Genomic DNA, 115,764 nt, shown 5'->3' on the forward strand with positions numbered 1-115,764 from the left:
TCCACTAAGACAATTTTGGATCCAATTTGCCATGGATCCCATGGGTTCTTACCTTCTTGACCAATCTCTGATGCAGGACCTTATCAAAAGCCTTACTGAAGTCCATGTAGACTACATCAACTGCTTTACCCTCATCTACACACCTAGTCACCTCCTCGGAAAATTCAATCAAATTTGCTAGACATGAGCTCCCCCTGACAAAGCCATGCTGACTATCCCTGGTTATTCCCTGCTTCTCCAAGTGGAGATTATTCCTATCCCTCAGAAATTTTTCCAATAGTTTCCCTACCACTGATGTTAGACTCACTGGCCTGTAATTACCTGGCTTGTCCCTACTACCATTCTTGAATAATGGTACCACATTCGCTGACCTCCAATCCTCTGGTACCTCTCCTCTGGCCAGAAAGGATTTGAAATTTTGTGTCAGAGTCCCTGCTATCTCCTCCCTTGCCTCACATTGCAGCCTGGGATACATCTCATCTGGGCCTGGGGATTTATCCACTTTTAAGCCCACTAAAACCTCCTCCTTTTCAATGCTAATTTGTTCAAGTATATCACAATCCCCTCCCCCTAATCTCTATACCTACATCATCCTTCTCCATAGTGAACACAGATGAAAAGTACTCATTTAAAACCTCACCTATTTCCTCCGGCTCCATACACAGATTGCCACTTTGGTCCCTAATGGGTCCTACTCTTTCCCTGGTTATCCTCTTGCCCTTATCATACTGATAAAACACCTTGGGATTTTTCTTTATCTTATCTGCCAGTGTTTTTTCATGTCCCCTCTTCGCTCTCCTAATTACTTTAAGTACCCCTCTGAATCTGCCATAAGCCTCCTTTTTTTTCCTTATCCAATCCTCTATATACCTTGACATCCAGGGTTCCCTGGACTTGTTGGTCCTACCCTTCACCCTTATGGGAACAGGTTGGCCCTGACCTCTCACTATTTCCTCTTTGAATGACTCCCAATGGTCAGATGTAGACTTTTCTACAAGTAGCTGCTCCCAGTCCACTTTGGCCAGATCCTGTTTTATCATATTGAAATCAGCCTTCCCCCAATTCAGTACCTTTATGTCCGGTCCATCTTTGTCCTTTTCCATAACTACCTTAAGTCTTACAGAGTTATGGTCACTATCCCCAAAATGCTCCCCCACTGACACTTCTACCATTTGTCTGGACTCATTCCCCAAGATTAGGTCCAGTACTGCCCCTTCTCTTGTAGGACTTTCTATGTGCTGGCTCAAAAAGCTCTCCTGGATACACTTGCAGAATTTCGCCCCCTTTAAGCTTTTTGCACTAAGACTATCCCAATTAATATCGGGGAAGTTGAAATCCCCTACTATTATTACCCTATTATTTTTACACCTCTCTGAGATTTGCCTACATATCTGCTCCTCTATCTCTCCCTGACTATTTGGAGGCCTGTAGTACACTCCCAGCCAAGTGATTGCCCCCTTTTTGTTTTTAAGTTCTACCCATATGGCCTCATTTGAGGAACCTTCTAAGATTATCATCCCTCGTTACTGCAGTAATTGACTGCTTGATCAATAGTGCAATGCACCTCCTCTTTTGCACCCCAGCCCCACACACCCACCCCCACCCCCCCACCCCCGTCACGCCTGAAGATTCTATACCCTGGAATATTGAGCTGCCAGACCTGTCCTTCTGTGATAGCAATAATATCATATTCCCATGTGTTAATCAACGCCCTCAATTCATCTGCCTTACTAGTAAGACTCCTTGCATTAAAACAGATGCAATCCAGCCTTGCATTATTTGCTAGTGCTTTAACAGGTCTATATTTGCTCTGCCTTCCAGACTGACTTAGCTTCTCTTCTATATTTGGCTGTGCATCATCCCCTACTGTACCTCCACTCTGTATCCCATCCCCCTGCAAAATTAGTTTAAACCCCCACAACAGCACTAGCAAACCTCCCTGCAAGGATGTTGGTCCCATTCCAGTTCAGGTGCAACCCGTCTGACTTGTACAGGTCCCACCTTCGCCAGAAGCAGACCCAATGATCCAGGAAACTAAAGCCCTCCCTCCTGCACCATCTTCATCTGCTCTATCCTCCTATTCCTATACTCACTTACACATGACACCGTGAGTAATCCAGAGATTACAACCTTTGAGGTCCTGCTTTTTAATCTGCTACCTAGCTCCCTAAATTCTTGTTGCAGGACCTCATCCCTCTTTCTACCTGTCATTGGTACCAATGTGAACCACGATCTCTGACTGTTCATCCTCCCCCCTTCAGAATGTCCTGCAGCTGCTCCATGACATCCTTGACCCTAGCACCAGGGAGACAACATACCATCCTGGAGTCACGTTTGCGGCCACAGAAATGCCTATCTGTACCCCTTACAATAGAATCCCCTATCACTATAGCTCTGCCACTCTTTTTTCTCCCCTCCTGTGCAACTGAGTCACCCGTAGTGCCACAGACTTAGCTCCTCAGGAGAATGCAGCAAGAGCCATCTCCCTCAACAGTATCCAAAGTGGAAAATCTGTTAGAAAGGGAGATGAACCCAGGGGACTCCTGAACTACCTGCCGAGTTGTTCTACTCTGCCTGGCGTTCACCCATTCACTTTCTGCCTGAGCAGTCTTTACCTGCGGTGTGACCACCCCTCTGTACATGCTATCCACGATAATCTCAGCCTCGCGGATGCTCCACAGTGTTCCCAGCCACTGCCCCAGATCCGAATCGTGGACTTTGAGTAGCTGCAGCTAGAGACAGTTCCTGCACATGTGTTCACCCTGGACACTGGAAGTGTCCCTGACTTCCCACTTTGCACAGGAGGAGCAGTCCACGCTGCTGAGCTGCCCTGCCATGACCCACCCTTAATCTACTCAAAAATTAGAGATTATTTACACTAGGGACCTTGATTCCCTAAAAAAACACTACTTACTATATAAAAAAAACTGTAGTCTTTACCTTTCTCTTTACTTTAGTTATTAACCCAGCTATTTAGAGTTATTCCCTAACAGCAGTTACTCACCAACCAATCACCTTGCAGCTTACCTGTGACATCACTGTTCACTTTGTTTTCAAAATCTCGCTCTCTCTCCCGGTCTCTTTATGCTCCGGCCCTGCTCTCGCTGTTTCCCTCTCGCTGAGTGAGCTAGGGCTGCTCATTATTCTGTCATTAACACTCCCTCTGCACTAATGCTTTGTCTTTCACCACACTATTAGCACAGTCTCTTTGTCTTTGCCCCGTGACCTCCTTGTCAGTTAATCTCTCTGGCCCTCTGTCCTACCACACACCTTCCCTTTGGTTCTCTTTTCCTCCACCCCCGTTTTATTTGCTTATAACCTATTACATTTCTAACCTTTTCTGATGAAAGGTCATTGACCTGAAACGTTAACTCTGCTTCTCTTGCCACAGATGCTGCCAGACCTGCTGAGTATTTCCCGCATTTCTCGTTTTTATTTCTACTTAACATTTATTGATCTGACTAAAGCCTCTGACACAGTTAGTCATGAGGGCCTTTGTAAGACGATGGTAAAAAATTTAGCTGTCCAGAAAAATTCATCATTATGGTACAGCAATTCCACAATGGCATGCTTGCTAACGTCCTGGATGGGAGAATCTTCTGTTGCAATCCCAGTCACAAATGGAGTGAAGAGGGGTGTGTGTTGGCTACCCTATTCAGCATGATGTTCTCTACCACGCTTTCTGAAGCATTCTGTTTTAGCGAAGGTGTCATCCACATTTGATATCACACGGATGACAATGCCTTCAATTTGAGGAGACAACATGTCCAAACCAAAGTGCATAAAGCTGTGGTTCGTGGCTTTCTTTTCACTGATGACTGTGCCCTAAATGCCGGTTCAGAACAAGAAATGCAACATAGCATGGGCTGCTTCTTATCTGCATGTGATAACTTTGGTCTCACCATCAGCAACAAAAAGACTGAAGTAAAGTACCAACCTGCCCCACAAAAGTAGTAAGGGAAGCCAACTATTACAATCAATGGTCAAAGGCTTCAAGCAGTCGACTGATTTGGCAACACACTCTCTAGTATAGTTCACATTGACGATGAAGTCAACGCCATAGCCAGGGTTGCCTTTGGCAAGCTACGAAAAACTGTCTGGGAGCGAAGAGGAATTAGTCTCTCGACAGAAGTGAAGGTATACAGAGTGGTTGTCCTTCCCACTCTTTTGTGAGACACGGTCAGTTTACACCAGGCACGCAAACTAGCTGGCGGAGACTACTCAAGATCAGATGGTAAGACAAGGTTCCTAATACTGAAATTCTCTGCTGGAGAGCTCAGATAAGATGGGCTGGACACATTGCCAGAATGCCTGATGAGCACTTACCAAAAAAGCTCTTCTACGGCGAGCTAATTGAAGGGAAACATTCACATGGAGGCCAGGAAAAGCACTTCAAGGGCAACCTGAAGGTCTCACTGAAGTGTTTCAACATTGCCCCCGAGACCTTGCATTGGATCACTCGATATTGCACAGTCTCATCAGCAAAGGCACCACCTCCTATAAACAAAACTGTGTTGCACTGGCCAACAGGAAACAGGAGCTTCGCAAGTCCAGAGCTGCAAACGCCTCTTCTGCACCAACAATACATGTGCGTCCGACACGCACAGATCATTTCATGCTCAAATAGGACTGATTAGTCATCTTCAAACACATTGCACCTCAGACTTAACTTATTGAATTTTAATTCATGTCATGGTCATCTTTGCCAATGAAAGATGAACACAAAAAATCTATCAGTTGCATTTTCCACTGTTTCCTTGTGTTCAACTACATGTAAGAGAACAGTTGCAGGAGAAGGAATGGGGGTATGAAGGATGTTGCAGAACCTTCTGTATTTAGATGGCAAGTTATAGATGGTGTTTGGCATGTTAATGTCAAGGTGACTGTGTCTGGGAAGCTTGCTTATTGCAGTGAACTGCTGTAAGGTGCAACTGCCTACTGTTACCTTGACTGCTCTGGAGAGGTCAGTGATCTTCTTTTGACATTGAATAGGCACATGGGTTTGCTAGAATTCACGCTCACTGCCAAGGTCACCTTCTGCCATGGGCCTGAACTCATAGAATGATGCAGCACAGAAGGAGGCCATTTGGCCCATTGTGACTCTGCTGGTTTTTTGAAAGAGTTTAATCTTTAGTCCCACTCCCCCCACTCTTTTGACACAGCACTGCAATTTTTTTTCTTTCAAATATTTATCCAATTTGCTCTTGCAAGTTGCTGTTGAATCTGCTTCCACTACCCTTAGCTAGAGCTAAGTGGGGGATGAAAAGTGCAGAAGAGAGCGGCAGGAAGGAGTGAGAGTAGAGTGGGGGGTTAAGAACCCAGGAGAGCGCGGGGGGGAAGGAGTGAGAGTTGAATGGGGGATTAAGAACTAGCCAGTCTGTAGGTCCACAGCCTGTATTTGGAAAGAGAAATTGAGGTGTGACATCACAGGGTAACAGGTAGGTGATTGACTGGTGAGTATTTCCTACTTTTGTGTCTAAACTAGGGAATTTCAATCAGGTTAAGAAGAACATTAATAGAAATAATAAGAATATAAGTACAAGCAGGACTAGAAGCATAAGTTAAAATTCAATCAAGAAAATAATTAGTTAATTAAAATACAATAAAGATGATAGGGCAGGTGATGTGTTGCAGCTCCAGTATGTGGGAGCTGGTGGATGCCAGTGTGATCCAAGGTAAACATGTTTGCAGTAAGTGTCTGCAGCTCAAGGAACTTAGTCTCAGAGTCAGTGAGCTGGAGGCCGAGCTACAGACACTGCGATGTATCAGGGAGGGAGAAGGTTACCTGGACACTTTGTTCCAGAGGCAGTCACACACCTTAGGATAGGGTCTTCCCATTTGGTCAGTGGTCAGGGACAGGAGGGTGCGACTGCAAGTGAGGCAGGTAGGGGGATTGAGAAGGTAGGAGCCCTTGCAATTACACAAGTTTGAAGTTCTTTCAGCTTGTATGGATGAGAGTGAGGGCCGCAGGGTGGATGAGCAAACTGACCATGGCATTGTGGTACAGGAAGCCATTCAAGCTGGGGGAGTAAATAGGAATGTAGTGGTTGCAGAAGATGTTATAGTCATGGGATAGACACCGTTCTCTGCAGCCCAGAGCGAGAGTCCAGAAGGCTGTGTTGTCTGCCCAGTTCCAGGGTTTGGGACATCTGCTCAGGGCTGGAGAGGAGCTTGCAGTGGGAAGGGGAGGATCCAGTTGTCATGGTCCACATGGGTGCCAGCAACATAGATAGGACTAGGAGAGAGGTTTTGCATAAGGAGGATGAGCAGCTAGGGGCTAAATTAAAAAGAAGAACCTTAAAAGGTAATAATCTCTGGATTAACCTGAGCCATGAGCAAAGTGGCGTAGGGTAAATAAGATTAAAGCGATGAATGCATGGCTCAAAGATTGGTGTGGGAAAAATGGGTTTCAATTCATGGGGCGCTAGCACCAGTACTGGGGAAAATGGGAGCTGTACCATTGGGACAGTCTTCATCTGAACTGTGCTGGGACCAGTGTTCTGGCAAATCATACAACTAGGGCAGTAGAAAGGGCTTTAAACGAAATAGTGGGGGGGAAGGGATCATGTGAGAGGAGATGTGATAAATCAAAAGGGAAACAATGAGGAAATAAAGCAGGGTACCGATTTGAGTATTGATAATCAGAATGCAGCAGGAAGAGCATACAAACTTAAGAGTGCATCATAGATAAGGCCAGAGATTGCAAAAATGGTAAAAAGACAGAGTTAAAGGCTCTGTATCTGAATGCGCACAGTATTTGTAACAAAATGATGAATTGTTAGCACAGGTAGAAATAAATATCTATGACCCGATAGCCATTACAGAGACATGGCTGCAAGGTGACCAAGACTAGGGCTTGAATATTGAAAGGTATTTGACCTTTCAAAAAGACAGAAAGTGAGGAAATGGTGGTGGTGTAGCTCTGTTAATTAAAGATGTTATTGGTGCAGTAGCAAGAGATGACCTTAGCTCGAAAGAACAAGATGTAGAATCAGTTTGTGTAGAGCTAAGAAATAGGAAAGATTCAAGGTCACTTGTGGGAGTAGTTTATAGGCCCCCTAACAGTTGTTACACTGCAGAACAGAGTATACAGGAAGAAACAAATGGGGTGTGTCAGAAAGGTACCACAACAATCATGAGTGACTTTAATCTACATGTAGATTGGACAAATTAGATTGGCAAGAGTAGCCTGGAAAATGGGTTCATAGATTGTATTTGGGAAAAATTCATAGAGCAGTATGTTCTACAGCCAACCAGGAAGCAGGCTATTTTAGACTTGGTAATGCGCAATGAGACAGGATTAATCAATAACCTCATGGTAAAGCAGCCTCTAGGCAACAGCAATCATAACATGATGAATTTCACATTCAGTTTGATGGGGAGAAGTGTGGGTCTAAAACTAGTGCTTTGAACCTAAATAAAGGTAATTACAAGGGTATGAAGGCAGAGCTACCTAAAGTGAACTAGGAAACTAGGTTAAAAGGTAGGACAGTAGAGATGCAGTGGCAGACTTTTAAGGATATATTTAATAACTCTCAGAAAAGATTTATCTCAGTGAGAAAGGAAGACTCTGAGAAGGATGCATCATCCATGGTTAAATAAGAAAGTTAAGGACATATCAAATTGAAAGAAACACTGTACAAATCTGCAAAGATTAGAAGTAGGTAAGAAGATCAGATAGATTTTAAGAACCAGTCAAGAATGACTAAAAAAAAATGAAGAGGGAGAAAGTAGAGCATGAGAGAAAGCTAGCATAAAATATAAAAACAGATAGTAAGAGTTTCTATAAGTATTTAAATAGAAAAAGAGTAACTAAAGCTAGTGTTGGTCCTCTAGAGGGAGAGTCTGGAGAATTAATAATGGAAAACAAGGAAATGGTGGAAGCATTGAACAGGTATTTTGTGTCTGTCTTCACTGTAGAAAACTTAGAAAACTTCCCAAAGATACTCAAATCAAGAGGCGAAAGGGAGGGAGGAACTTAAAACAATCACCATCAGCAGGGAAAAGGTGCTGGGAAAACTATTAGACCTAAAGGCTGACAAGTCCCCAGGACCTGATGGCTTGCATCCTAGAGTCTTAAACTAAGTGGCTGCAGAGATAGTAGAAGCATTGGTTGTAACCTTCAAAAATTCCCTAGGTTCTGGAAGGGTTCCATTGGATTACAAAATAGGAAGTGTAACACCTCTATTCAAGAAAGGAGGGAGACAGAAAGCAGGAAACTTTGGCCAGTTAGCCGAACATCTGTCATAGGGAAAATGCTAGAATCTATCATTCAGGATATTTAGAAAATCATAATGGTATCAGACAGAGTCAACATGGTTTTGTGAAAGGGAAATCCTGTTTAACTAGTTTATTAGAGTTTTTTAAGGAAGTAAGAAGCAAGGTGGATAAAGGGAACTTGTAGATGTGCTGTACACGGATTTCCAAAAGGCATTTCATAAGGTGCCACATCAAAGGTTACTACACAAGATAAGAGCGAATGGTGTAGTGGGTAACATATTAGCATGGATAAAGGACTGGTTAGCTAACAGGAAGCAGAGCGTAGGGATAAATGGGTCTTTCTCATGTTGACAAGCTGTAACTAGTGGAGTGCCACAGGGATCAGTGCAGTAGCCTCAACTATTTACAATCTATATCAATGACTTAGATGAAGGGACAGAATGTATGGCAGCTAAATTTGCTAATGACACCAAGATAGGAAGGAAAGTAAGTTGTCAAGAGGAAGTAAAGAGTCTAAAAAGGGATATCGATAGGTTAAGTGAGTGGGCAAAAATTTGGCAGATGGAGTATAATGTGGGAAAATGTGAACTTCTCCACTTTGGCAGAAAGAACAGAAAAGAAGAATATTATTTAAATGGAGAGAGATTGCAGAACTTAGTGGTACAGCGGGATCTGGGGGTCCTGGTACATGAATCTCAAAAGGTTAGTATGTCGGTACAGCAACTGATTAGGAAGGCAAGTGGAAAGTTGTCATTTATTGCAAGGGGAATCCGAATATTAAAATGGGGAAGTTTTACTGCAGTTGTACAAGACCTTGGTGAGACCACTTCTGGAATATTGTGTGTCATTTTGGTCTCCTTATTGGAAAAAGGGTATAATTGCATTAGAAGCAGTTCAGAGAAGTTTCACTTGACTCATTCTGGGAATGAAGGGCTTATCTTATGAAAAAAGCTGAACAGGTTGGGCCTACACCCGTTGGAGTTTAGAAGAATAAGAAATGATCTTATTGAAACATATAAGATCCTAAGGGGACTTGATAGAGTGGATATTGGGAGGATGTTTCCTCTTGTGGGGGAGAGTAGAACTAGAGGACACAGTTTAAGAATAAGAGGTCTCCCTTTTAAGATGGAGATGAGAATTTTTTTTCACTGAGGGTCATTAGTCTGTGGAGTTCTCTTCCCCATAAAGCAGTGGGTCATTGAATTTATTCAAGGCTGAGTTAGATAGATTTTTGATAGGCAAGGGAGTCAAGGGTTATGGGGGGCAGACAGGAAAGCGGAGCTGAGACTACAACCAGATCAGCCATGTTCTTATTGAATGGTGGAGCAGGCTTAAAGGGCAGAATGGCCTACTCCCACTCCTAAGTCCTATGTTCCTATAAGGTCCCCCATACCTGACTAATGAATAAGTTCAGAGATGTGGAGTTAGGGGTCAAGTTGCAGAATGGATTGCTAGCTGGCCTCAGAACAAAGAGCAGAGAGTGGGTGTAAAGGGTGTCAGAAGGTGGTATTCCACAAGGAACAGGTCTGGGACAACAATTTACGTTAACAATTTGGACTTTGGAATCAAAAACACAATTTGTAAATTTGCGGATGACACCAAATTGGGGGTATAGCCAATACTGAGGAAGACTGCAACAAACTACAGAAAGACATTAATAAACTTGCAGAATGGACAAATAATTGTCAAATGAAGTTCAACACAGATAAATGTGAGGTTGTATAATTTGGTAGAAGAGGAGGGAGGTCACTTATTACTTGGCAGCTATGAGTCTAGGTTAGGTAGAGGAACAAAGGGATCTTGGAGTACAAATACACCAATCAGTAAAGGCTGCACCATGGGAGTGGTCGAAGTGAATAGTATAGATGCATTAAGGGGGAGCTAGACAGTCTTATGAGGGAGAAGGGAATAGAGGGTTAGTGAGAGATTTAGATGAGGAATGATGGGAGGAGACTCGAGTGGAGCATAAACGCCAGCATGGACTGGTTGGGCTGAATGGCCTGTTTCTGTGCTGTGTATCCAACATAATCCTAAATCTGAGTCGTCTGGTTACTGACCCTTCTGCCACGGGAAACAGTTTCTCCTTATTCACTCTATCAAAACCCTTCATAATTTTGAACACCTCTAGATCTCCCCTAAACCTTCTCTGCTCTAAGGAGAATAAACCCAGCTTCTCCAGTCTCTCCACATAACTGAAGTCCCTTGTCCCATTCTAGTAAATCTCCTTGCACCCTCTCCAAGGATTTGACATCCAACTGTAAGATACCTTATTTGGGTAAGCATGTCCTCAGTACCTTGCTCTACGGCAGCGAGGCCTGGACAACGTATGCCAGCCAAGAGCGACGTCTCAATTCATTCCATCTTCGCTGCCTTCGGAGAATACTTGGCATCAGGTGGCAGGACTATATCTCCAACACAGAAGTCCTTGAAGCGGCCAACACCCCCAGCTTATACACACTACTGAGTCAGCGGCGCTTGAGATGGCTTGGCCATGTGAGCCGCATGGAAGATGGCAGGATCCCCAAAGACACATTGTACAGCGAGCTCGCCACTGGTATCAGACCCACCGGCCGTCCATGTCTCCGTTATAAAGACGTCTGCAAACGTGACATGAAATCGTGTGACATTGATCACAAGTCGTGGGAGTCAGTTGCCAGCATTCGCCAGAGCTGGCGGGCAGCCATAAAGACAGGGCTAAATTGTGGCGAGTCGAAGAGACTTAATAGTTGGCAGGAAAAAAGACAGAGGCGCAAGGGGAGAGCCAACTGTGCAACAGCCCCAACAAACAAATTTCTCTGCAGCACCTGTGGAAGAGCCTGTCACTCCAGAATTGGCCTTTATAGCCACTCCAGGCGCTGCTTCACAAACCACTGACCACCTCCAGGCGCGTATCCATTGTCTCTCGAGATAAGGAGGCCCAAAAGAAAGAAAGAAAGAATACATACATAGGATTAGAATCAATTTACTCTCATGTGAGATTTAACTTGTGGATTTTTACTGTAGCTAGGAATAATGAAATGGCTAAATTGTCCATTCCCAGGATGTTCTATAGTTTAATGTCTCAATATACAATTTAGCTGCTTAGCTTCTGTTGAAAGTGCAAGATGTTGACTTTCTTTGTCACTGCATTGTAAAATGAGATAGCCAAGATAAAGAAATGGACAATGGGGCTAAGATTAACAGTTGTATGTTTAATGACAAACAGATTGGCTATCTGGAAGTTTGTATGAACTACCACATTTCTAGGGGTGTCATTCACAAATGTTATCGGGATATAATGAATCATCTAGGACTCAATGCACGACTAGAGATCTATGAAGGTCTTCAGCTTTCCTTCACAATTTGTGTCAAGACAAGAACAAATGGTTCGATAAAGGTTACCTATCTATCCAGAAAAGAAATGAGATAATTACATTTATTTCTCTGTATGACAACTGATTAGGGACATTGAATGTGTCAAGATTTGATTGAACACGATTAAGTTGCAAACTATATTTGGTATCAGATTGGAATTCTCTTACACTTCCTAAAGTGTGGCATCCGGAATTGGACACAATACTCTATTTGGGGCCTAACTAAGTGGTTTATAAACAATACCCATTGTGGACCTCCTTCCCTCAGGGCCAGAAAGTTAGATCCTCCTTTGCTGAATTACAGATGGCAAAACCTTAACTGAATGACCCTGAAGAAATACTAACCTCAGATGATGCAGTAAGCCATACTGTTATTATAGATTCTATATAGCTATCGTGGCCCTTTCATCTTCTACTACACCATTCTGCATAGGAACAGGAGGAGGCCATTCAGCCCCTTGAGCCTGTACCGCTATTTGATCAGATGACGCCTGATCTGTACCGTTTACCTGCTTTGGTCCCATAATCCTCTATACCCTTGCCTAATAAAAATCTATCAAACTCAGTTTTGACATTTTGAATAAACCCCCAGCTTCAACAGCTTTTTGTGGGAGAGTGTTCAAGATTTCCACTGCCCTCTGTGTGAAGAAATGCTTCCTGACATCACCCTTGAATGGCCTGGCTCTAATTTTAAGGTCATCCCCCAACCAAAAGGAAATAGTTTCCCTCTATCTACCCTATCAAATCCTTTAATCATCTTAAATACCTCAATTAGATCACCCCTTAATCTTGTATACTAAAGGGAATGCAAGCCTGGTCTATGCAATCTATCCTCATAATTTAACACAAAAACAAGAAATGCTGGAATCACTCAGCAGGTCTGGCAGCATCTGTGGAAAGAGAAGCAGAGTTAACGTTTCGGGTCAGTGACCCTTCTTCGGAACTCCTTTTGGAACTTCCACAGATGCTGCCAGACCTGCTGAGTGATTCCAGCATTTCTTGTTTTTGTTTCAGATTTCCAGCATCCGCAGTATTTTGCTCATAATTTAACCCTGATCTTCTGCTTTGATGCACAGTAATAATGTATTCACTACTTCAAACCTGTCTCTTTTCTGTGTTCTCACTGAGTTTTGTAGTGATCTCCAACTCAGACATGAATGGATAGTCATCTAGGGTGCTCATAGCACCAGATGTCTACAATTAATATGTGATGAAGGTGCACTGAGGAAAATCTAGCTCTATCTGTCTTATAATGCCCACATCTTAACTACGTATGTTACAATATACATGGACAAGTCTTATATTAAAACACGTAACCAGTACACACTCCTAAAATGCATCCTATGGATGGACTTCCAGAAGACATTGATATGAAGACAGCATTGGAACGAGTATGGTAGCATGGTGGTTATGTTATGGACTAGCAATCCAGAGGCCTAGACTAATGTTTTGGAGACACAAGTTTAAATCTCACCATGGCAGCTGGTGGAATTTAAGTTCAACTAATTAATAAATCTGCAAGTAAAAGCTAGTCTCAGTAATAGTGAACATGAATCTACTGGGTTGCCATAAAAACCTGTCTGGTTCAGTAATGCCCTTTAGGGAAGCAAATCTGCTGTCCTTACTTGGCCTATAATGTAGTTGACTCTTAATTGCCCTCTGAAATGGCCTAGCAAGAATACAAGGTTCACTACCACCTGGGCAATAAATGTTGGCCTTGCCAGCCATGCCCACATCTCACGAATGAATCAAAAAATGTTCGACAAGAGACATTATTTGCATTAACAGAAACGCATTGAATTGGAAGTAACCTTGTGGCATGGGCCGGTAATTGTGTAGCAGATAGAAAATTGGGATAAAGTACTCTGATTGGCAAGATGTAACAAGTGGGGTTCCCCAAGGATCTGTTCTGGGATCTCAGCTTTCACCATTGTTACGAAAGTTGAGGATTCATTTTTGAAAGATTGAAGAAATGTTAAACTTTGGGGTTTTCAAATGGGTCATGTAAAGGCCACTTGACTTTGAAAAACAGTGCCCCTTTTAAAAAACATTTTCAGGGACTGAGAGGTCTTGTGAAGAAAACAAGCCTTTCCAGGAAACCACCTGACTTCCAGCTCAATAAACAACAGAAAACATTTGACACCTGAAGAAGTTGTTTACAAAAGAAGTGACAGGTCAAGATTGATGGAGGTCAAAAGGTTGACCTCATGTTGTCAGTTTTGCTTTGGAATTGTTTTGAGTTGGGGTTAAACTGTATAAGAAGGGAGAGAACTTCCAAGAACAGAAGAGAACTTCCAAGGAAGGAGAGAAGATGACAACCAGGCTCAGTTTTCCAGCACCTCTCTAAAAGAACCTGAGAAGTCCACTGTGTCAACTCATCTCATCTCCTGTCTTTGAAGAAAAGCCTGCTAAATTAATTCTCACACCGCCTGAAAAGAACTGTTCTAAAAGATCCCAGTGACCCGCCTACATGTACTCAAAGGCCAGACTGTATATCAGATATGGAACACAACATATTTCACCTGCTGTTTCTTCAAGAATGAGCAAGTATTCAGCCCAAGTGTTTTGTCTGTAATAGAACTCTAAAAACAAAAATCCCTTTATTTTTCCGGTTAACCAGTGTATGTGTGTGTGAGAGTGTGAGGGGCTTAGGTAAAAAGGGAACTTCAATGTTTCAATATGTGTGTTTATGCTTTACTTCATTACTGGTTAAGACTTGTTTTATAATAAACTGAATTTTGTTGTTTTTATTAAAGAAACCCGGTTGGTGTGTTTTATTCTGGGATTAAAAGGGTCTGTGATTGACCATATTGGTAAGTGGGAAAAAATTTAAATGAATGTTGTGACCCATGGAGAAGTGGAACTAGAACAAACAGTGCATGCCTCCTGCCTTGGTTGTAACACTATATATATCAACACCTTGGATGAAGGAATCGAGAGTTGTCTACTGAAGTTTGCAGATGACACCAAGTTATGAGGCACAGTAACTTGTGTAGATGGAAACAGCAAGTTATAAAAGAGACATAAGACAGATTAAGTGAGTGGACAAAACTGTGGACGAAAGAGTTCAATATGAGGAGGCTGTTGTCAGATCCTGATTGCAACTTTCAAGGAGAAATTGGTGGAATGTGCCGGCAGATGCTAGTTCTGTTGCTCTAGGTGTTGAGAGGTGTAACATGATCTTAAAGGAACCGCTGGAGGCTTTTCAAAAATGCTAAGTGTTGTGGGGGGTTTTTGAAAAAAAGATTTTGCAGGGCCAGGAGGAATAGGAAAACCACGCCCCCACATGCCCCCCACCCTCACAAACACCACCACAGAAAAACTGCTGGCTGCATGTTTGCTACACCGAGTTGACTTTCCACCACTGGAAGATTTTTGACATCTTCCGCTCACCCACAAAATGTTAATGAAGTCGAAACCGATAGGTTTGCCACGGGCCTCTACCAATATTGCATCCATTCAGTGTCCAAACTGAAAGTCTCCTCTGGGATCAGGTTCTACACATTCACTGGCGACACCCAGTTCTACGTCTCTTGACCCCTCCACTGCCTCTGTGTTAGCAGACTGCATGTCCAACACACAGCCTATCGGCACATTCTAATGTTGGAAAAACAGTGTACAGGATGACATGACTCCTCAGCATAATATCACAAAGAAGCTGCCAACACTGATTTTCATACACCGTGACAGTGCAAATTGGTGGAAAAGTTGTCCATCAACACACCCAGGGCACATCAGAGAAGTAAAATCTCTTCAGTATTCTTGCATAGAATTTACAGCCCAGAAGGCGCCCCCCCCCCCCCTTTGGTATGTTTCTTTGCAGCAGAACTTTCAAGGCATCACTATCAAAAGAGGGAGTCACATTGAATGAACAACACAGAAACAGGCCATTTAGCCCAACTGGCCTATGATGGTGCTTTTGCTTCACAAAACCTCCCCCCACACTTATTCATCTAATCCTTTCTCCCTCATATGTTTATCTGGCTCTGCCTTTAATGCATCTATACTATTTGTCTCAACCACTCCCTGTGGTAGCAAGTTCCACATTCTCACCACACTCTGGGTAAAGAAGTTTCTTCTGAATTCCCTATTGGATTTATTGGTATCTTATATTTATGACCCCTTGTTCTGGTCTCAGCCACAAGTGGAAACATTTTTTCTACAACTACCCTATCAAACCCTTTCATAATCTAATGACCTCCATCAGGTCACGGCTTAACCTTCCCTTTTCTAGAGAAAAGAGGCCCAGCCTGTTCAATCTTTCCTGATAGTAGTAACCTCTCAGTTCTGGTGTTGGCCTGGTGAATCCTTCTTGCACCTTCTCCAATGCCTCCAACATCCTGTTTGTAATATGGAGACCAGAACTGCGCACAGCACTCTCAGTGTTTCCGCCTGGTTTAAACAGAGGTTATAGTTGCTCCTGTTTTCAATCCTGAGATGACACACACACTCTCTGACGCTATTATTATTTCCCACTCTTCCAAACCTTTTATTACTGATGGGAACTGGCATGATGAAAAAGCTAACCCTGCATTTCCTGGGAAAGGGAGGGGTAAATTTCTGGAAAATTTCAAAAATCAATTTGCAAGCCCTCCCTTTTTGCTGTATCATGTTGGGGTTTTTTTTAAATAGGGGGAGGCGAGCAATTCTAATCAGGTTGCTCATGGAGTGACTTCAGATCAAAACCACTTAACAGAGAGGGTGGTGTACAGCCAGTTAACGTGCATTGATTGTACTCTCAGCTTGCTGATTCCCCCCCCAGTCATCACTGTACATGGTGCAGGCCAGCAGATTATAAAATGCTCCATGTGTCATTCTGATCGCAGTACCAGGGTGTAGCAAACTCACCCGATTCAGCAGGCAGAGCTACATGTACGTCTTGTTATCAGAAGATGCAGGCAAGAAAATGAAGAACATGCAGGTGAGCTTCTATAAAATAAAACTTGCCGTAAAACCGCAAAGAAATTCTGTTCAGTAATTATTTTAAGATTTTGAATTAAAATGCAATTTTCACTCGGTTGATTTTTTTTTTAAAGAATTTTTTTTTTAAAACTCTTTTCACACACTTCTGCCCTCAGTTAATCACCACATTGTGAATCCGTTCTTACTCATATAGTGCTGATATTATTCAGAATGTCCAAAGCAAATTTAAGATTGATTAAATCAGAATTATCAAGGGTTCGGTTTTCAAAAACAGCCACATTATGTTTTAATTAATGCTCTGGTAACATTGAACCCTCGCCTCCTTAACTAGTAAGTAGCCAATTGTTAAAATGGTTGGCCTCGGAAAAAAATGGATGTGAAATTGTAATTATACATGTAGATCATAAATGAACAAATTCAGAAATGTTTCCTATACATCATCAGTTCAACGTGAGGCTCTGCAGACATTTGCCTTTCCCCTTCTGCATAACAGCAGAAAATGCTGGAAATACACAGCGAGTCAGTCAGCATCTGTAAAGAGAAAAGATGGGTTAACGGTTTTGGGTGTGTACCCCTTCATTAAAGCTCCTCTTCTCCCCCCCACCCCCATCCCCCCCCCATAGTTCAACACTGGTTTTCTTCCACTGTCTGACAAGTGCAGACGAAGGTAACAAAAATAATTACGCATTGCAAGTGAAATGGCTGCACTACTCGAGACGTTTATCAAGATTGGCTGATGTGATTCTTGTCTGTATTGTACATCTTCTGAGTTTCGACTGAAGATGGGCGTAGCAGGAGGAAGTTGAATCACAGACAGCTGCAGATACCTGTAGGTTTTCTATTGTGCTGTTCTTTTCTTTCTAACAACTGAAATGAGCATCAGCTGGCGGTCGACCACAGAAAGAATGGCTACTCCTGATTTGCAATTATTTTAAAGGTTAGACACTGACAAAGTCTACGTGTTACAGACTTGTCATCTCTAACCTTCCAACGGATGGCAGCATTCCTGAATGGCACTGCAATTATTTTCATTACATCAGTTTGCATCTGGCTGGTATGGGGTGTTCTTCCTGGTGTTGTGGCCAATATTTATCCCCCAACATCAAAAAACACAGGGTCATTATCTCATTGCTGCTTGCGGGAGCTTGCTGTGCGTAAACAGGCTGCCGCATTTCCCGCATTACAGCAGTGACTACACTTCAGAAATTACTTAATTGGCTGTAAAGTGCTTTGGGATGGCCTGAGGTTATGAAAGACGCTATAGAAATGAAAATTCTTTCTTTTTTTCCTCTTACATTGGATGTATGCAGTAACTTTCTATGTCTGCTCCTTTTCACACATCTGGAACAGGGTAATGCACATACGCAACATCCAAAAAGAATATGGAGTTGAAAGACAGACTTTAGTTCCAAACTGCTCGGGCTTTGCTTTGGAATTGCTATCTCACTGTCAATCGATTTCTTCATTCAGTCAAGAGAGCAGGAAACAGTGAGTGGGCAATGACTGGCATAAAAGGGACACCAAATAAAAATAATGCAAGTGAACCTCTGAGTTGGCATTGTACCAACAGAATCAAGTAGCACAAAAATTGACAGTAATTATAGCTACTACTTGCATTATTGGTAATTAGGATAAGGTTAGTATTAATGGTAATAAATATGGGACTAATATTCATGGTAGTTAATATCAAACTACCATTGATAGTAATGAGTATAGAGCTAGCATTAATGATAGTGAAAATTGGACTTGCATTATTCATGATTAATGTAGGATTGGTCTAATAGCAACTAACATAGGTCTAGGTTCACTAGTAATGATTTAAAGACTAGCATTAATGCTAATGCATATAGAGCAAGCATTATTAATAGTAAAGGGCTTGTATTAATCCAAATGAATATAAGGCACACATCAATGGTAATAAACATAGGGAAAGCATTAATGACAGTAAATTTGGGGATAGTATAATGGTAACAAATATAGAGTGACCATTATTTATGATTCATATAGATCCAGTGTTATTTTTATTGAATATACGGAAAATGGTAATGCAATATAGATTTAGATAATGAATATGTTTGCCATTAATAGTAATGAATATAGAGGCAGTATTTGGTGGTTAACGAATACAAGACTAGAATTATTGGTGGTGAATATGGGACTAATGGTATTGGTAATGAACATAGTACTAGCACTATTGCTAATGGATATAGGGCAAGCATTAATGGTAATGAGTATAGGACTAGTGTTAATGCTAATGAATATAGGGGTAGCATTAATGGTACTGAATGTGGAGTTAGACTTAGTCATAGTGAATGTAGGGATAATGTTAATGGCAATGACATAGGGCTAGCATTACTGATACTAAAGATAGGTCCAGCATTAATGTTAGCAAATTTGAGGCTAACTTTATTGGTTTTACACATAGGATTAGCATTAATGGTATTAAATATAGGACTGTCATCAATGGTAATAATAACAAATATATACATCTAGCATTAATGGTAACAGAAACAGGGCTGGTATGAATAGTAATAGATATGGGGCTACTATTAATGGTAATGCATGTGAGCATTGATGGTAGTAAATCCAATGCTAGCATTATTGGCTTTGCAAATAGGACTAGCATAAAGGGTATTAATTATAGGTCAATCATTGATAGTAATGAATATATGATTAGCATTAATGGTAATGATATAGGGCTAGTTTGATTGGTAACAAATAGAGGGTCTGCATTATTGATATTGAATAATAGTGCGTAAAAAGGAGGCATTAATAATATTGGGGAGATTGATGCAGAGATGGTGGCATAGTAGCAATGTCACAACTAGTTATCCAGAGGCCCAAATTAATGACCTGAGGATACAGGTTCAAATCCCACCACGGAATTTAAATTCAATTAATTAATAAAGTCAATTGATTGATAAAAATCTAGAATTGAATGCTAGTCCCCGTAATAGTGCCATGAAACTATAATCGACTGTTGTAAAAACTCACCTGGTTCACTAATGTCCTTCAGGGAAGGAAATCTGCTGTCCTTACCTGGTCTGGCCTACATGTGGCTCCAGACCCACAGCAATGTGGTTGACTCTTAAATGCCCTCTGAAATTAGCAAGCCACTAAGTTGTCAAGGGTAATTAGGGATGAGCAATAAATACTGGTGTTGCCAATGATGCCCACATCCCATGAAAGAATGAAAAAAATATATACATAGGACTGTATGAATGGTAGTAAATATTGGGCAAGTATTTTTGGTAATGAATATACCCCTGCCATTATTGATAGTAGTTGTTGGCTTGGTATTAATGATAATAGATGTAATGCTAATACTGGTAATAATATTGATAATTGCTTAAATAGGGTACCTTTATTTGTAATTAGAGCAAGTGTTAATGGTAATGGATATAGGTGCACTGTTCAACTCCATGACCTCTCCTTCACAAAGACCACCTCCTTCTACCTCCATAATCACACTTGCCTTTGCTACTACTTCAGCCAAATAGCTGCTGAAACCCTCATCTCCGGCTTTGCTACCTCGAGAATTGATAACTCCAATGCTTTCCTGGCCAGCCTCACATTCCTCACTCTGTATATACATTAGCTCATCCAGAACTCTGCCTGTATCCTCTTACATCAAGTACCACTTGGCCATCACCTGCATTAACTTCCAGTCCCCCAATGCTCCGTAACTGAAATTCTGAATCGGTTTTTAAATTCCCTCCACCTCTGCCTATCTCTGCAACGTCTCCAGGCCTGTAATCCACCACCGCCATCCACCAAACTGTTCCCCCACGCACCCCTCCCTACCCTCCCAACCTACTCTTTGTTCTTATGGCTCCAACCTCATGCATCACCTCTCCCGTTTTCTCACAATTGTTAGCCATACATTCAGCTGCCTAGGTTCCGCGCTTTGGAATTTGATCCCTGACCTTCTCTGCCTCTCCCCTTCCCTCTTCTCTTTTAAGACCTTATTAAAATTCACCTCTTTAACTAAGTTTTTGATCACTCCTCCTAATCTTCATCAGCGTGGTGTCTATATTTCCTTACACCTTGAAGTGCTTTAGAACGATGTTCTCTGTTAAAGGTATAAATAAATAATTGCAAACTGTTGTTGCCATTGTTTTGCATGTTAGCCTCGGCTCAGTGGGTAGCACTCATGCCTCAGAATCAGAAGGTTGTAGGTTCAAGCCCCACTCCAGAGAGTTGAGTACAAAAATCTGGGCTAAAACTCCAGTGCTGTCTTTTGGATGAGACATTAAGCCGAGGCCCTGTCCGCCTTCTCAGGTAGATATATAAAAGGTTCCATGCTTCCATGCCACTATTTCAAACAGTTCTCACTGGTGTCCTGGGGCCAATATTTATCCCTCAATCAACATCACTAAAAACAAATTATCTGTTCATTATCTTATTCTTTATCAGAATCCCTGTGAAGGCATAGGTATCCTTGTATCTTCCCTGAGGGTGTGCTTGGTTGACACAAGGGAGAGTAGTCAAGGCAGTAGTGGGTATCACTGCAATGGCTCAACACTACCCTCATTTCATCTGCACAATGAACAGTTATATGAACATATTATGACAACGCCTGAGTATCTGGCAATCACCGATATGGTGCCGATTGTCACATACCAACTGGACATTGATGGACCCTTCCCTTTTCCAATAGGTGCAATTCTGCCAGGAGGAGCCCAAAGTGCTACATGGGACCCACTAATAATCCCATGTACTCTGAGAAATCCCAATACACAGTAAAATCTGTAGTGCATTGTTCATTTATTGTTTATTTGAGGCCATCATATATGCTTGGTGTAGCATGTGCAGTGTGCCACTAGAGGGAGTTGATAATAAAGGTTCAGTTTACAGCAGCAAACCAGAAGGTAGTGCTGTGTGTTTCTTCCAGAGATTTACAATGGTAGATCTACAATATGAAATCTTACAGAATCCAAAATCTCTAGTCTGAACATTCCTGACCTCCATTGGAAGCTCAATATAGCTGTTGGCCAGCGTGATCAGGGAGTGTGGCACTTGCTGCATGCACCGAGGCACTGATGACTGATAGATGTTTGCTAAGTCACTTCTGGCAGCCTGGGATGAGCCCAAAACTGAAGAGTTCAACACAGAATAACTTTTATTGCTACACGGAGGGCCGTTCTTGAATTGGCTCATCCTCCAGCATGGTACAAAGCTTCCTTAACCAACTCGCTGGTAGATGCAAGGTCCTGAGGCATGGACTTGATGGGCTGAATGGCCCCCTTCTGTGCCATAAATTAACTATGACGGAGGGTCCAGTAATTCCTTGGACGCAGGTAACTCCAGGTAGGTGCCCTCCTTCTCATGGGCTGCCTATCGTCTTGGGCATCCTAAACATTACTATTCCTCCTGCTCCTCCAAATAAGCAAGGTCCAGTGAGATTCAAAAAGATGCCCCATTGGGAAATCCAACTGCAAGCCATTTTCCACAGGATAGATTTGGCTTTTTATGGTGCCGCTTTCCCAGAAGGAAATAAAGGAACATCGGAAAAGCTCCGCTGCTCTGGACCATTACCTCAGAACTGCACTGCAGGCACCCGGCCTGCAGAAAGCCAGCACTCCGCTCCCATCGATTGGTCTTGTTCCTGTACCCTCTGGAAATACAGCCCACTTGGTTGCAGGCAGGAGTGTTGTCGTATTCGAAATGGTAAAATTTACGGGGCTGTGGGGAAAGAGCGGGTGGGGGGGGGGGGTAGGTGCGGAAGAGTGGGACTAATTGGATGGCTCTTTGAAAGAGTTGGCACAAGCACGATGGGTTGAATGGCCTCCTGTGCTGTACGATTCTAAGATTCTTTGATTGCTGCAAGCAACCCAAGAAAACATCAATGGGGCATTTTTCATTTTCTTCAAACACTTCTGTTTCTTGGTACTGGAGATGGGGTGTGAGGAATGACTTTATAACAGTCTAGAATCATCCAATTGGACAGTAATGATTCTTTTGACTTTCCAACTGATGTGGTGTGAGGAAACCAGTGATAGCGCTGTGGGGGCGGGGGATTCACGTGATGAAATCTCCAGAGAAATGTCCGACTCAAGTTGACAACCCTCACGATTGCTCATCTGTCCAACCCAGTCCCACTCCTCCATGGATTGCAAATGTGTCAGTCATTGAGCAAACACCAGCAACTGCTGCCTTCTTGGGTATGACTTCAGCTATAGCATGTCCTTCTGAGGACCCTTTTACCCAGAAGGCACCACCTCCATCCCTTGAAGCTTACATGACTAGCAACAGCCTCTTGCCACTCCAACTCCTCCCACTCACCGAAGAGATGTAGCAACGCCTCAACTTTAAAATTCTCACCCTCATTTTCAAATCCCTCCAGGGCCTCACCTCCTCCCTATCTCTGTAACCTCCTCCAGCCTCCTCCAGCTGAAATCTCAGCACTCCTCCAATTCTGGCCCCTTGCAATTCTCCAATTTCCATCACTCTACCACCGGTGGCTGTGCCTTCAGCTGCCTGGTCCCTAAACTCCCTCCCTAAACCTCTCTATCTCTCTCTCCTCCTTTAAGATGCTCCTTAAGATCTACCTCTGTCAAAGCTATTGGTCATCTGTCCTAATATCTTTATGTGGCTTAGTATGAAATTTTGTTTGGTAATGTACTTGTGAAGCACCTTGGAATGTTTTATGATATGAAAGGCGCTATATAAATGCAAGCTGTTTTTGTTGAAGCACCACTTATAGGGTCACTGAGAGGAAGCTACGAGTACAAAACTTCCTCAGCGAGACAGCAGTAGGGAAAATTCAGTCTTATTTTTAGTTCCATATTCCATTAAATGAACTGCACGCTGTGGGATCTGCTCCAGAAACATTCACTGCATCAGTGGAATTAAGCAGCACAGTGTCCCTCTGGCATTCTTTCATGAGAAGCTATGGCAACTTCTTAGCTATTTCCATGATAATTTCGAAGATATAAGTAGAATGGAACATTCACACGGGAGAATTTTGCTTAATCATGTGCGTCACTCCTGAAATTTACAGAAAAGATAGAGTATGAAGATGGGAGGTAATTATTGGGACACAACTGTCCTCGCTCTTTCAACAGCCAGATACAGTACGATGTCGCAGCCTTCTAATGATTAATCTAGAACAGTCTGTCGGTTGATACGTATTTACCCAGGCAATGTGGAGACTGTGCTGTTGCAGGTTAATTGCACTCAGTCACATTTAAGCTCAGTAAAAGCCAATTAATGAATACAGGGTGATTCAGTCCAGTGATTTTTCATAAGCATTTTTGATAAATAATGAGCAAAGGTATTCCAGCAATAAACTAAAGATACCTGCCAATAATTCACTGGTTGCTGTTTCACCTGTTTTTGTTAAAATACGACTGAAAAATGCTGTATCACATATTCATGCTGAATCTTCATTTTAAAATGTATTTGCCTGCTCGCTCTCAAAGGCAGTGACCACAGAGCTGTGAATACCAGACAAATCCTCAATGTGAGATTATCAGTTCGGAGTCAGGCGCATGCCCATGATGCTTAGTGTTGCAGCAAAAATAGAAACCGACATTAAACTGTGCATGTTGGTCAGGTTAAAGAGACAGTCACTGTGTTCTGTGGAGTCTGCTCTGTTATAGTTGATGTAGCAACTTTGAGTCATAATGTTAATTATCATCAGAACAATCGAGTCACAACTCCTGGTCACCATGGGGAAAGCTCGCCACACATAGTCGGTCCTGTCTGTAGTGTGACAGCATTTGTTACTGGATGATTCAGACGTGACACTGCTTCTTTAAAGCAGGCCGCACTCGGCCATTTAGGAAAACGTTCTCTGAATCATTTTCCATATTTTTGAGAAGTTACAACAATCTATGTTATATTCTAGCCACACACTAAATCACCACATCCCCATGCACCAAAAGCTCAACACCGCCTACCACGCCCTCCGCCCCAACCTCACCACCCCCGTTCGCTCCGCCCCACCCTCCCATCTGCCCCACTCCCACCCCTCGACCACTCCGTTCCACCCCACCCCCCCCCACCCCTTGTTCACTTGACCCCACCCCTTGTTCACTTGACCCCACCCCACCCCAAATCCACTCTAATCCACCACCCACACATTCTGCCGCCCCACACAGCACCAATTCTGTAATTCTATGAGCACAGCTATGAGACGGTTGCTTCACAGGTCTGTGGACACAGTTCTCTCAACTTGGGCACCAAACTCACCAAGACATTATTGAGGAGGACTTGTGGGGCCAGCTGGTCCAAGATTTTGCCTTTTCTACCTCCTTGCAATTCCGTGCTCCCTTGTTTCCTGCCTCTGCCAGTGTCACAAAATCACATTACATCCATTACATCTTGTGGTTAATTCACTGTGCCAAACAATTTCCTACTTAAGTGCTCCTCCCCCAACCTACTGCTGCAATCTACTTGGTTTTTTAAAGGCTGCATCAAAATTTCCAATCTTCGCTCCTCCACCACTGCTCCAGTGCAGAACTCCAGGTCGAAAGAGGATTCACACTACTGAAATAAAAACAGAAATGCTGGAAATACTCAGCAGCATTAGTGGAGAGGGAAACAGAGTTAACGTTTCAGGTCAATGGCCTTTCAGAATGTGGAAAAGTTAAAGATATAACAAGTTTTAAACAAGTAAATAGGCAAGGAAGGTGGGGCAGGGGTGCGGGGAAGAACAAAAGGGAAGGTCTGTGATAGGGTGGAAGACAGGAGAGATTAAATAACAAAAGGGATGATGCTGCAAGGGCAAAGGGGATGGTAATGGGACAAGTAAAGTAACAAAAGATGGGCCCAGAGGAGGTATAAATGTGAAGAGCAGAACCATCTACCCACTGTTTAACCAGATTTACCACCTCCATTTGCCTCCCCCCCCCCCCCACCACCTTGTACTTAAAACCCATTACATCTCTAATGTTTTCAATGTCTGACAAAAGGTCATTGACCAGAAACATTAACTTTGTTTCTCCCTCCACAGATGCTGCCTGACCTGAGTATTTCCAGCACTTTCTGACTTTATTTTAGATTTCCAGCATCCATAGTATTTTGCTTTTGTATCCAGGATACTGAACCACTTAATGGATATTTACAAGACTCAATCACACAATCTATAAGGGTCACTGCGGGGATGGGGGGGTGGGGGGTGGTGGTGAGCATCGGACTGCGTTGGAGGAGCAAGTTCCAAGGACACCACGCTGATGTAAGTGGCTCCATGGGATTTTTGAGCTTCTGTTTTTCAGCTGCCTTCAGCTGTCTAGGCCATTAGCTCTAGACTTATCTCCTTAAACCTCTCTCACTCCTTAAAACCTGCCACATTTGACCAAGCTGTTGCTCACCTTTCCTAATATCTCCTTATGTAGCTTTTGTCAAATGTTTCTATGATAATCACTCCTGTGAACTATCTTGGGGCTTTTGACTACATTAATGATGCTATATAAATCCAAGTTGCTGGACATAACATAGGTCACAGAGAGGACCCATCAACCAGGAAGAGAAATTGTCCTTGCTTGTCACAACATCACCAGCTCAGAGCACTGATGGAAAATTCAATATGAGCTGGCTGCATGCCAGGTACTGCTGGCGGAGCAAAGCCTGAGGAGAAAACCATTTATTCAGCAACTCATTTCCGTTCTTGAAAAGAGATATCAAAGGCATTGGTAAAACATCAACAGAGATTATAAAGTGGGATTGTTAATCCAATTAAAAGGGCTATGTTGGTGGAGCAGAGAGATTTAGGTATCCATAGAAACATAGAAAATAGGAGCAGGAGTAGGCCATTCGGCCCTTCGAGCCTGCTCCGCCATTCATTATGATCATGGCTGATCATCCAACTCAGTAACCTGTTCCCGCTTTCCCCCCATATCCTTCGATCCCTTTCACCCCAAGAGCTATATCTAACACCTTCTTGAAAACATAGTGTTTTGGCCTCAACTGCTTTCTGTGGTAGCGAATTCCACAAGCTCACCACTCTCTGGGTGAAGTAATTTCTCCTCATCTCAGTCCTGAAAGGTTTAGCCCTGTACCCATGTACAGAAAACGCTAAAAGCTCGTGGACAGGTACAGAAAAACAGTCAAAAAGGCAAATGCCTTTTTAATTGCAAGGGGGCTGGAGTTGGAAGTTATGTTGTAGTTATATAAAGCTCTGGTTAAACACCCAGATAGAGCACTGCATTCAGTTCTGGGCACTACATCTCAAGAAGGATGTATTGGCCTTGGAGGAGATGCTGCACAGAGATTTACCAGAACGATACCAGGGTAAAAGTGTTAAATTATGAGAACAGGTTGCACAGACTAGGCTTGTATTTTTTTGAATATAGAAGATTAAGGGGTAATCTAATTTCTGTGTTTAAGATGATTAAAGGAGTTGATATGGTAGATAGAGGGAAACTATTTCCTCTGGTTAGCAGGGGTAGTTGGGGGGTGGGGAGGCAGAAGCTTAAAATTAGAGCCAGGCCATTCAGGGGTGAGGTCAGGAAGCACTTCTTCCCACAAAGGGAAATCTGGAACTCTCTTCCCCCAAAAAGCTGTTGAGGCCAGGGTCAGTTGAAAATTTCAAAACTGAGACTAATAGATGTATGTTAGGCAAATTCCAATCAGGACTAGAGAACAAAGGCAGGTAGATGAAGTTAAGAAACACATCATCCATGCTCCAACTGAATGGTGGAACAGGTTTGGGGGCTGAATGGCCTCCTCCTGTTGCTAAATTATGCATACTATGCACTGAAGAGGTGAAGTCTTTGTCAAGCCCAACAAGGGTAATGAAATATTAAGGTTTCAACAGCAGATACTGCTATTATTTTTAAGGTGAAGGATAAGCAGAGATTTCCTGAATTTCTGATTGCTGGTAAATTCAGATAAGAGGATTTCTGCTGTCAACGTCAGTAAGGTGAATTTAATGTGCCCCAGTGTTACCTGAACAGCGCACTGTCTGCCTGTTTCCATCCATTGATATCAATACCCATGACTTTTCAGGGTGCTCTGCCTGTGAGACTCTCAGTAGTGGTTGAACACACTTGCTCAGTACAACAACCCTGCACCTACAGGAAACACTGCACAGAAATGAACATATCTCAGAATAAAATAAATCATTGACCAAGCCTTTTATTGCACCAAAAACCAATATTCTAGCATAGATTTACTGTGCCCTACACCTGATGTGAAATACAGGAGGACCACGAGCAATGTTACTGATATGAATAGATGTATTCTGTTCTTTGCATTACCAGAGGCTTCGACGGGAGAGGTAGTGAACTCGAGGAATGGGCTTCAATGGAAAGTTAGGGTACTAGAGTGATGGCAGAGTTGGTGTACAAGACAGATGGGCTTCAATGGTATAGTTAAGGTACTAGAGTTTCAGCCGTCACAAAGGTAATAAGGTTAAAGTCCTGAGACAGGACCCAAAATTCAAGCACGTTAAATGAGCAGACAGCCTGTTCTTGTTATTACTTTCAATGTTCTTACCTTCTTTTGTGTTTTCTTTTTTTCTCTAATTTGTGAAGGTGGCAGCAAGATAACTACTTTCTAAGCATCATCTGGAGGGAGCATAGGCTTATGGTAAGGCGCTGCAGCTGGTGTTGTGAATCAGGCCGTCACCACTAAGCAACCGGCTACTTCACAACACCAGGGTGGCACCAAACTACTGACATCGGGCTTGGAACAAGGTTTATTTACATCAATTCATCTGGAAGCAAGTAAGCATATTCACAGTTATCGTTCTTCATTTACTGTAGCTCAAATAAATAAGTTTACGCTTTTAAATATGCCCTCGCTGGTCTCTTACCTCCTTAAAATGTATTTCCCCAGTGACTGGAATGACATGGAATTATTATGGTGAGTTTAAAAATTCAACCTATAAAGCAATGATATTGGAAATATTTTGTAATTTAAGGACCTTCACTTCCACCAATATGATCTCACTAGCTTTTCCTGTTAGGCTGACACTTGTGTAAAAGCTTCTGGGAACCAATTAGTTACTTTAAAGATTTTAATGAATTTTTGTTAAAATAAAAATAACCCTTGCAGGTACGTGGGTAGGTTGTAATGCAAACCCTGTGGAGTACATGGAATTAGGCTCTACCTCATGGCTCTACCTTTTAGATGAGACTTTAAACCAAAGCCCTGTCAAGTGGACATAAAGATCCCATGGCACTATTTCAATGAAGAGGAGAGGAGTTCTCCCATGCGTCCTGGCCAATATTTATTCCTCAACCAGCACCTAAATTATCTGATAATTCTCACATTGTTTGTGGGAGCTTGCTGTACCCATATTGGCTGCTGTGTTCCCAACATTATAACAGTGACTACACTCCAAAAAGTGCTTTGGGACATCCTGAGGTTTTGAAGGGCGCTATAGAAATGCAAGCCTTTTTCTTTCTTGAGTAAGAAAGAGATCAGTCTCAGGTGCTAAGACAAGCAGGAATCAGGCTGTGGGAAGACACAAGAAAGGAACTGTAATGGACAGGAGTGGAATAGGCTAGTCTGGGTGTGGAAAGTAGATGTAAAGGATGAACAGCTCTCCCTGTAACAAACATGGGCTAGGAATATGTAAGTGACAGCCAACCCAGACACCTGTGCTCACTCACACACTGAATGGAATGGATTATCAAATGTTTTGATTAATAAAAAGTATGCATCAAACATCTCAGTATTCCCACGCCCTTAAGCTTGTATTATCTGATTAAAAATAAGTAATGCAAATATGTGGTTAAGTAAAATACAGCGTTTTAAAAATGTTTTTACTGTAGAAATTTGTCTCAGGTTCAGCATTTCCACTCATTCCTATAGGGAATAAACTTGCATTTATATGGTTACTTTTCGCATCGACGTTGAGTTGCCAAACTTCCTGGGATGGATGATTAATCTCCAGGGCAATGCTGCGAGCAACCTGGGAGAATGCTGTTGGAATGGGAGTAAAGAATCACTGGCACGGTTTGCCGCTGAGTGCACAAAAAAACCCCCCTGAATTTACCTTGTCCATAGGCTGCAGTGGAGACTTGCTCTACCTGCAGCAGCATTCGCACCTTGCCAGCTTAACCACGCCCCCGGTGACGTCAGGAGAGAAGACACGCCCCTTGAGGTCAGTCTGACAGGTGAGTTCATTTGAATGATTTCAAATAGTTTGAAACATTTATGACTCTTTTTTTTTAAACTGTTGTAAACTTTTAAATACTTTTAAACAGTTTTATAACAGTTTTTAAAAATCTGCCGGAGTCTGTCCCTTGTCACCCGGCTCCACCCCCCCCCCCACCCCCTCCACTTCCCCTGCTCCCCTCCCCCGCTGGTGGAGCCAGGGGAATCATGAAGAACATTTGTATTGCCAATTATAACACCCATGAAGCCTTGGATCTTATTGCTGATATTTTCATCTACTCTGCCTGACAGATTTTTCACTAAAAAAAAGTTCTGATGAAAGGTCACAGACCTGAAACGTTAACTCTGCTTCTCTCTCTACAGATGCTGCCAGACCTGCTGAGTATTTCCAGCACTTTCTGTTTTATTCCTTTTCACTAACTTTGCTGACTAGAGAAGGAAGTAGTTCTGTATTCGATGGGAGTGGACTGAGAAGGACTATGAGCAAAGACAGGATTAAAATGCATGTGTGTAAATGCACAAAGTGTGGTGAATAAGGTTGGTGAGCTAAAAGCACAAATAGCAGTACGGGAATATGATATTGTGGCAATAACGGAAATGTGGCTTTAAAATGGCGAGGACTGGAGGCTTAATATACAAGGATATAAAGTGTTCAGAAAAGATAGAGAAGGAAAAAGGAGGTGGGGTGGCAGTCCTGATTAGGGAAGGCATTGCAGTGCTGGAAAGGGAGGATGTCTTTTATAGGGCAAGGACAGAATCCATTTGGTTAGGGTTGAGAAGCAAAAGGGGTATGATCACACTACCAGGGGTATTCTATAGGCTTCCAAATAGTGAGAGAGAGAGTTAGAGGAGCAAATCTGCAGGGAAATCACAGAAGTATGCAAGAACTTTCGAGTGGTGATACTGGGGGACTTTAATTACCCAAATATCGATTGGGATAATTCTAGAGCAAAGGGTAAGGAATTTCTGAAATGCATTCAGGAGAACTTCCTTGATCAGTATGTTCTCAGCCCAATCAGAAAGGAGGCATTGCTGGATCTGGTGCTGGGAAATGAGGTGGGCCAAGTGGCCCAAATGTCTGTAGGAGAGCACTTGGGTAAGACTGATCATCATTTCATAAGGATTAGACTCGTAATGCAGAAAAGCAAGGAACATAATAACACAGAAGGTCTAGATTGGTAGAGGGATAATTTCAATGTGATGAGAAAGGATCTAGCCTTGTTAAAATGGAATCACATACTAGTAGGAAGAGCTGTATCGGAACATTGGGTTATCTTTAAGGAAGAGTTGCTTCAGGTACAGGCTAGGAACATTCCAACAACAGTGAACCAAGGGGAACCAGGAACAGAGCTCCTTGGATGATGAGGGGGATAGAGATTATGATGAAACTAAAAAAAATGGTGTATGGTGCATGTCAGGTGAATTTATCTCCAAGTGAGAACCAGGCCATATACAATACATTGAGAGGGGACATGAAGAGGAAAATAAGACTGGCAAAGAAAGAATATGAGAATAGAATGGCAATCAACATAAAAGGGAACCCAAAAATATTCTACCAGCATGTAAATAGTAAGCGAGTAGTAAGAGGTAGAGTGGGGCCTATTAGGGACAAAGAGCATAATAAATGCATTGAAGTGCAGGGCAAATGTAATATACTTAGTGAACACTGATTCAAAGTACTCATTAAGGAAATGGAAGCTGACAAAATATCAGTAGAAGCAGAGAGAGTAGAGGCAATGGATAGAATAAAAATTGAGAGTGGGAGGTACTAAAATGGCTGGCTATGGTTAGAGAAGATAAGTCACCTGGTCTGGAGCTTGTATACCAGGTTGTAAAGGATGTGGAGGTGGAGATAGCAGAAGGGCTTGCCATAATCTTCCAATTTTCCCTGGGTATGGGGGAGGTGCCAGAGAACTGGAGAGTGGCAAATGTGACACCCTTATTCAAGAAAGGGTGTAAGGACAGTCGTAGCAATGACAGGCTGGTTAGTTTAACATCAGTGGTGGGTGAGGTTTTAGAAACAATAATCAACAGACACTTAGAGAGGTTCGAGTTAATTAAGGATAGCCAACATGGATTTGTAAAAGGCCAATCATGCTTAACTAATTGAATTTTTTGATGAAGTAACAGAAAAGGTTGATGAAGGGAATGCAGTGGATGTTGTTTATATGGATTTTAAGGAAGCATTTGATAAGGTACCACATAAAAGGCTGGTTAACAAAATTGAGTCTCATGGAATAGGAGGGTCAGTGTCCAATTGGATAAAAAAAACTGGATTAAGGACAGAAACAGCGAGTCATAGTAAAGTAGTTGTTTTTCAGACTGGAGGATGGTAGACAGTGGTGCTCCCCAAGGATCAGTGCTGGGACCACTGCTTTTTTTTGTATGTATAAATGACTTGGATCTTGGAACACAGAGTAGAATTTCAAAATTTGCTGATGACACCAAACCTGGAGATGCAGCAGTGAGGATGATATGAACTGCTTGCAGCAGACATAGATGGGCTAGCAGAATGAGAAGACAAGTGGAAGATGGTATTTAATACTGACAAGTGTGAGGTGATGCATTTTGGCAGAAAGAATACAGAGGGGCAATATATAATGGCACAGTTCTAAAGAGAGTGCAGAACAGAGCGACCTGGGGATGCATGTGCATTGATTTTAGAAAGAGGCAGGACATATTGGGAGAGTGGTTAGTAAAGCATATGGGATCTTGGGCTTCATAAATAGAGGCATAGAGTACAAAAGCAGGGAAGTTATGTTGAACCTTTATAAAGCTCTTGTTAGGCCCTATCGTGAAAACCCCATACGCCAAATGGGAAATATTAATTTAATCGGTGGAACCTTGCATTAGACTTTGACTGGAAATTCTTACAAGTAACTTTTTAAAAAGTAAACTGGCATCCAAGATGGCCACTGAAATTTACATTTGAATCACCAAAAGATCAAACTGGAGACGACAAGTCTGATTCAACCTAGCCAGGACAATGGGGTGCTCTCGGAGAATAAATTACCTGGAATGGCTTTATCAGCACGGGTCAGGGTCATCCGCACCCACTGACTTTGAAAGAGCGAACCCCCCCTACAAGTGTGACTGGACAACTTGAGTTGTAGCACCCTTGAATCTCAGAGAAGATTCTAGAAAGACCTCATTAAAACAATAAAGGGGCTTAATGGTGTCTGCCTGCGCAGCTCTGGAGAGACTGTAAGCTTTGTCATACAGAAAGCAGACAAAAGTAACTGAAAAGCCATCAACGAAGCAGCTCTCTCTCTCCCCAGTAAAGATCAAAAGAAGACCCGGCAGCAACCGGAAAAGCCCTTCAAGCCTACAGACCACCACAGCCAGCAACCAGGGGACAAGAATCAAACCCCTCTTCTGCCTTCAGGAGCCCTGAGAGAGGCAAGCCCATAACTGTGCACGTGGCCCAGCGAGGACTTCAGGAATACTACTTCAGCTGAGGATTTAATACTGTATTTAAATTTCCATTTATTTCCGACTCTACTCAAACCACCAAACTTGTTTTCCCCGCTGTAATCTATCCATTTGTGACTCTCTTGTGAATGTGTAGCGTATTTTAGTAATTTTAACCGGGATAGAGTGGCAAGTGTAATAAACTTACATCTTTCTTGTTTAACTCAAGAAAACCTGTCTGATTTGTTTTTTTGCAATTACATTAGAGGAACAGGAGCAAGCGCTGCCTGAGGTGGTAAGTTCAATCACTGTGTAAAAAAAACAAGGATAAACCCTGTTGCAGTCAAACCAGAGACGGGGCGAAAGGGGAGCCTAAGACCCTCTCCTCACCTGGCTGTAACAGGCTCCAACTGGAGTATTGCGTCCAGTTCTGGTCACCACACTTCAGGAAGGATGTGAGGGTCTTTGAGAGCATGCAGAGGAGATTTACAGAATGGTTCCAGGGATTAAAGATTTTAGTAACGAGGTTAGGCTGGAAAAGCTGGGCTTGTTCTCCTTAGAACAAAGGAGATTGAGGGGAGATTTAAGAAAAGTGCACAAGATTATGACAGGCTTAGTTAAATTAGGCAAGGAAAAACAGTTACCATTAACAAATGGTAGAAGGATTAGTGGACACAGATTGAAAGTTTTGGGCAAGAGATGCAGGGGAAATATGAGGAAGCACTTTTTTATACATATGAACATACGAATTAGGAGCAGAAGTAGGCCATTCGGCCCCTCTAGCCTGCCATGCCATTTAATAAGATCATGGTTGATCTGTTTGTGTTTCGAATTCCACACTCTCATCTACCCCCCCCCCCCCAATAACTTTTGATTCCCTTGCCTAACAAGAATCTATCTAACCCCGCCTTAAAAATATTCAATGACCCCGCCTCCACCACCTTCTGAGGCAGAGAGTTCCAAAGTCGCACAACCCTCTGGGAAAAGATTTCTCCTCATCTCTGTCCTAAAAGGTCGACCCCTAATTTTAAAACAGTGACCCCTAGTTCTGGACTCACCCACAAGAGGAAACATCCTTTCCACATCCACCTTGTCAAGACCGTTCAGGATCTTATATACTTCAATCAAGTCTCCCCTCACTCTTCTAAACTTCAGTGAAAACAAGCCCAGTCCATCCAACTTTTCCTCATAAGACAACCCACTCATTCCAGGTATTAATCTAGTAAACCTCCTCTGAACCACCTCCAACACATTCACATCCTTCCTTAAATAAGGAGACCAAAACTGCACACAGTATTTGAGATGTAGTCTCACCAACATCCTTACTTTTATTTTCAATTCCTCTCGTAATAAAGAATAGCATTCCATTATCCTTCTTTATTACTTGCTGTCCCTGCCTACTTTTTCTGACTCCTGCACTAGAGTGCCTAGATCCCTCTTCACCTCTGAATTCTGCAATCGTTCTCCGTTTAAGTAATACTCTGCTTTTTATTCTTCCTGCCAAAATGAAAAACTGCACATTTTCCCACATTATACTCCATCTGCCAGATTTTTGCCCATTCACTCAATCTAAAATCGGTCGGCAACCTCCGGGATGAAGAGGACATCTCTTCACAACATACTTTCCTACCTATCTTTGTTTTACCTGCAAATTTAGTTACCATGTCATCACTCCCCTGATCTAAGTCATTGATATAAGTTGTAAAAAGTTGAGGCCCCAGCAGGTGGTAATGACCTGGAACTCACTGCCCAGTAGGGTGGTGGAAATAGAGACGATCAGTGACTTCAAGAGGAAGTTGGATGATCACCTGGGAGAAATAGACTTGCAGAGCTATGGGGATTGAGCCAAGGAGTGGGACAGACTGCGTAGCTCTGTGGAGAGCCAGCATGGACTTGATGGGCCAAATGGCTTCCTTCTGTGCTATACATGACTGTGACTTACACCTGTGCTTACGAGCCCCAAGTATTTGCATGTAAAAATCCATTCAAGTTGTGGGCAAAGAAGCAAAATTCTTGAATTAATGGTCCCTGCACTTTAAGAATTGGAATGGAGAGGGATCCAATGGAGGTAAACTGCAATTTCCATATTTCAGAGTAAGTCAGGTCACCGGAAGTTGCGGTGCCATTTCGTCCACGAATAGAGAACTTCTCAGCGTTTGCTGCTATTAAAAAAGCAACATTCGGCCACGGAATCCTGTAATGAAGAGTTTGTTTGTTCCCAGTTGGATGTGGGCACAGATATCAGACAACCAATAGCAGGAGTGTTGAGGTGGGACAGTTAGAGGCTCACTCTCCATAACCCCACTTTCCCCACAGTCCCCTCTCTATCTCCATATCCCCTTAACTCTCTCTAACCTCCTCTCTCCATATCCCCACCTCCATAGGACTCCCTCTCCCTCTCCCTCTCCCTCTCACTCTCACTAGCCTTCACTCACCATAGCCCTCTCTCTCCATATCCTCCCTCTCCATAGCCCCCTCTCTTCTGATCCGCCACTCTCCTTATCCCCCCTCTCGATAGCCTTTTCTCGCCTTAGCCCTCTCTCTGGACTAATACCACAATACATCCACAGCGCGCATTCGCAGCACCTCGCATTGACTGTTTCCAAGGCCCCGCCCTTTCCCCGGGCACCGCCCCTTCCCCCCCAGGACCCCGCCCCTTCCCCGGGCCCCGCCCCTTCCCCAGGCCCCGCCCCTTCCCAAGGCCCCGCCCTTTTCCCGGGCCCCCGCCCTTCCCCAGGCCCCGCCCTTTTCCCGGGCCCCGCCCTTCCCCAGGCCCCGCCCTTCCCCCCAGGGCCCCGCCCCTTCCCCCGGGCCCCGCCCCTTCAGGCACCGCCTCATTCTCAGGCTCCGCCCCTTCAGGATCAGTTTTTCCCAGGCTCCGCCCTCTCCCTATGCCCCTCCTCTTCAGGCTCCGCCCCTTTCCCCTTCACTGCATCTCTCTCTGTCGTCCGCTGAGAGCACGCGGTTTTCCATTCCCTCCACCCAGACAGCCCCCTCCCTCACACCCTCATCCCGACCGCCGCCCCCCTCCCTCACACCCTCATCCCGACCGCCGCCCCCCTCCCTCACACCCTCATCCCGACCGCCGCCCCCCTCCCTCACACCCTCATCCCGACCGCCGCCCCCCTCCCTCACACCCTCATCCCGACCGCCGCCCCCCTCCCTCACACCCTCATCCCGACCGCCGCCCCCCTCCCTCACACCCTCATCCCGACCGCCGCCCCCCTCCCTCACACCCTCATCCCGACCGCCGCCCCCCTCCCTCACACCCTCATCCCGACCGCCGCCCCCCTCCCTCACACCCTCATCCCGACCGCCGCCCCCTCCCTCACACCCTCATCCCGACCGCCGCCCCCCTCCCTCACACCCTCATCCCGACCGCCGCCCCCCTCCCTCACACCCTCATCCCGACCGCCGCCCCCCTCCCTCACACCCTCATCCCGCCCCCCTCCCTCACACCCTCATCCCGACCGCCGCCCCCTCCCTCACACCCTCATCCCGGATTCCCGCCTCTCCCCTCACATTCTCCCATCTCTCACCATGGCCTCGAGTAGCCCCGCACTCTCCGAGCCGGACCGAAAGAGCCCGGGCCCGGTTAAGGGGAGATACCGCCCCCGGGGCCTGGGCCGGGTGAAGCCGCGGCCGCCGAGTCCGCGCCCTGCCGGCTCCAAGCCCGGAGCCTGCCTGCGCCAACTCCGAAGATCAAGTAAGCGGCCCAGGGTGTAGGGGTGGGAGCCTGCAGCTTGAACCTGTCAGGGGCCGTGGTGGGGGCTTGGGCCTGGGACGGGGTGGGTGGTTGGTGGTGGAGTCTCCCAACCCTGCTGTCTCCAGGGGAAGCCTTGACTCCCTCCCTTGCTGGGCACTGGCAATGAGGGCGGCAGAGGAGCCTGGGCTTCTTTTGGGCGATTGATAATCTGGGGAGTTTCACTTTGGATAAGTGGTAAGGAAAGGGAATTAACCTTAAACCCATAGCCAGACCATCCCGGAGAGAAGTTAGCAAACTTCCTCACCCTCAGCCTGGTATCAGTGTGGGACACTCTCCCATCAAACACTGCAAATGTTGGGAATCAATTAAACCTCTGGGCGGCTGTTTGAGGGTAAATCAACATCTGACATGTGGGAGTCTTTCAAACGTCAGTTGATTAGAATCCAGGACCAGCATGTTCCTGTGAGGAAGAAGGATAAGTTTGGCAAGTTTCGGGAACATTGGATAATGTGGGATATTGTGAGCCTAGTCAAAAAGAAAGCATTCGTAAGGGCTGGAAGGCTGGGAACAGACAAAGCCCTTGAGGAATATAAAGACAGTAGGAAGGAACTTAAGCAAGGAGTTAGGAGGGCTAAAAGGGGTCATGAAAACTCATTGGCAAACAGGATTAAGGAAGATCCCAAGGCTTTTTATATGTATATAAAGAGCAAGAGGGTAACCGGGGAAAGGGTTGGCCCACTCAAGGACAGAGAAGGGAATCTATGTGTGGAGCCAGAGGAAATGGGCGAGGTACTAAATGAGTACTTTGCATCAGTATTCACCAAAGAGAAGGACTTGGTGGATGATGAGCCTAGGGAAGGGAGTGTACTTAGTCTTGGTCATGTCGTTATCAAAAAGGAGGAGGTGTTGGGCGTCTTGCAAAGCATTAAGGTAGATAAGTCCCCAGGGCCTGATGGGATCTACCCCAGAATACTGAGGGAGGCAAGGGAAGAAATTGCTGGGGCCTTAACAGAAATCTTTGTATCCTCATTGGCTACAGGTGAGGTCCCAGAGGACTGGAGAATAGCCAATGTTGTTCCTTTGTTTAAGAAGGGTAGCAAGGATAATCCAGGAAATTATAGGCCGGTGAGCCAAACGTCAGTGGTAGGGAAATTATTAGAGAGGATTCTTCGGGACAGGATTTACTCCCATTTGGAAACAAACGAACTTATTAGCGAGAGGCAGCATGGTTTTGTGAAGGGGAGGTTGTGTCTCACTAACTTGATTGAGTTTTTTGAGGAAGTGACGAAGATGATTGATAAAAAAAGGGCAGTGGATGTTGTCTATATGGACTTCAGTAAAGCCTGTGACAAGGTCCCTCATGGCAGACTGGTACAAAAGGTGAAGTCACACGGGATCAGAGGTGAGCTGGCAAGATGGATACAGAACTGGCTCAGTCATAGAAGACAGAGGGTAGCAGTGGAAGGGTGCTTTTCTGAATGGAGGGCTGTGACTAGTGGTGTTCTGCAGGGATCAGTGCTGGGACGTTTGCTGTTTGTAGTATATATAAATGATTTGGAGGAAAATGTAGCTGGTCTGATTAGTAAGTTTGCGGACGACACAAAGGTTGGTGGAGCTGCAGATAGTAATGAGGATTGTCAAAGGATAAAGCAGGATATAGATCGGTTGGAGACTTGGGCGGAGAAATGGCAGATGGAATTTAATCCGGACAAATGTGAGGTAATGCATGTTGGAAGGTCTAATGCAGGTGGGAGGTATACAGTAAATGACAGAACCCTTAGGAGTATTGACAGGCAGAAAGATCTACCAGAAGGACGTGGAGGCTTTGGAGAGGGTACAGAAGAGGTTTACCAGGATGTTGCCTGGTCTGGAGGGCATTAGCTATGAGGAGAGGTTGGATAAACTCGGATTGTTTTCACTGGAACGACGGAGGTGGAGGGGCGACATGATAGAGGTTTACAAAGTTATAAGCGGCATGGACAGAGTGGATAGTCAGAAGCTTTTTCCCAAGGTGGAAGAGTCAGTTACTAGGGGACATAAGTTTAAGGTGCGAGGGGCAAAGTTTAGAGGGGATGTGCGAGGCAAGTTCTTTACACAGAGGGTGGTGAGTGCCTGGAACTTGCTGCCAGGGGAGGTGGTGGAAGCAGGTACCATAGAGACGTTTTAGAGGCATCTTGACAAATACATGAATAGGATGGGAATAGAGGGATACGGTCCCCGGAAGTGCAGAAGGTGTTAGTTTAGGCAGGCATCAAGATCGGCGCAGGCTTGGAGGGCCGAATGGCCTGTTCCTGTGCTGTACTGTTCTTTGTTTGTTCTTTGTTCTTTATTGCTAGCCGAGGGCATAAAAGCATCTGGAGCCAAGATGAGTTTGGCAGAGGGTGGTGGGCATAAAGAATCGGAACAAGACAGACCAAAATACAAAAGAATCTTGAAGAGGTGAGCTGATTGCTATTAAATGGGATCATCTTCCTGTTGCCCACACTTCCAGCCATGTGTAAAGGAAATAAACAGTGGGGTTACAAACTTAAGTACAGTTCTAAGCTTCAGGGCACAACGTAGAACAAGGTTTTGGGAATATTGGTGTGCTGTGATGTGTAGTCAGAAGGATAAAACGAGTCGGTACAAAACACTGTAAATGGCAACTACTGGAGTACCATGTACAGTTCTGCTTGATGTACTGCCGGAAAGGCATTGAAGGTGGTACAGGAAAAGGCAACTCAACCGAAAACTGTCTTAAGGATGTGAGCTGAGAGGAGAGGTGAAGACCCTGGGATTGTTTACTCTGGAGAAATGAAGACATCTTGGGAGATATTCAAGCTTCTTCAGGGGATAGATAAGTTGAACTGTGTTAATATGTTCAAGATTGTCACCGACTCTAGAAGCAGACGACACAGCCTCAAGCTGAGAAGGTGCAGAAGTAACTTAAACTTAAGTACTTTACATGGATGTGTGGGATGGAGGGTGCTGGGAGTGTTCGAAGAATTTAAGTGGGAGTTGGAGACACAAGGGGGGGTGGGCATATTGAAGTATTGATTTTTGGGGTCAACTAGATCCTGTAATTTTCCATGATATCAACTGAATTGTTCCCCCCCCACCCCCCCCCCCCCCCCCCAATCAAACCCCAATTCTCTGGGTAAGAAGCACTGGTTGTTACAATACAGTTAAGCAAAGTGGTTTTCTACTGCTTTCTCACAGTGGGTAGTTAAACTTATAAAATACCCTTCACCAGTGGTGCAATGTAGTTAGTCGTCATGATACAAGAATGGTTGCGATTGTAGCTAGCTTTGGTTATTTGAATGACTGTCAGACGTGAATGGCAACACATTGCCATGATATGACGCTTCAAATCACACTACTAAGAAATCCACATAAGTCAAGTTTCTGCTTGCCTGATGTGGAGTGCACACTCATTCACCATAAAGACAATTCCTGTTTGCCCTAAATCCTAGACAATTAAGGCTCAGATTGGCAAGAGCCAGTGCTGAGGGGTTTCCTATGGTGTGCTTGGACATATTGCTGAAGGTCAACAAGTTAAAACCAGGGCATTTACTAGCACGGAACGCTGGTAAATGTCCCACTGTTCACTCAGTTAGGATAATTCTTTCTGTTGTGACATTGACTTGCATCCTTATCTGGAGTCAAACATGAATAATTGCATTCCACAACCACAAGTCTACCCTTCCAGGACTCATAAATGTGTTTAAGCTAGCTAGTTGATCATGTATGGTGCTCTGAATAGTCACTGTTGATCTTGCCCTTGTCACATGCTTCATCCAGACGAGGATGGAAAAGCTGAATACCAGAGGAGTGGTGAGAGTAGCTGCCTCAGTTAAGATAATGTTTGAATATGACACCAAGGAGCCTGAGCAAAACGAGTCAATAGAGAAAACTCGTCAATGGTTGGAGTTCCTCTGGGCAGTGACCTTGGCCCAACCTTTAGCTGCTTTGTCAATGACTTTCTGTCATGAGGACAGGACTGGGACTGTTTTGCAGGTGATTCAGTAGTATTTAGCTTCACTGACGACTATGCCAGCCTACAGCAGGACCTGGACAAGATCCATGCTCGGCAAGAGGCAGGTAACATTCATGCTATGTAAGTGCCAGGCAATAGTCTCTAATAAGAAAAGACTTAATCCTGATCTTTAGTAGCACCACAGTTGCCATATCTTCCATCCTGGGGGTCACTGTTGCCTAGAAACTTAATTAGACCAAACGTATCAACGCAGGCTATGAGAACATAGCAGAGCCTAGGTAATCTGCTGCAGGTATCTTGCCTCCTGATTCCTCTGCCTTGCTACTATCTACAATGCTCAAGTCAGAAAACGATGGAATACTCACCGCTTGCCTAAATGGGTACAACAGCAACATCTCAAAGTTCAACACCATCCAGCTCATATCGAACTGCGCTGGCACCCCTCCACTGAACTCTGTGTCCACCCTGTCCACCACTGTCACCCTGTGTTTCTACAAGATGCACAGCAGTCAAGCTGCCCAGTGCCACGACCCCGACCATCAAGAAGGGAAAGAGCAGAAATGTCATTGGAACACCATCATCTCCAAGTCACACAGCATTTTGGCTTGGACATATAGTACCATTTCATTATTGTTGCATCAAATTTGTGGGATTTTCTACTTAAAACACATCACCACAATGACAGCGACAAGGTGGGACATCATCTTTTCAAGGCCGCTAGGGATGAACAGTAAGTGTGGTGTTGCCACTGTCTCGAGAGCAAATTGAAAAATGTATATCATTGGACAGTTGCCGAGTATGGATTTTTTGTCCTTGCTGTGCTGGAAGCAGGTACCAGCAACAACGTACCATAAAACATGAGCACGTTGCTACTAATCTGGCCACAGCGTGAATATATATCTTACCCCCTCAACATCTGGTTCCACCAGCAGCTACTTAACCTCTGCAACCAGTATGGAGTATAACGTGGGGAAGTGTGAACTTGTCTGCTTTGGCTGGAAAAATAGAAAAGCAACATATTATTTAAATGGCGAGAGACTGCAGAACTTTGAGATGCAGAGGGATCTGCGTGTCCTAGTACACGAAACACAGCAGGTACAGCAAGTGATTAAGAAGGCAAATGCAATATTGTCACTTATTGCAAGGGAAATGGAATATAAAAGTAGAGATGTTTTGCTACAGTTGTACAGGGCATTGGTGAGACCACATCTAGAGTATTGCATATAGTTTTAGTCTCCTTACTTAAGAAAGGATATTATTGCATTGGAAGCAGTTCAGAGAAGGTTCACTCAACTGATTCCTGGGATGAGAGGGTTATCTTTTGAGGAAAGGTCAAGAAGGGGGATGGAGGCAGAAAACAGGTAACTATAGGCCAGTTAGCTTGACGCCTGTCATGGGGAAAGTGTTAAGAATCGATCATTAAAGAGGTTGTAGCTGGGTACTTAGAAAAACGCAAGATATAATCGGAATAGTCAGCATGGTTTTGTGAAAGGGAAATCATGTTTAACCAATTTGTTGGAGTTCTTTGAAGGAGTGACATGTGTTGTGGATAAAGGGGAGCCTGTTGATGTACTGTACTTGGATTTCCAGAAGGCATTTGACAAGGTGCCACATAAAAGGTTATTGCGCAAAGTAGGAGCTAATAGTGTATGGGGTAACATATTAGCATGGATAGAAGATGGGCTGGCTGACAGAAAACAGAGAGTATGCATAAATTATCCTTTTCTGATTGGCAAGATGTGATGAGTGGAGTCCCGCAGGGGTCTGTGCTGGGGCCTCAACTTTTTAAAATTTATATCAATGACTTAGATGAGGGGAATGATGGCATGGTAGCTAAATTTGCAGATGACACAAAGATAGGTAGGAAAGTATATTGTGAAGAGGACATAAGGAGGTTGCAGACTCATATAGATAGATTGAATGATTGGGCAAAAATCTGGCAGATGGAGTGTAATGTGGAAAAATGTGAAGTTGTTCACTTTGGCAGGAAGAATAAAAAAAAGCAGAGTATTACTTAAACAGAGAATGACTGCAGAATTCCGAAGTGCAGAGGGATCGAGGTGTTCTCGTGCAGAAGTCACAAAAAGTTACTATGCAGATATAGTAGGTAATAAAGGAGGCTAATGGAATGCTATCCTTCATTATGAAAGTAATTGAAAATAAAAGTATGGGTGTTATGCTTCAGTTATACTGGGCATTGGTGAGACCACCTCTCAAATACTGTGTGCAGTTTTGGTCTCCTTATTTAAGGAAGGATGGAAATGTGTTGGAGGCGGTTCAGAGGAGGTTTACTAGATTGATACCTGGAATGAGCAGGTTGTTTTATGTGGAAAGGTTGGACAGACTGGGCTTGTTTTCACTGGAGTTAGAAGAGTGAGGGGAGATTTGATTGAAGTATATAAGATCCTGAATGGTCTTGACAAGGTGGATGTGAAGAGCATGTTTCCTCTTGTGGGTGAGTCCAGAACTAGGGGGCACTGTTTTAAAATTAGGGGTCTCCCTTTTAGGACAGAGATCAGGAGAAATCTTTTCCCAGAGTGTTGTGCGACTTTGGAACTCTGCCTCAGAAGGTGCTGGAGGTGGGGTCATTGAATAATTTTAAGGCGGAGGTAGATAGATTTTTTTTGGGCAAGGGAATCAAAGGTTATTGGGGGTAGATGGGAGTGTGGAACTTGAAACAGAAACAAATCAGCCATGATCTTGTAGAATGGCGAAGCAGGCTCGAGGGGCCGAATAGCCTATTCCTAATTCGTATGTTCGTATGTAACCAGTTAAGGTAGGCACTGAGCCATGGATGTCAGATTGTATTCACATACCCATCCTCCAGGTAGTGTCTTTTGATAATTATTGTCCTGAGCCAATAACTCTAAGTCAATACTGCTATGTGGCAGTGTTTGGTAAAAGGTGCCCATGAAGCAACTTTGGCCCAGAAGTGTTTTTTTCCGATATTAAACACATGGTTTAACTATAGTTAGTTTCCACTTCACATTCCTGCCTATCCCCGATAATTATCACTTTTTTTTGTCAAGAATCTGTCCACCTGTGCCTTAAAATCATTCAATGACCCTGTCTCCACCACTGTCCAGGGAAGAGAGTTCCACAGACTCTCAAACCTCAAATAAATGATTTCTTCTCATCTCTGTCTTAAATAGGAGACCCCTTATTTTTAATATGTGCCCCCCTAGTTTTAGTCCCTTCCACAAGGGGAAACATCCTTTCAACATCCACCCTGACAAGTCCCCTCAGGATCTTATATGTTTCAATAAGATCACCATTCATCCTTCTAAACTCCAATGAATACAGACCCAACCTGTCCAACCTTTCCTTGTAAGATCTCATCCCAGGAATCAGTCAAGTGAGCCTTCTTTGAACGGCTTCCAATGCAATTATATCCTTTCTTAAGTAAGACTAAAACTGCCCAACATACTCTAGATGTGGTCTCACCAATGCCCTGCACAACTGTAGCAACTGGGAGCTGAAGATAACTGTGATTGAAATTGACTTTGTGCTCTTAATACGAAAAAAAGAGAGAACTGGAAGGTAGCCATCCACAGGCATAGGTTGGACTTGGCCCATGGGGGAGGCTGTCCCGCCTGCTTGCCTTTGTTCCACGTCTTTATCCGCGCTGGGCTGGCCATGGAGAAGGAGCATGTAGAGTCTTTTCTGTTATTTGGATGTTTATTGTTTGTTTCCCTTTAAAATGGAGACCACTTTGGTTATTTGGGTTAATTACACTGGGGCTGTCATCCTAATTGTCCAATAAGCAGAGAGAATGGGATGGACAATTCAATTGCTGCTTACAGATTTCCCAGGCTGAAAACAATTTGTCGATTTAGACCAATTAAGAATCAGCTTCTTGCACCAATTAACTGTCCAGGGAACTTAAAAGCTGAGGCTGAGTCTTCTTTGTTTCCTCTGTCAGGGGAGGAGAAGTATGGGGTTGGGGGAGGGGTTTGACTTTTGTGTATGGCCGTCTCGCCTTTCTGTTGGGGGTGTCTGGCTTTTTATATGTATGGGTAGATTCCATTTTCATGTTTGCATGGCAATGCTTTTTTGAACATAGGTCTTAATATTTTTGTATTGTGGTTTTTTTTTGTGAATAGGGGTGTTTGTATTTTCTGTGTATCAGGGCTCTCGTGCTTAATTATGTGGCCACTGGTTTTAACATTTGTATCAGGTTCCTAGCTCCAAATGGGTAAGATTGTCCCAATGGTGGGAAGTTTAATAGTGCTGTGCTCTGGTATACTGCATGGCTTTAATTAGACTAGAGCAACATTCCTATGCATACGTAAGGTGGAGATTGCTTCAACATTGACTTTTGTCCACCTTTGCGTAGATTTGTCTGGGTTTGCTAAATGGGCTTCACCTTTACAAGGACAGTGTGTCCACTGAATATCAACTACATAAATATTAGCCTTCAGTGTGCAGACATGGAGGATTGCCTGCAGTATGGAACCAATGTGATGTTCTAGTTGATCCAGTCCAGTGTTGTCACCAGCTCTGAATTTAGATCGTCCTGAAAGGGGTTTTGGAGAATTGATGTGGATGCTGTGATTCTGCTGAATGACAGATTGGTGATTGTTTTCTTCTCTTTTTGCTACAAATCCACCTTGGACTTGCACCACGGCAGAAAGAAACCTTTCCATTGGAACCCAAGTCCTACCTTTCCAGGCACATTATAAGTCATTAAGATGTGTTGCCCAGTTCTATCCATACTTTACCATTGCAGAAACCCTTAACCTTGCTTTTGTGTTCTCTGCAGCCGATTTCTCCAATGTGCTCCTTATCAGCCTCCCAGCAGTCATGAAAGGTTCTATATAAATGCAAGACTCTTTCGTAAACACCCAACATAATGCATCTTGACCTGCACGAGTGCCCATGCACTCACCGACCTGGTCCTTATGAGTTGAACAGGCTCTCCAAAATAGTGAATTTAAAACTCTTGTACCCTTCTTACAATCCCTCGATGGCCTTGCCCCACCCTACCTCTGTTCTCGCCTCTAGCTCTTTGCATCTGTCTGCACCCTTTGATCCCCAAGAGTGGTCTTTCTTGCATTACTTTATTCACTCCCAGAAATTGGTGACAGTAGTGTCTTCAACTTTCTCAATCATACTCTCTGTAGCCACTTTTCTCTACTTCACTCTCCATCTTTAAAAACCCATCTCTTTGACCGAGCATTGGGTCACCTCTCTTAACTCTCCCACCAAGGATTGGTGTCACCTGCATTGGGACATTTTTCTGTATTAAAGGTAATATGAGTGCAGGTTGTTGCTACATCAATACTGTTCATCACTGGCTTTAAATATTAATTTGCTGCCAATTTGGGATTTTATGGTACTACACCTCGGCTTACGATCGCCAAAGGAAAATGCTTGCTGCATAATTTGAAGTTTCACTCCGTTAAGATAACACAGTAAAGGTGGTGCAGAATATAAATCTTCCATACAAAGTTATTTTTGTAAGATCTGTGTAAATATTCTGTATGATGAAACCAAATGCAGGCTGATCAAATTTGCTAAGAAGACAAAAATAGGAAAACTTGCAAAGACAAAAGGTGCAGCAAAAAATAACTGCAGAAAGATTATATCATTGTACATTGGGCAAATACGTGCCAAATGATATTTAGTACTGATAAATATACAGCATTCTACATAGATCAATTGTGGACACAAACATAGTTCATCTAATATCTTTTTCTTCCTCTTTTGACTGCTAGCAATTGAACAAAGAATGAAGATTGCTCGAAAGAATTCAACTGAAAGAAGTCTTCCAGACTCCAGTGATGTCATGATAGACTCCAGCATTGAAGAGCACATTGTGGATTCGACAAAGCACTTAATCAGAAGATCCATTCGACAGACACATTTTACACACTTTAAAAGGGGAACAGAGGTAAGGATTTTTACTCTGCAAGACTACTTGTAAATATTATCTTATTTGTAAATATGACGTAGGCATGATGTTTCCACTTACGGGGGAAGATGAACATTAGGGGCCGTAACTATCAGATTGTCACTAACAAATCCTGTAGGGAATTGAGGCGAAACTTTTTTTTTACCCAGAAAGTGGCGAGAATGTAGAAGTCACTACCCCATGGAGTAGTTGAGGTGAGTAACACAGATGCATTTAAGGGGAAGATAGATATGTACATAATACAGAAAGGAATAGAAGGCTCTGTTGATAATGAGATGAAGTAGGGTAGGAGGACGCTCATGTGGTGCATAAACATCAGCATAGACCAGTTGGGCCGAATGGTTAGTTTCTGTGCTTTAAATTTTATGTAAAAGTTAAGGAATGGCAGTTTTGCATTGGCAGGATAAATGGTGCAGTGGGTAAGAATGATGACCTCGATCCAGATTGATGGGATGAAAAGTCGCTTGGAGCCTTTTCAGTCGTCAGGTGTCTCAGCCTATTCCCCAATAAGCTTGACTGCGTAGCAATGAAGCCACACACTGGCACTGAATATTAATGTTGCTCAGAGACTACAAGAGTAGATAACATGGGAAACAAGTATCTCAGCGCAGTATTTAAAAAATAAGGTTGAGGTTGTTAGAAAAGTATAGCAGGAAATATTTGTTTCTTATAAATCAGATTCTGCTGATATTTATCTGGGTGTGCTTGCTGCTGATAATGAGTAGCAAAGTTTTACAGACTCAATCCAAAATATAAAACCAAGTTATAGCATAAAATGTCAAGCATTTAGTAGTGATGTTATGTTACAATTGTATTTTGCAGGAAAGTAGCACTGTTCCTGTGCAGCTATGTGACTACATAACACCTAAAGAACTGCCACAATCTTCAATATGTGACCTTTTTAATCAGTGTAATGATGTTTGCAGTAAGTCAGTGAAAGGTCCCAAAAGCAAAAGATGCCAAGCGAGGAAACGGGAAAAGGATTACGGCTACAAAGATTGTAAAGTGGCCGATGTGATAAAAAAGAACCGGAGGAGCACAGAACTCATTGCAACAATTGAACCTCTCCAGGTTAGCCTAAAACGAAATGGCTGTAGCAAGACAAATCCTTCAGAAGAATTATCGAAATGTATTAAACAAAATCATAAGAGTAAATCAACTGGTATGGAGTTTACAACAGAAAGTGTATTATCCAGGAACAACACTAAAATACTGCTGGATACTGGACGGTCAGAACTCTCCAGAGTAATTCAGAAACGGATACAGTGTCTTAAAACTCTTGATAAAGTACGTTTGGGGACTGATTCTGTATCTGGCGATGTTGAAAAGACTCGAACATCTAACGTTCCTGAAGCTTATTCTGAAATAGGACTTGAACCAGGACGTTTAGAATTATCCTGGCATCCCAAAGGTCTGGTTTGGCAACGTACGTGTCAAGACAGCACAGCTTGGAACGAGGTGAATTCTACAGATGTGACAGGGGACTGTTTAGAAGAGGAAATACCAGCATTGCCTGATCGAGCACCAGAATTAACTGCTGACTTTGAGCATTTTGATGTCATTGTACCTGATAAGGCGGTAGGACTTTCTGAAAGCCGTAAAAGAAAGGCAAACGAGTGTGTGCACTCCAAGCCATCTGTTGCACCGTTTGGTTGTGCAAGAACGACACCAGTCACTCTGGATACATGTGCTAGAGTTAGGCCATTCAAGAGAACAAGACTGTGTCCAAAATTTTGGTTTGGTTCAGAATGGTATTATAAACAAGAAAAAACAGGTGAACTGCACAGAGAAACACCAGTACTCGAGCCAAAATCAGGAACATTGCCTCGTCAAGGATGTTTGGAATCAGTTGATAGTGCTGTTTATCTATTGGACATGTTGTCCTTAGAAGTGCCTGAGTTAAAGGCAGTTAACAAAAATAATCTAAAAAACAAATCGCGATTAGAAAATGTCTGGAGTTGTGCATCTTTTGCAAGTGACAGGGTAGCTAAAGTACAACCATCAATACACTTCTCTACCTATCCCAATGATGTAGTAGAATATGGTAGACAGTTAAAAGGTGCATATAATGTTAAAACATCTCCATCAAGCAATGTACTAAACTCCAAAATGGCAAATGGTGTTCGTGTTGAAGGAAAAACATGTCCAATCAGGAAAAATGAATTGAATTTTATAAGTTCAGCTACTCACTGCACTAAAACACTAACGTCAACAAAACCACCAGCATTCCACATTGCTTTGTGCAATGATACAGAAGGAAAAGCAACTGTAGACTACCAAGGACATGAGATAGTTCAGGATAAATCTGCTCCAAGGAAAATGTGCGCAAAGGAAATGAATGATATACAGTCAATGGTGATCCCCATTCATCTGAATGAATCTTTAGAGTTGAGATGTAGTCGATTGGATGGGCCGTGCCATCTTGAACCTAGTGTTGAGGGTTACACTTTATTAGGTGTAGAAAAAAATGCAGAGTATCAATCAAAGATGGTGGAAGTTAACAGCGATTCATTATTTGTGTCTCTGTGGTCAGATGGTAATTGCAACCTTGAAAAACCATTGAATTCTCTGTGGAAGAGAAGTGCTGAAAATATTCCTTTATTAGAAAATCAGCAAGTGTTTCCGTCTCCAAAGGAGCCTTTTATTGCAACACAAGCAACCACGGACAGTGAAGCCAAAGAAATACTGGATAGGTGCTCTGAAAAGAAATGGAAGGTACAGGGAGTACCTGACATAGTCAGGGCCTATGAAGAAGATGTCCTTGTGCTTGATGTGATTCAAGATGACCCAGAGCTATTTGGCAGCCCCAGTAACACTGAGGTGGTGCAGACTGCTGAACAATTGGTAGGTCTGCAGGAAGCTAGTTGTAGGAACGTGGTGTTAAAATCTGTAGATAGTCACCTTGGAAGTGAACGGAACAACAAACAGCAGCAGGATTCAAATGAAAGGATCTCCAGGTGTGTGTACACTTTCCATTCACTTTTAATTGATTAAAGATCTACTTTTTAAGTTGAAGAAAAGTTAACAGAATATGTCCGAGTCATTATGATAGAAAATAGGAGCAGGAGTAGGCCATTTGGCCCTTCGAGCCTGCACTGCCATTCAATACAATCATGGCTGATCATCCAAACTCAGTACCCTGTTCCTGCTTTCTCCCCGTATCCCTTGATCCCTTTAGCCCCAAGAACTATATCTAACTCTTTCTTGAATATATTTAATGATTTGGCCTCAACTGCTTTCAGTGGTAGAGAATTCCACAGGCTCACCGCTATCTGGGTGAAGAAATCCCTCCTCATCTCAGTCCTAAATGGCTCACCCCTTATCCTTAGACTGTGACCCCTGGTCCTGGGCTTCCCCCGCCATTGGGAACATCCTTCCTGCATCTAGTCTGTGCAGTCCTGTTAGAATTTTGTAGGTTTCTATGAGATCCCCTCTCATTCTTCTAAACTCTAGTGAATACAAGCCTAATCGACCCAATCTCTCTCCATACATCAGTCCTGCCATCCCAGGAATCAGTCTGGTGAACTTTCGCTGCACTCCCTCCATAGAAAGAACATCCTCAGATAAGGAGACCAAAACTGCACACAGTCCTCCAGATGTGGTCTCATCAAGGCCTTGTATAGTTGCAGCAAGATATCCTTACCCCTGTACTCGAATCCTCTTGCAATGAAGGCCAACATACCATTTGCCGCCTTAACTGCCTGCTGCACCTGCATGCTTACTTTCAGCGACTGGTGCACAAGGGCACCCAGGTCTAGCTGCACCTTCCCCTTTCCCAATCTATCGCCGTTCAGATAATCTGTCTTTCTGTTTTTGCAACCAAAGTGGATAACCTCACATTTATCCACATTTTACTGCTTCTGCCGTGTATTTGCCCACTCACTCAACCTGTCCAAATCACATGGACAGCTTCTATGCATCCTCCTCGCAGCTCACACTTCCACCCAGCTTTGTGTCTTGGATATATTGTATTTAATTCCCTCATCTAAATCATTAATATATGTTGTGACTAGCTGGGGTCCTAGCACTGATCTCTGTGGTACCCCCACTAGTCACTGCCTGCCACTCGGAAAAAGACCCGTTTACTCCTACTCTTTGTTTCCTGTCTGCCAACCAATTCTCTATCCATGTCAATACCTTACCCCCAATTCCATGTGCTTTAATTTTGCATGCTAATCTCTTATGTGGAACCTTATAGAAAGCCTTCTGAAAGTCCAAATACACCACATCCACTGGTTCTCCTTTATCTATTTTACTAGTTAAAAATTCCAGTAGATTTGTCAAGCATGATTTCCCTTTTGTAAATCCATGTTGACTTTGTCCGATCCTGTCATTATTTTCCAAGTGTTCTGCTATTACATCTTTTATAATGGACTCTAGCATTTTACCCACTACTGATAGTCAGGCTAACCGGTCTATAATTCCCTGTTTTCTTTCTACCTCCTTTTTTAAATAGTGGGGTTATATTAGCTACCCTCTAATCCGTTGGAACTGTTGCAGAGTCTATAGAATTTTGAAAAATGAACAGCAATGCATCTACTATTTCTAGGGCCACTTCCTTAAGTACCCTGGGATATAGATTATCAGGCCCTGGGATTTATCGGCCTTCAATCCCATCAATTTCCCTAATACCATTTCCCTACTAATACTAATTTCATACAGTTCCTCCTTCTCGCTAGACCCTATGTTCCCCAACATTTCTGGGAGGTAATTTGTTTCCTCCTGTGTGAAGAGAGAACCAAGTATATATTTGATTTGTCTGCCATTTCTTTGTTCCCCATTATAAATTCCCCTGTTTCTGACTGTAAGGGACCCACATTTGTTTTCACTAATCTTTTTCTCTTCACATATCTATTGAAGCTTTTACAGTCAGTTTTTATGTTCTCTGCAAGCTTACTGTCATACTCTATTTTCCCCTTCTTAATCAATCCCTTTGTCAATTGATCAAATTGTATATTTGATACATCTATGAAAATCTTTTTAAATCATTGAGTATATTGCATTACAGGAAGGGAAAGAGTTGGAAAAAATGAATTGAATTGCAGTAACGTTTCATCACGTCACATTTCTAAATTAGTAACCAATTTTCAGCCTTATTTTTATACTGATTTGTACATCACAGGATGCAGTGAATGAGTTGATTCATATCCTTGGTATCCTGAAATTAACAACAGGTAAATGAAGTAGAGGTACAGATGAGCCATGATCTAGTTGAACAGGTTCAAGGGGCCGAAGGACCTACTCCTGTTCCTATAACACAAAATGTCAGCTGATTTCCAGATCTCGCGCCTGGGTTGCAGCTATGATGTTGAGCATGGCTTCATTATGAGCCAGGGCACAGAGTGCAGTGAGGGAGCCGGAGAAACAAAGTTTAGCAGGGTAATTTCCAAGGTGTGGAGCAGAGTGAGGAGAGGTAGAGTTTCAAAATCAAGACCAGTCAAGGCTTCCACATTAACACTGGGAGTGTCGAGAACTGAGGGCCAGTGTTCTGAGATCATGCAGGTTCTTGGGTCCCTTTTCCAGTTAGCAAGGTGGGACAACATGTTTTTGATCAGAAAATCGGAATACGTCACTAGTTTTTGTTTTCTTTAATAGCAAGATTATCCATTAGTAGAGTAAACCACAACTTTTTATATTCTCAAGATATGGATGGCTGACAATGCCACATTTGATTAGCTATCCTGGTTGCTTAAAGAATCCAAATCATGGAAATTTGCAGCACAGGAGGAGGCCATTTAGCCCATCGTGCCTGTGCTGGCTTTTTGAAAGAGCAGTTGTGCTTAGTCCCACACCCCTGCTTTTTGCCTGTAAACTCCTCATCCTCAATTACTTATCCAGTTGCCTTTTTAAAATTATAGAATCAGCTTCCACCACCTTTTTCATGTAGCGCATTCCAGATCCTGAACAGGAAACCTGAAATAATGAAAGTGTGATGAATTTAAAAATAGTTTATGAATTTCAGATACTGTATGAGGAAACTGTTATATATTGCTGCCTTCACCTGTCTCAGTGATCAGCTCGTTTTATAATGGGATCTGACAGTCTTCCTAGTAAATAAAAAACACTCTGCCACTATCTATTGTGTATGCTTTTCTTACTGATCTTAAGAAGAAGACCTATAACTATATCTAGAAACTGTTAAGTGTTCTAAAAATCTGTACGCTCTGTTTCTGTTCACAGTACCTTTCAGTGGGTGCCCAAGGATGATTCCTCTGGAAAGCTGTCAAATTGTACCAGTCTGCAATATGGTAAGTTTATATAAGAACATAAGAAACAGGAGCAGGAATAGGTGATACAGCCCCTTGAGCCTGCTCCACCATTTAATAAGATTATGGCTGATTTTGACCTCAACTCCACTCTCCTGCCCTATCCCACATCCCTTGATTTCCTTCAAGTCCAAAAATCTATCCATCTCAGTCTTGAAGATGCGCAACGACTGAGCATCCACAGCCCTTTGGAATGGAGAATTTCAAAGATTCACAACCCTCTGAGTGAAGAAATTTCTCCTCATCTCAATCCTAAAAGGCTGATACCTTATCCCCAGACTATGCCCCCTAATTCTAGACTGTCCAACCGGGGGAAGCAGCCTTTCCGCATCTAATGGCATATGACTATTCCATATTTACTTTTACAGTGTAAGAACCATTCAAACAACTGATGTTTAATGCTTGGATGAAAGAGTACAAATTTATCTGACTAGTTCTTGGTCAAAAAGTTACATTTTACTGCAAATCAATCTGGCAACGTATTCTGAACAGTAAGATCTTTGCAGCTCAGGTGGAGTCCGTTGGCCCATCACGCCTGATCCAAATACTCCTCAAACTTACAAAACAAACTACATTTAAATAAAGTAATTGGTATTGATTTTGCATTTTAGGATTCAAGACTCAAAGAACACCTGTGAGTGAAGAGAGTTACTTTGATGAGGACACGAAAGTGGAGAAAGAGGGAGAGATTACTGAACCGGGATACAATTTGTACCCAGTAGGTTGACAGTTTAAACTATGCTTAAATGCCGCCTTTTCCTTCAGTTTTGTTTCATGCTGTCTGCATTATAAGATCATCCTTTTCAGTATATGTATATTTTTAAACCCACGACTTCCTTTTCAATGTTCTTATCCCTTACTCCCTACCCAGCTGCTGCTTACCGCTGCCTGTAATGCTTGAAGAGGGCACTAAGCTTTTGGTTCTCTTGCTTGTCTCCTCCCCTGGTCTGATGAGTCTGAATATTCCATTATGTTTTAGAGCAGATCCCAGTAGTGCAGCCTAATTGCACTGATCTCCCACCTTAACACATAAAAGCAAAGCTCCTGTAAATGCATGCAGGAGAGAGAGGCTGAGTCATTTCTAATTTCAGTGAAACATTTCACTAAACTGTGCATTAAGTGCTGACATCATGGCCTGGGTAAAGGCTGATGTTGTGAGGTCCATAACATGCTAAGGATTTGTGCTTAGCCATTTTAATCAGAAAGGAAGATACAGCACTGGCCCACGTCAGGTAATATAAGAGCAGGAGCAGGCCAGGGAACATCCTAGCAGCGTCGCCTGTGTGGAACCAGTACAGTGCCAGTCACAGCTCAGTGGTAATATGTTTATATCTGTGATTTTGTACATTACAATGATGTGTCTGAACAAAAGAAACAAGTTGTCTTTTATTTGCAGGTTGCTTCAAATATTGGATTTGTTTCTGAGACGCTTGAACAGCAGGATGGCAGAGGGACTGAAATAAGGTTAGTGGATGGAATTATTACATTTTCATTTGCTGCTATAAGGGTCTGTTTTTCTTCCAATGCAATTACGTCCTGACAACTGCCCCCACCCCCCACCAAACCCCCAATTCTCTAAAACCCCAAGAGCCCTCTTTTCATAGCAACATAGAGATGTATATTAGCAGAAAAAAGACTGCAGAATTTCACGCCAGTACCAGAATCTCGGAAATGACATATTTCAGGGTACTGTTCATTCCCCTCTAAACAGGCACTTATTTGTGATGCATTGATTTTGATAATCCAGCCATTCCCCGTTGCGTCTTTTGGCATTCATTTCCAATATTCACCATCCTTTACATGGAGTAATTACATTTAAAATGCCTCCCTCTTGCTGAGTTTGAGGCTTCACCCCCTTGAGGTATCTGTGGCTGTTGAACATATTGACCTTTATCTTGCCTGCAGTCTTTTATGATCTTGAATATTTCAGTGAGATCACAAGAACCTTCTCTCTCCATTCCCAGCTTCTATTATCTCTCCTCAGATCAGATATCTAATCCCATTTATCAGTTTAATTACCCCTCACTGCGTGCGCTCAAGTACTCGGATATCCCTTTTCAGTATGCTGTGACTAGAATTGTGCACATTTCAGGTGGGGTAGTGCTGGACCTGTGCTCCATACAAACTCAGTTACTTCCTGAGATTTAAGCTCTATTCTTCTAGCTAAGCAGCCCAACGTGTTCTTTTACGTGAATTTTTTTTTAATGAAGCAAGTTGTTATGATTTGAAATGCTCTACCCAAAAGGGTGGTGGCAGCAGATTCAGTTGTAACTTTTGAAAGGGAAGTAGCGATATACTTAAAAGGGAAAAGAATTACAGGGCTATGGGGAAAGAGCAGGGGAGTGGTATTAATTGAATAGTTCTTTCAAAGAGACAGCACAGGCAAGGCTGAATGATTCTCTGCTGTGTTTCGACTGCTGCTTGCTGTTATGATGGATTCAATGACCTATCCACCAGTGCCCCAAGGTCTGCTGATGCACTATCTGTTTAGAATACTATTTATTTTTTATTGTCACTGTATACTATTCCTTCTCAATCTCATGACTTTTCATTTGTCCTTGTGTTGTCTGTGGCTCAATGGGTAACACTGTCTTCTGAATCAGAAGGCTGTGGCTTCAAGTCCTGTTCCAGAGACATGAGCACCTAATCTAGTCTGACATTCCAGTACAGTATTGAGGGAGTGCTGCACTGTCAGTGGTGCCATCTTTCGAATAAAACATGAAGTCAAGGCCCCATCTTCCATCTCGGTGGATGTAAAATAAAAAATACATGGCACTATTTCAAAGAAGAGCAGGAGAGTTCTCCCCAGTGTCCTGGCCAATATCAATCCCTCAACCAACATCAGTAAAACTAATTATCTGGTCATTGTAACAGTGCAGTTTATGGGACCTTGTGCACAAATTGGCTGCCGCATTTCCTACAGAGTGCGAGGGCTCATCATATGGAAGTGATGTTTTGGGTTAGCACTGGGATAACATCTGAAATAAAAGTCCAAAAGTGTAACATTACCATCTTGTGGCTGGGAGAGGACAGGCAAAATGATTCCATGTCTTTCAAAGAAAAGTGAGCCGTGCTCGTGGTACCCTGGCCACCATGCTTACCCCTATGAGCACCAGTAGAAACAGATTAACTGGTCATTCATCACATTTGCTAATTGTCATATCTTGCTGTGCAAATGTTGCCTCATTTGCCTACAAAAGAGCAGTGATTGCACTTCAAAAGTAATTTATTGGCTGTAAAACACTTTACAAAAGAAAGAACAAACTTGTTTTTCGATATCACCTTTAACAACCTCAGGACATCGCAAAGTGCATAACAGCCAATTAAGTACTTTTTAAAGTGTAGTCACTGTCAAAATGTAGGGGTGTACTAAAGAAGTGATAAGATGCTGGTTACAAATTGGGGTCTGCCCTAGGTACCTTGGATTCAGTGGTGACAGTCAAGTCATTCCTGTAAGTGGATCCCAGGTCCTTTGTAATTATTTAATTGCACATGAACAGTACACTTCAGGCTATCTGAAAATTGCCAAATTACTACTTTTTATACCACTTTTCCAGTGTTCTTTGAACATACACAGACAAGGAAGACTTCTCAAACTTGTTTGATATTAATAACCAACTGACTTCCATTACAGACATCTGAGCTGAGTGTTTGAGTCCAAAAACTGGCCCTGTCTCCAACAAGTAAGGCTAAATTATTATGAAATATCTGAATTAGTAACTTAATGCATGTTTTTTCTTGCAGCATCAGCAGCCTTCACCAGTGCTCTGACAGACCTCTCTTGGAAAATAATTTTTCTGTGAAACAACCTTGTTCTGAATCTTCATTCCAGAAATCAGCATTGACAAATGGTATGCTCCAGTTTTGAAACTGTGTATGCCAACAATTCACAGTTGACCTTGGTGGTTTTATAGTAAAATGTGGGATTGTCAGTGCTACATCTTTAATGATTTATGCTTTGTGAGTGTAAGTGCATATTGCTGTTCTTGGCAGTCCATGCTGAAATGCTCCAGGATCCCAACAAGTAGAAACTTCTTTTGTTCAGGCAAGTTGAGGTGCTAAATTATAAACAAAAAGTGCTGGAAATTATCAGCAGGTCAGGCAGCATCTGTAGAGAGAGATAGTATTAGAACTGGTCAGAACTGACCTGAAACGTTGTTTTTGACTGCAAATGTGTGAGACTGTTTCTCCCAACATGCTGGCTGATCTGGATATTTCCAGAATTTTCTGTTTTTTTTAATTTTCATCACGTGCAGTATTTTGCTTTTGTTAAATACTGAAGTCTTCCAGGTTAAAAGGCTATTGTTTATCTGTCTCATTCTTGTCTATTTGTAAAACAGACTTGTTCAGCTTTCAGAAGTTAGTTTGAATTTAGGAGACTGTGAGGGTTAAAATGGTTGAGTTTATATTTTAAACCTGTATCCATTTTTCTCCCATTCCTTTCCTGAAGGTGCTAACAGCTCTTGGCTGCTCAGCACAAGTGACCATTTGTGCATGAACCTAGCCAGGAAATGGCAGCAGTCTGTTTGATTGAGGTGTGACAGCGATGATCTTGGTCTTGCCCAATATCCATGTACCCGCTTACGAACATACGAATTACGAGCAGAAGTAGGCCATTTGGCCCCTCAAGCCTGCTCCACCATTCAATAAGATCATGGCTGGTCTGTTTGTATCTTGAATTCCAAGCTCCGATCTACCCCCGATAACCTTTGATTCTTAGTTTAGATTTTTTTAGTTTAGAGATACAGCACTGAAACAGGCCCTTCGGCCCACCGAGTCTGTGCCGACCATCAACCACCCATTTATACTAATCCAACACTAATCCCATATTCCTACCACATCCCCACCTGTCCCTATATATTTCCCTACCTCCTACCTATACTAGGGGCAATTTATAATGGCCAATTAGCCTATCAACCTGCAAGTCTTTGGCATGTGGGAGGAAACCGGAGTACCCGGAGGAAACCCACGCAGACACAGGGAGAACTTGCAAACTCCGCACAGGCAGTACCCGGAATCGAACCCGGGTCCCTGGAGCTGTGAGGCTGCGGTGCTAACCACTGCGCCACTGTCTAACAAGAATCTATCTACCTCAGCCTTAAAAATATTCAATGGCCCCCACCTCCACCACCTTCTGAGGCAGAGTTCCAAAGTCGCACAACCCTCTGAGAGAAAAAAATTCTTCTAATCTCTGTCCTAAAAGGGCGACCCCCTAATTTTAAAATAATGCCCCCTAGTTCTGGACTCACCCACAAGAAGGAACATCCATTCCACCCCCACCTTGTCAAGACTGTTCAGGATCTTACAAACTTCAATCAGGTTTCCCCTCACTCTTCTAAACTCCAGTGAAAACAAGCCCAGCCTGTCCAACCTTTCCTCATAAGACAACCCGCTCATTCCAGGTATCAATCTAGTAAACCTCCTCTGAACCACCTCCAACACATTTACATCCTTCCTTAAATAAGGAGACCAAAACAATTCAATTTTCACAGGTGGAGGAATTGTTTCAAATGCACACTCTTTTCTCTGCTGCAGTTGGCTTTCAGCTTGTCTCTGTCTGTCTCGCTCTCGCTCTGTCTCTCTGAACCTTGTACTGAAATTCAAGATAGCTTTCATTGTTGACAGTGTGGTTGGAGAGATACCAGACTGCTTGATGGCTGAACTGGAAATAGGAACATAGAAGTAGGAGTAGGCCATTCAGCCCATCAAGCCTGCCCTACCATTCAGTACGATCATGGCTTGCATGATCTTGCACTTCAATGCCTTTTCCCACACTATCCTCATATTCCCTTATGGCATTTGTATTTAGAAATTTGTCAATCTCTGCTTTAAACATATTCAATGTCTGAGCTTCCACAACCCTGAGTAGAGAATTCCAAAGATTCACAACCCTCTGAGTAAAGAAATTTCTCCTCATCTCTGTCCTAATTGGCTTCTCCCTTATTTTGAAATTGTGTCCCCTGGTTCCAGACTCCCCAACCAGGGGAAACATCTTACTTGCATTTACCCTGTCCATCCCTTTTAGCATTTTGTAGGTTTCAATGAGATCACCTTTCAGTCTGCGAAACTCTAGAGAATACCAGTTTCTCCAGTTTTCCCAATCTGTCTTCATTGGACAGTCCCGCCATCCTGGGAACAAGTCTGGTGAACCTTTGTTGCACTCCCTCAATGGCAATAATATCCTTCCTAAGGTAAGGGGACCAAAACTGCACACAGTACTCCAGGTGCGGTCTAACCAAGGTTCTATTCAATTGAAGCAAGACTTCGCTACTCCTGTACTCAAATCCTCTTGCAATAAAGGCTGACATACCATTAGCCTTCTTACTTGCTTGCTGCACCTGCATGTTAACTTTCAGTGACTTCTTGACAAGGGTACTGAGGTCCGATTGTACATCTACACTTTCTAATTTCTTTCCATTTAAGCAATATTCTGCACGTTTATTCCTCCTACCAAAGTGGATAACCTCACATTTTTCTATCTCACATTATATTCCATCTGCCACATTCTTACCCATTCACGAAGTCTTTCCAAATCCCCTTGAAGCCTCTTTGCATCTTCCTCACAACACACATTCCACCTAGTTTTGTGTCATCCGCGAACTTGGAAATATTACATTTGGTCCTCATTTCCAAATCATTGATATATTTTGTGAACAGCTGGGGTCCAAGCACTGATCCCTGCGGTACCCCACTAGTCACAGCCTTCCAACACGCGAATGACCCATTTATTCCTAATCTGCTTTTTGCCTGTGAACCAATCCTTAATCCATGCCAGTGTATTACCTCCTATTCCATGTGCTTTAATTTTGCTAACCAACCTCCTGTAGGGGACTATCAAAAGTTTTCTGAAAATCCAAGTATACCACGTCCACCAACTCCCCTTTATCAATTCTGTTGGTAACATCCACAAAAAACTCCCAACAGGTTCGTCAAACATGATTTCCCCATTCATAAATCCATGTTGACTATGCCCAATCAGATCATTATTATCCAAGTGTCCATTTATCACATCCTTTGGAATAGATTCTAGCATTTTCCCAACGACTGATGTAGAAACATAGAAAATAGGAGTAGGCCATTTGGCCCTTCAAGCCTGTTCCACCATTCATTATGATCGTGGCTGATCATCCAACTCAGCAACCTGTTCCCACTTTCGCCACATATTCTTTGATCCCTTTAAACCCAAGAGCTAAATCTAACTCCTCCTTGAAAACATACAATGTTTTGGCCTCAACTGCTTTCTGTGGTAGCGAATTCCACAGGTTCACCACTCTGGGTGAAGAAATTTCTGCATCTCAGTCCTGAAAGGTTTACCCCGTATCCTTAGACTATGACCCCTAGTTCTGGACTTCCCCCACCATTGGGAACATCCTTCCTGCATCTACCCTGTCAAGTCCTGTTAGAATTTTATAGGTTTCTACAAGATCCCCCCTCACTCTTCTGAATGTAAGGCTAACAGATCTGTTAGCTAACAATTCCCTGTTTTCTCTCCCCCTGCCTTCTTAAATAGTGGGGTAACATTTATGACCTTCCAATCTGCAGGAACCATTCCAGAATGTGTAGAATTTTGGAAGATGATCACCAATGCATCCACTATCTCAATAGCTACCTCTTTCAACACTCTGGGATGTAGAATACCAGGTCCCGTGGACTTATCAACCTTCAGCCCCATTAATTTCTTCAATAAAACCTTCTTACCAATACTAATTTCCTTCAATTCCTTATTCTCCCACGTCCCTTGGATCTCTAATTCTCGGAGGTTTCTTGTATCGTCCTTAGTGAAGACAGACACAAAGTAATCATTTAGCTTCTCTGCCATTTCTCTATTCCCCATTATAAATTCTCCTGATTCTGCCTGTAATGGACCCACATTTGTCATATCCAAACCTTTCCTTTTTGTGTATCTATAGAAGCTTTTTACAGTTGGTTTTATATTTTTTGCAAGCTTACGTTCATATTCTATTCTCCTTTCCTTTATCAGTTTTTGTCCTCCTTTGCTGTATTCTAAAATCCTCCCAATCCTCAGGTTTACTATTATTTTCGACAGGTTTATAGGCCTTTTCTTTTAATCTTATACAATCCTTAACTTCCTTTGTTATCCATGGTTGACTGCCTTAACAAGGTTTTTGTGCCTTGAAGGAATGTATAGTTGCTGTGAATTATGTATTATTTCTTTAAAGACTATCCATTTTACTATCCTATGTACTTCCATACCTTTTAATGTATTTTCCCAATCCCCCTCAGCCAATTTACCCCTCGTACCTTCACAATTTCATTTTGTTCAAATTTAATACCCTGGCCTCAGATTGAACTACCTCACTTTCAAACATAATGTAAAATTCTGTCATTATGGTCATTCATCCCTAAAGATTCTTTTACAACAAGATTATTACTTAGTCCTTTCTCATTACATAATTCTAGATCTAAAATAGCCTGTTCTCTAGTTGGTTCCTCAACATACGGCTCTAGAAAACCATCCCTAACACCCTCCAGAAACTCGTCCTCCACAGCATTAGTGCTCATTAGGTTTACCCAGTCTATATGCAGATTGAAGTTACCCATAATTACTGTATTACCTATGCTACATGCTTCTCTAATCTCCTGATTAATACCATGCCCCACACTACCACTACTGTTTGGTGGCCTATAAACAACTCCTACCAATGTTTGCTGCCCCTTGCTGTTTCTTAGCTCCACACAAACAGATTCCACATTTTGTCCTTCGGATCGGAGATCCTCCCTAACTAATGTACTGATCCCATCCCTTATTAGTGCAACACCACCACCTTTTCCTTTTTGCCTTCCTAAATGTCGAATATCCTTGAATACTCAGTTCCCAGTCTTTGTCACCCTGTAGCCACGTTTCCGTTATGGTAACTAGATCATACCCACTTACCTCTATTTGGGCCTTTTAAATCATCTACCTTATTGCGAATGCTGTGTGCATTCAGGTAGAGTGCCCTTAAACTTGTCATCTTGACATTCTGTATTCTAAGCCTAGTTGACTCTTGCCTTTGTTTCGCCTGCTTGTCACTCGCTACTTTTTTACCTCCTGTTACCAGTTTTACTTCCTTCCAATTTGAGCTACCCCCCAAGGTTCCCATCCCTCTGACAAGCTAGTTTAAATTCTCCCCAACAGCATTAGAAAATCCTCCTGCGAGGATGTTCGTTCTGATCCTGTTAAGGTGTAGCCCGTCCATCTTGTACAGGTTCCATCTGCCCCAGAACTGGTCCCAATGCCTCAGAAATCTGATGCCCTCCCTCCTGCACCAATTCTCCAACCAATTCAATCAATCAATCCTCCTATTCCTATGCTCAGTAGCATGTGGCACTGTGAGTAATCCGCGATTATTGCTTTGGAGGTCCTGCTTTTTAATTTCCTTTCTAACTCCCTAAAATCTGCTTTTAGGACCTCATCTCTCTTCCTACCTTTGTCATTGGTACCAATGTGGACCACGACCTCTGGCTGTTCACCCTCCCCCAGAAGGATGTCCTGCAGTCGCTCTGTGACATCCTTGACTCTGGCACCAGGGATGCAACACACCATCCTGGAGTCACATTTACTGCCTCAGAAGCCCCTGTCTGATTCCCTGACTAGTGAGTCCCCTATCACTATTGCTCTTCCACTCTCTTTCTTCCACTCTTTTTCCTCCCCTCCTGTGCAGCTGAGCCACCCTTGGTGCCACAGACTTTGCTTCAGCTGCACTCCCCCGAGGAGCTATCGCTCTCACCAATATCAAAAAAGGAAAACCGATTAACAAGAAACATAGACTCGGGACTCCTGCACTGCCTGCCTGGTTCTCTTAGACTGCCCTTCCCTCTCTGCCTGCATACTTCTAACCTGCGGTGTGACCACCTCCCTAAACGTGCTGTCCACCTGCACAACAGTGACTCCAGCCACTGCTCGAGTTCCGAAACCTCTAGCTTCTGCAGATATGTTTGTCTCGGACACGTGGTGTGTCCATGACTTCCCACGTACTGCAGGGTGTACATTCCACTTGGCCAAGCTGACTTGCTGTAGCATAATTTTTTATTACAATGAGAAGTAAAATAACTTCCCAGTTACTCACCAATCGGTTTCTTCCCCTGTACTGAAGAGCGAGGCAGCTACTGGAGGCTGAAAAAAGGTAGGAGCCCCTCCCTCATGCACCAAACTACCACTTTACACACTGTACACTCAAATTTATTTTTTGCTTAATTTATAGTTCCGCCTCCTTACTGAACTCCCTCAATTACTAAACTCCTTTCTTACCACTCGGTGTGCCCTCCAGCAGCACTGAGAGTCCCCGGAATTTATACACTGAAAACAATGCTGTGTCAGCTCTGCTAGAGCTCAGAAACCAGTTAAAGCTAGTTACCTAATTAATTAGCTACAGCTACTCTGCGCGTTAGTATATCCCTGTTTAAAACTGCAAGAAACCTAACTTACCTCTTAACTGAAACAGGAATTTCAATTAATTGCTAGATGTAACCAAAACAAAAACTAGTCTTGAGAAATTAACCCTTAAAATTCACTCACTTACCAAACTCCTTTCTTCACACTCAGTGCAAGAGCTCATAGAGAATGTTCAGAAGGAGAGTTGCTGGTAAGCTACCAGGCCCCTCTCTGCACCCTCCACCTCATACCTCAGGATCCTGAGGCTGACTGTAGCTAATCCTCTGCAACCCCACCAGCTAATTCAGCACAGTCTAGGGATTAAACCCAGGACCTTCCTGGTCTTTTCAGTGCAGTATCTCTCCCACTGTTGAATTTACCCACTGGCGTACATTGAGAATGGGCACTTGGGTGCGGTAGCAGAGGCTGATGCCACTCATGGAACTGTATGTAGTGTGCATTGAGAGGGAGGAGCAAATAGGTCTATTAACTGAAAGTGACGAGGACTTTTCTCCCTTCTTAGATTTCAGGTTTCCGCAAGAGCATTTACTGCCACCGACATCAGCATGTGCTCCTGCTTCTCTACTGCCGAATAACTCCGAGCATTGGACCATGACTAGGCCTGTAAGTCTGGAATATTCCTTCCTAACCCATTTAATTTGCTGAATTTACTATGTGTATATAGATATGGGCTTTTAAATTATATTGAATGAATTCCACACCTAGAGAAAACTTTCTCGCGTGCATCACATTGGAATAACAAAGTTCACTTATTGATTCAGTCACCATTGCTTTTGTAAAAAAAAAAGATTGCTTTATCCTGTTTGATTAACAGCTTTTTTTGTAAAATTGCTTTGCTTTGTGATGTTCTTTCCCCTCAAGGGTTTGCAGAACTGTGTTTTTGGTTTTGTTTTAATTCCTGTAGACAGTGGTAGTTTTCTGTTGATTTCCCACGACATTAACACTCAAATGGAAGATAATGGTTGTAATCCAGGAGATGGGATAGAGAAGGGCAATCCCTATTGTTAGATTTATGAGGAAAGATTGGAGGGGGAGGGGGGAGTTCTTTGGCCTTGACAGGGTGTGACTGAGATAATAACTGTTAGGCAAGATAAATCCAGAGCACTACTTCAATGTAAACATCGATAGTAGAGTTCAGGTTCAAGCTGGATTCAGGAAATCTTTCGAGACTTGGGAGTGGGCAGCTGGTAGTAGAGGCTGACTACCCAACCTGAACCTGACGGGACCCGACGACATATGTCTGGTTCGGGTAGGGTTGGGCCCATCTTCCGGGGCCGGCTTTCGGGCTTGGGTCGGGTTGGGCCAGGTCCGGGTCGAGTTAGGGCAAGTCCAGGTCGGGTCGGGCCGGACACACATGGTAAGTGCTCTGCTGGTAAGTATTAAAAATAAAAAACTTAACTGAGCTGGGAGTTCGGGACGAAACTGAGTCTGCGCAGTGAGCGAGTGACGTCACTATGACGTCATCTTGCATGTGCTGCAGCTTCTTGCAGGTTCGATATCGGGAAGGTAAGTAAAGGGATGGTCGGGTTGGGCTTGGGTTGGGTCGAGTAGTGGCGGGTTCAGGTCGGGTCGGATTCGGGCCAGGTTGGGCTCGGGGCCACTATGGTTCGGTCGGGTTCTTTTTCCCGACCTAAAGCAGGCCTCTATCTGGTAGCATCATGAGATTCATTGCAGATCCAGTTAGGCAGGGAGGGGAGCACTGTTGAGTTACTTTGCCTGTGAATCTTCCAAGTCATTCAACACAACATGTCTTTCTCCATGAAAGTGTGCACTGCCCTGAACTTATGCATTTTTCCAAAATGACGTCTTTGTGGTATGGTGATTGGATGGAAAGTATTTTTATCCAAAGCACTTCTCCAATTTTTATTTATACTGTGGCATATAGGGGAGTGAAAAGGAAACCGTCATAGTAAAGTCAGCGTTCCTCAAAGCAACAACAATTTGTATTTATATGATGTCTTTACTGCAGTAAAACATCCCAAGGTACTTCATAGAAGCATTTATTGAACAAAATTTAACACTAGCCACAGAGATATTAGGACAGTTGACTAAAAAGCTTGGTCAAAGATGTAGTCTCTTAAAGGAGGCGGGCGAGGTATAGACAGAGAGGTTTAACGAGGGAATTCCAGAGCTTAGGCCCTAGACAGCTGAAGGCACGGCTGCCAATGGTGGGAAGATGAAAACTGGGAGTGCACAAGAGGCCAGAATTGGAGGGACACCGAGACCTCGGAGGGTTGGTGGTTGTAGAGGTAGAGAGGGGTGAGGCCATAGAGGGATCAGAACACAAGATGAGAAAACCAGCACCATTTGCTGATGGTTCAAATATTGTTTGAATTTTGCACAATTTTGGCCAGTTTTTTTTTGTAGATCAATGTAGATTTATACTCCATAGGTCAGTTTGTTTTGGGGTATTTTGGAGATCCAGTGCCATAAGTTTGAAGCTTTTCTGGCACATATAAAAGCAGTTGGCCAATTTGAGCAAAATTGTTGCTTTCTTTAATGCAGTGGTTCTCAAACATTTTTTGGTAGTAAGATCTGTCTTCAATGAGTTAGTAATCACAGACCTGCCATCTAAATTATAATACTGTGTAATATTTAGATGAAAGTGCCGCATGTAAAGAGTGTTTTAATAATGCTTTTTCTAAAAAATGAGCATTTACTTTCATGCTGCTCTCAGTGGCTCGTCACATGCATGCTTCTCCTAGGTGAGGCAGCCAATCCACTCTGCGCTGCAAATGTGGCAGCTACGTTCCACTGCTGCCTCTTGGCTCGCACTTTCACATTATTTCTTGGGCGCCCTGGAAAGCCTCTAAGGATTCCCCAGGTGTCCGTGGCCCCTAGTTTGAGAATCTCTGCTTTAATGTGAAAGACTGCAAATGAGTGAGAAATTAAATTGTATTGTCATTTGCTTACAGTTTAATTATGCACTGGAGCTGACTGCACTACCATCTGGTTACTGTCGATTTTATTTCACCACGGTTAGAGGATGCAAGAGAAAACAGTGCAGGTTTGGACATGAGGTTAAAAAAGGAGATGAAAAAGTAAATACATTATTTCTTAATGCCATTGATTTTCAATATACTTCAAGCTGTAGTATTTTTGTAAATCATTGTGTCTTACAGGCTCTCTTTAATAATTTATCTGCTTGACAGTTTTAGTATTTACTTATTTTGAAAATATTTACTAATAATTTGAATTATTGTCAAGGAAAGAATTGGAACATAATCTTTTACTCATTAATATCTGATTTTTAAAAAACATTTGAACAGATGTTTTCTTGCACATAGACATTGTTCTTTTTAAGAGTTGATTATGATTTCAGGATGATCCACTGAAACTTTATTTCGCCCATTCATTTCACGTTTTTCCAGTTTTGTATGGAGATTGTTCAGAAGTTTTTGGAGACCAATAATCTGTATCTCTTACTACGTGCAGGTAGGAATAAGCTTGCTAAGTGCCATTTTCTGTGAAGCTTTATTTCTCATTGTTTTTTAACACAATTATAGCAGCACAGTTGAATTTGGGTAGGGTAGCATAGTGGTTATGTTACTGGTCTAGTAATCCAGAGGCCTGGTCAAATGATCTGGAGGCATGAGTTCAAATCCCACCATAGCAGCTGGGGAATTTAAATTCAGACAATTACATAAAGCGAGAAACTATGCCATGAAGCTACCAGATTGTCTTTAAAAAAATGTGGTTCACTAATGTCCTTTAGGAAGGGAAATCTGCTGTCCTTACCCGGTCTAGCCTTTTTGTGATTCTAGACCCTCAGCAATATGATTGACTCTTAACTGCCCTCTGAAATGGCCTGGCAAGCCCCTCAGTTGTCTCAAAGGCAATTAGGGAGGGGCAATAAATGCTGTCCTTGGCATCGATGCCCACATCCTGTGAATTAATTTTAAAAATTCAGTGGCTGCATTTCAATTGGGAAAATTATATAGAATGAGAGTTCTTCAAAATCATTTAGTTCATAGAAATTCTAAGATTCTCTTCCAAAAACCTTGAATCACATCATAAAATTGGTAACTTCCAGAGGGGGGGGGAGAAATGATCCTGCTGTCCTGTGAAATGCTAAGTGCAAAGCCTTTTGCACCCTTGTGTGTGATGCTAGAGAGCCTGGAAATCCCAATGTCCTATAGCAAGGCCGTGTTTTCTCCTGCCTTGCGCTGCCAGTAGTCTGTTTATGCTTGTCTTTAAAGGCAGTACATTTATCAAATTTGTTTGTACTCCTTGTGAATTAATTGTTTTTTGATTCTGGATAATATTTCGGCCATCACCTGGCTGTACCTGATTGCTGTTTTTTGTTGATGTAATTGTATTGTGCTTTCTGCCATACATTAGTAATGGTCAACAATAAAGGCTTTAGCACTAATAGGAAGCCTAAAACTTTGATAAGTGAGCTTCTGCTGAGAGAGAAATAACAGCTGAGAAAATTTGAGTAAATCATCAAATGAGTTTTATCGATGAGAAATGAATTGGTGTCAAACTGACAGACTATTTCAGCTGTGCACAGTTGACAAGGATGTTGGCAGTGAGTTTATGTTGAAAAGACAAAGTTTGAAATGAGTGCACCGTGATAGAATGGGCCTGAATCTGCAAGCGTGGGGCAAATGAGAATGATTCCAGAATTAATACCTGTGGGGAGCGCATCAGCCAGGTGTATACAAATAGGGGATCAGGTCTTTAGACTAACCATGTGTTTTACAATATGATCATAGAATTATAGAGCACAGAAGGAGGCCTTTCGGCCCATCATGCTGGTGACGTGGGGTATCTTAGATCTAAAAGCATTCAGGAGGGATGCGTCTGCATGAAATGTTCAAAGTTACGTTGGAGTAGGTGTGGCGAAGATGTTTCCACTTGAGGCAAGACCAAAACTGGTGGTGGGGGGGGTGGGGGTGGCGGCAATAAATATACAATAGTTACTAATAAATCCAATAGGGAATTCAGGAGAAACTTCTTTACCCAGAGAGTGGTGAGAATGTGGAACTCACTACTTCAATGAGTGGTTAAGGTGAATAGCATAGATGCATTTAAGGAGAAGCTAGATAAGCCCATGAGGGAGAAAGGAATAGAAGGATATACTGATCGGGTAAGATGAAAAAGGATGGAAGGAGGCTTATGTGGAACATTAACCCCAATGTGGACCAGTTAGGTTAAATGACCTGTTTCTGTGCTCTGCTTGAGCAGCATAGTACTTTAAGCAATGCTGAATAGAGAAAATACAGGACCAGAAAAAGCTCTGCAATCTGTCTGCCAGTTTGCAAGAACTAGGTATCCAAGGACAGTACATTACCAGTCTCTGCATGTTCTTAGGATGTGGGTGACACTTACTGTAACGTTAAAATAAAACTTAAATAATTATAACCTTGTATAGCTGGAATATTCAAAAGGAAAGAAATCCCATCTGCTTGTTCTATCCTCTCTTTATTTTCTCACTCTATTTTTAACTAAATAACCTACATTTTGGTTTTGAAAGTATTTAAAATGCCTGTTTTCCTGCCTCCTGGGTTGCAGTGTCCAAACCGAAAGATGGAACCCACACTGAGAACAATTGACCTCAGAATTTCTGAAACCTTTGATGCACTGCCTGAAAGGGTGGTGGAAGCAGATTCGATTTCAATTGGATAGATACTTGAAGGTAAAAATATGCAGCACTATGGGGAAAGAACAGGGGAGTGGAATAATTGGACAACTCTTTCAAAGAGCCAGCATTGGCTGAATGACGACCTTCTGTGCTGTATCATTTATGATTCTTTTAGCCAAGGCAATCTAGAAGTGTAAAGAATAGACAAGATTTTTGACGTATTCCTGCTGGTTGAGGTACATCATCCACAGTGCTTCCAGCCACTTAAGTTTAGGTAAGAAGAACTTGCCATGGTTGGTTCAGCACCAGAGCAGTGACTGTTGTTAAGGAATGTCCAAGTTCAAATCTTAGTGCTGATCGATCTTACTTGGCCTTCCTAGTTTGATCAGTTTTAATTAAGGAAACTAAGGAAGAGTCATTGGGTGATCTGTGGCTCCCGGTGATTCACCAAGTGGGTGGGGTGGGAAGTGTTGCCTCACTGAGCATAATAGTGTGGCTGCAAGCCTGGGAAAATTATTGAAAACAGAACAAATGTTTTCCAACCCTGCAGATATTGATGCATTGTTTATACTTTTTCCTACTCAGTAAGAACATTTAGAAGTTACTACAGAAATTTTCCGCCTGGCATTTACTGTAGTTCCCAAGTGATGAACAGACTACTTTTCGCACTGTTGAAGTTGCGTAGGTTGCAAGACCTTTTTGAACTGCTCAATATGGCTGTAATCATGAAGGTGTTGGTGAGCACTCGTTTTATTAATAATCCAAATTGAAGTTAATAATTTGTTCTATCTCTCAGCAATAGATAATATACAAAGCAACTAGAAATAGAGCAGACTGTTTCAATGAACAGGGAGATGTCAGTCCCTGCTCTTAGCATGATCGGTGTTGTAAACTGATATCGCAACTGAATCTTGTCTCAGATAGTTGGCAGTCAGTAGCAGTTAAGTTTGAATATGATAACCCTTGAACTGTAAACCATAATAGTTGGCGGATTACTCTTACTGATGTGGCAACTTATTGCTGATCCACTTGACTGAGTTTTGAATAATAAGACTTAAAAGTTCCAGGTAGAATTGTTAAATGGTGTAGGACAGTAGTCTTTGGGAACTGTGCGCCAAGGTTTCCTTTTTCAAGGAAATACTAGGTAAGAAACTTTCCCGCAAAACTTTGACATTTTCTTATGACACTTTTCAAAACTCTGCAAGCTAGTTTTTTTTTCTCTGTTAAAGATTATATCTTCAAAGCTGTCAAGGGGTCACTGAACAGAAGTCTGGGTAAGCAGTTTGCATTGCCAATATTTTGTTAGTTTCCCCTACTTTATTAGATGTGTGATTGGCAACTTCGCTTTCTCTTAAAAGCTGCAAGCAATTTCACTTTTGACATCAGGTGCCACCATAGGTCGTCAATGTCAAATTCTGTGAAACATGTTGGGCTTTTCTGGTCGTTGACTGCTGTGACTTGTCTCTTTAGTGTCTTACTGCCAAGATCTTGAAACATGCGCCCGTTTCTGAAGCAGCTTTCAGACATTGAAAAACTTGTAGACAATTATTGCTGAATGGAGACTCGGGCAGAAGCAACCCAGTGATTGTCAAATTTTCCTGATGCAGATATCTCTCTGCCAGCTTGCAGCTTAATGTGTGCTGCAACTCATTTGTGGCTGCAGAGCTTAAAAGTAGGAAATTTCTGGGGCTTTTTGATTGAACAGTCTGCTTTATTGAGTAATCTCAACCCAATTTATCACTGTTTCTCCATAACCAATCCTGCATCATCTTCAGTCTCTCCCCGCTCCCAGACCCACTTGTTCCTGTCTTAGAAAATTGTCTTGTGTTCATTCTTAGCCATATCAACAAAAAAAAATCAACAATTCATAAACTGTACACACTTATCTGTTCCACCTTCTAACCCCTCCAGTACCTTCCTCTTCTCTCTCTTCCCATACATGGCCAGGGGACATACAGAGATAGAGGAAAAGAGAAAATGAATTGGTGAGAGAGTTGGATGAACCTTGCTGATTTAGAATGCAGAGGGAAAGAGTGGAAGACATGTTGAGAGAGAATTAGGGAGTGGGAGAAGAATGAAGAGATTAAGAGTAGGATAGTGAGCAGAGACACATGATTGCAGAGTAGGAAAGGAGCAACCAAATTGTAATAGAAGGAAGGCTAAATTTATTTTTATTTGAGAAAAAAGACTTGATATACACCAAAAGGAAACTCATACAACACAAAAGGAGGCCATTCACCTTATCATAGCTGTACCTACTCTTACAAAGCCATCTAATTTAATCCCACTCCCCCACTTTCCCCGTAAACCACACAAATCTTTGCTTTGCAAATATCTAACCAATTCCCTGTTCAAAGCTACTATTCAATCTGTTTCCACTACCCTTTAGGCAGTGCATTCCGGATCATACCAACTCACTGCATAAAAATAACCTCTCATCTTCTCTGGTTCTTCTGCCAATTTCCATAAATCTGTGAACTCTGGTTACCAGCCTTTCTGACAGTGGAAGCAGTTTCAAACTCTTCATACTTTTGAACACCTCTATTAAAACAACTCCTTAACCTTTCCTTTGCTTTAAGGAGAACAATTTGAGATTCTCGAGTCACAGCAGGAAACTGTCTCTCCTCCCTTCATTATAACCATTAGCAAAGAAGATTGGAAATAGAAACGTGCAGTGAACAGGACACGCTAAACATGTGGAAAATATTTTCTCTTCTAGCCAGAGGGTGACCTTTTACTGAATGTATTTGATCTTGTGGCATCCACAGACTCGAGGGCTATGGTTCCCAATCTCATAGAGATAACCTGCAAGGTAGGGGCATCTGCAGCACATTTTATATATGTTATGTAAGTGCAGTGTGGTAGCTTTCTGAATAAAGTACAGGATTTTATATACTATTTGACAATTTCTTTGAAGAAATATTAATTAAACTTGTTCATTCCATGCTTTCTTTCATACTGAGTATACAACTGTGTGTGTGTGTGTGTGTCTCGCTCTGCCTCTTGCACCCGCTGTCGCTGTCTGTTCCTAACTATCTTTCTCTCCTTCCCTGCCCCCCTCAAGGAATCAAACATATTGCTAGTATGTTCTAGATTGATGAATTGTGGAAAGAAAATTTGGGGACAACTTATAAGGGCTGTGTATTAACAGTAGGTTTTTAAACAGTTTTTAATTATCCAGAAGTAGACTGGAATATGGAAGATGTTTGTGGTGGGTGTTTTATTTTTGCACTGTTTTCAGGGCTATTTTCTCTACTTTGCTGCTTCTGCAAGGAAAACAAGCCAGTCCTTTTGTCCTTGTGGTCTTTCCACTCTTAATTCATGGCAAGGTTATCTTTTACTGTTGCTTCTCTCCTTTATACCCAAACTATCTGCCCTGCAGAATTTCTTCTTTGCTATCTCTCTCTCTCATTCACTATCCAAGTCCTGGATCATTCTCGTCTAGCGCTGCATCCCTCCTTTAATTCAGAAATTATCTCCTTTGTTCTCTAGATTTTGGTACTAGTAATGGTACTTATTCCAGTAACGATAAGCACATTTTACATGTTCTGTTGATATGTATATTTGAAGACTTTCTTCCAGATGCAGTTCAATGATGTTTCAGAGGTGAGAATTGCAATGAATTCTCTTTGAAACGCTGCTTTAGCAGAAATAAAGACATAAAATGCTTGAAAAACACCTTGCAGGACAGGCAGCATCTGTGGGGAGAGAAAAAGAATTAATGTTAGAGGTCGCTGATCTTTCATCAGAACTGGAAGATATTAAAGATTTAGTAGTTGTAATGTCTGTAGCGCCTCCCATGACCTCTGGACATGCCAAAGCTAATGAAGTACTTTTGAGTGCAGTCACTTGTGATATAGGAAGCACGACAGTTAAGTTACGCACAGCAAGCTCCCACAAACAGCAATGTGATAATGTCCCGATAATTTTTTTTTTTAGTAATGTTGATTGGGGGATAAATATTGGTCAGGGCACCCAGGAGGAGTGTCCTACTCTTTGATGTCGTGCCTTGGGATCTTTTACATCCACCTGAGAAAGACAGCACCTCTGACAGTGCAGCACTCCCTCAGTACTGCAATGGAGTGTCACCCTGGATTTTGTGCTCGATTCTCTGAAATAGGGCTTGAACCCACAAACTTCTGACTCCACGAAAGTGCTACCAACTGAGCCAAGGCATGTTTTAGATTTGCAAATGGCGTTCTAATTAAATGTCTACGTTTGAGCTAAACAATGATAGGAAAGTATAAATAATACATTTTAGATGTATTTGAGTTTTTAAATACAAAATAATTTGCTGACTTTTTCAGCTTGCGGAAGCAGGACTTAAGTTCCAGTTGGATCAGTTTAACTACATGATACATCTGCTAAATCAGCTGCAAGTGTCTCACCAAGAAATAGATTTCATCTTGGGACTTAAACCCAGGTAAGCATTTGCCCATTTTGTTGTTCTGTAAACTTGTATTGTTAAGTTTTCAAGCCTATGATACTAAAGAGTTCCCTCTGGTGTTTTTAAGTGAATGCTGGATCTATATATTTGGGCTTCATTTGGAACTTTGATAAAATTATATGGGCATGTAATATTGGTATATGAGAAATAAATGACTCATTTCAAGTGGTGAGGAGGGATAAAGAAAGCACTGTGGCTTTTTAAATTTGTTGCCCCATATCACATGCTGAGATTTATTTAACTGTGTTAAGGTGGGAGGAACAAATGTATTTATCTGCCGTAAGTATGGAAATACTATTTTCCAGTACCAATCAAAAATACTGTCTTGGGGAGATCTGTTAGAAACTTGAGCCATTAGAGGGGCCACTGTGGTCTTTCTGGTACTGTACATTACTATGTTCCTAAATTCTTTCATGGTCAGTCTACCTCACCCCATTTGCAGTCACTCCCTCCTTGCAACAATATCATCCCTGACTCACTGAGCAGCAACACAAAGATTTGGTAGTGACTTTCAAAACTGTTCTGTCTTAAAATACTGCAGGCTTACATAGAATCTTACAGCTCAGAAGGAGGCCATTTGGCCCATTGTGCCTATGATAACTCTTTGAAAGAGCCCACTCCCTTGTTCTTTCACTTAACCCTGAAAATGTTTCCTGTAAAGTATATATCCACTTACCTTTTGAAATTTACATGCTACATTATTTTTTCTCTTCCAGGTTGCTTTCTCTTCAGACTGAACCAGAAGGACTGTTTGACTTGAATTTTGCAATAGCTGAAATAGAGGTGTTTGGATTTTACTCTCTCTTTTAAAAAAAAAATGCATTTATCGGCATTCTGAAATCTGTTAATATTTATACAAAACCTCTGGGCACTCCCAATTTGAAGAGCGCGTTAGGTTTCCTTATATTGTGCCTGACATGGGTACAAATGCTAATAGATGCTGCAATCAGAAAATTCTGACATATAAATAAACGCTTCAGCTGGAACTAGTGCAACCAACCTTCCAGGAGTTAAAAGATTTATCTCCAGGACACTGCTGCGAGCAAAAGAAGTAATGGCATTAAAACAACTTTTATGTTTTTTTTTCAATTTATTTTGATGGTTATGAAAGTATCGGAGATGATGGGGTGGGGGGTGGGGAGAAAAAGGCTATTTGGCTGTGTTGGGTAGTTGGAGGCGGGAGGTCAAGTGATGAACCCTCCAGGAATATGTCCGACCAAGAGTTGGTAACTCTAGCTGGAAGTCTCTTAACTGTTCTTCAGGCATTGTCTTTCAGTTAAAAGTGTGTGCTGGCAAGCAGGAAAAAGTTTTCTATATTTTTGCTTCATCAAAAATCTGACCGACACTTCACCTGCAGTCTTCCCTTGTTGCCCCCTCCCCCCACCGCAACACACATATAATACTGCCCTTTTTAGAAGTTAGCCAGTCATGCTTCTCACTTGGGGATCTTTGTTCCAAGTGCGTGCTGCTCACAGAATGAGAAAAGCGATGTTGGGAAAACCCAAGCAGTGTCTTTGAGTTTTTGGAAAAAGCATCTTTGATGCTAGTTTTTGTCTTAGAAGTCTGCCTGCAAAGAGAGTTATTTCTCACTGAACTATTGAAAGGGAAAAATAAAGCTAGTAACACAAGTAAGTGCGACAAACTCAAACTAAAGGCCAATCACATGAGGGAAAATGTCCTTGTGTAGAAGCAGTCATCTAGGCAGACCCCCAAAAAGGTGGAGTCTTGAATTCAGGTTCCAAATTCTCAGAGATATAGCACATCCTGATTGCGAACCAAGGCTGTGGGTGTAAAAGCACGTGCTTAGAGAACCGAGAACCTCAGCGATTCTTTTGCAGGTTGAGTGACATTACAATGCATTTCAATGTGCTTTAAAATGGCAGATAAATAATTGTTATGTTTATGTTGGTAGTCTCCCATGGCATTGCTTACATTAAGTCTGAGGATTGAGGATGTGATGCTTCATAACAAATCACAGGATATTACAACACACAGGCCACTCATCCCATCAAATCTATGTTAATGATTTCCCAGACTTGGGCCAAAGGGCCTGTTTCAGTGCTGTATCTCTCTGACTCCTCATGAGCTAATCCAATCACATGCTCCTTACTCACTCCCATAACCTTTTAATGGTCAGTTTTGATTCACCCGACGTTGCAATTTTCCTTTATTTGCCTTTCCTAATTTCTTTCTCATCTTGTGTTGTTTAACCCTATTTCAATCTTCCTAACTCTTTTGTTGTTTAAATCTATAGACTACTTTCCCTTCCATTCTACTCTCATCTCTTGCTTGTGCCATGTTAATTGAAATCCTCCCTCACATCTCTAAATAACCTACCCACAAGGATAACGGTTCCAGTTCTATTCAGGTATAGACCATTCTGTTGATACAGCTCATTACAGCCCCTCTCACCGTTATTTGATGCCTCTGGTTATGCATTTGCCTCCCAAAAGTGGCTGTTCTTGGCTGGGCTGGGCTGGCACTGGGATCTGCTGGTAATCCTTCGACTTGGTGAAGTCTTGCTTCTTAATCTTCCCCCTAACTCTTTGAGTTTTTTTTTTGCAGGGCCTAAATCCTACTTTTCCCTTTGTCATCCCTTCATATACCTACAGTATTATCTGGCTGATTCCTCCTTCCTTTTCAAGGGTTTCCTGACCACATTAGTGTTCCCGGGCATCAACACAGCATTTGGAACCACCTTACACAAGTGACTGTCTTCACCTCTGACTATTGGATCTCTCATTACGACTACATACCTGCATCTCTCCCTTTGACCATTTACAATGGAGTTGGTCTTGATTTCCTTCCCGAGTTACTGCTCTTGAGCGTATGATAGGTACCCAGCACTATCCAGCTATTTATCTGGCCCATGGGAGTGTCCTGCACTGTTTCCACTCGCATACCAATCTAACATCTAGACCCTTCCCTCTTATAAATTGCTTCTATGCATTTGCCATCCTAATCTGGCTGCTTCTATCATAGCTAAAGGCTAGAATTGATAATTCTAAGGTTACCATCTTTGCGGCCCTGCTTCTTAATCTACCTCCTAATGGATACTCACCGATTTTCCCTTCCTTTGCTTCACTATTCCTCTGTAGCTTTGGATGACGACTTCCTCCTTTGCATGTGCTGAGACATATTCCTCTTTCTGTCTGCAGTTACTTTATAAACTTAGTAATTTTGAGTCCACCTGGAGACACTACTTTCAGCAGTGGTGCTTTAACCCTGATTTTTGGGCTTTACGCCTGTTAAAAGGGGCACTGATGACCCATCCCCTTCCCCATTTGCAGTTATATATGGGGGAGAAATGGGCCAATTCCGGAAAACAGGTGTTGGGATAGCGGTATGTGATTCACCTACATCTGTTCATTGCATTACAGGTAAATTTGTGCTGTCTACTGCTTTACAGTATTGCTGCACGCAGCTGGTTCTACCTACACTGTTCATTGGCTGCATGCAGCAGCAGCAGGGGCCTGATATTGTAAGTTGCCAGCACGACATTGTGGCTGCAAGAGGTGGTGGGAGTCATTTGAAAACTCAATCTGTGCTCTGATACACATGTTCAGACATTGCTCAGAATGCGAGCAGGTATCAAGGTTTTCAGCCGTGCCCCTAGCCAAGCTGTTCCAGTACACCTACAACACTGGCATCTACCTGACTATGTGGAAAATTGCCCAGGTATGTCCTGTACACACAAAGCAGGCCCATCAGTCTATTCTCGATCATCATCAAAGTGATGGAAGGTGTCATCGACATTGCTATCAAGTGCCACTTAATTAGCAATAACTTGCTCACTTTTATGCTCAGTTTGGGTTCTGCCAGGGCTACTCAACTCCTGACCTCATTACAGACTGGACAAAAGAGCTGCATTGGAGGTGAGAGTGATTGCCCTTGACATCAAGGTAGCATTTGACTGAGTGTGACATCAAGGAGCCTTAGCCAAATTGAAGTCAGTGGGAATTGGGGTGAAACTCTCCAGTGGTTGGAGTCTTACCTAGCACAAAGGAAGATGGTTGTGGTTGTCGAAGGCCAGTCGTCTCAGCCCAGGACATCGCTGCAGGAGTTCCTCATGGTAGTGTCCTCGGCCCAACCATCTTCAGCTGCATCATCAATGACCTTCCCTCCATCATAAGGTCAGAAGTGGGGATGCTCGCCGATGATTGTACTATGTTCAGCACCGTTTGCAATTCCTCATATAATGAAGCAGTCCATGTCCATATGCATCCAGACCTGGACAACATTCAGGCTTGAGCTGATAAGTGGCAAGTAACGTTTGCATCACACAAGTGCCAGGCAATGATCATCTCCAAGAGAAAATCTAAGCAACACCCCTTGACATTCAATGGCATCGCCATCACTGAATCCCCCACTATCAACATGTTGGGGGTTGACATTGAACAGAAACTGAACTGGACCAGCCGCATAAATACTGTGACTACAAGAGCAGGTCAGAGGCTGGGAATTCTGTGGCAAGTAATGCACCTCCTGACTCCTCAAAGCCTGAACACCATCTACAAGACGCAAGTCAGGAGTGTGATGGAATACTCTCCACTTGCCTGGATGGGTGTGGCTCCAACAACACTCAGGAAGCTTGACGCCATCCAGGACAAAGCAGCCTGCTTGATCGGCACCCCATTCATCCCTTAAACATTTACTCCCTTCACCACCGACTGACAGTGGCAGCAGTGTGTACCATCTACAAGGTGCACTGCAGGAACACACCACGCCTTCTTATAGCACCTTCCAAACCCGTGACCTCTACCAACTCGAAGGACAAGGGCAGAAGATGCGTGGCAACACCACCATCTGCAAGTTCCCCTCCACGTCACACACCATCCTGACTTGGAAATATATTGTTGTTCCTTCGCTGTTGCTGGCTCAAAATCCTGTAACTCCCTCCCTGACAGCACTGTAGGTGTACCCACACCAGATGGACTACAGCAGTTCACGAATGGATGGGGGTGCAGCTCACCACTACCTTCTAAAAGGCAATCAGGGATCGGCAACAAATTTGGCCTTGCCAGTGATGCCCACATCTCGAATAAAAATAAAAAGAGACTGCACTGGACTTGGCGGAGGAGGTGGAAAGAAGGATAAATGTCATGTATCTGCAGATGTTCAGGATGGAGTGGGAAGACATAGCAGTGGAGGTCAATGCTAGGAGTGTTGTTCCAAGAACATGGATACAGTGTAACAAGAAGTTTTACCATCTTGCACAAGTTGTCAAAATCTGTAAATTCATCTTCAAATAGCATATCCGACCAACTGTACCAGTAGCCTGATACACTGCTCAATTTGCAAGGCTATCACCCATTTACCAACAGTCTCTATCAGTCAGTACTGAACTCTACAATTCATGCACTTTACCTCACCATCACACACTTAGCACTGTTGCAAGCTTCACACCCACCACTCTCAGTTCTTACATACTGGCAGCTGTTCAACCATGACTGTCACATCACCCAAATATATTGCACTACACTCACTGACATGCTTCTCTCTTTCTTACAGGAGTTACGCAGGTGGCAGCAGACAAGTGAGTTTTAATATCCAAGGAAGAGATGGCGCTAGGGCATCACTGAGATCATGGCCACTGTCGAGGCTGGAAGGATCGATGATGGGAGTCTTTGTATTTCTAATCTCGTCATCCTTCAATCTCTTCTGATTTAGAAGCTGGAAATGGTGTGCACATGCACTTCTTTCTCTTCTCCCCTCATCACAACCCACCTTGTCCCTTCAGATACCAAGGACTGAAGGTTTCCAGTCAGTGGAGGAAGAAGACAATGACGATGAAAAGAAGCTGTGACTCGATCTTACACTTGCAGTCATCAGATCAGACACTGACACTGTGTCTATTTTTAGATTCTAGGATAGTGGAGAGATCTGCATGTGATGAGACACCGGGCACAAGTGCGCAGGAGCCAGGGTGTGGGGGTGGGAAAAGACTGGGAAAAGATTGTGCAGGTGCCAGCTCACTAGAGGGCAAGGTTGCATACTTGTTCTGCTACAATGGACTTAAGCCAGGCGACAGAAGAAGGCTGGTGGGTGTACACAACCACATGCTTGGTGCACTAGAACGCCTGCCAGAAATTCCATGCTCAATGCAAGGAGCATGGAGGAGTTCAACACCAACTTGGCACAGATACTTGCGTAGAGCTTGGAGTCAATCTTTTCCAATATGGAATGGGTAGTCACCTACATCAGCACACCTGTGGAACCCACCATAATGCAGCGTCTGATAGCTGATGTTGCAACTTTCATTGCAGCACGAACAGCTTCCATCCAAGATCTGAGTTTCTGTGTTGTCTGAAAGAGCAGGATGTGATGGCCAATGGTAGAGGAAAGGTAAGGAGTGTGAGACTATTGGTGAATGGAGAGGTGTGGTTGAAGCTACTGGTAGCACTCATTATTTTATAATGTAGTGTCTGGGCAGAAAAGGGCTATCTACATTGTAGCCTCTCTTCCTGTTCCTTTCTTCTTCCTCATCCTCCTGCTCCTCAGCTTCTTGGCTGATAGTTGGCAGCAAGGGTTGCTCTCTCATAATGGCTAGGTTAATTGGTATACTACCACAAATCTTGAGTACGCTGCTTAGCAGTGTACTCGGGGCTCCTTCAGAGTGGCCCAAGCAACGGAAGCATTACTTAAGGATGCTAATGGCTTGCTCTATGCTGTTCCTTATGGCAGCATGACTCATTTTAGGTTTTCTGTGCATGGGTTTTGGACAGGAGTCATGAGCCATGTCATGAGTAGCTAACCTTTTATCACCCAGTACCAACTTTTGACTTGCCGTGGTGGATTAACTATAGCTAGCAAGGAGGACTGCTGCAGAATGAAGGAATCCTGACTGCTGCCAGGATAATGGGCATCCAACTGCATGAGTTGTCTGTAGCCGCACTCCAGCTGCACATTCAGAGATTGGAATCCCTTTTGATCATGAAAATGACCCAGTCCATATGAAGCGTATGCAGGACATTGTGCATGCAGTCAATAGCATCCTCCACTATAGGGAAACCTGCACTATGTGCAAACCTTCCTGTTTGATCTGCCTACTTGGCTGTGGCAAAACAAAATGAGATGAAGCTGTCTCTCTCCTTTAGAAAGCCTCAATGACCTCTCTTAAGCAGCAGTGTACTGCAAACAGCAAGATGTTGGTAATCTCTCCAACAGCAGCCTGGGACGAGCCAGATGCATAAAAGTTGAGAGCTGCAATCACCTTGACAGCCGCAAGTAATGCGGTCCTAACCCTGCTTTGAGGTTGCAGATGTGACTGCAACAGTTGACATATTTCAGTCATGACATCTTCAGTGAAGTGAAGACATCTCAAGCATTGGTCCTTGCCACTTGAAGACACAGAAGACCCTGGGTAGATAATGGTCTCCTGCTGAGAGCCCTCTCCCCGTCCTTCATCCCCCTCCTCCCTCTTCTAGCAACGTGTCCAGCTTTGCATTGGCTCTGCTTGTTCTCCCAGACATGTTAATTCCAAGAGGAAGTCCTCACAGGCCAATTTGTTAGGAAGCAACTTGTCTCAACACGAGCTTTTAAGTGAACAAAAAAAGTACTTCAGCACCAACCAGACCACTCCCTGTAAACTATTGAAACGTTAGGCAAGTATAGGAAAGCTCCAAAAACGTATACAATTGCACCAGCAGCCATGTCCAGCAATTTATGCAAGTAGTTCATGATCCTTGTAGGCAGTGCTGGTTTGTGGGGGGGAGGGGGTGTTTGGTGGAGATGCTCCTTTATGCCATTTAACAGCATGTACAGCTGTGCGAGTTTAACTCTGCGTAGGCTGGAGCGTGCTGCTCATAAATGGCACCACTGGCATCAAATCAGCGTTGCCGTGCATGCCACTGACAGTCATTAACTGCACATGTGCAAACCTCTTTACCAAGATGAGTTTCGGTGTACATCCCGTTGGAACTCCACACGCCCTACCATTTGCCAATTTCAAGTGTCGGGAGGCCCTGTAGTGCCTAAACAAAAATGGGCACTACAGACCAATTTCTCTCCCATAATCTTCCAACCACCTGCTTTTGGATTGGAGTCTGTTTAACTCCCACGTGCTTGATGTTGTTTGTTTTCCTTGGTGGGGTGATAACTGGCTTCCCAATTTCTGCATCTGCCTACCCACTGTTTGCTATCCCTGGTGGTATAGTAAGCCCAGTAGTTCACGTCTGGTGCCCACTCCCCCAACCACAACTGCTGATTGTGCCATCTGCCCACTACCACCCCAGTTAACCTGCCCCTCCCTTCTAGAAAGCTTTACTCCCAACAATCTTCCTGAATGCCGGCAAAGCATCTTTAAAGCACAAGAATGCTTAGAAGCACTTAAACTGGCTATTGTACTATACAAATGCATGGTATTAAATGATTTAAGTGCCTAAGAACCGTTACTTTAAAAAAAACTTTTTAAGCTGAAAGGCGTTTACTTTTCCCTTTAACTTATCTTTACAGTCGGCAATAACTTGATAATTGGTCATAGCGCTTTGAAAAGTAAACTGCCGGTGAAACTGGCACAAGTCGCTTAGTGGCAGGAAGCAGCAGCTGTAAAGGTAGGAAAGGAGTATTAATTCACTGGTGCCTGCTGCATTTAATTTATTAATTCATTGCTGTGCTTGCTGCTCAGTTGATGTGTTGAAGTACCCTCTGGTCTTATGAATTTATTAATTCAGTCTTGCCCACCTCGCCTATTTAATTTTAGTGCCTGCTGCTGCATTAATATTATTCATTTGCTCCTTAGCTGTGTGGCAGTGCTAATTGCTTTGTTTTCATCGTTGTTACGATCATGTGATTTGCATTGCTTTCCGTGCTCAGGTTCTTTGCTGCGATTGCAGTCTGACAAAAAAATGAGAGAGAATCTTGTTCTAATTTAAGTTCTCCAATTTGCTTTATTTTTTTGGTCGATCTTATTGCAGTATCCCTTCTGTTCACTGTTAAAGTGATCTGGCATCACATTCTTTGGGGGGGTTAGAGATGAAGCTTTCCAACCTTCACTCTGAAATAGAAATTGATGGTATCTAGCTTCTCAAATGGAAAATAAGACAGCAGCAGAGCACATCGGGAGAGAGGAGTTTAAAATGAGCGCAGGAACCACCGGCAGAGCACGTTCCCACATCTCCAACAGCACAGCATGTGATTGGAAAGAAAAATCAAGGTGTGACATCACAGGGAAGCAGGTAGGTGATGGGTTGGGTGAGACTTCGGAACTACAAACAGCACGAGAGGGGAGAGAGTGAGTGGTGAGGCACAGAGAGCTAGTCGGTGAGTATCTGGTGGGTATTTTCTTATTTTTCTTTTTTCTCTAACATTTAAGTCTGTCTACTAAGTGGATGCTAAAATACCAGTAGTCAGTAGGTGGTTACTCATTTGTTTGTTCTACGTATAACCATTTTATTGTGTTTTATTTAACTTCAAATTTTAGTGCAGTAATTAAGTAATTCAAGGCATGGCAGGGCTGCTCATACCCATCAAATGCACATCCTGTGCCCTGTGTGGACTCCAGGACCCTACCCATGTCCTGGCAACTACATGTGCAGAAAGTGCCACCAAATGCAAAAACTCGAGCGCTGAATCTTGGAACCCGAGGAGTAGCTGGTGTCACTGAGGTGCATTCGCAAGGATGAGAGATACGTGGATAGTACATTTCAGGAAGTGGTCACCCCGCAGCTTAAGAGAGCGCAGGCAGAGAGGGACTGAGTGGCTGCCAGACAGACAAGAAGGACAAGGCAGATGGTGCAGGAGTTCTCGGAGGGCATCCCACTTTCTAACCAGTATTCAGTTCTGAGTACCGATGGGAGAGAGGTTCCTCTGGAGAGTGCAGCGAGAGTCATGACCGGAGCACCACTGGTGGCTCAGCTGTGCAGGGAGGGAGGAGAAAAGACAGGAGAGCAGTAGTGGTAGGGGATTCTGTAGTTAGGGGACTGGACAGGCGTTTCTGGTCGCAGATGTGATTCCAGAATGGTATGTTGCCTCCTTGGTGCAAGGGTCATGGATATCACCAAGTAGCTGCAGAGTATTCTGGAGGGTGAGGATGCACAGCCAGAGGTCATGGTCCGCATTGGTACCAACGATATAGGTAGAAAAAGGGATGAAGTCCTGCAAGCTGAGTTAATTGAGTTAGGAAAAAGATCAGCAAGTAGGACCTCAAAGGTAGTAATCTCTGGATTACTTCTAAGGTATAAAAATAAGAGAATACACCAGATGAATGTGTGGCTGGAGAGATGATGCAGAAGGAAGGGCTTCAGATTTCTGGGTTGAGATTTCTGGGGCATTGAGACCAGTTCTGGGGAAGGTGAGACCTGTACAAGCCAGACGGCCAACACCTGAACAAGACCGGGACAAGTATCCTTGCAGGAAGGTTTGCTGGTGCTGTTGGGGATGGTTTAAATTAGATTGGCGGTGGATGGTGACCTGAGTGCAGTTTCAGATAGGACAAATTCAGAGCAGGGAACGGGAGACAGAAAATGAGCAAGTAACTCTGAAAGACAGAAGAAGCAAAGATTAAAAAATGTTCAGAACAAGAATTTGGCAGTTAAAAAAAGGAATTTATTTAAATGCAAGAAGAATAGCAAATAAAGCTGATGAGCTGAGTGCATAGATAGACACATGGCAGCATGATATCATTGCTATAATGGAAATTTGGCTTAAAGAGGAGCAAAAATGACAGCTCAACATCCCTTGATCTAGAGTTTTTGGGCAAGATAGGGGGATAAAAAGGAGGGGGTGTCGCATTATTGGTTAAAGAATCAATTACAGCTGTGAGGCTATATGGGTTGAGCTCCGAAATAAAAAAGGGGCAGCCCCACTACTAGGAGTATACTATAGATCCCCAAATATCCTCACTAGATACAGGCGAGGTACCAGAGGATTGGAGGTCTGCGCACTTTGTACCATTGTTTAAAAAGGGTGCGAGGGATAGGCCGGTCTGTCTGACCTCGGCGGTTGGAATATTATTAGAATCAATTCTGAGAGATCGGATAAACAATCACTTACAAAGCCACGGATTAATCAGAGATAGCATGAATTTGTAAAGGGAAGGTTGTGTCTTGCCAACTTAATTGAATTTTTTTGAGGCAGTAACTAGAAGGATTGATGAGCGTAGTGCAGTGGATGTTGTTTGCGTGGATTTTAGTAAGGCATTTGACAAGGCCCCACATGGTAGACTGGTTAGAAAAGTCAAAATTAGCTCAGTGATAGGAAACAAAGGGTAATGGTCAACGGATGTTTTTGTGAATGGAAAGCCATTTCCAGTGGCGTTCCACAGGGCTCAGTGTTGGGTCCCTTGCTGTTTGTGGTATATGTTAATGATTTGAACTTAAATGTGGGAGGCATGATTGGGAAATTTGCCAATGACACAAAAATTGACCATGTAGTTGATAGTGAAGAGGATAGCCGTAGACTCCAGAATGATGTCAATGGTTTGGTTGAGTGGGTGGGAAAGTGGCAAATGGAATTCAATCTGGAGAAATGTGAGGTAATGCATTTGGGAGGGCAAGCAAAGCAAGGAAATACACAATAAAAGGGAGGATATTGAGAGGGGTAGAGGAAGTGAGAGACCTTGGAGTGCGTGGCCACAGGTCCCTGAAGGTGGCAGGATAGGTAGATAGAGTGGTGAAGAAGGCATATGGAATGCTTTCTTTTATTGGCCGAGGTACTGAATACAAAAGCACGGATGTAATGCTGGAACTGTATAAAACACTGGTTAGGCCACAACTGGAGTATTGTGTGCAATTGTGGTCACCACATTGCGAGAAGGATATAATTGCTCTGGGGAGAGTACAGAGGAGATTTACAAAAATGTTGCCAGAGCTGGAAAATTGCAGCTATGAGGAAAGCTTGGATCGGCTAAGGTTGTTTTCCTTCGAACAGAGGAGGCTGAGGGGTGACTTAACTGAGGTGTACAAAATTATGAAGGGCCTAGATAGAGTAGACAGGAAGGACCTGTTTCCCCAGTGGAGAGGTCAGTTACCAGGGGGCACAGATTTGAGGTGATTGGTAGAAGTATTAGAGGCAAAACGTTTTTTACCTAGAAGGTGGGTGTGTCTGGAATTTGCTGCCCGGATCAGTGGTGGAGACAAAAACCCTCAACTCATTTAAAAGGTACCTGGACCTGCACCTGAAGTGCTGTAACCTGTAAGGCTATAGACCAGGTGCTGGAAGGCGGGATTGGAATGGGCGGCAGCTTTTTCAGTCACGCAGACACGATGGGCTGAATGGCCTCCTTCTATGCTGTAACATTTCTATGGTTCTAAATAATTTGCAAAAAATCCTGTATTAATTTAACATTCTTTCACTGATTTTCATTTCTCAGTACTGCAAGAGCTGGATTAGCCTGACCTTGCAGGTTGTAGGTTAGATATTTCCAATTTGAGCATCACAACTTGCTTAAAACACCCTGAAACGATTGTCAGGACTCCTTTGATTTAAATAGCTGATTCAGTATTTAATGCATCCATTCAATAATTCAATTTAAAAAGGAGTTTTCAGTCATATGCATAACTGGACAGTCTCACAGAACTGTTTGTTTGAATTATGTAGCTTAGTTCCTTTCCTAAGCTTGTTAACTCGGAAACAAAGCTCTCAACATTTGTCTTATTTTAGGCTGGTCAAGGTTTGCAGCTGTTTTTTATAGGAAAAAATCCTTCTGCATTATCTCTGGATTAGAGAGGCAACTACCACAACTCTGTTTATTCCACAACACTTATATCATGATAATAGGCTCACAATTGCACTATATAATCGCCTCTCCTTTATCAAACAACATTATATGCAAAAATGCTCACATTCATTTTAACTTGAGCCTGAAAATATAACTAGACTACCACTCTTAACAAAAATGCTACTTAAGTTATTCAATCGCTGTAAATCAGCAGAACTCTTTATGTACATTATATGATATTAAAAGGTGTATCCTCGAACTCACTGTAAGCAATGCTATGAGCTGTCTGCTAAAATACAGGTGTATGTTTCTGCTTGTCAAGCCTGTTTCCTGGTTTTGAAAAGCATTTGTGATACTTCATGTTGCCTGTTCTGTAACATCTGACATAATGCCTGCTTTTATGTGTAATGGATATAGCAGTTCAGTCCCGTATGCTGCCCAGCTTTACGCATTATGCAGTCATCGAATTTTACAGCACCAAAGGAGACTGTACAGCCCATTCTGCCAGCTCTCATTTCCCCTTTGTCCTCTCATCCTTGCTGTCATCTCAGTGAAATCTCTCTTCCCATCTTCGCCATGGGCTTGAGGTCTTTTCTAAATTAAAGATGCCCAAAACTGGAGGCCATCATCATAACTGTAGCCTAACCATTTCAAAGTGGTGGGTCTCCAATCAAAAATTATATAAAAATCTTTCAGACCAGCATTATTTTTTTGAACTGAAAGTACTCTCCATACACTTTGCATTTTAATTAAGAATTATAACTAGAAACACTCTTTGGTTTTAAAATCTTAGATTTAGCAGCACAAGTCATTCTGGAAAGGTTTCTGTCAAGCAAAGGATTTGTATGTTTCACAGCTTTTGTCATTTGCTTTTTTGATGCTGCTGAATCCTGGGGGTTTGGGACCATTTTAGTGCTGATTTTGTTGTGGGCTGTGATGCCACAATCACCTCCATAATCTAAGTATGACACTTAAATGTTCACATAGTCAGTGACAGCAAGTTGTTTAGCTATTATTTTTTCCTTGCCCGGTGGTGTTAACCTTGACTCAATGGGAATCTTCTGACCTCTGAGTTAGTGGCTGTAGTATCGCGCCCCACTCCAGACATTTGACCACAAAACCTGACCAACACTCCCGTGCAGTATCAAGGGAGTGTTGCATATTGGAGGTGCCATCTTTTGGCTGAGATGCTAAAATGAGGCTCTGTCTGCTTTCTTAGGTGGGCGTAGGTGGTGTCCCATGAAGAGCAGGGGAGCTCTCCCCTAGTGACCGGGCCAATATTTATCCCTCAACAAACAACACTAAAAAGATTAGTCATTTTTACATTGCTATTTGTGGGATCTTGCTGTGTACAAATTGGCTGCTGCATTTCCTACATTACAACAAAGCTCTTTGCGACATCCCGAGGTCTAGATAGGCACTATATAATGCAGGTCTTTTCTTCTCAACTGAAGCTCACTTTCGTACCACCCCAGCTATAACCATCCACTCAGCACAGGACTTCCTGGCCTACACTATGTACATTGCTGCCTTAGATATAGGAGGGCTTCTGATCATTCTGTTTTTTGACCTTACTTTGCTTTGCAGCAATATAAAGAAAAAGGAGAATGGAACAAGGTGGGAATGTTATTTCAGAAGTTACATTGGAACAATGATGCGAAGAGCGAACTCCACAAGATTGCCACATACATTGCTGTTACGCTCGTAAAAAACAAGGATAATGGAGCTGCAGTCCCCTTCTGCGAATTTGCAAAAGCAGGTGTGGTTCATTTGATAAACGTCAGCATGAAAGTATTGGATGCTCTTAGTTACTGGCTTGAGAATTGTTCTGAAATGTTTTTTGCTGCCAGACTTCTGGCCACTACCAAAGCAACATCACTGCAGTTTTTTTGTGACCATTTCTTTTCTACAATGTCTGAGAATTTTACTGTAGTTTTTAAGTGACAGAGATATTGCAAAATTATTGACGTCTTGAATTGTTTGTTTATCTTCCACATGTATTTGGATAGTCATCCTAAAACATTAATGGTTGCCAGATCCCTTGTAGTTTTGAGAGCTGCATCATTCACTGATTTCATGTTCGGTGTTGCTGAAGGCAGCGACTCCTCATTGAGGTACAACTCCCTGGCACCCTGGTTATTTGGCCCAAGTGCCATTCCTCATATTGTCAGTGTAAGAGTACTCTAAAGTAAGAGGTGGGTTGCAGCCAAGTCCTCAGCTAATGCCCGCAAATGCATAGATGCGATCGTTGGACAGCGATTAAAAGCAGCAAACCTGGCTAAGTTTTCACTCCCTAACTTGGGGATACCAAGAACACATAATGCCACTACTGCAACCCGGCTTCGAGTTTTTGCTTGGTGCTCTCATGCTTGCTCTGTGTGTGTCGGTGATCTTTCTCCTCTTGTTTTGCTCTCTCTCCCTCCCCCCCCACCCCCCCCGTGTGTGTGTGTCTCTCTCTCTCTCGTTCTGACCAGGTGAGGAAGAGGTCTGAGGATCGCCATTTGCCCCTTTTCTGGTTTGACTGCAACAGGGTTTATCTTTTCAACGCAGTGATTTGACTTACTACCTCAGTGAGCACTTGCTCCTTCTCTAATTATAATTGTAAATGAACCAATCAGACAGGTTTTCTTGAGTTTAAACAAGAAAGATGTAAGTTTATTCACCTTATCACTGAACTGGTAAAAATTACTAAAATACATGACACATCCACGCTCACATTCATATGAGAGACACACACACACAAACAGATACAGATTGGGGAGGTTTAATAAAAATGGAATTTAAATATGGAAGTATAGTCCCAGTGTCCTCAGGTGAAATTGAAGTCTTGAACTCCTTGCTGGGCCACGAGCATGTTTCTGGCTTGCTTCTCTGGTTCTGGAAGGCCAAAGAGAGACTTTATCTGTCCTCCTTGATGATGGCACAGTGGCACAGTGGTTAGCACCGCAGCCTCACAGCTCCAGCGACCCGGGTTCAATTCTGGGTACTGCCTGTGTGGAGTTTGCAAGTTCTCCCTGTATCTGTGTGGGTTTCCTCCGGGTGCTCTGGTTTCCTCCCACATGCCAAAGACTTGCAGGTTGATAGGTAAATTGGCCATTAGAAATTGCCCCTAGTATAGGTAGGTGGTAGGGAAATATAGGGACAGGTGGGGATGTGGTAGGAATATGGAATTAGTGTAGGATTAGTATAAATGGGTGGTTGATGGTCGGCACAGACTCGGTGGGCCGAAGGGCCTGTTTCAGTGCTGTATCTCTAAACTAAATTTATGTCCGTCGGGATCTGTAGATTAGAAGTTTAGCTGCAGCCGAGGCCTTCCTGGGACTTTGCTGGAGAGAGGAGAGATGTTCCTCCTTGAATTTCAGTTTCTGTCTGCTTTCAGAGGCACAATTCACAAACTGAGTCACACAGGCAAACATGTCATGTGACCACCTTTGAAACAGAAGTTTCTGGAAGGTTTTTTGAAATTCAAATTTCTCCTCTCAAGCTGTGCAAACAGCAAACATACTTTGTTTGTGGGGAGGGGGGGTGGTGGGATTGTCTCTTTCAAAGTCAATGGGTGTCGAAGGCCTTTGATGACCAACGTTGAAAAAACCATTCTAGTTAATTGAATTAGGGAGCACCCCCATTGTTCCAGTTAGACTGGGCAATTACCTCTGTCTCCCAGCCGGCCTTTAGCTTCTCATTTGCAAATTGTGCGCGGCCATCTTTAGCTGTTCTGTTGTGCTTTTTAAAAGAAATTTGTTGTAATGTTCAGTAAAAAACAAGTCTCAGGCAGAGTTCCATATGACAAAATTAATATTTTCTATCTCTCTCTGTTTATCTCTGCCTCCATATATCTGTGCAGCCTTTTGTTTGCCACTGTCTTTCTCTCCTTATGTCACTTGGTGCGTTGCACTCATCTTTGTTTCCACCATTTCACACTCATTTGTATCTCCATTTCAGTCTTGCATGTGTTCTTTTGTTTCATAACCAGGAATGTTACGGGGAACATTAATTGAGTGGAGCCAAGGAGGGTGTTAAATGGGGAAGGGAGGTGTGGCAAAGGATTGGGGTGGGGAACACCAGCAGTGAAAAGTATTGTGGCTGGTATAGGATGTGGGGCCAAAGATTTGGGTCAGGAATAGTAGTAGTTTGGGACAACAAACTGGAATGGTGCAGGGATGATGAGATATGGGATGCAGAAGAAACTATAAAGTGGTGTAGAGGTAGGATTTGCTCAGGCTCCCTCTTGAATTTATTAAAGGCCTTTATTTAGCTTGCTTTTTTTCTAGGGAGGTGGACAGCACCTGCCAGACAATATTTATTGCCCACAGCTGTCTAGCATGTAATGTGGGACTATGAACATACAAATTAGGAGCAGAAGTAGGCCATTCGGCCCCTCGAGCCTGCTCCACCATTCAATAAGATCACGGCTGATCTGTTTGTGTTTCGAATTCCACGCTCCCATTTACCCCCGATTTAAATAAGCTTTGCGTTGGCCAGGAATTGAACCCAGGCCTCCTGGACTGGCGTCACAGCTCTCCCAGACCCAGGTAGGAGTGTTAGTAACCAGTTGGGGTTTCATGATTTTCTGGCAGATTTCTTGGTCATTTTTGGATGCTAGCTCACCACAAATAACCAGATTTATTGAATTCAGTTTCAGAAGTTGCCGTGGTGGCATTTGCACGTGCAAACTCTGGATTGCTAGTCCAGTACCTTAACTGCAAAGCTGCCATACCCATTAGCTAACCAAAGGTGTTCAATAACAGTGTCTTTCTCAATATCATGTGGAAATCTTTAAGAGAATCACTCCCCTGCATTTCAACAACAATTTCCTGGTTAAGAATGTAAAATGACCGTTGAAATGCCATTTGCAGCAGGTAGGGGGAGAATAAAAAGCACTAAAATGGGGTAGCTGATTGACTGGAGTGATGAGACACCGCAGTGTACAGGTGGTGGGAAGTTTGCAGATACATTGTGATGCGCAAATTACTTTGAAAGTTTCAAATTATGAATGTTGACAAAAATGACTGGACCAGGGAGTTGTAGGGGTGGTGGTGGTATGCAGTTAGTAATAAAATGAGTGCAGAATGAATTATTCGAACACAGAAAGTGTAATTTACATTTTGTGCGTTGTGCTTTGTGTTTCAGGTTGCCAAAAGCCACACATCAATGGTATGGCCAAGAAATTTCTTGTTCGGATTGGAATCTCTGTGATGGTTGCATACTATAAAAGTGAGCAGTGGAAAAAGGTATGTCAAGGCCCGTTTAGCTGAGTGATAGAGTGAATTCCATTTATTTTCAGAAGATACCAATTAATTTTATTTGTGTCTTCACCCTTGCTGTTTCCTTTTTGTCATTTTCAACACCAAAGAACATTCAAAGCTCTTGTTACCTTGGTGAGGGCTTGAAATTTTTGTATCCACACTTTATAGTTCACGGGACTGGTTGATGTGGTGTTGCCAAATAGCTTTGTGCATTATTTTAATGAAGTTATTTACCTGCTGCCTAATCCAGATTACTGCTGGAATGTCACCAGTCACTGTTTTAATTGACTTAATTTACAATTTTTACTTATTGAGAAGCTAAAGTCAAAGGCCAGGACACAGTGCAGGATAACAGCATGTTTGGAATGAGCTGAGCTGAATCAGGAGCTGGTGGTTAGATGATGCCAACCTAGGGTTTTAAAAGACTGTAGGAGGAAAAGACTGGAAAGCGAGAAGGTTGACTTTTCAGCACTCAAAGAATTACAGTAGGAGTTTGTGTGATGGGTTTTAATTTCGATGTAGTAGGGATGATATAGGAAGGATGCACACTGTAGGAGAGTGTATTGGACTGCATGTTTGGAGCTGAGAGGGAAGTTCACAAGCTGTGAGCATAGTTGGATCCACTTTAAAAAAAAAAAAATGACAGTGGTTGTGATCAAGTGAGAGATTGAAGGCTGGAGGTGAGCAAAGCATTGATCATCCGGTAAAGGGCTTTTTCTTGTTCCCCGTCCAGATGAGGGGTATCTTCCAATATGTGTGCAGTACTGAAGGGGTTATAAAAATCTGGCATGCAGGAGGAAAGGGAATTTTTTGAGGAAAACTGGCAATGGACAAGATGTGTGATCTCTGTTTGAGACCAAAGCTGATGGTGAGCTGAAGAATAGTAGTAGCTGAAGTAGGGCTAAAATTGGAGTTATCAATGTTGGGATAAATTATTCAATTTCAAGGATTGAAAGAAACCAGGTTTTCAATCCTCCTTAAAGAGCATGTAGGAGAATTAAAGGTAATGTTCAGCCGTCGCACTGCAAGAAGATTAGTGAGTGAATGTCACAGTCATTATTTACGGCACAGAAGGACGTCATTCGACCCATCGAGTCCATGCCGGCTTTCCACAAAGGTATCCTGTCAGTCCCACTCCCCCGCTCGATCCTCGTAGCCCTGCAAGTCTGTTTCTCTCGAGTGGCAATCCAACTTCCTCTTGAAGTCAGTAATCGTTTCTGCTTCCACCAAGCATGTGGGCAGAGTGTTCCAGGTCATTACCACCTGCTGCGTTTTAAAAAAAAAAAAGTTCTTCCTCATATTCCCCCTGCATTTTTTTGCCCCAAACTTTCAATCTGTGTCCGCTAGTCCTTGTACCATTTGTTAATGGGAACAGTTTTTCCTTGTCTAACTTATCTAAGCCTGTCATAATCTTGCACACTTCTATGAAATCTCCCCTCAATCTCTTTTTGTTATAAGGAGAACAAACACAGCTTTTCCAACCTAACCTTGTTACTAAAATCCCCCATCCTGGTAAATCTCCTCTGCATCTTCTCAAGGACCCTCGCATCCTTCCTGAAGTGTAGTGACCAGAACTGGACGCAGTACTCCAGTTGGGGCCTAACCAGAGCTTTATAAAGGTTCAGCATAACCTTCCTGCTTTTGTACTCAATGCCTTCATTTATGAAGCTCAAGATCCCATATGCTTTGCTAACCAGTCTCTCAATACGTCCTGTCACCTTCAAAGATCGATGCATGTGCACCCTCAGGTCCGTCTGTTCCTGCACACTCTTTAGAACTGTGCCACTAAGTACATGTTGCCTCTCCCCATTCCTTCTGCCAAAATGCATCACCTCACTTGTCAGCATTAAATTCCATCTGCCATTTGTCTGCCCATTCTGCTAACCTATCTATGTCCTGTTGCAGGTGGTTCATATTATCCTCACCGTTGGTCGCACCTCTAAGTTTGGTGTCATCAGCAAATTTTGAGAGTCTACTCTGTATTCCAAGATGCACGTCATTTATGTAATAAAAAAAAAAGCAGTGGTCCTTGCACTGAGCCTTGGGAAACACCACTGTCTATCATCCTCCAGTCTGAAAAGCAACCATTTACTACAACTCGCTATTTTGTGTCCTTATGCCAATTTTTAAAAATCTAATTGGACACTGACCCTCCTATTCCATGAGCCTCAGTTTTGTTAACCAGTCTTTTATGTGGTACCTTACATGGATTTTAAGAAAGTGTTTGATAAGCAACATCCACTGCATTCCCTTCATCAGCCTTCTCTGTTACTTGAGCAAGAAACTCAATTAGATTAGTCAAGCATGATCTGTCACTTACAAATCCGTGCTGGCTGTCCTTAATTAACTCGAACCTCTCAAGTGTCTGTTGATATTTTCCCTGATTGATGTTTCTAAAAGCTTGCCCACCACTGATATTAAACTAGCTTGTAGTTGCTAGGACTGTCCTTGCACCCTTTCTTGAATATGTGCCACATTTGTTTTTGGATTTTTACATTTATATATTGCTTTACACAACCTCAGAACATTCCACAGTGTTTCTTAAGCAATGAAGTGCTTTTTCTTTTGTGTGTAGTTACTGTTGTAATGTAACAGTCAATTTGTGCACAGCAAAGTCCCACAAACAGCAGTGTAATAAATAACAATCTATTTTAGTTTGGCGATTGAAAAAGTCTTGCCGGAGAACTCCTTTCCTCCTCTTCAAAGAGTGCCATGGATGTTTTTACATCGACTAGATGTCGGGGCCTTGGTCTAACATCACTTCCGAAAGGCAGCATCTTTAATAGTGCAGCAATCCTTCCGTATTGCATTGAAGTCAGTTTAGATTGTGTGCTCAAGTTTCTAGAGTGGGGCATGAACCCATGACCTACTGACTCTGAGGCGAGAATGCTACCCACTGCCTCAAGGCTGACTCTATAAATATTCTTGGATCTATCAGATCCTTCCTGCAGGCAAGGCGGCAATCCGGAATATGTCTTTACCTGCCCAATATCCATCGAAAGCCAAGGAATGAAACAAAGTCCTCATTCGTGTATTTTGGCCACTAGTTATATCATCAATAGTCAAGTAATCTTCCTCATTTTGGAAGACTGTATAATAAAAACTTTACCAGATCTTGGATTAGTCTATAAACTGCTACCACAGATTTATTAAATGGACAAGTGACCAAAAACAATGACGCACTTAGGAATTGCAGGAGTTGTAGACTCAAATATCCCTTGAGAAATACAATGGTAACAGTCTGCTAAACTGCAGTGTAAGCTGGAATGGACCCAAGGTCCATGAATGCTAACCTTTACATGATGGATAGTAATCAACAGTCCAAAGAGTCTCTGTGGTCTATCAGCGCCTTGGGTGGCTTCAGACAGGCTATACAATTTACAGTTTGAAAAATACATTTAGAAAAAATTTTCTGGAATTGAAGCAGATTTTAATTTGTCTGAAACTCTGAGCTACCAATCAAATAACCATCAAACAATCTGTAAGGTACGCTTGTAACTGAATTAATTGCCTTGAACCTTCTTACTTGGTTATCTTGGCCAGGCACAAGGATATTCTGGAGCTGTTGCATCAAGACAGGCTAGACTGTTTTCTGTGAATGCACCTGGTTTTCAATCAGACGCATACTGTGATAAATAAACTAACAGTATGACATAATAGAGACCATTATGCTTCATTTATGTCACAGTGAGTACTGATACCATGACAGCTGAAAGAAGTAGAGGACTGCAGAATGAAATAATCAGTAGAAAAGTGAGTAGGGTTAGATGATGATTAGAGTAGGGCATTGATATAAAGAAGGCATAGAAGTAGAAAAGATTGTACACTATTTTAGGGAATCTGTGAATGGAAAAGGGATTAGCACGCAACAGATTTGAGAAGAAGTCAGATAGCCATGAATATAAATTGTGCAAGGCTTTGTTCAGAAGTTCTGTTTGACAGATCTTGTTGAAGACTCGGGCGATGTTCTGGGAAAAGGCTGCAAGTTGCACTGTATCCAGTCTCTTTGCTGCTCTTATAGACGCATTGTTGATGTGACTTAGGCCAGTTAAGCTTCTGGTCAATGAATGGACCCCCATGTTGATGGCGGGTGACTTGGCAATCGTTGGGGGGTTTTCTGTTGGAAATGGTCGTTACTTGGCACATCTCTGGTGTGATAGTTGCTTGCCTCATGTCGGCCCAAACCTGGGTGTTCCTACTGTGAACTGTCATAGGCTGCTCCATTATCAGTGGAGTTATGGATGGAGATGGATGTTTTAGAATCATCAGGGAACGGCTCCACTCTTGACCTTATGGTGAAGGGAAGGCCATTCATAGGAAGTTGAAGATAGTTGGGCAGAGAACACTTCTCTGAGGAACTATAGCAGCAATGTCCAGAGACTATGATTGGCCTCCAACAACTACAATATTTTCATGTGTGTTGAGGATGATTGCTGCCATTGGAAGATCATCTACTTGAAACCTATTAACCTCAGTTTCGTTAGGGCTCCTAGTTCCATATTTGATCACATGCTGCTTTAATGTCAAGGAAAACTATTCTCCTCTCTCCTCTGGCATTCAGCTCTCAAATGAACGTCTGCATCAAGACTGTGACAGGTCTGAAACCGAGTGGTTCTGGTAGAACCCGCACTTTGGGTTGGCAAGTATGTTATTTGTGTGTTGGTGCCACTTGATGGGACTGTTGATAACTCCTTCCATTACTTTGCTAAGGACTGGGAGGAGGCTGACAGGGTAGTAATTGGTTGGGTTGGATTTGTTCTGCCTTTTTGTGGATAGCAGGTTCCTGGACAATTTTCCACATTGTCAGATAAGTGCCAGTGTAATCGCTGCACGGGAATAGCTTGACCAGAGATTGATGTTGCAAGTGCTTTGTTTTTTAAAAAGAAAACTTGGAGTTCTGTGTTTTTAAAAAATCTGAGGAAAAAAAGGTTTTTTTCTGAGACATTGAATGCTGAACTGGGTGGCACACAGACTGCAAGGCAACCTGTTTCCAAACAACAGCAAGGGAAATGACAGATCACATGCCTTATTGTTGGAGAGTTTCAGTTTCATTTTGGCTTTGTGAAAGACCAGTGCTGGGCAGACAGGAAGCACAACAAACTGGTTGGGACCTGTGTTTGCAGACTAGAAAAAGACCTCTCCCTGAAAGGAAGCCTTGGCTCTCTTGTTTAAAAAAAAAAAGGAATCCGACATTTGAGTTGTGGTTGCGTTCTGCCTGGAGAGAGAAAAAGACCTGAGAAAGAGGAGTTGCTGCTCTCTGTGGAGAAAGGCTCCTTTGCCAAGAGGAAGCCCTGCATTGTTAAAGGTAGCAAATTCCTATTGCCATCGGTCTGTGGAAAATCTCCACCTCAAGAGTGATTCCTGTTACTTATGTTTTTGGGAGATCCGGAAATCTCAAGAAAGCTTCTATTGATAGACTGCTACTTTAAAATTTAAGTAGACTTGTTGCTGCACCTTTTTGTTGAAAGATCTGTGTGACACCTGTTGCAGACAAATTGCCTTGAACGTCTACCCATCACAGACTGTTCATCACACTCGCCTGGCATCCAACTCTTCGACTCTGGGACACCTCACCAATCCGAAAATATCCTACCAAACCGTGACCACCAACTATTTTATTCCTAAGGAACAGTTGAACACCAAAAAGTCTTATTCCCCAGTTAACCGGTTTTTGAATCTATGTTTGTGTGTGTGTGCATGAGGGTTAGGAAGGATAAGATGTTATAAAATCTTTTCCTATATAGATTTATCTCATTATTGTTTAGGATTTAGTTTATTAATAAATAGTTAATTTTGTTGTTGTTTAAAGAACCCTGGTTTGGTGTGCTTTATTCTGGGCGATAAAGTGTTTAATTTGGCTAATTTGCAAGTAGGTGGGAAACTTTACTAATATGCTGTGACCTGTGGAGTAGTGGGATTGAATTAACAGTGCATTACTCCCGCCTTGGTCAACAGGTGTGTTCAAGTCTACAGACAGGGTGTCATCAAGTCTCCAGCTTCCCTGTGATCAGTGCAGTAAACCTTTTAATGTGCCGTGGAGTCCAGCAAATTGGCTGGGCACTGATCTCTATGATCACCAATTGGGATTGTCCACTTGGTACATTTTTGTCTGACAATATGTGCAAATACTTCAGGGCTGTCTCTGGTACTCAAAAGGATGGGCTGATTATAATTAAGGTTGGGAATTTTCATGTAGACTCCTCTTGCTTGCTGCCTTGTTGTCCCTCTCCATTCTTAATTGGATGTGACACAACAGAAGAACTTTGCTCTGATGCCTTAGTGATGGGAAGTTTTGTACTTATCCTGTTATCACCTATTTTTGACTTGCGTCCCTTATGTCATTAAATCGCTCCTATTCACCCTTTCACAAACCTTCCCTTTTGTTCTCAAATAAAAACAGTGCTGGAAATACTCAGCAGGTCAGGTAGCATCTGTGGAGAGAAAAGCAAAATTAACGTTTCAGGTCTGTGACCTTTCATCAGAACTGGCAAAGGTTAGAAAAGAATTAGGTTTTAAGCAAGTGAAGGTGGGTGGGAGAGAGGGGGGTTGGTGGGGAAGCGAAGAAAAGGGAAGGTGTGTGGTTGGGCTGAGGACAAAGGCAAAGAGAATGTTGATGCTTGTGGTGAAAGACAAAGCATTAGGCCAGAGAGAGTGTGAATAGAATAATGAGCAGCTCTGTCTACATGAAAAACAGGCACATGGTTAAAAAAAAAAGGGTCAGTCATGCTCTGAAATTATTGAACTCAATGTTCAATCCACAAGGCTGTATGGTGCCTAATCAAAAAGATCAGGTGCTGCTCCTCGAGCTTGCGATGGTGTTCACTGGAACACTGGAGCAGGCCAAAGACAGAAATGTGGCCATGAGAGCAGCGGGGTGGGTGTTGAAATGGCAAGCAACCGGAAGCGCGGGATCATGTTTTCGGACTGAGCAGAGGTGCTCCGCAAAGCAGTCACCCAATCTGCATTTGGTCTCCCCAATATAGAGGTGACCGCATTGTGAGCAGTGAATACAGAATACTAAATTGAAGGAAGTACAAGTAAATCGTTGCTTCACCTGGAAAGAGCGTTTGGGCCTTGAATAGTGAGAGAGGAGGTAAAAGGACAGGTATTACACCACCTGCAATTGCATGGGAAGGTGCCGTGGGAAAGGATGAGGCCTCGAGAGATGGAGGAGTGGACCAGGGTGCCATAGACGGAATGATCCCTTCGGAATGCTGATGGGGAGAGAAAGGGAAGATGCGTTTGGTGGTGGCATCACGCCGGAGGTGGCGTAAATGGGGGAGGATGATCCTTTGGATGTGGAGGCTGGCGGGGTGGAAAGTGAGGACAAAGGGAACCCTGTCGCGGTTCTGGGATGGAGGGGAAGGGGAGAGGGCAGAAGTGCGAGAAATAGGTCAGAGATGGTTGTGGGCCCTGTTAACCGCAGTGGTGGTGGGGGGGGTGGGGATTCCTCGGTTGAGGAAAAAGGAAGACATATCAGAAGCGCTGTTGTGGAAGGTTGCATCATCAGAACAGATGCGTCGGGTATGGAAAAACTGGGAGAATGGAATGGAGTCCTTACAGGAGGCAGGGTGTGAAGAAGTATAGTCAAGGTAGCCGTGGGAATCTGTGGGCTTAGAATAAATACTAGTGGACAGCCTATCCCCAGAGATGGAGACAGAGAAGTCGAGGAAGGGAAGGGAAGTGTCGGAAAGAGACCATGTAAAGGTGAGAGAAGGGTGGAAATTAGAAGCAAAGTTGATGAAGTTTTCCAGTTCAGGTTGGGAGCAGGAAACGGCACCGATACAGTCATCAATGTACCAGAAAAAGAGGTGAGAGAAGGGGCTTGAGTAGGACTGGAACACTGAACGTTCGACATATCCCACAAAAGGACAGGCATAACTAGGACCCATGCGGGTACCCATAGCAACATCTTTTATTTGAAGGAAGTGAGTGGAGTTGAAGGAGAAGTTGTTCAACGTAAGAACAAGATCACTTTTCTTCTTCTTCTTCCCCCCCTCCGCACCAACCCCTGCCTTTTTCCTGACTCAGCACTCACTTAAAAGCGGTTCATCTCTTCACTTGCTGTTCTAACAGTAGGTCATTGACCTGAAACGCTAACTCCCCTTCTCTATAGATGCTGCCTGAGCTGCTGAGTATTTCCAGCATTTTCTGTATTTATTTCAGATTTCCAGCATCCCTAGTATTTTGCTTTTTGTTTTGTTAGAGTTAGAAGGGTGTTTGGTTTAAATTAAGTGTGTTGAACTACAATTAAATTGTGTGTATATTTTGTTTTATTGAACAGGCAAGAAAAGTTTTGGACATGTTGCAGGAAATTCAAGTGAATTTCACAGTGTTGAAGGGTCTCGTTAGTGAGTGTGCTGTATCAAGATGCCAGATCATTAATGTTGCTGGAGAAATCTTTCTCAAAGCAGGATGTGTGAATAGAGCACTTTGGCTATTAAGAGGTATTTCCTAATTTATTCAAAATGCTGAGAATCAGCCCTAATTTGGGGATGCAAATAACATTTAATATTTAAGCTTTCCTTATCCATGTCATACTCTGGAACTTTTTCCTGTAACTGTTATTTTCTGAAAATTTTTAAGGTACTATCAACATGGGAATTTCCACTGAACTTTCCATCATTCTGCACAAACCCTAGGAATTGCTGTTATCTCATGGAGGAATAACCAGAAAATTTGTATTTTAAGCAGTTGGATAACCTTGATAATTTGAACATTCTTGTGTTTGTTTAAGTCAATCAAAGTGTAAGAGGAACATCTCCCTAATGTTTCATTAAAGTTTGATCTTTCTGATCTTAGTAATAGTCTGGGGGAAATAAAACTAGCACTCCATTTAGTTGGCACCAGTTTGGATCCTAGAGCATGGAAATTTACAACAACAAAGATCATTTGGACCATTGTGTCTCTTTGTTGGAGTCCAAAACCAGTCCCATAAGATAGTATTTTCCTGCTGCATTCATTTATCTACTTTTCCCTTGAATACTCATGCCCGTCTCTGTCTTAACTCCTCTCTCTGAGCAAACATAGGAACAGGAGTAGGCCATTCAGCACCCATTCCATTAGATCATGGCTGATCTGTATCTTAACTACATCTGTATGCTCTGGTTCCGAAATCCTTAATACCCATGCTTATCAAAAATCTGTCAAGGCCTGTTAATAAATTTTTAGCTGACCCTGCCCCCCACATCCACTTTTTTGGGAAGGAGTTGGGGGGTGGGTTCCAGATTTCCACTACCCTTTGTGTGAAGAAGTACTTCCTGACATCATCCCTTGAGCATTCTAGCTCTAATTTTAAGGTTCTGCCCCCTTGTTCTGGATTCCCCTCATCCCCCAGTCAGAGGCTAGACAGAGAAAAACTCTTTCCTATCAACTCCTTCAATCATCTCAAACACCTTAATTAGATCATCCTTAATCTTGTCTGTTCAAGGGAAGCCTATTCTATGCAACCTTACTCATACTATAACCCTTTTAGCCCTGTTAGAGCAATAACTCCCTGGATAACGAAAATGTATCCTAAAGCTTTCCATCTCAATTGTTTAGTGATATTGGTGACTGCTCGCCACGGATTCTACAACCAGAGGAAATAGTCTATCTCTCTTCACCCTATAAAACCCTGTACTATTAACAAATATCTTTCTCTTGGCGTTCTCGCACTTGGACTTTGGCCGATGGCTAATCACAACTGGCTTCAGAATTTTATATTGAGTGCTACTTCTTCCCGGTGATGGATAGTCACTGCACCTATTCCTATTGTGCTCTGCTGTTAAATGGTGAAAATAGACAGTGTTCACAAAAACTCACATTAAAGATGCATGTGTCGAGTAATTTTCTTTGTTGGATGTTTGTTTGGCCAAGGGAAAAGAACTGAGTGGGGTAGGAGGCGCTGCATTCTACTGGGGTCTCAAATCAGCCCAAATGTTGGGGGCTGACTGAGTCAGCAGAGCCTTCACCAAGGCACCTGTACTGATTCTAAATATGATGGCAATCCAGGTTCCATCTCAACATGGGGCTACTGTCACTCATTTGACTTCAGTTCAGTCTCGTGGAGTTTTGACTTCTGTGTTGATATATGAAAAATCCTTTACTGATGTATGTACCAACTAGACTAAGGACAAGTGGGATTGTCCTCCTTAGAGCAGAGAAGGTTAAGGGGAGATTTAATAGTTATGTTCAAAACTGATGAGAATAGTTTCTCCTAATGTATTCTATCAGCAGGAGGGTCAGTAACCAGAGGCTCCAGATTTTAGGCAATTGGCAAAAGAACCAGTGGAGGGGTTGGAGTGGAAAATTTTTTATGCAGCAAATTATGATGATCTGAAGGATGGTGGAAGCAGATTCTTTAATTGATTTTTGCATCACTCACTACTTCTGGCCAAGCATTCCACATTTTGATAACTGTGTGAAAAAGTTTATTCTAATCTCTCTCAGTTTGGGTTTCGGCACTGAGTTGCAGCTGTAGGAGCTCCTTTTTGGGAAAACCACTTGGGATGGAGAGCAAGTCAAATTATCCCTAGTAAAGTTTGAAAGTGCCAGCAGTGGCCCAGCAAGTTTGTCCAATGAGTATACAATCCTTACAGGCAAAGAAGGTCCTAATTTTCATTTTGAGCCTGTCCTGAGTTGGTAGTTTAGTTATGTTAGCACAGCAGGAGACAGTTCACTACTTCCTTCATTGGGCTGAATTTGGAAACTGCTCGGAGAACTGATTTTTTTTTTTCTTTTTACACAGAATCTTCTGCTTCCTCTCTACACCCTATACATTATATTATCCAGTAGTTTCTTGAATGCTGTAATTGAGTTTAACATTGATCAGTACTTCTGGGTAAAGCATTCCACATTTTGATAACTCTTTGTGTGTTCCTTCTAATTTCTTCTTGTCATTGATTATTTCCGTTAAGTAAATCAATGTATGTTACCTTGTCTATTTCTTTTTATAATTTAGCACACCTCTATCAAATCTCTCAAACTTCTCAATTTGACAGGATGTAGCCTTTGCTGTTATATTCTTTTCTCATAACCTAAATCCCTCTCTCGGTGCCATCCTGTTAAATCTACATTGCATTGTGTCCAAGGATATTTGGTCCTTCCTATTATTAAGTAGCACAGAATTACACAGTTTTCCACACCTAGATCCCTTTCTACCTTTATTGATTCAACCCCTCCAAACCCATACAAAAGCAAAATATTGTGGAGGCTGGAATTACCATTGGCTTAAAAGTGAGCCTGCCTCCACTGGACCTGGGAGTAATGCAAAGACTTTGCGTGGCCCAGGCCCTTAATTGGCCTCGGGTGGGACTTGCGCCCCTCTAAGGTAGGAGGTCCTGCCTCCAGGAGCTGCCAGCCAATCGAGGCCAGCAGCTCCCCAGTCCCAGCAGTGCTACCAGGAACGGTGGCCACTGCTGGGACTGCACGCAGCTTCAGAAGAATCATGGATACCGGCATCGAAAATGATAAGTAGGGTTTTGGACCTTGCCAGGAACAATTGGCTGGGTCCTGGTGAGGATCAATCAGCAGGCTGGTGGGAGGTGCATAGGTGGGGGCGGCAGGAACTGCTGTGGCGCCCTCCGTGGGGCACAGGTTCCCCAATCAGGAGGCCCTGCTTCCCCTGCCTGCCCTCCCCCCACCCCACCCCCCCCCCCCCCCGGGCCTGCAAGGAGGCTGCCTGGTATTACTGGGCAGTCTCCACAGCTGACAAAGTGCCCACCAGCAGCTGAACAATATACCAGTGGTGATGGGAGAAGGCCCTTAGGTGGCAATTAATTGGCCACTTAAGAGCCTCAGTTGGCCTGGGATGGGCGGGCCAGTTATCACCTTTCCCACCACACTCAAAATTGCAGCAGGGGTGGGAAGGCAATGGGAACAGCTCCCCCACCTCCCACATAATTTTAAGCTTGCAGCCTGCTCCCGCAGAGGGCATAAAATTCCAGCCAATGTTTCAGGTCTGTGACATTTCATTAGTACTCGGAAAAATGAATAATGTAATAGGTTTTGCGCAAGTGAAAGTGGGGAGGGTGGGAAGAAGAACAAAAGGGAAGGTCTTTGATAGGGTGGAGGACAGGAAAGATTAAATGACAAAAGGGTTTATGGTGCAAAGCCAAAGGGAGTGGTTAAAAACAAAAGAAAATCCATCTAGAGGATGTGAGAATAGCAGGATCCTGAATAGCTGTTATCTGAAAGAAAAAGAAATGAGAGAAAATAACCAAAGCTGCAAAGACAAAGGAACCAAAATTGGGGCAGAGGTTGTGATCTAAAATATTTGGACTCCATGTTGAGTCCAGAAGGCTGTAAAGTGCCCAGTCGAAAGATGAGGTCCTGTTCCTCGAGCTTGCGTTGAGCTTAATTGAAACACTGCAGGATGCCGAGGACAGAGAGGTCAGTGTAGGAGCAAGGCGGAGGTGATGGCTTTGGAGGGAACCTGTGTCTTATTTCATTCTCTCCATTTTTCCAGCTCTGAACTAATATGTGTGTGTGCTCCTTTACTTCAGTATTGACTATAAAAACCTTCCATATGGACTTCTGTTCCTAAACCCATCTTCTCTCAACCACCTTGAAAAGCCTTCTCAAAAACTCTGTCCAAGCAAGCCTTAAGTCACCTCTTCTATCTCTTGCTCAGTGTCTGTTCCCCTGCCCTTGGGATGCTTAGCACATTAATAGCTTTTATGTGAGACATAGTCTGGTCATGGATGACTGGAGGGCTGAAAATTAAGCAGGCCCAGTGGGACAGTTCCAAGCTCCATAAGAGTTGCATATTTCAAGCCCTAGGCCCATATGGGAAAAAGTAGTTGCAAGGATTTCCAACATGCAATTGCTAAAATAAAAGCAAAATACTGCAGATGCTGGAAATCTGAAATAAAAACAGAAAGTGCTGGAAATACTCAGGTCTGTCAGCATCTGTGGAGAGAGAATCAGAGTTAACGTTTCCGGTCTGTGACCTTTCCTCAGTTCTGATGTAAGGTCACAGACCTGAAATGTTAACTTTGTTTCTCTTTCCACAGATGCTGCCAGACCTGCTGAGTATTTTCAGCACTTTCTGTTTTTATGCAATTACTAAATCTCTGGGTAAGATTGATGGTCATTTTGGAGATTGTTTTGTTGTATTATAAATTTCATTTTTGGGGGTGTATAGTGCGGTGAGGAAATCAACAAAGGAAATTTAAGTCAGAAATGTGGTTGGTTTTCTAGTACTTGGTGAAAACTGTTTTTAATGAATGGAAATTTTTGTAACGATATAATTTTATGCAATTGGTAGTTTCTCAATGGCTTAAATGTTTTTTTATGTAATTTAAAAGGATGAATCCATTGAGGAATAGTGATTTCTGATTCACTTTGTCTTAAATGTCCCAAATGAGAACAAATCAGAATTTTCTGTCCCATGGCTGTGTCAGGCAAACAATCTTTATTAGTAGCGATGGATGGGTCTTACAAAATAAAATCAGCAATCACAAGTCTACCTTTGCTGCTGAAATGATTCAGACAAAACCTCTTTACTCTGAATTATTTTTAACATAGAATCTGGATGGATAATCAGTACCTCAGAATGGCCCTGTGACAAATTGGATGTTCTCAATCGACATAATTTTCTGTTTAGTCTTGCTGATGCAACTCTGAAGAGTAACATGTATTCAGAAACACTGGAAGTTCTGCAGCACCTGCCTGGATTCCAGAGTATAGATGGTAAGTCCAGTGGAAGCAATCTGCTGTGGCACAGATTTTAGGAAACAATATACTCATTTTCCAATAATAATATGTCTAGTACATGTATCTGCAGTTAGTTTGTTTCTAATTTTGTGTTTGTCCAGAAAGGGTGACCATTCTGGAGGAATGGATCACGTTCGCACTAGTTTCATTCAGGATTGAGCTTTTTATGTCAAGTATGACTAGAGTTTCCAACTTTAATTGGACATATTCTTGGATGTTTCATCACACAACCTCCCAGCTCAAACCTCCCTGTCTGGTTAAACATCCTTTCTTGTTACTAACTCAAAAAGGTAAGAATAACTAGTTCAAGTATTGCTGAAAATAGAGACATGTTGACGAAGCTTTTCGTCTTGCACTCATCAGGACCATCCACAGGAATACCAATGTAAGGGGAAACAACAACTTTATACAGTATGAGAATAGAGTGCTGATTGGTTGGCAAGTGAACTCTGGTAGAGGCATTGCCATGGAGAATGCACCAGTTTACGGTGACTGACAGTTAACTCCCAAGCTTTGTTTGAAATTTAAATCAGGCAGCTTGACTGGTCAAGGCATTGCTCTGAGGAATGAACCAGTGAATGGCTGTCACTTACTTTGTTTAGCTGAAACAAGCGCAATGTTTGTACACGTTCTTTCTATCTGCAAAGAACAGGGCCATGTGTATTAATATATGTAGCTTCCAGAATGTGTAAATGTGCCACACTGCGAGCACTACTGACAATCTTAAATTGGTTGTCAGTGTAATTCTTAACACACTGAGGATTATTTTAGTAAATATTGTCCAGTCACGGAATCAGATCTAATGTTGGACGCTGTGTTTTGAGTTTTGCAAGCACGGGCTGGTTGGGTACGGTATTGAAATTCATATATCAATGCCAGTGTGATGCTAGGTGTATAGGCCATACGTCCCAAAGATCGTATCATACAACATGTCCCTTCCACTGTTCGCAACAGGCAAGGTACAGCACTCTCTTCTCATACAGTAAAGTGGTTGTTTTCCCTTACACTGGTATTCTTGCGGATTGTCCTGATGATTGCAAGATGAAAAGCTTCGACAACATGTCTCTATTTTCAGCAATACTCAAGTTCTGTACTACCAAACAACTATTTAATAACTAGTTCGCTTGAAATGCCAGGAGGCCAGTAGCATTCATGAAGTATACCCCAGTGTGAGGAAGCAGGTTCAGCAAGTAAGAGGAGAAATACTGGGTGGAGAAACTGAATACCAGGTGAGATGGAGATTATTGGATCTTTCCTTGCATTTGGCTAAAACTTAAAGCACTTACCAAGTCACAAGGAGCAGGCAGCAAAGAAAGCTCTTAGCTCACAGTTGTCAGTTATATTTTTGTTGACTTAATCACCAGCAAACTTGTAACTGGGACCTGGGAGGAGGGTTATGCATCAAAGTTGGGTCATTACATAGCAACAACAGCAACTTGCATTTATAAAACGCCTTTAACATTGTAAATTAGCCCAAGGTGCATTACAGGAGTGTTGCCAAGCAAGATTTGACACTGAGCCAAATTAGGAGATCTTGGGACAGGTGACTAAAAGCTTGGTCTAAGAGGTAGGCTTGAGGAGAATCTTAAAGGAGGAGAGAGAGAGAGGTGGACAGATTCAGATTTAGGGAAGGAATTCGAGCTGAGGGGCCAGTTAGCTGAAAGCATGCACACCAATGGTAGGGAGATAGAAATTGGGGATGTGCAAGAGGCCAGAATTGGAGAAGCATAGAGATCTCAGAACATTATGGGACTGGACCCTGTGTAGAGTCAGAGTTATACAGCACAGAAACAGGACCTTCGGCCCACCGTGTCCATGCTGTCCATCAAGCACCTCATCCCATTTTCCAGCACTTGGCCCGTAGCCTTATATGCTATGGCATTTCAAGTGCTCATCTAAATATTACTTAAATGTTGTGAGGGTTCCTGCCTCTACCACCCCTCCAAGCAGTGTGTTCCAGATTCCAACCACCCTCTGGGTGAAAAAACTTTTCCTCAAATCCCCTCTAACCCTCCTGCCCCTTACCTTAAATCTATACCCCCTGGTAGATCTGGTTCATGTTATTTGCATCTTCCTGCTACATGGGAAGCTGGCCCTTTTTAACTTTCTGACAAATTCCAGTTCAGTGTTTTCCATAAGGACCACCCAGTACCCCATTAAAATGATAAATGCTACCTTGTAGCCCAACCCAAGTCATGATTATTCATTTTGAACTTAGTGTTGATGGGCCAGACATGAAGGTTGGCTGGAAGTCCAGGAATTGGAGATGCCAGTGGTAATTCCACACACTTGCGTATGGATTGGTGTTTCTTTCAAGCTTACTGCTGTTGAACTCTTGAGAAAAAACAAAACAATTGATGGTGACTTTCTGAGAAATAGAAAACTAAATATATTTTCAGTTCTCTCTAGCAGAAGTTCATTGTTTTTGTGTGTTGCAGGCACCATGGATCTCTTGCCATATGTCAGGATTTTCAACAACCTGCTGGATGAGTGCGTCCAGAATAATTGTCTTGGGGTGTCTGCTGACACAGTGGAGTTTATGAGGTCGGCAAACATTCCCGTAAACTCTTTGGCTGTAAGAAACTTGATCACAGCTTTGGGCAGGTCCTGTTTGTGGCTGAAAGCAAGAAAGCAGTACAAGAGTAAGTCTGCGGCTTTGTCTACACTTGTCCACTTGTGCAAAGTTCCACATCTGTGTTGGAAAGTAGATGGAAATCCACTCATTGACCAGAATCACTCCGTTCTGATTGTACATACTTTTGGAACTGAATATTTACTTACCTTGGTGTTTAGACCCGTGCTCTGTCATTTCCCTGTCCGGATAAGTAGCTGGCTTCAGTTGTATTTCCTTTTTATTTATTCATTCATGGGATGTGAGCGGTGCTGGCAAGATCAGCATTTGTTGCCCATCCCGAATTGCCCTGAGGAGGTGGTGGTAAGCCACCCTTTTTGAACCACTGCAGTCCATCTGGTGTGGGTGCACCCACAGTGCTGTTGTGGAAGGAGTTCCAGGATTTTGACTCAGGAACAATGAAGTGACAGTGATGTAGCTCCAAGTCAGGATGGTGTTTTTTCCTGCACCCCTGACATGCCCTTCCCCCCCCCCCCCCCCCCCCCCACTGACCCTGTGCAAAATCTGCCAGCACCATGTGCCCTTTATGGCCTCCGCAGCTGTATAGCTGCCTTACAAGGAAGTATATGAAGATGGTGGGTGATCAGCTCTCCCTCTGAGAAAGCACCAGGCCAGTGAGCCTCTGGAATGTGTCGCTGGCTGGTGTGGGTGCTGACTCTCTGCATCGCCTTCAAGTGGGAGCTAGACCAGTTCCTGACTGGGGCAGAGCTTGCATCATATAGAAGGGAAATGGTTTTACAGATGACACTTGGTCCACGTGATCTGGACAGGTTTTGATCACCTGAGGGGGTCAGAGAGCAATTTTTTTCAATTGTTGGTTCTGTTTTATCTCTCTCTTTTGGCCTTTACTGGGATATTACATGGCTGTGGGTTGGGAGAAGGGGAGTAAGTCTCAGTCCTGATGGTGCAGGCTTGAGGGATCGGATGGTCTTTTCTCCCCCTCAGTTCTGTATGTTATTGCATTATAGGGGTACATCTGAAAATTCAGGTGCGTTAAATCAAGGCCCTGTCTGCTGCTTCCATTGGTTCAGATTGCACTATTCAGGATGCGTGCAGAGTTCTCCTGGTGTCCTGGACAGCTTTCATTCTTCACCCAGTACCACAAAAAACAGATTCACTTGTCCATCTCATTTGCTGTTTGTGGGATCTTGATTAGCAGAAATTCACTGCCACTTTCCCTACATAACAATAGCGACTGCACTTCAAAACTAGTTCATTTAGATGTGAATTACTTTGGGACATCCCGAGGCCCTGATGAAGCATTTGGTAAATACAAGTCTGTCCTTTCCTGTCCCATTCAGATTTTTCTGTAGGTTCTGGAAATAACAAGACGATCTCTGTAAAAGTGACTACGAAGCTCTCAGATTATCATTAAAACTCAATCTGTTCATCGATGGGGACAGAGACCTGCCGCCTTTACCCAGTCCGATCTATGTATGACTCCAGTCCCACACTGTGATTCTTTGAAGTGCCGAGCAAGCAACTGCATTATATTGAACATGCTACATACAGGCAGACAAGAAGGCAGTCCACCACCACCTCAGAGCAACAAATGCCATTGGCACCCACATCCCAAGGAGAATTCATTAAAATGGGAAGCAAGCAAATTTTTTTTTTTTTTTAAACTTTCTCCAGTTCTGATGAAGGGTCACTGGTCTGAAACATTAACTCGGCTTCTCTCTCCACAGATGCTGCCAGACCTGCTGAGTTTTTCCATTTGTTTTTATTTCAGATTTCCAGCATCTGCAGTATTTTGCTTTTATTTACTTTTCCAGTGCCTGCCCAGTTGCATTTTTAGCCAGCTCTCCACCTTATTTCCTCTGCGTTTAATTATTTTAAATGGCAACATTACCTTTCCCTGATCCTGTATTCTTAGCATTTATGAACCATTTTTCACATCCTTAGCACTTGTGCCATTGAATTACACTACTTATTTCAGCAAAGGTGAGAGTGACTTTGTCTGCAGCAAGATCCCACAATTACTGCTTACACTACGTTACTGATGATGTTGTTTGAGCTATAATTGTTTGCCAGGGCACAGGAGAATTCCCTGTGCTCCTGTTCGAGTAGCCACATGAGCAGGTAAGATGTCTCATTCGAGAGACAGCACTCCTGCAGGTATTGCACTGATTGCTCAAGTCCTGGAGTGGGTCTGTACCACTGAACTAAGCTGGCATTTCATACTAGTTAGTAATAGAGGAGCTGAATAAAGTATCAATCGAGCGCCATAAACGCATTTAACCCATTCAGATTGGTACATGTCCCACATTCATTCCTATGTTAAGGTAGGGAATACATCATCTTATAGGACACTCCTATCCTCTGCGTTTAATTTTTTAAAAATGAAAATGTAGTTATACTCCCCTGGCTGGAGAGTCCAGAACTCGGGGCCATAGTCTCAGAAGGAGGGGTCAATCATTTAGGACTGAGGAGGAGGAGAAATTTCTACATTGAGGTTTGTGAATCTTTGTAATTCTATACCTCAGAGGGTGGTGGGCTCAGTCATTGAGTATGTTCAAGACAGAGATAGATGGATTTTTGGGCAGAAAGGGAATTGAGGGATATGGGGATAGGATGGAAAAATAGCACTTAAAGATCAGCCATAATCTTACTGAATGGTGGAGCAGGCTTGAGGGGCTAATGGTCTACTCCTGCTCCTATTTCTAATCTTATACAAATCCTTTCTGGCTGGGACATTGATTCAGGATACTGAGTCCAAATGACATGTATTAAATAAAGACTTGCATTTATATAGTGCCTTTCATGATCACCGGATAGCTCAAAGTGCTTTACAGCCAATGAAGTCCCGTTGTAATGTAGGAAACACAGCAGCCAATTTGCGCACAGCAAGATCCCACAAACAGCAAAGTGATAATGACCAAATAATCTGTATTTGTGATGTTGGTTGTGGGGCAAATATTGGCCCCAGGACAAGAAAGATAAAAATAAAAATACTAATTCTGATTTCATTTTGCAGAAGCCTTGTCCAGTGGGTGCTATCCACCGGTTGAGGAAAACCTGTATCGCAAACTGCTCCCAATTCCATGCTTCCTGTCAGATGTGGAAATGTTGTTGGCGATTGAGATGTTCCTGGTTACAAATGCTAGCAACATTCAGAGTCCCAGCGTCTCCAAGCAGTCTTTGCAGATTGTACTGAGAAGGTTTAAGTTCTCTTCTTTTAAACCATAGCCTTGTTTTATCATTCAGTAAGCAGGTGTTTTATTCTGATTTTATTTTTTTTGGGGGACTCTTAAAGGTATGAAGATGAAAGGAATCAGTTGACGAATGGAGATTATGAAGCAGCAGTAGACAGATTGCTGGCAGCTGCCCGAATATCGGAACCAAAGCTTCAGATAAAACACACGACAGTCAACATTGCAAAAGAAGAGATTTTCAGTTTAGAATATTCCTCTGCTCTCAAGTGGCTTGAACAGAACATGAAGTGGGCTGGCAAGGTTTGGCTGTTTGACTAATTACAGCAGAGAGATCACTCTGGCCTGAATGTAAAAAAAAAACAATTATTTTTGAGTTGTTAATGTTAAATTGCCAATCACTGTACAATAAAACCATTTGAAGCTGAAAATTTGTCTTTTCATTGAACAAGAGACTTGCTGCAGTAGAAATGATGGTGAGGGCCAGGGGAACACACTGACCTGACTTTCTTGAACAGAAACCAAGCCAAACGTCCCCTTGTAACTGGTTATAATTTTAATGGGTTTTTTTGCAATTTAAATCTTATGGTTAAAAGTGGCACTGGATTTTCTATGCCGGTGTCTTGCTACCTCAGTGAAAGTGAAGCAACAGGTATAAATCCAGCCGTTCTATTGTACTAGACCTTTTATAAAAAAAAATGGTATTGAAATTGGAAGCAAGAATTTCAGCTGATCCAATTTATTTTGAAATATCCTGGGTTTAAAAAAAAAACAAATACTTGAATGTACCCGTCCCTAACTAATTAAACACCTCGCATATGAGAGGGGAACTAGGTGGGTATCACAGTGGTTAGACACCTCTGGGTTCAAGGCTGATGGAATGAAAGTCTCAGTGCAATTCTCTACTTGCAGGTTGAGAATGAACTGTGGCTTTAGCCTATGGAATCTCCATACTGGAAATGAGGGATTTGGGGTGGAGACCAGGGGAGACTCTCATGATGAGTACAGAAAGCAAATAAACTGCAGATGCTGCAAATCTGAAATGAAAGCAGAAAATGTTGGCAACCTTCAGCAACTACAGCTTGCATTTATATATGATGAAACATCCCAAGGCATTTTGCAGGATCATTATCAAACAAAATTTGACACCGAGTCACGAGATGAGAGGAAGGCAGATAACAGATGTTGATTCTAAGGAGCACCTTGAAGAGAGGTGAAGAGGTTTGGGAAGGGAATCCAGAGTTTTGGGGCCTAGGCAGCTGAAGACACAGCTGGCAATGGTGGAGCAATTAAAATTGGGAATGTGAGTTTGTTTGCTGTATTGAACCCTTTGCTGAGTCTATTAGGAAGGATGCGAGCATAAGAGGGGTGACAATCCCAGGCAGCGGAGGCACTCAGGTCAAAACCTCCCTGTACATGGATGACGTCGCCGTCTTCTGCTCGGATCCGCTGTCCGTGCGCAGACTGATGAGCATCTGCGACCAGTTCGAACTGGCCTCGGGAGCCAAAGTTAACCACGGCAAGAGCGAGGCCATGTTCTTTGGGAACTGGGCTGACCGATCCTTTGTCCCCTTCACCGTCAGGTCAGATTACCTGAAGGTGCTGGGGATATGGTTCGGAAGGGCCGGGGCGTGCACCAAAACATGGGAGGAGCGAGTAGCCAAGGTACGACAAAAGTTGGGCATGTGGGGGCAGCGATCTCTCTCCATTGTGGGTAAGAACCTGGTCATCAGGTGCGAGGCGCTCACGTTGTTGCTCTACGTGGCGCAGGTCTGGCCCATACCCCACTCCTGCTCCGTGGCAGTCACCCGAGCCATTTTCCGCTTCGTCTGGGGATCTAAAATGGACCGGGTCCGGAGGGACACGATGTTCAAATCTCTGGACATGGGCAGGAAAAATGTACCCAACGTGGCCCTCATCCTGATGACCACCTTCGTGTGCGGCTGCATCAAGCTATGTGTAGATCCCCAGTACGCAAACTCCAAGTGTCACTACGTGCTGAGGTCCTATCTGTCCCCGGTGTTGCGAAGGATGGGCCTGGTCACATTGCCGCGGAACGCACCATGCAGTTGGGCGGCGCCGTACCACCTATCCTTCGTGGAGCAGTTTCTGCGGAAAAACACCTTTGACCACCGGTCCATCAGGCAGTGGTCTGCACGGAATGTCCTCAAGGCCCTACGGGAAAAGGAAACGGTGGATCCTGTCGGATGGTTCCCCGAGCAGACCGTCAAAGTCATTTGGCGGAATGCCTCATCACCAGAACTTTCAAACAAGCACCAAGACGTAGCTTGGCTGGTGGTGAGAAGGGCCCTCCCCGTCAGATCCTTCATGCACACCCGAAGTCTCGCCCCCTCCGCACAGTGCCCCCGCGTTGGCTGTTGTGGGGAAGAGACGGTCGCCCACCTCCTCCTGGAATGTGCCTTTGCAAAGCAGGTGTGGAAAGAGATGCAGTGGTTTTTGTCAAGGTTCATCCCAAGCAGCTCTGTAACACAGGAGTCTGTGCTCTACGGGCTGTTCCCAGGGACGCACACCGAGACAAACATCAACTGCTGCTGGAGGACTATCAATTCGGTGAAAGACGCCCTTTGGTCTGCCTGAAACTTGCTGGTCTTCCAGCGCAAAGAGTTGTCCACCACCGAATGTTGCAGACTGGCACATTCCAAGGTCCAGGACTACGTGCTGAGGGACGCACTAAAGCTTGGGGCAGCCGCAGCAAAGGCTCAATGGGGAAAGACCACAGTGTAAGGTTCCCCCACCAAGCTGGACTGAGGGGCTGGATCAATGGGAAACCCCTCGAACTGTATCGTTAATATTCTCAATTGCTGTAAATGTAAAACTGTAATTGACATGACAATTGTGAAACGGAAGGGTTGGGAAGAAACACATGACAGTATTGAAGGAAACTGATCTCCCTTGCAATGTTTGTATTTTTTGGTGCTGTTTGGAAACTGTTTGGCAATGTAATTTTTACAGATTTTTATGAATAAAGTATATTTTGGAAAAAAAAAAAAATTGGGAATGTGCAGGAAGCCAGAATTGGAGATGTGGAGAGATCTTAGTAGGGTGTCGGGCTGGAGGACGTTAGAGAGGAGCGAATCCATCAAGGGATTTGAACAGGAAGATGTGAATTTTAAATCTGGGACATTGTCAGACTGGGAGGTGGTGTAGGCCAGAGTGTGATGGCTAAAGGAGACTTGGAGAGAGGATACAGGCTGCAGAGTTTCGGACTAAGCAGGTCAGGCAACATCAGTGGAGAGAAGAGGGCCCACTACCTGAAATGCCAACTCCTCCAGTCTCTGCAGATGCAGACTGCCTAAAGTGATTTTGAAAAGCTGGAAATAGGGAATAATCTTAGCAAGGCAACTAAAAGGACAAATAGCAGTGGAGGCAGAAGCGGCAAATGCAGGAAACCTCCAACAAGCAACTCGAACACATGAGAAAAGACTAAAGCCCAGTCACAAACATCCACAAAAACTGGTTTGATGAAAGCTCCACGCTCACATTAGCAGCCCACCTTCTGCCAGCTGCTTGGGCTAAACATGCCCATACTCCCTCAGTTCCATTAAAGGACTCACATTTTCCACTTGGCCCAAAACCTTTACTGTCTTCCCCACCTAGCCTCCCCCCCCCCCCCCCCCCACGCCCCTGCCCCTCTCTTTAGATGGTATTTTCAGTTATTTTCACCCTCCGATTGGAGAATTGAAAAGGTGAAAAAAAACACTTGGGTTTGCATTTTCATAACAGCGTAAGAAATAGAAGTAGACCATATGGCCCCTTGAGACTGCTCCACCATTCAATACGATTATTGCTGATTTTCTGCCTCAACTCTGCTTTCCCACCTGCTCTCCATATTCCTTGATTCCCTGAGAGACCAAAATCCGTCGATCTCAGCTTTAAATATATTTGATGTTGGAGCATCCACAACCCTCTAGGGTAGTGAATTCCAAAGATTCACCTGACTCTTTGTCCTGAGACTGTGTCCCCATGTTCTAGATTTCTCAGCCAGGAGATACAACCTCTTGGGTGTCTACCCTATCAAGCCCTATGAGAATCTTGTATGCGGTCACCTCTCATTCTTATAAAGTTCAGAGAGTATAGGCCCAATTTACTCTGCCTTTCATCGTAGGACAAACCTCTCATCCCAGGAACTAATCTAATGAGCCTTCACTGTACTGCCTCCAACAATCTTTTATGCTGGTAAACCTGAATCTGGCTCTGACCACAAAGTTGACTATTTTTCCAGGTCAACATTGCAAGATTCCATCAATTGTGCTGGTTTGGGAGGGCTCTTCAAAATACTTTTAAGCACGGGCTCTAGTTTTAAAAGTCTTTTAATATCAAGAACTTTAATCTACTAAGAAACCGTCCACTGTACACCAATGGTTCATTATAGTTTTTTCAATTCATATTCAGTAATGTTAAATAAATTCGGTTACTGACAGATGAAGGACTGGACACCTGAAGAAAAATTCTTATTTCTGGTGACGAACCCATTTTCAGCTGTATTAATAAAACTGCACCAAATTCCACTCTTAAGCACACCAAGGAATACGTTTTAGCGGAAATTTAGAAAAAACAAATTTATTACACTGCTCAACTGCCCTGTTTCATGGAAGATTTTGTTTGTGATTATGCAAATGAATTTTAGCAGAATCTTAACCTAACCAGTGCAATTTCCCAATTGTGCCCAATATGGCAACTACCCCAGAGTATTCACCAATAATTTAACCACAACTTTCATTTATATAGTGTCTTTAACATAATCAAACTTTCCAAGGCACTTAGCAAGAGCAGAATGACAGTGAGCCACAGAAAGGACATCAGTACAGATGACCAAAAGCTTCATGAAAGCGGTAGGCGTTAAGGAGTGTCTGAAGAGAGAGGCGGAGAAGTTTAAGGAGGGACTTCCAGAGCTTAGGGCCCAGGCAGCTGAAAGCATAGCTGCCAATGCTGCAGTGATTAAATTGAGGATGTGCACAATGCCAAATTTGGAGGAGTGGGTTGCAGGGTGGGAGGAGATTTCAAAGATAGCAAAAGCCCTGGAGGAATTCGAAAACATCAAGGATGAGATTTAAAAATTAGCATGTTGTAGGACCAGAAGGCAATGT

At 43.1% G+C, this 115,764-nt stretch overlaps 1 protein-coding gene across 1 annotated transcript; it reads left to right on the forward strand.

Annotated features, from left to right (window-relative positions):
• Window positions 1-36,446: 36,446 nt before the first annotated feature.
• On the forward strand, window positions 36,447-111,068 carry topaz1 (testis and ovary specific TOPAZ 1). The gene is made up of 21 exons (XM_068032579.1): window positions 36,447-36,684; window positions 46,378-46,553; window positions 47,397-49,531; window positions 52,755-52,822; window positions 53,452-53,558; window positions 54,237-54,304; window positions 56,585-56,691; window positions 63,739-63,839; window positions 66,152-66,277; window positions 66,608-66,671; window positions 69,409-69,560; window positions 71,543-71,635; window positions 73,131-73,246; window positions 73,987-74,053; window positions 87,516-87,687; window positions 91,059-91,159; window positions 99,459-99,621; window positions 104,684-104,848; window positions 107,311-107,514; window positions 110,482-110,665; window positions 110,761-111,068. Exons 1-21 carry the CDS (start codon window positions 36,519-36,521, stop codon window positions 110,975-110,977), a joined length of 4,752 nt encoding a protein of 1,583 aa, XP_067888680.1. The 5' UTR covers window positions 36,447-36,518; the 3' UTR covers window positions 110,978-111,068.
• The last annotated feature ends 4,696 nt before the right edge of the window (window positions 111,069-115,764 follow it).

This window comes from Heterodontus francisci, chromosome 5 (assembly GCF_036365525.1).
Source record: "Heterodontus francisci isolate sHetFra1 chromosome 5, sHetFra1.hap1, whole genome shotgun sequence".
Classification (NCBI taxonomy): Eukaryota; Metazoa; Chordata; class Chondrichthyes; order Heterodontiformes; family Heterodontidae; genus Heterodontus; species Heterodontus francisci.

What these genes read in the sequence shown, in the direction of transcription:
- topaz1 (XM_068032579.1), top strand. Translation starts at nt 36,519, where the DNA reads ATGGCCTCGAGTAGCCCCGCACTCTCCGAGCCGGACCGAAAGAGCCCG. An exon ending in ATCTTGGGACTTAAACCCAG is followed by an intron (nt 73,247 to 73,986) that starts GTAAGCATTTGC and finishes TTTCTCTTCCAG; the next exon opens with GTTGCTTTCTCTTCAGACTG. An exon ending in AAAGTGAGCAGTGGAAAAAG is followed by an intron (nt 91,160 to 99,458) that starts GTATGTCAAGGC and finishes TTTATTGAACAG; the next exon opens with GCAAGAAAAGTTTTGGACAT.